Source organism: Coffea arabica, chromosome 8c (assembly GCF_036785885.1).
Source record: "Coffea arabica cultivar ET-39 chromosome 8c, Coffea Arabica ET-39 HiFi, whole genome shotgun sequence".
NCBI lineage: Eukaryota > Viridiplantae > Streptophyta > Magnoliopsida > Gentianales > Rubiaceae > Coffea > Coffea arabica.
This window is the reverse complement of record NC_092325.1, coordinates 2,066,807-2,209,632: the sequence shown is the minus strand read 5'-3', so window position 1 is coordinate 2,209,632 and position 142,826 is coordinate 2,066,807. Positions and strand designations below refer to the sequence as shown.

The 142,826-nt window shown below is 36.5% G+C and overlaps 11 protein-coding genes, 1 long non-coding RNA gene and 1 pseudogene across 34 annotated transcripts; 2 read left to right on the top strand and 11 right to left on the bottom strand.

Annotated features, from left to right (window-relative positions):
* Window positions 1-1,893: 1,893 nt before the first annotated feature.
* Window positions 1,894-3,808, bottom strand: LOC140013815 (S-norcoclaurine synthase 1-like). Its single transcript, XM_072063968.1, has 4 exons — window positions 3,423-3,808; window positions 3,024-3,266; window positions 2,395-2,745; window positions 1,894-2,292 (listed from the first exon to the last, which is right to left on the bottom strand). The coding sequence occupies exons 1-4, from the start codon at window positions 3,681-3,683 to the stop codon at window positions 2,047-2,049; spliced, it is 1,101 nt and encodes a 366-aa protein (XP_071920069.1). The 5' UTR covers window positions 3,684-3,808; the 3' UTR covers window positions 1,894-2,046.
* A 7,080-nt stretch (window positions 3,809-10,888) lies between these two features.
* LOC140013753 (uncharacterized) lies at window positions 10,889-11,593 on the bottom strand. Its single transcript, XM_072063840.1, has one exon. It carries the CDS (start codon window positions 11,591-11,593, stop codon window positions 10,889-10,891), a length of 705 nt encoding a protein of 234 aa, XP_071919941.1.
* A 13,049-nt stretch (window positions 11,594-24,642) lies between these two features.
* On the bottom strand, window positions 24,643-27,400 carry LOC113702769 (peroxidase 20). Its single transcript, XM_027223905.2, has 4 exons — window positions 26,701-27,400; window positions 25,878-26,069; window positions 25,345-25,510; window positions 24,643-25,108 (listed from the first exon to the last, which is right to left on the bottom strand). The coding sequence occupies exons 1-4, from the start codon at window positions 26,914-26,916 to the stop codon at window positions 24,678-24,680; spliced, it is 1,005 nt and encodes a 334-aa protein (XP_027079706.2). The 5' UTR covers window positions 26,917-27,400; the 3' UTR covers window positions 24,643-24,677.
* A 144-nt stretch (window positions 27,401-27,544) lies between these two features.
* Window positions 27,545-32,720, bottom strand: LOC140004178 (type I inositol polyphosphate 5-phosphatase 2-like). 6 transcript variants are annotated; one of them, XR_011820473.1, is made up of 12 exons: window positions 32,440-32,699; window positions 32,211-32,319; window positions 31,948-32,034; window positions 31,405-31,492; window positions 31,191-31,295; window positions 29,927-30,698; window positions 29,544-29,728; window positions 29,203-29,311; window positions 28,770-28,918; window positions 28,410-28,651; window positions 27,841-28,119; window positions 27,545-27,762 (listed from the first exon to the last, which is right to left on the bottom strand). XR_011820473.1 is itself a non-coding variant. In XM_072063183.1 (11 exons), the coding sequence occupies exons 1-10, from the start codon at window positions 32,467-32,469 to the stop codon at window positions 28,441-28,443; spliced, it is 1,845 nt and encodes a 614-aa protein (XP_071919284.1). In that variant the 5' UTR covers window positions 32,470-32,705; the 3' UTR covers window positions 27,545-28,122; window positions 28,410-28,440. The 6 variants fall into 6 exon arrangements, 5 of the variants coding, with proteins under 5 accessions (XP_071919284.1, XP_071919283.1, XP_071919285.1 ...); XM_072063183.1 differs by having other exon boundaries at window positions 27,545-28,122; window positions 32,440-32,705; XM_072063182.1 differs by having other exon boundaries at window positions 27,545-28,119.
* Window positions 32,721-42,903: 10,183 nt separating this feature from the next.
* Window positions 42,904-48,539, bottom strand: LOC113703522 (tobamovirus multiplication protein 2A). Its single transcript, XM_027224918.2, has 7 exons — window positions 48,380-48,539; window positions 47,394-47,697; window positions 45,726-45,825; window positions 44,988-45,068; window positions 44,796-44,900; window positions 44,046-44,261; window positions 42,904-43,215 (listed from the first exon to the last, which is right to left on the bottom strand). The coding sequence occupies exons 2-7, from the start codon at window positions 47,642-47,644 to the stop codon at window positions 43,108-43,110; spliced, it is 861 nt and encodes a 286-aa protein (XP_027080719.2). The 5' UTR covers window positions 47,645-47,697; window positions 48,380-48,539; the 3' UTR covers window positions 42,904-43,107.
* Window positions 48,540-55,263: 6,724 nt separating this feature from the next.
* Window positions 55,264-62,448, bottom strand: LOC113706375 (two-component response regulator-like APRR2). 14 transcript variants are annotated; one of them, XM_027228274.2, is made up of 13 exons: window positions 62,299-62,448; window positions 62,118-62,176; window positions 61,113-61,345; window positions 60,284-60,363; window positions 59,909-59,975; window positions 59,522-59,568; window positions 59,232-59,309; window positions 58,612-59,148; window positions 57,921-58,061; window positions 56,948-57,220; window positions 56,783-56,851; window positions 56,610-56,690; window positions 55,264-56,094 (listed from the first exon to the last, which is right to left on the bottom strand). In XM_027228274.2, the coding sequence occupies exons 3-13, from the start codon at window positions 61,249-61,251 to the stop codon at window positions 55,930-55,932; spliced, it is 1,677 nt and encodes a 558-aa protein (XP_027084075.1). In that variant the 5' UTR covers window positions 61,252-61,345; window positions 62,118-62,176; window positions 62,299-62,448; the 3' UTR covers window positions 55,264-55,929. The 14 variants fall into 14 exon arrangements, 12 of the variants coding, with proteins under 12 accessions (XP_027084075.1, XP_027084076.1, XP_027084079.1 ...); XM_027228275.2 differs by having other exon boundaries at window positions 61,113-61,317; XM_027228278.2 differs by having other exon boundaries at window positions 61,113-61,275.
* Window positions 62,449-76,570: 14,122 nt separating this feature from the next.
* LOC113706803 (probable methyltransferase PMT14) lies at window positions 76,571-86,173 on the bottom strand. Of its 2 annotated transcripts, none has more exons than XM_027228815.2 (7): window positions 85,656-86,173; window positions 83,440-84,114; window positions 82,759-82,969; window positions 81,956-82,238; window positions 78,668-79,054; window positions 78,173-78,250; window positions 76,571-77,129 (listed from the first exon to the last, which is right to left on the bottom strand). In XM_027228815.2, the coding sequence occupies exons 2-7, from the start codon at window positions 84,079-84,081 to the stop codon at window positions 76,892-76,894; spliced, it is 1,839 nt and encodes a 612-aa protein (XP_027084616.2). In that variant the 5' UTR covers window positions 84,082-84,114; window positions 85,656-86,173; the 3' UTR covers window positions 76,571-76,891. The 2 variants fall into 2 exon arrangements, with proteins under 2 accessions (XP_027084616.2, XP_027084617.2); XM_027228816.2 differs by having other exon boundaries at window positions 83,440-84,111.
* Window positions 86,174-88,846: 2,673 nt separating this feature from the next.
* Window positions 88,847-94,312, bottom strand: LOC113705391 (uncharacterized). 3 transcript variants are annotated; one of them, XM_072063385.1, is made up of 9 exons: window positions 94,006-94,312; window positions 92,968-93,110; window positions 92,790-92,861; window positions 92,489-92,634; window positions 92,261-92,375; window positions 92,095-92,175; window positions 90,869-91,006; window positions 90,231-90,318; window positions 88,847-89,313 (listed from the first exon to the last, which is right to left on the bottom strand). In XM_072063385.1, exons 1-9 carry the CDS (start codon window positions 94,262-94,264, stop codon window positions 89,180-89,182), a joined length of 1,176 nt encoding a protein of 391 aa, XP_071919486.1. In that variant the 5' UTR covers window positions 94,265-94,312; the 3' UTR covers window positions 88,847-89,179. The 3 variants fall into 3 exon arrangements, with proteins under 3 accessions (XP_071919486.1, XP_071919487.1, XP_027083038.1); XM_072063386.1 differs by having other exon boundaries at window positions 92,968-93,095; XM_027227237.2 differs by having other exon boundaries at window positions 92,968-93,101; window positions 94,006-94,309.
* Window positions 94,313-95,647: 1,335 nt separating this feature from the next.
* LOC113705612 (vacuolar protein sorting-associated protein 55 homolog) lies at window positions 95,648-98,304 on the top strand. Of its 2 annotated transcripts, none has more exons than XM_027227523.2 (5): window positions 95,648-95,903; window positions 97,113-97,240; window positions 97,376-97,415; window positions 97,754-97,838; window positions 97,952-98,304. In XM_027227523.2, exons 2-5 carry the CDS (start codon window positions 97,142-97,144, stop codon window positions 98,142-98,144), a joined length of 417 nt encoding a protein of 138 aa, XP_027083324.1. In that variant the 5' UTR covers window positions 95,648-95,903; window positions 97,113-97,141; the 3' UTR covers window positions 98,145-98,304. The 2 variants fall into 2 exon arrangements, with proteins under 2 accessions (XP_027083324.1, XP_027083323.1); XM_027227522.2 differs by having other exon boundaries at window positions 95,649-95,903; window positions 97,110-97,240.
* A 3,152-nt stretch (window positions 98,305-101,456) lies between these two features.
* On the bottom strand, window positions 101,457-105,298 carry LOC113705268 (disease resistance protein RPM1-like). The gene is made up of 2 exons (XM_027227067.2): window positions 105,101-105,298; window positions 101,457-104,329 (listed from the first exon to the last, which is right to left on the bottom strand). The coding sequence occupies exons 1-2, from the start codon at window positions 105,268-105,270 to the stop codon at window positions 101,650-101,652; spliced, it is 2,850 nt and encodes a 949-aa protein (XP_027082868.1). The 5' UTR covers window positions 105,271-105,298; the 3' UTR covers window positions 101,457-101,649.
* A 17,741-nt stretch (window positions 105,299-123,039) lies between these two features.
* On the top strand, window positions 123,040-124,034 carry LOC140013714 (uncharacterized). The gene is made up of 2 exons (XR_011820556.1): window positions 123,040-123,641; window positions 123,986-124,034. It is a non-coding gene; the product is annotated as an uncharacterized lncRNA (long non-coding RNA).
* A 486-nt stretch (window positions 124,035-124,520) lies between these two features.
* Window positions 124,521-128,112, bottom strand: LOC113705269 (putative disease resistance protein At1g50180; annotated as a pseudogene).
* Window positions 128,113-138,352: 10,240 nt separating this feature from the next.
* LOC113707062 (disease resistance protein RPM1-like) lies at window positions 138,353-142,048 on the bottom strand. Its single transcript, XM_072063837.1, has 3 exons — window positions 141,879-142,048; window positions 140,634-141,049; window positions 138,353-140,514 (listed from the first exon to the last, which is right to left on the bottom strand). The coding sequence occupies exons 1-3, from the start codon at window positions 142,046-142,048 to the stop codon at window positions 138,353-138,355; spliced, it is 2,748 nt and encodes a 915-aa protein (XP_071919938.1).
* Window positions 142,049-142,826: the final 778 nt, after the last annotated feature.

Genomic DNA, 142,826 nt, shown 5'->3' with positions numbered 1-142,826 from the left:
ACATCCTTCAGGATTCTGGTGGATCCATCATGATTACACAGTTTGATTGATCCTATCCCAACTGTTTTACATGGATTGTCATTTCCCATGTACACAACTCCACCATCAAATTCTTCAAATTCAAAGAACCACTCCCGCATGGGAGTCATATGGTAGGTACAAGCTGAATCCAAAATCCACTCATCTGGATGGGATGTTAAATGTGATATAGCCAACGAGAAATCTGATTCCGCATCACTTTTGCATTCTGCAACATTTACGTCTTGCGGAACTTTCCCTTTCTTCTTTAACTTTGGACAGTCTTTCTTCCAGTGCCCTTTCTCACGACAGAAAGCACACTCATCTTTGGCAACTCTGCTTTTCGATTTGGACCTTCCTCTTCTCCCCTTTGATTGGCTTTGTTGACGATCTCTTGCCACTAACGCTTCATCTGCTACAGCTACTTTCTTTTTCATTTTATCCTGCTTTCTCAATTCACGACTATACAAAGCAGAACATACAGCATCTAAAGACACATTTTCCTTCCCATGAAGTAACATAGTTTTCAAATGTTCAAATTCATCAGGAAGGGATGATAACAACATCAAAGCCAAATCTTCATCTTCAAAATTTACATCTAAATTAAACAGGTCTGCTACTAATTGATTAAACATAGTGATGTGTTCATTCATAGTAGTACCTGGTTGGTAATCGAAACGGAACAATCTTTTCTTCATTAGGAGTTTATTCTGACCACTCTTCTTCAGAAATTTCCCCTCCAATGCCTTCCACAATTTTCATGCAGAAGTCTCATTTTTGAAAGCATATTTTTGCTCTTTGGACAAACATGATCGAATAGTTCCGCATGCCAACCGATTTATGGTACTCCACTCCTTCTCTTCTATGTCATCTGGTTTCTTTTCTTCAATGGCAATGTCAAGACCCTGTTGGAAAAGGGAGTCCATGATTTCGCCTTGCCACATGCCGAAATGGCTAGTACCGTCAAATGTGTCCACCGCCACCTTCAAACTTGACATTGGAATCCTCGACCATGTGGACGAGGAAGCCGATGCCCCAGATATAATTCTTGACGTGAAATTGTCAGATGCCATTACAGACTCAAATGATAGTATTCAATATAACAAACTACAAACAAGCCAAAGGACGAACCTTCGGCTCTGATACCACTTGTTGGGGAAACCGGGTATTTTCCCACTCAAAATTACAACTAGTGATTAAACCGATTCAGTAATTCCCAGGAAAGATCGTCAAAACAATCTCCTTAGACAGAATTACCATTCCAAGTAAATTCCCAGGAAAGGCTGGAGGGGTCACAAGCGGTCCCACTTAAAACCCAGTCTCCTAGACAGAACTTACGTGCACGGTGTATTATCACAACTATACCCGTGTATACATAAATAATACGTACACGCGAATAAGAAAATACACCCAAGAGAATCGTATAAAACACTATGAATAAACCCGACAAATATATACAAATATATTGAATACTATATTACTACAGAAAAGAAACTACTAAATAAATGCGGAACAAATAAAAGAGATATGGAAAGAACGCACCCGAAAAATTGATAACGGAGTTCGGCTAATTTTGCCTACTCTCCGAGTACCACTCAAGCAGCCTGCTTTTATAATTTAGGAGAGAAGAAAGAATACAAAGAATTACAAAATCCTTATGGGTAATTCTTTGTTGTTCTTGGTACTTATCAATTGGGAGGACTTGAGAGCTATTTATAGCTCTCAAGCTAAGCTTCTTCCAATAACCCAACCGATGTGGGATTAAATTGTGCCAAAGAGAAGTCAACAATGTTGGCTTCCAAATTCAGGAATTGAGGCAGCCAACATTTGTTGAAATTCAACAGCATGTATATGCACATAAATGTACGATTGAGATTCACCAAAATGTCTCCTTAATTAGCTATTACTTGAACAGAATTTTCACTGACTTTTCATCATGGGCTGATGGCCCTGATGAAAGTGATGATACACTTCTTTATTCTGAAGAAAGATGGCAGAAAATTTTCTTTCCCGATACTTGCAATTTTCTTATTTAATGATTTTCATGGTTCTCAGCAAGCTTTTTCCATCAAGTTTCCTGGAAATAACCAGTCTTATGAAGTCCTCGTGCCGTAAGGTCTTGTAATTTGCTCCATTTTCTTTCACAAGATCAGGTAGAGGACCAATTTTTACACAGATATTAGGACTGTGAAATGCGGCAACTGAAAGTCTTTCTTTCTGGAAAAGCACAACAGCTCTATGTTCAATGCTGCAATATTCCCCATTACTCAATATCTGCATTCAAATTCATGGAGTCAATCAACTCAAATGCAAGTCCTCAACATTCAGAAGCAGGATCATTTTTATTTTTAAGTTGAAATAAGATTCGATGGTTACCTCCATGACATCACCAATGTTGATGATGATGGCTCCTGGAATGGGTTTAATGGGCACCCATTTACTGTTTTTCTTGATCTGTAGGCCCTGAACTTCATTCACTTGAACTAATAAGGTCAGTCCTGTGGCATCAGAGTGAGGAGCAAGGCCAATAACCTTGTCTGCTTGCAAGCATGGTGGGTAGTAATTCACTCTTATTCCTTGAACACAATCTTCATACAAGCTGCTAATTTTTTTGGCATCCAATCCAAGATTCATAGCCATGAGATTAAAGAGACTCAAGCAGAGTTTGTGCAATTCAGTTGAGTATTCATCCAAGGTTGATCTGGATGGGTTAGAGAAAGTTAGAAGCTCAAAGTGGAGAGAAATATGTTCAAATTTTTTCTGGTTTAAAAATTCCTTGTGAGCTTGCTATTACTTTGTTGTCTTAATACTGTGCTACCATGAAATCAGAACATTGCTTCAGGGAAAAATTCTTTTCTTGTCCATTAGGGACCTGCAGCAGTCAGTACATTGGACAAAGCTGACTAATGGGAAAGGGAAAGGGTAACAATATAAGAACTTGAAGAACAAGGATGGGTTTAAGAGAATTTGCATCACGATTTATCTGACGTACTATTTATGTGTACCTGAGATTTTGGATTGTTAGGCCAGAATCTCATATTTCTTTGGGAGGTTGGTAAGGAGTAAAGGAAGAGCAGGCCACCCCAGTCGAGCTTTTGGTCCTCCGATATGACAAATGCTTGACCATATCCTTCAAGATCATTTGGCAGTTGTGCATAGATCATCTTCTGCTCTAATGGCAGCTTGAAGAAGTCCTCTACGACAACCTTCATTTTCTCAATTGCTATTGTTGCCCCATGATTGATTAACTGTTTGAAGATTGAATTGCACAGACATAATTAGGAAGCAAAATCGTAGTTATATATCGAAAGCATGCAGGAACAAAATTCTCGAGTATGCATTTTACCCAAGAAAAGACTATGACGGTTTTAATTGGTAAGCATAAAAAGCTTTCCTGATTTTACCTGAAAGAAACCCCATTCTTTGCATGCCTGGTGAAGTTCTGCCATTTCATTTTGGTAATCTACATGGTCTGTTGCAAGCTTGCTCATATCAATGACTGGAATTTGTAAAGATTCATCAACTGAAACTTCATCAGGATTAAGTTCAGGTCTGATGTATCGATGTGGGATTTCTTTCAGGTTATTAGAAGCTAGTTCTTGGACATTCTCAACAGGGAGTGAACCACCAAGGTCTTTTCTAGTGTTGGCCACCTTAGCCTCCATTGCTCGATAATATGTTGGACATCAACCCCTATAAGTCTTATATATAGCAATCCCTTTCGTCACTTTCTTACTTTGCCTTGGCAGTATCAGAGAAAAATTATTTTACTCATATTGTTTGTTTGATTAATTGAGATTGTCCTGCCAGCATTTTTGTGATTGATATGTCGTATTTTGGTATCACTTCGTTTTCTTGTTTGAGAATGCAGCAGCCTTGGAGACAACGTTGGCATCTATGGAAAAGACAATAAGCTAGTTGGGGTAATTATAACTTCGTAGATTTAACGATTAACAAAAAAAAAAAAAAAAAAAAAAAAACTACTTCCCAGTAAAGCTTTTGGTATATGGATAAGTGTTTCTCTCGTCGTAAAGGGATTGTTTTTCCCCTTTGGATCTTGCATCTCTTGCATGATAAGGCAGTTCACCGTTCCACCATCAAGGTCTAAGAACATTACATCTGGCACACCTAAAACTTGAGAGCTCCAGCTCCAGCTCCTAATTTTGGCATGTTCCATCATCAAGGTGCAAGAACATTACATTTGGCACACTTGAGAGCTCCAGCTCCAGCTTCTAATTTTGGCATGAAAAGTAGATTGAAGCCAAAATGTGAAAGTAACATTTGCCAACCATATACACTTGATCCTTCAGAAGTTGGGCATAAAATGAAAGAGCAGCAGTTTTGGTCCCATACCATGAAAAGAGAGAATTGCAATTTTGGTCCCAAATATTTGGGATATAAGCGCTTTTAGTCTCTAAAATTTGAATCAAACCAAACGTAGTTCCAAATATTTTAGTTTTTATGTACATTTAGTCCTAATGACTAATTTTTACCACCTACTATTGGAATCAGGTTATGTGCCAGCAACTAATTTTTGAAAAAAATAATAAAATATTGTTGGTCATACTCTGTAATAAAATATGACTAATTACTCGTATGCTGGTTACTTGAGTAATTAGTCTTTGACCTAAATTTCTTTTTGCCAACCGAATCTTTGTTTTCTTGGGTTAAAGACTAATTACTCATGCGATCAGTATGTGGGTAATCAGTCATCTTTTACAATGAATTATGGCCAATAATATTTATTTCAAGTTTTTTAGTTCTTTTTTAAAAAATTAATTAACGTTACATAACAGTTAATGTGATTGGATTTTGATAGGAATTGATAAAAATTAGTCTATATATATATATATATTAAAAGCACCAAAGTAATACCCTTGTATAATTGAATTATGAAACATATTTTAAATTTCAAATAAGTTGTATAATAGAATTACATAAGATGGTAAAAAATTTAAGTCGTCAAAAGGGAAAAAAAAAGAGTTTGTAACTCTAATGAGCTAAAACCTAACAATGTCTATAACAACGACTAATTGGAAGCCATGAAGGGAACCTCAACAAGTTAAATCTAAACTAGAATTAAAAAAAAAATAGCCACATTTGTGTTAGTGATTAATTTTTTTTCCCAACAATGCCGTCATTGGAAATTTTAATGACTCTATTATATTCCAAACATGAGAGCACTCTTAATAATAATTAGGTTTTTTACTTGATTTGGACTTTGAGGTCTTGGTTTTGATCTAGAATTCTTCATGGAGTAGGAATTAATTTCTAAAAGTTTTAGAATTTATCCAGAAATATAGTATAGTTGAAATAAATCTCCTTTAGTCATGTAGGTGTCTGACTTTTATCCTCAGCAGTATGCACAAATGGCGCTATATCCGTCGTGTACTTAACTGAGCATTAGACAAGAATTTAGATTTTCTGGAAAGGAGATGAAGCCACTTGGAGTACCATTAATTTACTGGTTAATTAATTCTATCATTAAATCTAGGGCTTGAAGATTACAAAAAATACTCAGTAATCATAAACATTAAAGTCTGACTTTGGATTTCACCAAGTCAATAAGAGATATTGTTGACATAAGTGCCAACATTGATGTTACAAAATATGTATTTTTTATTTTTTATTTTTATAGCAAGAGAAGAGTGAATTTTAAAAAGTTGGAAGAGGGCATGGGGATTTGAATCAAAATCTCTAATTTCTAGAACCTCAACCTTGGAATTTGTGTTAACATAAGAATTAAAATTTAATCGAAATAAATTTTCTTTTGAGAGGAGCTCAATTTTGAAACTGTTGGAGGATGATCTTTTGAAATCAAACAAGAATAGAAAAGAAGGTTTCCTTAATATCAAGAAAGCTCTCTATTTTTTTCCCATTCAAAATAGAAGACAACATATATTCGTATCTGCTTGAAGTAGAGGTCTTGGATTCAAATTCCTCTTTCTGCGTTCATATTTCTTAAATCTCATCCCTCTTCTACTAATAATAATAATAATAATAATAATAATAAATACATACGTTTTTTCTATTTTAAAGATGTAGAACATTAATTATGAAAGGAAAGAAAAGAAAACTATAGTTTTCTTTTTCCTCCCAAGTACCTTTCTAAATTAATCTTATTCGAATAGAACAGAACAGTATATGTATAATATTTCTCTAGGCTATCTAGAAGCCTTTTGAATTCTTTTTTAGGCAATTCATGTAACACTGACTTTTAAGTTTTACTCTAGCAAGACCTATTTATTGAAATAAATTCCTAAGAAAATTTTAGGAACGGGTTCAAAAAAGTAGTGAAGTACAGAAAAAATACTTTAGCAGGATAAACCTAGAAGCTAAACATGAATTGGAAACAAAATTTGGTTAAAAAAATAAGTTTCCATGTGAAAATATATTGTGACTCTTAAGAAAAAGAAAACGGCTCATGACTATATACATGAAAGTAATAAGTGCAAATTGTAATAAATCGAAATAAATCAAAAAAATGACACAAAAATTTCAAATTAAACGAATGTAAGAAACTCATTTTATTTTTCAATAACAATGTAGACAAAAGGACACCAAGCATCTTGGAGGTTGGAAGGTTTATTTTTTATTATTTTTTTTAACATTAAGAATTGCACTATTCTATACTAATAGGGAACGAATTGAGTTACATGAGAAGTATCATCTAAACCATATTGATGCCTTGACACATCCTCTAGATTTTTTTAACTATAGGTTGTGAGACTTGAATTCCTGACCTATAACTCGATTCCTGTGAGTAGTTTTTCGATCATTAATTTACTTTGCATGATCTTCTGACTTGTGAAGTTATGAGTAGGATAACACTAATTTTCTTAATTGAGAATATTTCTTTTCAAAAAAAAAAACAGAGAAGAAAACGAAAGCAATATAGCTGCATACTAGAGTAAAAGAGAAAAAGAGGGCCTACGTACCCGTCTAGCATCGTTTTTCATTTCTATGGATATGCTTGGACAAATATTGATTAATAATGGAACAAAAAAAAAATACCTTTACTCCAATATTTGAATTAGTCTATGTCTAGATAATATATTTGAACATAAGAAAATGCATCTACATAGCTTATGTGTACGTTTTAATGTGGATATAGAGGTACAAATGTCATTATGTAATTAGGATTAAAGTTTACGAAAATTAGTCCTTTGAAATCATTTACAATAATTGAAAAATAAAGTCAGTTTTCAAACTAATATAGTTTTAGATCCTATAAAAAATTATTAGACATATTAGGTTAGTTTTTAGATTCCCAAGACATTTTATTTTTCATATCTCAATCAAAAGATATATTAGATTATCAAATAATAGTTGGTACTCAAGTAATGAGACTAAGAAATTCAAGTGATACTTAATGGATTCCCTTTATTAATTGATTGTTTTGAGATATCGCACTTGAGGAATATGTTTGGCAAGGGTATCACCAAAATAAATACTTGCAACATGCAATGCACGTACATCCATACTAGTAGGATTAAATGTGCAAATGTACTTAGAGATTGGAACATGTAGGATTACATTTGCTTTCTTCGAAAATTTAGGGACTAAAAGCATTCATCCCTCAAGCATTTGGAACCAAAACTACAATTTTCTTGTATGAAAAATAAACTGCGGATCAACTGCAAAATTAAAATTTGCTAAAGCAAGATTTGTCAAGAAATTACTGCATTTAATAAATGATGAAACAAGCAATGAGCAATGAAGGTGCTTTGTATCTCGCTTTTGCAAGGATGGGCATTTTTTTTATTTTTATTTTTAACCGAATCCCACATTATTATTCAAGCTGCCCAAGAATACAATGCAGGAAGGAAGGCCGCACCCTTACCTCTGAAAGGAAAAACGAAAATTACAAAAGTTCTGTATATCTAGGGCTAGTAACCCTCTAGTGCGACACGGTAATTGAGAAGCCCTAGTGAAGAGCTCGAAAGACCCACGCGTAGTACTGGAGGAAGCCAGTGAGTCAGCCACAGCATTTCCCTCCCTATAGCAGTGCTTGAACTGATGATACTCCGGATCAGCATACCGAATCGCACGCACGATAGGCCAAATGACCGCTGGACCTCCCCCTCCCCCCATAAACAATTGATCAAGACGAGACAATCAGATTCAACAATTAAATGCAACATCCCTCTTTGTCGCCCTAACTGAAGACCCAAAAGTAGCGCGCGCGCCTCCGCTTGGAGGGGACTTACCGGACCAAAGAAATCAGCAAAAGCCAGAATGAGCCTTCCACAGGAATCCCTAATCCCTCCACCACCACCCCCACCTCGAGAAGTAGAGCAACCATCTGTATTCAACTTAAGGAAACTGTCCGAAGGACACACCCATCGCACCAGAGTGGATATTAAGGACCTCCGAACCTCGGATAGCGAGTCTAGAATCGCCGCCCATTGAAGTGGTACCCTCGTCATGGTCGAAAAGTAAACCTGGATCAATAACCGCAGTTCATCGATGATCCATCCCCGAACCTTAACAATGGATATGTTCCGTCCCTCAAATCTAGCCATGTTTCTAGCCCGCCATAAGAACCAGACAATAAGCAACGGTAGCACACGGGATAGCCACCTCAATGCCGTCCCTTTGACAGGGAGCAACCACCATTTGTAGCATCGTGACCTAACACAAGCAACTGAAGGAATTGCAAAACCTAACGACTGCCCAAAAAAACCCCAAACCTCATTTGCTAGCGCCCCAGTAGCAAACACATGTTGCAGTGTTTCCAACTGAGGCGGCGAACAGCATTGACACCTAGAGGGGCCATGAACTTGAAACTTTGCTAACACATCATCCACCGGTAGCAGCTCATGCAACAATCTCTACATAAGAGAGGAAAATTTCGGTGGAAATAAAGAATGCCAGATATAAGTAAATGCCCATGACCGAATCCCAGAGGATCGTACTACCTGATATGCCGATTTTGTAGAAAACTCCCCCGAAGGTTCTAAGGTCCAAACTAGGCTATCCAAAACCTTACCAAAACAAAAGAAAGAAACCGCAGCCGCCTCTGCGACCTCTGAGGGGAAGGCAGCCAAGGCCAAATGATCCCATTGGCCCTCGCGCAAAAAGTCATGAACCCGAGCGTTTGACGCTAAATCTGGAAACCTCTATGCCAACGGACCTAGCCCACTCCAATTATCCCACCAGAAGGCAACATCCCCCCTAGACAAATCCCATTTTAGCCACATCTCCATGGAAGATCGAACCCCAAACATTCGTTTACCACTAGGGGAAAACTTAGTAGAAATAGAGACCTGATTTGGGTGTAACTCACCAACATACCTAGCCCTCATGAACTTGGCCCAGAACGAAAGCCCACATCTAAACAGCCACCATAGCTTGCAGGAAAAAGCTTCAATAATGGCTTGTAACGAACGAAAACCTACTCCACCCTCCTCCACGGACGACATAATTTCTTCCATGCAGACCAATGCTGCTTAAACCCAAACTCTGATTCCCTCCAAAAACACCGTACAAACATCCGCTCCAACATAGCAATTACCCCCTTTGGAGGCACCAATACTGCCAAAATATGAATCGGGATTGAGGACAGCACATGTTTTATGAGTAGAGCACGAGCACTCATTGACAGCCACCGGCCTCGCTAAGAACTCAAATGCTGTGAAACTTTATCCAATAAACCATTGAACAAGGATCTCACCCTTCTCCCAGCATACAAGGGGCAACCCAAGTAAGTGACCGGCAATTCTTTAAAAGAAAACCCCGTTGCTCGTGCAATCACCCTACGCAGTACAAGGGATACCTTCCTGTCCACCAAAAAATAGCTCTTAGAAGCGTTCACCAACTGCCCGGAGATCCTCTGATATTTGCCCAATACCTCCATAACACATGCTAATGAACGTTTACTACCATTACAAAAAATAATGATGTCATCAGCATAGGCAAGGTGTGTCAACGGCGGACATCCCCGGGCAACAAAGTACGAAGAAAATTGTCGGTCCCCCACCAAAGTGTTCAAGACCCTGGAAAGGACCTCAGCCGCAATGATGAATAGGGTCGGGGATAGTGGGTCCCCTTGGCGCAACCACCGAGAGGATCTGAAAAAACCACAAGGTTTCCCATTAACCAGAACAGGAAAATGGCATGTGGAGATCAACCACCAAATTATATCTATCCAGCGATCCTCAAAACCAAACTTTCTCATAACTTGAATAAAAAAACACCAAGACACCCGATTATATGCTTTGGCCATATCCAACTTCAGCGCAACATTTTATCCCCTAACTTTCTTCCCTAACGCCGAGCACATTTCTAGAGCCAATAATATATTATTAAAGATCTGCCTACCCTTCACAAAACCACTCTGCTGAGACGATATTAGCTTAGGCAGAATGACCTCCAAGCGCATTGCCAGCAGTTTCGATATGATTTTATTAACAAAGTTACATAGGTTGATTGGCCTAAACTCCGAAAATGAGGACGCACCTGGTATTTTCGGAATTAAAGCCAGCAGCGTCGATGTGTATCCCCAAGGCAGCTCCGTTCCAACGAAGAAATCACAAATCACCCGACAGACATCACCCTTTACTATTTCCCAACAGGAAGTGAAGAAAGAGCCCGTAAACCCATCTGGCCCTGAGCAACTCTCTCCATTCATCTGGAAAACCATTTTTTTAACATCTTCCTCAGTAGGGACTTGTTGAAGAGCCTCATTCTCCTGCTCAGAGACAATTGAGGGGATAGCGTCTAAGCATGACTGATCTACCTGTACTTGATCAGATAGCGCCAGAACTTTAGCGAAGTACTCAACCGCCATGTCTTCAATTTTAGGTAGCTCGTCAACCCAGACTCCATTCTTATCCTTCATTCAATGTATATAACAACGCGCCCGTCTTTACTTGAACTGGCCATGAAAGAACCTAGTATTGGCACCACCTTCCTTTAACCACCGGATACAAGTTTTTTGATGCCAATATCTAGATTCCCTCAATAGAGCTGCCTTGAGGTCACATTGCGCCTGGAGAAGCCGTTGTTGCCCTTCCTCCGTCGGGCTTGCCTCCAATGAACATTCCAATAACTGGACCTGCTCTTCCCATTCCCGGACGCGATCAGTAACATTTCCAAATGTCTCCTTGTTCCATACCCGTAACGCATGCTTCACCGCCTTTAATTTCAAAATCAAAACCTTAACCGATCGCCCCTCACACTCCATCTCCCAAGCTTGACGCACCACCTTAAGGAAGTCACCGTGGGACCTCCAAACATCCAAGAAACGGAAACTCCGAGGACCTCCGCCGACAGCCAAGAAACAAGTTACTAGTAACGGAGAATGATCCGAAGAAACTCTACTCAAATGTGCCACTGAGGTATTAACACCTAGATCTAACCATGACTGGTTTACCAAAACTCTATCTAGACGCTTCCAGATTCGAGCCCTCCCTAGACGATTATTGCACCATGTGAACTTTGACCCAAAGAAACCCAAGTCCGTCAAGCCAGCACCATCAGTAAAATTTAAAAAAGACTCTGCCTCAGAGAAACGAAACGGCCGACCTCCTTTCTTCTCCTTAGACCCAACAACGACGTTAAAATCACCCATGAAGATTGTCGGCTCTCCCAACCAATGCGCTCTTGATAATTGCAGCCAGAGCAGTTCACGCTCATCTAGGTCACACGAAGCATGAACAAAGGTTGCAATAAAAGAGCGGGGAAAATAAGTATGAGCAATTTGCAACACCAAAAATTGATGAGAAGCCGCAACAATGTCACACTTTGTTAGGTTGCGATTTTATTATTTATTTTATTATTAATTTCCTCTATTACCTGATCTGATGTGGATTGTTTAGTAGATTCTACTCACTTTTCGTAATTTGCATTTATTTCAGGGAGTAGAACGAAAATACCACAACCAATGCCAATTTGGCATTCATCAGGAAAGAGCTCAAGTAGCAGGCATCCAGGGGCATTTTGAAACAAGAAAATGTGGCCCTTTTTGGTAATTTGCGGAAGACAACTTTCAAAAAGGAACAAAAAGGCTGAAGTCTTCTACAAAATGGAGGCCGCCGCACAGTAGAATGAATATAGGACTATTAGATAGGAATTAGAATGAGGAGCAGAGGATTTTGTCACCTTTAGCTTAGCTTTATTTTGACTTTTCCTTCTTAGCTTTTGGGTAATGGAATTCTCCTACGGATGTCAGGAGAAAAATTGGGAGAAGTGTGACTTTCCTTCCTTTTAGCCTTTTAGCAGTTTCTTTTTCTTCCTGCGTATAAGCAGACAAAGTGAAGACATTAAATCATCCTCTGCAACTTTGTGTTTCTTTATTCCTTCTATCGAATTGAATTTGCCCATTGTCCAACTGATGGCCGTGGCTCTCTCTTCAATCTTGTATGGTTTTTTCGCATCAAATATGAACTAATTCCTTCACTCTAGTCAAAAAACAACGGAGGTTTGGCTCAGCTAATATTCTGAGATCGATTTAATTTTATCTTTTCCTTTATTTATTGGTATTCGCATATTTCTTGGTTGCAGTACTTATGATTATTTAATTAATTGATTGTCTTGAATCCGGATAGTTAGTCAATTTGGTAATGTGATGCCCCAGTCAGTTCGTAAGTTGATATTAGGGTTATTCATTAATTGATGTGGTGAAATTAGGGTTTTAGAGCTAAGGAGAAAATCCTAATCTCGGTTAAGATTAAAAACCCTAGTTTATGTATTATTATTCGTAGGTTCGAGCTATAATTTATATTCAATGTTCTAGTGTGTGTTTTGGCATATGTAAGTTTAGGATTCGTTTTAGTTTACAAAGGTTTAGCAAGTTTGAAATGGTTAGCAAACTCTAGATTAGCAAACCTCTAGTGTTACAATTTATTAGAAACCTTAAGTAGGGGTTTTATTTATCGCCCGCCTTTTCTACATTTTCTTTATTAGAAAATTCCCCAGATAATTTTTATGAGTAAATATAGGTCTTAGATGATTTTTCTAGTATCGGTTAGTTTTTGAGAAATTAAGAACATATACCGGACGTGGGACCCACTAGTGCGGAAAGTTAGGAAAAATTCGACCAACTAGGTTAAGTTTTGGATACTGGATTTAAATTACCGGATGTTATGAGATAATTAGAGGTTGCTATTTGGATTGTTGTGAGAGGAAACAAAGAGATAGAGATGCATTAATTATAGTGACAAGTGTCACTTAGAGATTAAGTCTTGATCCTTGACCACTATTCATCCTTTTTCCATTTGACTAAATAAACCAAAACAAAATTGGATTAAAATCATCTCCATTTCCAAGCTGTTGAAGCCGGCTCTCTCTCTTGCAAGAAGAAAAGAAAACTCTCCAAATTCCTAACTCTAATCTTGCTCAAATTCAACAATCCAACCGTTTAATCTTGCAATTACTCCATAAAACCCCTTCACTTAGTGATTTGGAGGTGATTGGTGAAGTTGTTTGGAAGGCTAAGGTGTTGAATTGCTTCCTTCCTTGTCTTATAAGGTGAGTGACTAAGGGACTACTCTTGTCTTTCCAATAATGCTTAATTAGTGACCTATGTGAATTGAAGTGGTGAGATTAGGTGTTACTTCATGATTTAGGTTGAGATTGATGACATTTTCTATTTATACTTGATTTTCCTGATTTCATGTGAGTTATATGTTGTGGTCATGTATGATGATTGAAAATGATCTAGAATGAAGCCTTGGTGTGTGAATGGTAGTTATTTGCGAAAAATTTCCGCATTTGAACGGAAATTTCGGAAGTAAGGGTTTGAATTACCCCCTTCTGCTCGGCACTATTCATCATAGTTAAAGGCCGAATCAGCCTTGGATTAAAACATGAAAGTTGTAGGGAATGATATTTTAGAGATTCTTGCAAAATTTCAGGTCAATTGGAGCAATGTAACTTCTGAAAAGACTAAATTACCCCTACTGCCCTGTTTCTACCTGAATTTGATAATTGCGTCTGTAATTGGATTATTTTGGTTGGAAATATTTCGGAATTGGTTGTTGAGGTCTTCTGATGAATTGTAACCATGTATCTTAGCTTTCGGATGGCTTTGGAATCACTTGATTTGGACTTAGATAGCCTGACTTATGAAGTTTGAACCAGAATGCGGTTTGTGAACCTGTTTTTGCGGTTCTGGTGTGGTATATTGCATTTTTGACCTAGTTACACTCGAAACTGGACTGAGTGGTCTTCTTCAACATTGTAGCCTCTTAAGTCCTGAATATACTTGCAAAAGTTTCTATCAAATGGATCTATGTAGCCTGAGTTATGGCCAAAATAGTCACATCTATTCCAAACTACAAATTCTGTCGCATTTCTGGATTTAGCTTCTGCCCTGTTTTGTCCGTTTTGATAACGCACAAACTGGGTGTTGGCCTCTTTATAACAAATATAGATCTTGGTTTTAGTTTCGAAACGGTATAAAGTGCGTCGAAACCCGAGTTCCGTAGCTCCCGTTATGACCAAAACAAGATCGATCGTCAGAACTGCCTTTGAATCTGGACAGTTCTGACGGGTACTTTGGCACTCAATTTTCGTTCTGTTCTGAATGGATTGAGGTCTTAGCCAAAATATCAAAGTTTTATCCTTATGTCTCAGCTTTCTAATGCCTTTGGAATTTCCTGATTTGGATTTGTGAGGTGGGAGTTATGGTCCAGTAAACATACCCTGTCCGTTACTCTAAAGTGCGAATTTCTGGAATGATTTTCCATACTTTCGACCTATTTCTGTTCAAATCCGGACTTAGGTGTCTTCATGAAAATTGTAGCCCTTCCTCTGAGCTTCGTAACGGTACCTCATGTACCTTGACTGACACTTGTAGCTTCGATTGTATTCAAAAAAGTTTTGACGGCAAAGCGATTAGGTTACCCTTTTCTGATTCCGTATGCCGTTTCCGCACTCGTATGTGCCGATTTTGCCGTTTTGCTTGTTTTAAGTATGTTAGTAGCCGTTTGTGAGATATTGTGACACAATCTTCTATTTCAGACGTTGGTGAGTTAGGTGGAGCCGGTGGAGCCTACTAGCTACTCCTCGCAGCACGAATTTCGTACTTTTGCTCTTTTGTTCATTGGGTAAGTAATCAGGCCGCTCTTATGTGTTAGTTGCTTATGTGTTTCGATATGTATGAAGAGGGTACCTAGGCGAGGGTGTACTTTATCGCACTCGACCTAAACCCTAATTTGCGCACATATTTGTACATGGCTTATGTATATGAGCAATTTTGGAACTAAAACCCTTGAACTTATGGCTCGGGGTGACTTTTGAATAATTTTGTGAAGTTTGTGAGTTTGGGACCCGATCTCAATACTTAGATGGACTATTCGAGCCGGTTAGGGTTTGGTCGAAGTCAGTCCAACCTGGTTTGAGGTCACCAAGTTTGTGAATCCGGTTCACCGAGTATGTGGACCAAGTTTGTGACCCGAGCTTGTGAACCAAGTTCAATTTCGTTCGCTCAAGCAAGTTTGTGATGTGTCTGGCCAAAGAGGGTAATAAGGTGTACGGTGGGAGAACAAGTGGAGTTCTACGGACCATTATTTGTGGTCGACAGAGTGTCGGCAGGAGATCATACATGGCACATGAATTGGCTTTGGAGCCACCCGTATCCTTATTATGTGATGTTATTTTTCTGCTTTTGCTTTACTCTTACTGTGTAATGATTAATATGTGAGATTTACGCTTTTGCCTCTGTTTACTTACTAAGCATATAGTTTACCCCTTTTCTTTTGTTTTCCTTAACAGGGGCCGACACGGGGACTTTTGGCACATACACTAGTATAGTTAGATTTGCATGTAATAGTTGGACAATTAGGATGTTTGTTTTAATTTTGGTGGTTTGTATAAGGACTCTCCTTAGGGTCTACTCTTTGGTTTTGGTTATATTCATAAGGATGTAATGGGATGATTAGAACACTTTTGGGATTGTATATATTGTATATAGTGCTCTTTCGATTTATCTAATTTTATTGCTTTTAAATTTCGAATCCTGACGCGAGTTAGGCAGGCGTCCCGCCGATACCATAGGGTTCGCCCTTGGGAGAAATGGGATCGTCACAGGTAATCTATTGTCAATTAGGGCATTTAAATCCGTAATTGTTTAATTGCCTTGAAATAATGACAACTGGCACGATTAGATTTGTGTCAGTGGGATACACGGGCTAATCTAAAATAACCTTGGTAGTGCATTATTTGGTTAGAATAGAGTTTCTCTAATACGTAAGGCAATTGAGGAATTAAATCTTATGGGCATACCTAAGATTATTTCTCAATTAGAGTAGTGATTAACGGGCGTACCTTAATCATCGACACAGTAAGGAGGGGTTGACTGTCATCGCTTGTTTGGCAGTTATAACCTATTTATCAATAAATAATTAGAATTGCTTGTGCATCGATGATCAATTAGATGAACCATTGCTGAAGTTATTTCTTGACTAGACCTTTAATTATTATTACCTTGATTTTAGTGAATTGTCATTTAATTTTTAGTTGGATATTTTATTCTTAGTTGAATTATTTTAATTGTCACCATTTATAAAAAACACCCCCTGTATTATTTTGAATTTCTAAAGAGACAAATATCTCCAATTTCTGAGGATACGACCCTACTTGCCCTGTTTACAAATTTATAATTATTTGTGAAAAAGTCATCCCATTTAGGTATATCGGATCAAGCAAACTTTTCGGGAACAGGGTGAATCAAGTAACCCATTGCACACCTAGAGTCCTTCCTCCAGTACTTGGAATCGGATTTTAGTTATTTTAATTGGCAATTAGGTTTATTTTTATTATTGTACAGGCCCGACACCTGTCACACTTATATTCAACATCATAAAAAATCCAAATCCTACTTTCCTCATTAGAGACACCAAACAGGAAACCCAACTTCCGACGAACAATATCCAGATGCTCACGACCTACCATTGGTTCACACAGTGCTAATAACGAGATTTGATGTAGACGTTTCAATTTTCTCAAGCGAGCAAAAGTAAGAGCATTGTCCACCCCTTTAGCGTTCCAGAAAAGAGACTTAATCATGACTCCGAGCAGCAAAATTTTTAGGGTGGTACACCATTTCTCTTTGATCGGCGGTGAGTGACCTGCTGCCATTCATCTGGGTTCTTCAGTCCATCCAAACGCCGCCGCAAGTCATCCATGGATGTGCCTGTCACCTCACCAGTCTTGCGATGAAAGAGGTTGAGAGTGGCTACCATCGCAGTTTGCTGGCTATCCACCTCTGCCTGCACCAGGTCCCGCAAGTCTACTTCTAGTTCCATTCTATCACTCGCTGGCTCGACACTACCAGCCGAGGCCACAGCAACATCTTGGACATCAGCATCAGTTTCACTGACAACCTGGTCAGCAATAATATGAATCAATTGGTCCGCTGCAACCTCTATCGCCACTTCAACTATTTCAGGAAGGGTTAGAGACACCCCATTCTGCGTCAAGGTAAGATCTAGGGGCGATTGGTGCCGAAGATCATCCGTCACAAGTGCTGAAACAATAACACCATTCTCGAAGGCCTGTCGCAAATCAGATTCTAGCTACACCAAGATGCCATGATCAGTATGTTCCTACTTCTCATCCAGTGAAGGTGAGCTATGTAGCCCCTCGCTTTCTGGTTCCGCGTTGCCCATAGCCACTAAAGGCACGAGATGCTCCACCTGCACTTGCGGAGCATCTACCTTCAACGGATAGAGCTTGCCCACAGCCACTAAAGGCGCGGGACGCTCCACCTGCACTTGCGGAGCGTTTACCTTCGACGGGCGAAGCGCAGGATACTTCACGTGACATTGCTCTTCGCCATGGCCCTGACTGATGCAGAGGTCAGTGGAGGCCTGCTTATCTAAGGTCTGGAAGCTACAAAAGATGGCGGAGAAGTAACTTCGGAGAACCATAGATGAAAAGGATTTGTTATTTCTTAGTAACCGAGAGATTACAGGGAAAGAAGGAATGAAAGCTATGAAAAGACAAGTGAAAGGCTATGACGAGTTTTTTATCAGATATCCCATTGCCTGGCTCTAACTTTTCTATTTATAACATTCTATGTCAGCTAGCTAAGAGCGGCTATCAACTGCTGCTGACGTCAAAAGATTCCTTACTAACAAACTTATTAACAAACTATAACTGCATGGAAAAAATAACGTCTGCATGGCCGTAACTAACGTCTCTGCATGGCCATAACCACTCCAGCTAGCTGTATTTCCACTGCGTTTCCGTTGCTGCATTCGGCACCATGTGGGCTAACCAAGTGCGTGTATCAATACCCTCCCCTTACAAGGTCCTTGTTCTCAAGGACTGAAATTGGGAAATTGCAATTGAAGATCCTGTAAATATTCCCATGTTGCATCCTCTGGAAAACTGTTGCTCCATTGGACCAACACTTGCGTAGCCGCGGCCCTTCCTCGTTTGACCAAGCGCCTATCCAATATTGCTATAGGCTCTAACAGAAGTTGACCCTGCTGTGAGACCCCAGCTGGGATGTGAGCCTGAACGACCCCTGAACCCACCTTCCTTTTGAGCACAGAAACATGAAAGGTATTGTGAATACAAACGTGTGCGGGCAGTGCCAACCTATACGCTACTGTGCCAACTCTTGCTATCACCTGAAATGGACCAAAGTAGCGTGGAGATAGTTTCTGGCAGTGATGACTCCTCAATGAGTGTTGTCTATAAGGTTGAAGCTTGACATAAACCCAATCACCAACGCTGAATTCCCTTTCTGTTCTATGTTGATCGACCAATTGTTTCATTCTGTGTTGTGCCTTAGTCAGGTTGTGTCGTAGAGAATGAATGACCCTCTCCCTAGCATGCAAACTTCTGTCAACCGATTCCACTGATGTAGTTTCAGGTAAATAAGGGACATGAAGAGGTGGAGTTTGGCCATAGACTATCTCATAAGGAGTGAACTTAGCAGATGAGTGATAGTTGGTGTTGTACCAGTATTCTGCGAGTGGTAGCCATAAGCTCCACTCCTTAGGATGATCACTAGCCATACATCTCAGATAATTTTTCAAGCATCTGTTAACCACTTCCGTCTGACCATCACTCTGAGGGTGGTAAGTAGTAGACATGTTCAACTTGACATGTTGTAACCTGAAAAGCTCTTGCCAGAAGGAGCTCAAAAAAGTGGGATCCCTATCACTTACAATCGTCTGAGGTAAACCATGCAACCTGTAAACCGTATCCATGAATAGTTGAGCAATTGAAATGGCTGTGTAAGGATGGGCCACTGCCATAAAGTGCGCATATTTGCTGAGCCTATCAACCACCACCAGAATCACCTTCTTGCCATGTGAGGGTGGCAATCCTTCAACAAAATCCATAAATATGTTTGTCCAGATCCTATGAGGTATAGGCAACGGTTGCAGCAACCCCGGATAAGTTGCATTATCTGATTTATGCCTCTGACATACATCACAAGAGGCTACATGCTGAGCCACATCCTTAATCATGTGTTGCCAATATAAGACCTGTTTAAGTCTCCTGTAGGTCACCTCTACTCCAAAATGCCCTCCCTGTGAACTAGAATGCCACAAGGAAATCAGCTTGTTCCTCAACGCCTGATCGTTGCCTACCACCAGTCTGTCTTTCCTTTTTAGCAATCCTTGCTGCCAGGAGTAACTACCAAGGAGGTGGTCATTGTGAGCTACCTTTTGAATCAACTCCTGAATGTGCCTATCTTGCTGCCAACTGTGTTGTATATCTTTGATCAGTGAAGAAGTGATAGTGACCAAAGCATACATTGAACCTTCCTCTAGTGGTCTTCTAGAAAGTGCATCTGCAACAATATTATCGCATCCCTTTTTGTATTGCACCTCATAGTCAAACCCAATTAGTTTGGCTATCCATTTCTGTTGCAAAGGTGTGTGCACTCGCTGCTCCATTATGTACTTCAGATTCTGATGATCAGTTTTAATAGCAAAGTGCCTGCCCACCAAATAAGCTCTCCACTTCAAGATTGCAGTCACTATTGCCAACATTTCCTTTTCATACACAGATAGAGTTTGATGCTTGGGACCCAAGGCCTTGCTGAAGAATGCCAGAGGTTGCCTCCTTTGCATCAGCACTGCTCCAATTCCATTTCCAGAAGCATCAGTCTCCAGTATGAACTCCTGAGTGAAGTTTGGTAGAGTTAGGACAGGAGGCTTACTCATGGCTTCCTGCAAGTGCTTGAAAGCAAGAGTGGCCCCCTCACGCCACTTGAACTGGTTCTTTTTAAGCAAATCTGTTAATGATTTTGCAATTTTTCCATAGTTCCTTATGAATCTCCGGTAGTATCCGGTAAGCCCCAAAAATCCTCTTAATTCTTTGATTGTTCGAGGTATAGGCCAATTCATGATTGCAGAGATCTTCTGTGGATCGGCCTGAACTCCGTTGGCATCAATAACATGTCCCAAATAGTCAATCTGTTGCTGAGCAAAAGCACACTTGCTTTTCTTTACCTTCAAAGAATGCTGCCTTAACAATCCAAACACGATGTTAAGGTGTTGTAGATGTTCCTCCCACTCTACACTGTATATCAGGATGTCATAAAAAAAAGACCAGAATGAATTTTCTTAAGAATGGCCTGAAGATATCATTCATCAAGCTCTGAAAAGTTGAGGGAGCATTGGTTAGCCCAAAAGGCATAACCAGAAATTCATAATGACCATCATGAGTTCTGAAAGCTGTCTTCTCCACATCTTCAGCCTTCATCCTGATCTGGTGATACCCGGACCTTAGATCCAACTTGGTGAAAAATTTTGCCCCATACAATTCATCCAGCAACTCCTCTATCAAAGGAATAGGGAACTTATCCTTTACCGTGGCATTATTCAATTGCCTGTAATCAACACACATCCTCCATGAACCATCTTTTTTTTTCCTAACACTATTGGAGAAGAAAAAGGACTAGAGCTGCTTCTGATAATGCCACACGCAAGCATCTCCGCCACTAGCCTTTCGATCTCACACTTCTGGAAGACAGGATATCCATAGGGCCTCACATTGATAGGTTTAGTCCCCTCTTTCAGAGTAATTTTATGGTCATGAGACCTTTCTGGTGGCAGATTGTTAGATTCATGAAACAAATCGCTGTACTCATCCAACAAGTGTTCAAGTTCTACTGAATGGCTTACCTAATGTTCACTTATGTCAGTGGAGATGGTGCGGAGAGATAGTGGTTCTGAGGTAGGGTCCTGTACTACTCTGATCAGGCATAACTGTGCCTTAGCAATCTGCTCAGGCTTTTGAAGGAGCTTTTGCATCTTCTTCTGCCGGATTAGCTGCAATCCTTGCTGTTTGATTCCTCTTAGGACCACTTTGTGACCAGCTTGCATAAATTCCATCCGCAGTTCTCCAAAATTCCACTTCACCTCACCGAGGGTAGTCAGCCATTGCATGCCAAGAACTAGCTCACAACCACCTACTGGTAACATAAGTAAGTCTGCCTTGAACTCTTGTTTTTGCATTTTCCAAGTGAAGTCCTTACAAAGGTCCTGAGTGGTCAACTTATTCCCATCAGCTACTTCTACCACCAAGGGATCAACCCTCTGTGTAGTCAAACCCAACTTCTGTACTACCTTAGGGTGAATGAAATTATGGGAGCTACTACAATCTATGAAAATGTTCACAGGCTGCCTTCCCGCATGACCAGTGACTCTCATAGTTCTAAAATTAGGAACACTCATGTTGGTCATGGCATTAAGAGAAATGTGTGCCAGTTGACCTTCATCCAGTGTGTCTTCTTCACTACCTGACTCATTCTCCTCCTCCCCTGACATATCATCCCAAACCTCCAACCTGTGGAATTGTTTATTACCACATCTGTGTCCAGTTGTGAACCTCTCATCACACCAAAAGCATAACCCCCTAGCTCTCTTCTCATCCATTTCTGCTCTACTCAACCTCTTGAAAGGTTTCTTAACGACTAACTCCTTCTGCTTCTCATTACTAGGCAGTGCTGGAAAGGTAGGTAGGGGTAGGAGTGGCTTAGAATCTACCTTCCATTTGTGACCAGATAGATTGGCGTGGAAGGAAGCGGAATTGCTGGTATGACCTGGATAACTTGTGAAAGGTTTGGATAATCCCTTCCCTTTCTGCTGCACAAGCACCTTAGCTTCTTCAGTCTTGGCCAGGGTCCTAGCATGCTGCACGTTTTTAGGCATGAACATCCTTACAGTCAACTGGATTTCTGGTTTCAACCCACTCACGAAACAGCTTGTGGCGTAGTCCTCAGGAAGCTCCACCCTGTTAAGCAGCTCCTCAAAGAGGTCGTGATACTCCTGTACTGTCCCAGATTGTTTCAAGCTTTTAAGTTCCCCCATTGGATCGTCATACAAGGAATCTCCAAACCTGGAGGACAATTCTCTTATATACTCCTCCCAAGCCGGAATCTCCCGCGTAAGTCTGGATCGCATGAAAATTTGGTGCCACTGGAGAGCTTTTCCCTCCAGATTCATTGCAGCTATTTTGACCTTCACCGAGCTTGGCGTCTCATCTATTTCGAAAAACTGCTCACACTTGTACAACCATCCCCTAAAATCCTCCCCATGAAATTTTGGGAAATCAATCCGGGATAAGCGAGAGGGAACATGGTAATTCCCTTGATTGCTGTTTGAAGAATCCGAATTATGAGGGGAGTCATTTCCTTCTACTGGACCCTTCTGTGCATGTAATTGAATCACCAAGTTCCTTAGAGCTGCCATCTCCCTTTCGAACTGTTCCTGTTGTTCCTTCAGCATGGAGCGAACATGTTCCTCCATCTTTCTGACGTCTTGAGACCTAGTGTCCTCTGCCATTGGTGAACTAAGCTGGTTCAACCCAGCTCTGATACCACTGATGCAGAGGTCAGTGGAGGCCTGCTTATCTAAGGTCTGGAAGCTACAAAAGATGGCGGAGAAGTAACTTTGGAGAACCAGAGATGAAAAGGATTTGTTATTTCTTAGTAACCGAGAGATTACAGGGAAAGAAGGAATGAAAGCTATGAAAAGACAAGTGAAAGGCTATGACGAGTTTTTTATCAGATATCCCATTGCCTGGCTCTAACTTTTCTATTTATAACATTCTATGTCAGTCAGCTAAGAGCGGCTATCAACTGTTGCTGACGTCAAAAGATTCCTTACTAACAAACTTATTAACAAACTACAACTGCATGGAAAAAATAACGTCTGCATGGCCGTAACTAACGTCTCTGCATGGCCATAACCACTCCAGCTAGCTGTATTTCCACTGTGTTTCCGTTGCTGCATTCGGCACCATGTGGGCTAACCAAGTGCGTGTATCACTAACGGTAGCAGTGGCCATAGTATTTGGGTATGTTTTCTGGTTCAAGAGCTTCCAGAAACCATCACCATCCCCCATATCCACCCAAACCCTCGTCGGCAACGGTTTCAACAAATCTACCTCAACACAGACGCGAGCAACATTCGGCCGAGAAATAGAAGAAGTTGCAGAGTCAACAAATAGAGGGTTTCCCAGGAAAGAAACAATATGGAACAAGCATTGTTTGTCAAATAAATGGACTGGTAATTTGGGTAAACTAAACCATACTGGAACCAACGATGATTCTCGATCAACATGGAATTTAGAGGTTCACTTAAATACTCTCATGGGGCAACCATAAACATACCAAATATTCCTAACCCAAACCCGCAAGAAATCTGCCTCACTGTTAAACTTTAGCAAAACATGTCTGAAATCAAGCAGGCCCACTGAAACGGAATCCCTTAGATCAAGAGAGAGGAAGAACTTACGTAGATCTGGAATTGTCAGCCATCCTTTTGAAAACTTGCCAACCAGAGAGAACCGAAACGAAGAAGCAATAGGAAATATATCCTCAGCATTAAACACAACAACAGGTTCCCCACGATGCGTAGCCAAAGTAGCTTGAACCTATCGCGTCTCCAGCGAAGAGGGCTTCGCAAACAACGCTGAGAAGGATTTTTTCGTAAAGGAAGGGGAGGAAGAACCCGTGTGACCCCCACCCAGCGGTGGGGGGCAGCCACGGCTGCCATGCAAATCAAAACAGATTGTAGAAAAAAACCTATCAAAAGAAAAAGAAAAAGCAAAAGCAAAAGCAAAAGCAAAAAGAAAAAGCTCTCTTTCCGTTGAAATTTCTCAACAGTGCTTCCACCATAGCTGGAATGAAGGTTGTTGCAGAACAATCAACGCAGGAGCAACGCTCCGTTCTATCATCGACGCAGGTATAGGAATGGACAGGAAACCAACTTTTGGTGTGATCGATGGCACCCTATAGGGCCATTGTATCTGCACTTCTCTGAGAACTGGCTTGCTGGCTTCAATCTAAGTCTGATCCTCCAGTAAAATGTTTCTGTGCGGTCCCCTATTTTCGTCTTATACTCATGCAATCTTGGTCCAGAAGGGGAGGTGGGAGAAGGGGCAAAAATTAGGGAGGGGAGAAGTTAAGCTTTCCTCACTCTGAACGATTACTTGTTTGTAGGAATGAAACTTCCATCAGTTAGGATTTGAAAGTGACATTCGGCAGCTAGGGGCGATTTCCGCTGCTACCAATGGCAGTGTTCCTCAGATTTTTTTTTATATTTAAACTAGAGTAGAAATTTCATCAGTAGCAAACCAATGGAGCTAACATGAAAGCGGATAGGTAGAAATTGTTACACCAACGATTCACAAAAGTAACCAAGATTCAAAAGAACATTGAGTCCTATTCCTTGTTCTTTTCAAATTGTATAAGAGTTAACAAATCTACAGTTCTTTCTAATTTCACCCTTGTTTCCAGTGAGCACATTAACATTCCCCATCTTGATCATTGAGTTTACAAATGAATAAAAAAAATATTCTTGATTAGAGGCATAAGCAAAGACATGCTTTCTTATTTCCCATTGAAGACCTTGGTCTACCAGCTCATTGTCTGATATCAACAGTCCTCTTCCTTCAATGATGTTAATGAAGTAGTGGTTGTCAAACCTAGCTGGTGTCTTGAGATCAAGTGGTGCCAGCGTATTATCCCTCCCTGATCTTGGGCATAATGATCGTAAAGCACTGAGGTACTCCTCATCTCTCTCATGATAGCCGTATTTTTCTTCAGAATTGTAGTCGTAGATCCTTTGCCTGAAACTCAAACACCTTGCTTTTCCCAAAGTATGGCTGCCTGCTCATGGAAAAAACTTGAAGATAACAAACTCTCGCGAACATATTTACCAAAAGCTGATAACAAAGCACAAAAAGGAAGACTCTGAAGTAAGTTACTGATGGCTTCATACTTCTGGACTAACATTTTGAAAACAGGAATTCCATCTCGTCAGTTTTAAGAGCATTTTGTCATGTTCTTTTTAAGTTAGAATTCAGTTTAAGAGTCATTGAGGGATAAAATGTTTCAACAGTTACCTGATAAAGCAACCAAGTCTCCAGTGTCAAGACCCTGTTGTTGAAAGTCGGCTATGAGGCTGTCTAGAGTGGAGTTTGGAGCTGGAATAAACTGATTGGCACCATTGAAGCTTGCTGTAAGAGAGTCTCTCCGGCCTAAAAGGACATCCCACCCGGGCCCACCTCTCTTTTAACAAAGAGCCCCAGAAGAATGCGTTCAGAAATTGGAAATGATTTGGTTGCCATCAAAATGAGGAAGCAGATTATGAAAACAATATTCAGATGGTTGAAATCTTATTGGAACCGCACAATTGGCGATCAATAAACAATCTTTTCATTTAATTTTCACCATTTCTACATACTACACCAACCATGTTAAAATCATCAAAGTTCTGGGGATTTGGATTGTCTATAACATCAATCAACAACGACTTTGATTTTTCTTGAAGTACAATGAAATAGATATGCATCTCAGAACCCATCAGTATTCATATCTTTAGGAGACGTAATCCAAAAATGTGTGCAAATATGAAGTAGAAGGAAGAGAGAAGTACCAATACAACTGAATCCCGAGCAGCAATGGTTATTATATCAGCACATGAAACAGTAGCAGGACAGGACTCTTCAACTACGTACTTTATTTCATCTATGACTTCAAATCCTCGCAGAGAATTCAAGTTAGGCCCTGCTTCTTTTTCACTTATAACATTTTCAAAATCATCGAGTAAAACTGATGCATCACATCCCTACGAAGATTGAGTTCAACAAAGATTAAAAACAAAAACAGGTAATCTCACTGCTAAATTAGGGCCACTGTTAGAGACCAATGAAATTACTCCCATTTTACCAGCAATAACCCTCTGTCTACTTCAAAATTATTGCAGAAAGTTGTATAACCATCTTGCTTCGAATGCCAGCACTGTTCTACGGCCTTAGATGATGAGTAAGTACAAAAGTTTTAGAAGTTCTTGTATGCAGATTTTAGTTTTCTTTACTAACAAGCTGGAAATTAGTAGGCAATTCTTACTTTGCCAACTGACAACTTAAATTTTATGGTTTTAAACAACCTAGCCTAGCCATCCTATTCCGACATAGTGCATAGTAGAAGTTTAACCTTCGAATTTAGCATTAGGAATCGTACAGATTTGGTTTATCCATTCCCTTGAAGAAACGAAGTGAAAAGAGGATGATGTCGAGTTCAGAATCATCCTCAAGGATTACTAGCACAACTAGCCTTTTCATCAGTTAGAAAGTGTTTTACCAGTATGTACCAATACCAAGTTTTGCAGCAACTTGTTATCGATGAATGTAATCTTACGAGAAAGGCAACTAAGTATAACTTAAGCAATGTGAAAGAGAACAGAAAAGAGGCTAAACCATGACAAAACAGTCATGGAAGTGCAACCGTAGCAGCGAGGCAGCCATACGAGGATCTTCGAGCACAGCAATTTCAACAATGCGTTGCACCATCTCTTCCAAATGGGGGCATGTTTCTTTGTAGTAGTCAAGAACGAGAGGGCTATCACATCTTGAATTTCTTACGCGAAAAATTGTCAAAACAAGTACAAAGAATGATATTTGCACGGACTTCATTGGGACTCAGACATAAAACTTGTGAACGAGATTCTACAGAAATGGAAATTGAGCCAATAAGGAGATTCCAATAGCAGCTTCTCTCTATGTATAGGTACGGAAAAGTTGACAAAATCTAGGCTCTTAAAGAATCTGGTTACTGGTTTCATTTGGATTGTCAAAACCAACTTAGCTTTCATGAAATACTTTGAACTTTTACTGTTTCAAGAGTAGATGGACCTAACAATAGCTAAATTGCCTGCTTTATCTGGTAGCTCAGTAAAAGTGAGAATTAGATTTAATGGTGGCTGTGCCTTTACTGAAAGTTCATTAGGAGGAGGATCAACTAATGGTAGAAAAATTAACAAGTCGAAGAAGAGGGAAAAAAGTACAAGACAAAGCATGCATTTTATCTTGACCACAAGGAGTATATCCAGAAAGCACCCTCTAATTTGACAAACCGTTGAGACAAGTGGTACTCATGAGCGAGGAGATTGGATTAAATCAAGTTATTCTTGTCATGTTTTAAAGGATTGGGAAGGAGACTGGTGGGATCCAAAGAAGAGAGAATACAAGGTAGCAACGGGCTGGGGAGGGAGGTTGATGTAAATTGGACTTTCAAAAAAGACAACTGTGAGTTACACCTAAGTGGAGGATCATAAAAGCTTCTTCTTATATATTCCACATAGACAATCTGTTACAGAGTAAGGTCCCCATCTGCTCACAAAGGATAGGAGGACAGACAAAATTTTATCATCTACATAAAAAAAAAAAAACCCTTCCCCGCCCATTAAGCATAAAAGGAACAATTGAATTTCCCAACATCCACATAAACTCAGAAAACTGGCAAGATATGACTCACTCCAGCTGAAAAAAGAGAAACAAAAGAAAGTTAAAAACAAGCTCGTGTGGTTCTTCCTGCTATGTACATATGAAGAAAGTCACCTCTTCTTTGTCCTTGTGAATTCAAAGAAACTAGCAAATTCTTATACCATGCAGATACGGATGCTCCAAAAGTTATATCTGTTGTTGTTGTTAACTTGGTCTTTATGGATCAATGTTAATACCTTCTACCATCTTTAACATGCAAAGGCCTCTGGATGATACTTTGAGATAGGTCTCTGGGACGCATTTTAGAGGAGAGAAAGAGTTGGTTTTTCCTATGGGCTTGATGAACTTCTACTATCCACTAAACTTTTATTTAGTCCATTGAAGCCTGTGTACCTGCTTGAAAAGGGAACAGCAAAAAGTGATTATTTATCAATCTATACACAATACAAAAATAAAAATATGCAGAATGCAGTTCAATGAACAGGCAAAAGTGGTGATCCTAGCAATTTCATAGTGAAAACACAAAAAAGTTTCAAGTACAACCAATTCACAAACAAGAATGTTAATCGTCCTATTATATAGAACTCTAATACCAATAGAATAAAACTGATACTCATTTCATTTTCCAAGAGAACAAAAAAGATACTCAGTAACCATGGAAATGAAAATCTTATTTGAATTACCTTTTACACTGCTTGACTTGTTATCAGTATGCTACATCTCAAATTCCCCACCTTCATTGAGGAAAATATCAGGATGCACTGCTGCACTGGATTTCAGAGCTTTATGAAGTTTGCAATGATCAAAGATTTCAACTTCGAGCGAGAACATTGAACTGACAGGACGATGATCTGAGAGCTTTAGCTCTGTTCTCTTGTAAGACAGCTGCTTTATGCCTTTTCCCAACCACAGAATGCGATCACACCTGAAGGATCAATTCTCTTAAACATTACTGGATAATGCAATGTGCATTGGGAAAAATTGCATGCAAAATACTTTCCTTCACAAAGATCTTAGATTTGGCTATTAAAGATCTCGCTTACCATGCTGGTGATCTCTTCTTCTCCCCTTCTTTTGGATCTTCGCCAACATATCTGTCAGAATTGAATTCATACTTGTAAGTTGGGGCAAAGTTTATGACCCCTTCCATCCATCCGTCAAATACATGCCCACTTCGTAGCTCTTTGCTAAGCTGCCACATTTATACTGCTATTGTAAGCTTTTTCTCATTTATCATCATGCAGCAAACTTCTTCTGACTTTTCAAAATAAAAATGTCCCTTGGGCAAGAAAATTAACTTAACCAAAGGACACTAGTTAAAAAAAAAAAAAAAAATCAACCCTGTGATCTAGTTAAGTGAATACTTCTAAAATCCAGAAGAAAGTACTCCTCCTCCTCCTATAAACTTGGACAAAAACCTATGTGCTTCAACTGAACCTAACAATAGGGATGCAAATCAGGGGACTTGAATCTCACCTGATCACTGTTAAGAAGTTCATTCCATTTCTTGTTTGCAACATGCTTCCGTACTTCTTCATCCAACATACTGATGCGATAGTTTAAATCCCCAAACCAGAATATCTGACTGCTTAGACAAAAATTTGGTTCAAACTCATGATACAATAACATAATGGACAAATAAAAGGTAAAAGGAAATTGCTAGCTACCAAATACAAATTTTCCAAGTCTTGGGAAAGTAGTATATCTCAAGGACAGAAAATTTTCTGGAAAGCATAACCTAATATCACAATGCGATTAGTAACCACCTTCCTCCTCTCTCTACGGTAAAAGAAAGAAAATTGCTGCGAAATACATACTCGTGAGATGGAATTGTCTGAGGCTGATCACTTTCAAAGACAGAGGAGAACAGAGTTCTTCTTAGTATCTCGTTTACATCAGCATTGCGTTTATGTTCAGCCCCTTCCTTTTGTCCAGAGGTCAAATGAGAGCATACAAAGCACAAACGTGACTGGTAAAGTGACATGCTCAAAGAAATAGATCCCTATGGCAGAAGCAGGATTAGTAAGGTCTTTAATAATGTGAAATGCAGCCACTACATATTCATATTCATTGCCTTAATGTGATAGGACGCACAGATAAGACCAAAGAATCAGGAACTGACCAAGTGCATGATTTAAAGGCAATTTTTTGTTTCATCAAATGGCACTAATTCTAAACAATTAGAAAAGCTCAATAATACCTTGTTTCCCATGTAACCCATAAGCCCAACACCCACAGGAGAGACTTTCAAATTGTTTATGTGCCTCCTCAACCTTCTACGCACCCAAACTGACACATATATCCCAACCATCTGCTTACTGACAATCCGGACATACCTGGGGCGCAACTTTACGGGATCCTTTGCCTCAAGTTTTTGTTTGGCCTCACTTAGTTCCAGAAAAGAGTCGTCTTCCTCCTCAGAATATTGATCAGACCCATCAGAGAGAGGATTAAGAACTTCAAGTCCATCTTGCTGATCCATCCACATCATTGCTAAGTTTCCGGAGCTGTGGTGCACCCTTTTCAACCCACGACTCTCCTCAGACATTTCATTCATCCTTCCGGAGCTGCTCAAAACTCTTCGCAACTTCAATCTAGAAGAAAGAACTTGAGGTGTAGCATCCAGTGAACGTTCAGGCCAGTCCAATCTATTGTTGCTGTCCATTCCAAATATTCGCTGCAATTGAATGTCCTTCGCCACAGTCATCTCAGTTTCACATATCCCATTGGTACCAATAGACTGCATGCTGATAGTGTCTAGGATAGGAGTTTCTGCAACTTCAGCAAGCATGTCAGCAGCAGCAGAAGTCCTTAATACTGGGGATGGAGGAGCACTGTAGCTTTTCTGTATAGCTTCACGCTCTGGTGACTTGTTCAAGGTCCTTCGTATTATTGCCTCCCATTTTGGAATTGGCCTTCTATTTTCTGCTCCGAATACGTTTCCAGCGTTCAAAGGAACCACCTCCTGGAAACTGTGAGCAAGCATAAACACCTCGGAATTCAAATCCGGATAAATCCTCACAGCAAGTAAAGACTAGTTTGGGATGAAGCAGAGTGGTTTAGACATGTTCAGAGAAGAACAATAGATGCTCCAGTTGGCAGGATGCACAGAATGCATATTTCAGTTTAGACATAGAAATTGGAAACGACTAGTGAAGCACAATTGAGGAAGGGATTTCTGGGAAGTTCAACCAGTTCTAGAAGAGAATAAAGCTTTTATCAAGTTGAATATACTTCTCAAAGTTATCCAATGAGGGAATTCTAGATTGAATATTATCTGTAGGAGCTTCAGAATCAAGTGATTTTTTATAGGCATTTCATTCTTTCAAAATTCGATAACCTAAATCATGTGTGTTGCAGGTGGTCTTGGCATGTTACAAACTCACTGTAAAAGATGAGGTTCTTAGACTACTTTTTCCTTGAGCAAGCAGCTCTTAGACCTGGAAACGACCTCAAGTACTTACCCAAGAATATACATATCTGCAGGTTCTTGGGTAGACAGCCACTCATCAATCTCAAGATCCTCATTTGGTAGCCTTCCAGCGACATTCCAAGTACCTATTGTCACTCTGCAGAGGAAACAAGAACTCCCAATGAATTTGTCACCTGATAAAGATTTCAGCACTGACAATTCGTTTATAAGAGAACACATCCAAAATCATGGTTTTGGAGCCAAACCTCACATCTCTTCTGCTTATATACTGAACTCTAAGAGTTTCTGATTTTCCTCTCCTGTGTCTCGGCGAGTATTCCTTTGAATAATTCCCTGAAACCATTGTCAAGTGTTAATGCAATGCCGTCTTCTCCAACAGCATGACAAACCAATCTAAGGTTGAAATGTTCTCAAGACAAGACATCGGGTAAAAAGATAAATTTTCGTTCAAGCTGGCTACAATAATTGAACCACAGCCAAGAAAAATATATGTTACTATATTCCTGAAGAAGGTGATTACAGTTGAGTTCGCAAGAAAAGTGCAGGAGTGGGGCAAATTAATAACTGAATGAACGAATACCATTTAAGAAAGGAAGCATTAACCAATCAATTTGCACTTGCACTGGTCTGCTAGTTGCCAAACTGCGGAGTTTGAAATGATCATAAAAGTGAAAAAACTAGAGAAAACCTATTTACCTCAATATACAGGCATGCTCTTTGTAGGTACGAAAGAAAGCTGGTTTTCCATTTTATAGAAAGATTTCACAGAACCAAAATTTGTAAATTACCTGAATCTTCATTCTGGCATACAGATTGGCTCCCCTGGATCCTACGGGCATGATCCTGATCGATTCTTTCATTTTTAAGGGAGTCAACTGAAAAGAAAGTGCAACAGAATAACCATTTCAAGGCAAGCAAAGGATAATCAAGCTAAGTCGAATATAACGAAACACTATAATTAGTAAAGATAGCAGCGAATTGCATAAAACAATTAAGCAGGGAGAGAAAAACCAAGAAACGAGTTGAAATGGATGAATTGTGCTGAACATACCGTCATCCTCACTCTCAGTTTCAGTGTCAACTTCATCCTCACTAAAGTCATGGGCCTTAGGCTTAATGTTCAGCCATTTTTTCATTACAATGGAGGGCCAAAATGGCTGCTACCAAATGCAACTCTCAATCAGCATAATCATTAGAATCAAATCATTATCAAGAACTCAAGATTCTAGGAGAACTACTGAAAAACATGTGGCCGGAAAGAAAAAAAGAAAAAAGAATACCGGAGAACGCTTTGCTCTTCGAGTTTTCATGTTTCAAGACAAGAAAACCAAAAAGGTGGACCTGAAACTCAAGAATACTACTTGCAAATGCCGATACACTGCTGTTCTCAACTGCGCATGAAATGCCATAGATTTTATACTTGTTGGAGTTAAATACATTTTAAGTGTTTTGTAAGGCTAAATAAAAACAGGGTTGTCTATTATTAGACTCCCTGATACCAAACTACAAAGAAGATTCGTCAGCAGTACAAATAGCATTGGCCACAAAAAAAGTAATGGCTTCAGGAACATTCACTGCCCAACTTGCCTAAAAAAAAATGTACCCTGATGGTCCTCTCATGTTGTCCTTTTCGCGTTGATAATCAAAAGCATGCTATCATAAGAAATTTCAATCAAAAACCAACCCAATAAGTTGTATAAAATAAGAATGTCAATTTAAGACTTTACAAACCTAACAAATCTGTCCTACTTCATTCAACTGGTACAGTATCAAAATCCCACAAAAGGGCTACTGTGCACACATCAGCCACTGATACAAATGGTTGAAAAAAAAATCCTAAGTAGTAAAGTACAAAGACAGCACTTAATTCAGCCTGCATGTTGGATGATATGAAGTAATGGCCAAAAAACATGCATTAGCCATGACCTAATAGACAATGATTCATATGGTTGGGGATCATTTAATATGAGGAATGAATATTAAAAAAAATTAAAAACTTGTATAATAGTTGCACACCAAATTAAATTAGAAACTAGTGACCCTTCACTAATATAGGCTATGTCCAAAAAAAAACGCACACACATTACTCTAAAAAATGGACTACCAAAGGCATCCCAAAACACAACAACAACTCAAGAGATGGCATACTAACACCTTAGGTAAAAAAAAAAATATCATTCAACTAAATTTTGGCAACCAAATTATTATGGTAAACCAGCTCCAAACTTCGGTTTTATCTGCATGTTTTCCATGTATTTGTAGCCAATAGTGATTCGACTAAATGAAATTCTATTGTTTATCCCAAAAAAAAAAAATTGGTCTCACCTGAGATTAAAATGTTTCGGTCAACCTAATTAACTTGGATTTTCATCAAAAGTAACATGTTGTTCTGGGTTTGTGACCATAACATTTTTTTCCGTAAAGGTGTTCACTGTTTAGTAAATCATCCAAAACTAGATGACAATAAACTGACACATGAGAGCTCAAAAAGGCTGCAGTCAGCAGTTTGGTTAACCAACCTCTGGCGTTTCCACATCACCAGCCGCGGACTTATTCAACTCGACCAGCCACCTATCTGTTGGCCAAGTTGCAAATCCCAGCTCTAATGATGCATGATTTGAATAAACTAGACGCGGGTTAAGCTAGGCACCAGCAAAATCAGGCACCGCCAAATTAGCAAATTTAACACTAGATTGTCCTCTTGACATCACAGCAAATCATCTATATTGACCCCGCGTTCACAAATCAGCCAGAAACTTGGCCGTCACCTAGATTAACAAAGCCGAAAAGATCAAGATTTACGACCATATTATCATCAGTAGTTCGAGTCAAAACGATGATTATGTCCTGATTAACATTATTATACCCACAATTATTGTTGGTACCAGGTTGGACGGTACATAAAAAAAATCAACATGAGTATATACGTGAAATATTTATAGAATTGAGCACATCTGTCCGTGTGACTCTATAGTGTAGGTTTGTGGGCAGTTGGCAAGTGTACACTAGGTGAGGATTTTCCAATTAAAAGTTGCACCAAGTAGTTCGTGGCTGGGATTTTTCCATGGTTTTTGGCTTTCCTTTCTAACAATCGGCAACACCTGTACCATCACATCTTGTATTATAGCACTGATCTAACTGAGATATATAAAGCGTTAAAGGAAAAAGGCCAAAAGGCTCGTCCATTCCAGAGAGATGTATTGATATCTCCTCTTTTTTTTTCTCCTTATTGTAGAGCCTAAAGAGAAATTTTAAGTTTCTATGGTGACCAAATTACTTTTTAACGAATTCGTTTGTAGTGTAGATAAAATTTGAGGGAGTTTAAAAACTTTTAACTTATAAAATCCTAAAGAAAAAGTATCCACGTACATACATATATAAATATTTTAGTCAGCGTTTCCTGTCGTTAGTATTTTAAGAATAAGAGATGTTAATCGCACTTCACTTCTTTTGGTAATCACACTTTCACCGTTAGTTTTATCATAGAATCTAATAAATGAAAATGTACGAGTAACACAAAGGGGGGGGGGTTCTTTTTTAATACCTGCATTTATATGTTTAATTTCTGTATTTTCTCATGCAAATACAGCTGCAAGGTGTTATTAGTTGAGTACCTATTCCCTTGACAAATTGACAATGGGCACGAGCCAAGAACTAAGAAGTCAGTCAATAGAGAAGGCTGCGTGGAGGAACAATAACAAATTGACAATATATGGGCATGAGCCAAGAAGTGGGTCAATAGAGAAGGGTCCGTGGATGAAGCCATGGACAAAAATTGGCTGGACCACAGCACTATATGTGGTGGTAAATGAACTATGACCGTGGAAAGATTATCAAACAGTGTGTGTTCCAGAGGCTGATATCACAGATTGAGAAGTGAATAATTAAGAAAAAAAAGTAGTTAGGAATTTGGAAGGCTGCATTTCGATTTCGTCAGGCAACGGAGTGAGTAGGATACAATACATCTATAGCTGTAGGCTGGTAGCTTCACTGTGGGAAGGAAGAAGCAATAATTAACAATATAGTTCCCTCTCTCATCTCTGCTGCTGCTGCTGCTTGGATATTACTATAATTAGTTGAGTGGTTGGCCATTTTTTTACTTTGCATTGCTTATAGCTTGTAAAATATATAAGGTGAAATATGTTTTTGCCTCCTTCTTTTTCTTTTCTGGGAATTCAGCTCAAGAATAAAGTCTTCATAGCAATCCAATTACCATAAACGTCTAAATTTTTCAAAGTCCTGTAGTGGACTTGCAGTGAATCAGTCCTCCCTTCCAAGGGCTTTTTCAGTTGAATTTTTTGTCCAGTGTCGTCTGATTATATAAATTCATATAATTGTTTGGAGTAAAATAGTATAATTTTAGAATAAATATGAAATTTGTGAACTTGTATAACTAAATTCACAATTACATTAAAATTATATGAATTTATGCTAAAAATTATAAGAATTACAACACCCCCAACCCAACTGGACAGAATCAACCGCCTTAAACTAGGCCCCAGCCATCCCTGAGGCGAAAGCTGCTTGCCTATAGTGGCCTTTGCTTGCAGGACGAGGTGACAAAACCTTTATTGACATATTGTTGACTCCGTCTTTGTAATGTCATATTGGATAAACATCACAAACTAAGATAATTGTCAAAAGGGACTTCAAAGGTGATTACCCCTTCTCATGCATCGCCATGGACCCAATTGTTTTTCATCTTGAGATAGTGGACAGATGAACTCATGAAAGAAGCAGACAGGAAACTTGATCCCACGCACATCGATCAGACCCTTTCGCGATTTTTTTTTTTTTCTTTTTCTTGTGGAACCCTTTTTGAAACTTGCCCCTACACTCATCAAAGATTGTAGTTTCGGTTTCAACTTACCATTTGGAAGTTGGAACCAAATGGCTCTTCGAAATACAAGAAGTTGGTTCAAAGGCGAACTAGATTTCAGAAAAATGCATGCATGCATGAAAAACTTACGTACAGTTTGGATTGCAGGGTTTGGAGAAAATTTTCTTAAAATATTCATTTGATGTATTTTTAATTATCTTTTTATTTTGTATATACATTACGACGTTACAGCATATTTTTCTATATAAAAACAAATCCAAATGGCCTTGCAGTTGAGATATTTGTCAATTAAATTGAAATAGAAGATGTTCATTGTTATGAAGGGGATACCGAAATGATTTCTTAGATTTTGTGTTACTTAATTCTTCTACTACTCCAAACTTTTATCTATTGTTACTTTTTTTTGTTGGTCAGACGTAATATAATGTACTGCATCGTAGGCACCAACACTACATAGTCGGGCTCGTACAAGTACCTACGGCAATCGGTACGTCTTTATCAATTGTATAAATGTCTTTCTTTTGATAGTCATTAAAAGTTCTCCACAACTTTACAATACGAAAAGATGCTCACCGCCTTGATTTTAGGAATTTTCATATTTATGTGTATCACTTAAGAATGTCATGATTTTCAATGATTTTGTGTAGATGGACTCTTTCCAGATGACATGAAATTCATTGACCCCCACTCCCTTCTTTATTTGAAGATGGCTAAAAAAGAACAAAAGAAAGGGGATAATTTCAAAAACCTCCCTTGAAGTTTCAAAAAATATCATCTACCACTCCAAAAATTTTCAAAATCTCACTCAGCACCTTTAAAAAGTGATAGTGAAACCATATGCCAATATCAAAGGTGAGGAATTATCAATAATACCCTCATATTTAAATTTTCTAAACCTGTATTTCTTTCTCTAAATTTACTACATTTCTTATATAATGTCGATACATACATACATACATTACATATATACATGCATGCATGTATGCATACATATATATACATATATATACAATTGAATTGCAAATGTCAATGAAATATAGGATTTATCTATTTATTTGTTTGTTTGTTCCTATTCATGTAGAGCATGGGAGAAATGAAGTAAATGAAGCTCCAGGGTTTATCAAATTTTGACTTTTTTTCTTTTTATAGTAAAATTTTCATTTTTCACATCCATGAAAAAGGCTGTCTATTTCAAAAAAATTCTCTGTATGATATTGAAATAGAATTTCATTTATTGCTAAGCTTTTTTGCTCAAATGTACAAGGTTTATATGCTAATTGCCTTTAAAGAATAGTATTTGCTTTTACAATATCTCTCTGCTATAAAAGTGACTATTGCTTGCAACATAAATTGTTATCAACTTTTACCCCCTCACTTTTAATATAGTTCCAATTTAGTATTTCTTTTCTTGGTTTGCAAAATGTTCATTATTTTGATAGGCTAAGGGCGTTAAGGGCACTAAAATAGTCTCTCTCCTCTAATATTACTTTTGGTTACAAGTGCTAACAATGTCATCAAAATGTCAATTCGATTGGTGCTAAGTGAGATTTTGAAAACTTCAAAGGAGCTAAGTGATCTTTCGTGAAACCTCAAGCTAGGTTTATGAAATTATCCCATAAGAAAGAGAAGGTTTTATGGTGGTGAGTGGCTACCCAAACAAAGACAAGCTTTTGCAATTAAAGCAAAACAAGAAAAAAAAAAAAAAAAACCCACTTTGTTACTCATCATTTCATCTAAAGAAACAAGATAGTAGCTCTCTTCAGTTTCTAGCCAATGACAAAGTTGAAACGGATTCAAGTGCTACCCCATTCCACTTGCGAATATTTTAGTCTATTGAACCTGCACTAGCTACCACTATATTCATAATCCCAGACAAATTAATAGAAATCATTGCTTTGGCCAATCAAGATAAATGAGATTTTTAAACAATCTTTTCTTAAGATATGATGAGGTAAATGATCGGCATAAACTTTTTTCTTCCCTGTAATATATATTTGGCCGACATTTTCATATCTTACCAAATTAAGATTGAGGATACAATAGTTATCTATATCTTTAACTAATTGAAAACGTAAAGAATATCAACTTGTCCATATTACGTTTTTATTGCGTGACACATTAGCTAAACAATAAATTGAGACACCAACCTAATTGGTTCAATTACATATCAAACTATTAAATATATTTCTAGTTGCTAACTTTTGTTAAGGCTTGTGATTAGATGCTTTTGTGAATAATCTCACCCCATTATCCCAAACGGATCTGAAAAAGCAAATACCCAATGGAGTTGACATTAAGATTTCTCAAGTTGAAATATTATAAAAGAGAATATTCTCCCTTTAAAGATCAGGCTGATTCTTTAATTTTTAAATGTTTATTTAAAAAAAAAATCCAGATTCCTTTTCAAGGTCCAATGTTGCAACAGTGATCAAGCTAATTACTTCAACCCTCGTTTATTTTGTGATAATACCATTAGAGAGAACATGGTCTGTATATCAGCAGCCAATCTCGTTTTCTGCAAGTAATATGTAAATGGCCCCAATGCCGGTAGGATTGTCAAAATTTACGTGTGAATGGTTGGTGATATTACATGTTTTGTATATACTAATCTTTGAAAAGTCTTCAAAAAGAAAGGTTTTTGCACTAATATTGGAAAATCTTCAAAAAGAAAGGCTGAAAATATACAGCTAACATATGACATTTTGGTTTCAAATTCCAATGTGTAGCCGCCACCAGGAAAAAAAATTTCTAATGTCTCGGTGCAAGTCAATTTTTGCATAGTTGTTGATGTACTAAAAACATGGAGAAGAAAACACAAAAAGAAGAAAGGATAAATTACAAATACCGGCCCTTTGATTTTGCACAATGTCAGATGATCCCTTGAAGTTTCAAAATAGCCATATAACCTCCTTGACTTTATGTAAAGTGGAAAATGGACGGAATGTACAGTCAATTTCAAAGGTTATATACAATGCGCTCCAAAAGTGCGTGCAATGAAATCATAACATCTACTTAAACCCCAACCCTGCCCCGCCATGGTTTGCATAAACATCCACTACACCCCTCTATGGTTTCTACATTTATCTATGTAATCCCCCTGTGATTTTATATAAGGTGTTTAATTCGTTGTTTGATTTACCATTTAAGTAAGGTATTACTGGTACTTTAACTAACGATGTTGTATAGGTTATTTTTCATCAAGTTTTCACTTTATACGAAATCATAGAGAGGTGAAGTAGACATTTTGAAAAGTTAAAAAGATCATATGGTAATAGATGAAACCATAGGAGCTATTTGTAATTTACCCAAGTTAAAAAAAAAAAATCCAAAACTGTGCATTTTGATTACTACCGGACATCTTTTGGACATCGACTTGGTGACTGGCCTGCCAATCAAGACACAGCTGTTTGAATGGGATGATTACACAAAAATGAAATGAAGCAAGATGAGTATTCAAGAAACGCTAGTCTGTTTCTTTCTGTGAGTGTTATCATCTAAAAGGAATTAAATAGGAATTAGTCACAAGACAATTGAATGTGTGAATCCAAAATGCAAATGTCATCCTCAATGAGTCAATGTCGGTGTCCATTTAATCACAGTCGCAAAGGAAGAACAGGAACAGTGAAGTTTCTTGTATAATATCTTTCCCCTTCCATATGTTTGGACCACAACTACAAAACCAATTAATGGAGTGCATACATCATGTATGATACATGGTGTGGAGATAGACTTGATTTAACGAAACAAAACCACTGAAAAAGACACGCACTTACCGACCTTCTTGTTTCTCCAATTAGATGAATTTGGAGACGTCCTGCATCAAACCAACAAATAGGTTAAAAAGCCAGAAGTATTGTACTGTATAGTATATATGTTTCATTTAGTATTATTTTTACATGCAATATATAAAAGTAAACAATATTTTGAGCTGAAATGTGAAAATATGTAGACGTTGAAAAGATACAAAGATATTCTATTTTTGTTAAATCTTAGTACGTCATGGAGAGATAATGATGACATTGAAGGGGAGATGGGGTGAGAGATCACTCCCCCATCAACCACTCCGTGTTCTAAAATCTTCCTTCGTCCTTATCTCCTTCTCGCCTCACCTCATACCCCTGCAAGTGCTCCCGCTGTTAGTTAGTCATAATTTTTATTTTTTGTTTTCACATTATTTGTGTACATATATAATATCAATAACATTATTGTAAATCATTCTTTTAGACTCTTAATTAAATATTCAAATGTGAAATCAAGGTTAAAAATCATTTTGATCTTTTTAATTTATTTTTCCATAGTTAATGGAAAATCTAAACTTATAACCATCTTTTTTATTTTTTAATAAACAACTTACAATATGTAAAAAAAATGCAAATAAAATAAAAATAAACAAATCATCGCATTTTATCATCTAATTTATGATATTTTTAGTTCTCAAATTATAATATATATGCGCATATTATTGATGTGTAATTATGATGTGTGTATGTGTGCGTGCATGTGTGTATACACATTTTTTTGAAGTTATTTTAATGACAAAAGACGGGACAAGAATGGGGCGCGGGCACCTCCCAATCCCCCGCCCCCAATATTTTGGCAGCGAGTTGGTGCCCGCACACATTGCCATCCCTATGAAGAGGTAGTTGCATTACCCATAAGGATTAGGAAGTCATTGCGAAGGTGATGAGTCCTCTGAATCTAACTTTTGACGATCAGAATGATAATTAACTAACACCAATTATGATGGATAAGTAAGAGCAAATGCCAAAGGAATACCCAAAAAAAAAAAAAAAGATATTAAAGAACTTTGCAAGAGTTAATGTGCTGGGAACAAAGCTTTAAAAGACTTGGCATATGGGATTCTCGGTCCATTAATTACGAAACTATTCATGTTATGTAAGATATTTTAAGGGCTTAAATAATGTTGGTTTTGGATAAAGTGTTTTCAGAAGATTTGGAAATGTTCGAATTTGAAGCATATTGAGTTTCTGAACTTCTGATCCCTGCTCTCTGCGATCAAAACAAGTTAATTGCATTTTCGAATATTTGGAATTAGGAAGCAAAATAGATTTAACTTAGGACTAAATGAACTGCAATTGAACTTCCCTTGTCAAAATCCTAAAAACTCAAGCAACAAGGACTGTAGTACACTTGAACTTCTATGTACTAAAATCCAGTGGAAATAACAACATTTTTCAACCCATTATGTGGAAAACTGACTACCTTTTGTCGAGTATCACTTTCTTCTGTTTCCCATTGGATGACTAAATATTGAAGAAAAGTTCAGTGAAGTTGTGGTTGCCAATTTCAATTACGATTGCTCCTGCAGTCGCCCTTCTGGCTTTGGCCACTTTCTTAATTTGGCCACATTCTTGGGCCGTACGTTTTATCCACATTGATGAATATGAACGCCACATTTTCTTCGTACAGAGGATATGGAGTTGTTTGTGTATTCACCATCACCTGCCTTGCGCTTTAAGCGTTTCGACAAGGATTTGCACGGCTTATCCTCGTAGACATAGATGAGCACTTCTTTGCTGTTATTGGCTAGAAAATGTGGCTTTATCTTGTACTTTGAGCATCAGAGTACTTTGTAGTACTCTCACAAAGAGGCTGATACAAGTGGGCTCATTTCGATAAAGACGATGCACTTCTTCATGTACGTTTCAATACCGCTACAATTATAAGAATTGCGTTAGTGAGCAATTTATAAAAATTTCTTTAACTGACCTATGATTCTTAGATCTATGATTTCAAGAACATGTGTTTAATCCTTGATGAAAAGCACAAAGACAAAGATATAAGTCTCGATAACTTGCCTTAACTCATGATTTTTTATTTTTTTTTTTAAAAAGACAAAAATTGACGCAACAAGCAAATCAAAAAACTAATTTTTTTTTTTATAAAAAAAAAAGGGGGTGATTGACGCAATATAATAGCTGGCTAGCTTTTAGTTTACCCGATGTGCGTCGAAAGCTTTTCTTTACTGGAGGCAGAAAATTTACAGAGACGATATAATGTAGAGTAAAGGGTCTCCTGGTTCTACCGGACGTACCTGAGATTCTGCAAACCACCCGTCCACTTGTTATGGCCAGCAACAATTTTTACCATCTATGCCGTGGTCCCAAATCATTCTTGAATAAAAGCAATTTCATCGTATAGAAAGCGCCCCATCCCTCCCTCCACAACCTACCCACCCAATTTCAAAATAAACATACAAGCAGAGCAAAGCCAAAGGATTGCATAAATTTCACTCGAAACAGGGCTTGTAAATTACAAAGGATTGCATAAATTTAATTGCCCAGAAAGCTCCTACAGCTTTCATTTGGGCTTTCCTCTGTTAAGATGTCAGGATCAATTGCCTATAGCAAGAATGCTCAATGTCACTTTTGTTTCTGACCAAGAGAAGGTTAAGAAAAAGAATCATCTCAACAAAAACTCCCAAATCACATAATACACCACGGGCTCAAAATTCCTCCCTAGGAAGAATGCTTGCACAAGATACAGGCTGTTTACTCATGACAATTATAGCATGAAATGATATCGCACTTTATGTGCAGCTACTTCTTTTTTTTCTTTTTTTCTTTTTTTTTTTTTTTTTGTACAAAGGAGAGATTTAGGTCCTGTTAACTGCGTACTAATCTAGTGGTTGCCACCCCAAGCATATCTTCATAGAAAATGTTCCTGGTCTCCCTTGGGGGCTCCTGTAGCAGTTCTAGCCTTGTATCCATCCTTAGGCTCCTCTTTGCTAAGCTGAGCAGCTACCTCTTAAGCAGTAGCTTTAAACCACTTTACATGATATCCGACATTTATCGGCCTTTTACATGTTTAGTTACTTTAGATCCCACAACTTTCCAGTATTAAGCCTTCCAACAACGTCATACAAAAATAAAAAGGCTAGAGATAACATAGACTACAGTTGTCATCCTTCAGATATCAAACTGGACACCAGAGAGAAAACAGGTGAAGCTCTCTGCAAATCATGTTGGTTGTACAAGGGGGAAAAAGAAAGAAAAAGACTCTGAAAGTTGGACAGTTCTCACACAATCTACAAAAAAACAGTTTCCAAAAAGAAGACAATTACAAATCTGTGAAAATCCCACATTGATCACATTATGGTGCAACGACTCCTCTCTTCTGTAGGCTGTACAGTACCCTGTGGATACCTGTTTGAGTCTGATGGATTGTATGTGAACTCTGAAGTATCAAGCCCATACTGGTATAGAAAAAATTAATAAGAACTACATTAGAATATTGAGCAACTATTATATTAACAACCCAATGAAGCTAAAAAAAGAAAAGGTCAAATAATTTTATTTTACTTTCTGTAGTAAAAAAGTGGGGGAGATAATCCTCATGTTCTTTTCAATGGATTTACGGCTATTTCTCTCTGTAAAAGGCATCCGATGATGTCTTAAATCCACTCACCCAAAAAGAGAAAGTGTATGCAGATCACAGCTAATAGCTCCCAATTGTGGAGAACTAAATCTTATTGCTATCAAAACCATCAAAAGCTTTTAAAGTTTTCCAATTACATGTCTACACTGAAAGGACCTCAAGTGCTTTTCCTCTAATTGATACTTGTTTTTTGGGGTACAATATAATTCTGAATAATTTTACAAAATGAGACCATTACAATTTATATCCACAAGTTCCTCAACCATCTTGCAACAAAAATTATCCTGAAAAGAGAGGTTTCAAAACTATAACATGGGCTGGCTTTTTATTGGAAAGGACAGATAGCCCCCCTTTTTTGGTTGAAGAGAGGACAGATAACTTATCAAGCCACGTCTGAGAAAGTTCATGGATCAAAAGAATAATCACATCCAGTGCCAAAAACCAAATTTAACCAAAAGAAGAATTTGCATTCTAGATTTAACACTTCATCAGAACCAGGGAAGAGTTTATTCTTCATATCCAACACCAATACCAAGGTAACTTCAACTTTCCAAGTGAATTAATAGTTGTAATGAAATCATCCAAAACTCCTTCAAGAAGCACACAGAAAATGCGTTGTAAGTAAAGAAAAAAGTTCAAGACACATGCCTTCTCTCTCATGCGGGTACTCCAAGCATCATTCCTACTCGGGCGTGAATCAAGGGTACCAGCAACAGGGACACCGGTAGCAGGAGCAGGTTGTGGTCTATTGATAAGTGGCTGCCGGATCTGTTGCCTAGGACCACCTATATATTCATCATCGCTGTCATAGTTTGCAGGTCTGTTTGCAGCCCGTACCACAAGAGCTAACAAGAATACAAGAGCCTGCGGTATTTATTGGCATAAGCAAAAGAGAAGCCAACAAAGATAGTAAGAGGGGAGGTTTAGATTTATGCTATATGAATGACAATCTAGAACTCTAAAAACTTGTGCATGTGTTAGAGAATCATGAATAATGATCTAAAATGGTCCAAGTATGTCCACACAATGTAATGAGGCCAGCAGCTAGGACACAGAGACAGTAATAATGGAATACCATGATCCAATTTTGTCCAGACAATAAATTTTGTTATCCTAAAAACTTAAGCGAAGTAGAAGGCTTAGCAGTTAAACGACAACCTTGACTACTAAACAAGACATACAGAGCCACTCCTAAATATCTCACATATCAGTTCCCCTAATGATTTCATGACTCTCCAAACAAAGGACATGATTCTTAGACGTCAAAACACAGGTCAGAAATTTCAACTCTGAATGAAATCCAAGAATTTATCTTTCGCTCCTCGCATCTGCCTGCTAATCTCAGGAGAGAAAAGCTCAGGTCTGACCTAAAGTAAAATTGGCCAGGCACAAAAATACCTCCAAAACAACAGCCCCAAGAGCAACCCATTTGACAATCTTCCAGTGCTCTTCCAGAAAGTCGTAAATCATACCGAACGTTCCAGTTCTGTCAGCTGGAATTTCCTAAGGAAAGTCAAAGTTTAATAATTAGATTAAAAAGTGAGAATTCCTAAGCTTGAAACTTGATGGACAAATTATAGGAACTGTCACCTCTTTCCAGCTTTTGTCAAAGAAAATAAAAGCAGCAACTCCCAACTCAATCAGGATCAACAAGATCACCAACACGGCATACTGCTTAAAGTTAAGGAACCCAGCCATCATAACATCCTCAAGAAAGACATAAGAACCTGGCAAATAAGCTCTGAACTCATCTATTCACATTCTTCACAAACTTGAAGGGTTTCTTATCAGAAAATTCATCAGAAAGAAAAATCTACTTGTCAAAAGTTCAATTTTATTGAGGCGTAAAATTGAGCTAATACAGCTTAATAAGTATTTTCACTTTTAAAACATAAGGCGTTCAGGAAATGCTTGACATCTATACAAAACAGTTCAAATCGAATCAACATAATGAATTAATTGAAAACAGGAAAATAAGAAAAATTATGTCAAAGATCTATTGCTCCATGCTTAGTATTATTGTTCAGTGTAGCTGCTCAAAGACAAACTGAACTTTGAAGTTGAACAGATTCTTGAAATTCTCATGTCAATGCAAAATGTCAGACAAAAGTAGCCTGTAAAGTGAAAAATAGAAAGGAAAATAGAGAAGCAGCTCAGAGAAAGAAAAATCAAGGAAGCAAAACATTTAGCACCTTATCTCCTTACAAGAAAAAGCTGCAGTTCTGTCATCAAATACATCTGTTACCATAAGCAGTTGCATAGGAAACTTCAGGACATAAAGCATAAACTATATAACATGCTCAGACAAATTGCAAAAATAGAGGATACACAACTCAAGCAGCATCCATTTCGTGTCGCTGCTCCAATACAACCAAAACAGGATATGACAAACAGAACTACCCCCACACCAATAAATAAATATATGAACCTGCAAAGAGCAAATTTATTAGCTAATCTTACAGAATTTCTTAGGGAGAATTTTATCTATAGTTACATTTCGTGAACAACATAACTATCATCATAAACATGCAATAGGAGGATTTCTTTCAAAGTGAACAACTAAAGAACAAGTCATCATCGGTGAGAACAAAAGTCACGCTACATTCATATGATTTTCAAACAAAAGCTACAGAAACAGCATCATTATCTTCCATGATACCTGCATATGAATTTTCCTACAGCAATTTGACAATGCAGAAAGTCCGTCAACATGCACCACTCCAGCAACTCATGGGGTGAAGTCATCTACATTCAATTTTCTCCTCAACAATAACACAACCTATCACCTACAATAAGTGAAACTAGACCAGCACTTTATCATTACTTATTAGCAATTCTTAACTCCTAAATTTCCCTTTGCTGCTTTCTGGCCCCAAAAAAGAAGGAACTACGTAAATATTTCTAGGGACAAGATTAGGGAATTCATATTCACGAAGAAGCTTAATTTACAAAAGAAGGCATATCAGTAACATGGAAAAGAATTGATTAAAATACTAACAATTACATAACTTGTAAGGTAATCTCTTTAACTAGAACATGAAGACCTCTGATTTCATTAAGACAACAACAATACATGAACTCGTACTTTATTAGCTTATGTACACATACGGTAGAAAGTCTAATATCTGCATATGTCCCAGGAAAGAAAAAAAAAAATAGAAGTAAAGGCACTTAGCTACAATGTAACTTCTTACAGAATCTAAGTTCCAAAGAATAACTTCCTGCCCAGAAGAAACTCGAAAAGGAAATCCAAATGTGATCCATTATTTCTATCTTAATTGAAACAAGCATTTGCTAAGCTTTCTAATGTCTGACTAGAAACAGAATCCGAAATAGCATTTTCCTAATCACTATTTAATTGGTAGAAACAGGCCTGATCCACTTGTAAGTTCAATGAAATACACTTCCTGTTAATGTCTGGTTGCTTTATGACCTTAGATAATCTGTTTTAAACCTAATAGCCTTCCACAGTACACCCACATCAAGAATTACATCAACCTTGGCAAGAGGACCACCTAAAACTACCATTGACAAAAGCCAAGTCCATTGAGGTACTGTAATCCTCAACAATCAAACAAGAAATTTGATCTCCAATGTAGTGACAAGAAGGATACTGAGCAATTATTAGAAGTTAAGCTGAAGATTCCAGTGCCTAATGAGAAATATGGCTTGATATATCATTCAACACAAAGCATTTAAGCAGTGGCGCATCATGCAAAAATGGGAAGAACATAACTATGACAGCCATGTGATAGCAGTGAGAAGAAAGATAACACTCTTATCATCTGCAGAACCATCAAAGGAAGTGTCGCTTGTGCAACCTAACCCAATAAAAACTGGATAGTTTGACAGTTGCTTCTCAGAAAACATCTACAAGATGCCATTTCAACAACTAAATGCACAAGTTAAACCAAAAGTGCTCACCATAGTGCAATCCAATACAAGAAATGAACTTTAACAAAGTAATGAAAAACACAGCAAAAGAGATCCTCATACCAAGCTTTTGGAAGTTTATCAAAAATGTTGGCAGCAAGAGACACTGCCATGAGCATAGGGCGACCGAGCTGTATCAACTCCTCACTGGATGGTGCAGGGAAATTGGAATCATCACCAGATGACGATGCCTTCTTGTACTCAACAAAAAGGTATATACCATAACCCACCATAGCTAGGCCCACCAGAGTCAATAAAAAGTTCAAGAGCTTCAACAAGCACTCAAAGAACCCCTTGCACCCGCAGCACCCCATTCTCTATATTTTTCCCCAAATCTCTGCTAACAATTCATCAACTCCTCTATTCTCTACAACACAAATCCATATTTACTAACAAATTAGCTCCATAAATATGCATAATTCTGGCTAATAAAAATATAAAATTCACTGAACTGATACTCAGTTAAAACCAAAAAAAATGTGGAAAATAGACAAAAGAAGTCCAACTAAAAATTAAAAAAAAATTAAGACTCAAATAAGACGCAAAAAAATGAACCTGATAAAGAAATTCCAGCTAAAATTTAAAATTATTCAACAGCTACTCGCAATTAAGCCCTAAAAAATGTGAAAAAAATGGTCCAGTACAAACTTCCAAAAATTCGGAAAAAGTTGAAATAAAAAAAAATTTGTATTCTTACAAAGTAGATAGAGCTCATGCACACCTATTGTTTCCGAAATGCTAAAATCTGTCAAAATTTTAGATAAAAAAATTTTTATTTTCCCAGAAAATTCAGCTCCGAAACTTATCCCATATAAAAAAGGTGGAAAATTTGACAAATCTGTTATAATTGACTAGATTATAACACAATTCATTAAAATACCTAAAATTCTATAACTTACACATTCTATCGCGCGAAATTTATCGGTAAAATTAAAACTGCCAAGGTTTTATCATTTAATGGTTGAATTAATCAGAATTTAATGGGGAAAATGCGAATTCGATAGGATAAATTAATGAAGAGATAAAAGATGAAGAAGATTTGAGCTTACATGCAGGAGAGATAATCGGAATTGAGCTTGAGATCGCCAGCTAAGTCGAGGCTTGCAGCAGAGACAGAGAAAAGGACAACAGAAGGAAAAAATTTGAAGAGAGAGAAAAAGTCAGCCAGAGAGAGAGAAAGAGAATTGATGTTGAAAAAAATGTCAGGTGGACTTTTTTGCCCTTTTACTGTTCTTTTCTTGTAGTTTTTTAGTTTTCTTTATTTGTTTAAAAAGATTTTGTGTTTATTCTGCAATTTTCTTTTTGTTTCTTTTTTATTAGTTGTTTCAGTGTTTATCTTTCAAGCTTGTGTGTATGTCCTTTTACTAATGAAATGACTTGGCTATCCTCGAACTCTTTTTGTCTAATTTTCTTCATCTAATTCGAGCTGTGCAAACATATTGTGTTAGGATATGTATTATTTCAAATTATATATATATATTTTTTACATCACAAATACGTTTTTATTTTTCATATTTTCAATCATTTTCTTATCTCATACGTCAAAAATTGTTTACCTATTTTTTAATATTTCTTGTATTATTTTTATTGTTTCTAATTAATATATCTTTGTTGTTTTTAGATCAATTGGGCGATAGCAGGGATTCTGTCCCTCCTTGGATGTAGGTAAGGACTTTGAAACCCTTTGCTTGCATGCCCTGTTCAAGATTTTCTGGACGTTTTCAAAGTTTTCGGAGGTAATTCTTTCCAAATTCTTAATAAGCTTAGTTGGGTTCATTTCCATCCCCCTTCCCTCTCCTCCTAATGTAGAACCAATTGTAAAAATATTGTAGTAAAAAAAAAAAAAATTTTGTTGCTTGCATGTACTAAAAAAAATTTTTACAACAATCACATGTGATTCATTTCGATTCCGGCAAGTTTTACTTATTAGAATTTTTTTTCTTTGTGCACTTAATAGGGAAACTAACGGCAGTTTTTTTAATCAAATCAACGGCAGTTTTGGTTGTTGGTCACCACCAATGATTTAAAAGTCTTGATGAGATGGGAGGTCAAAAATTCAAACCTTATCTTGCCTTTTATCGCTTTGCCACTATACGGCTTCCCCCAATCTATACGGGTGTGTAATGCACATGTCTTGTATGATAGTGGTTCGGTTCCTATTAATTTTCTCGTTAGTCCAGTTGGATCTCCCCTAGAATAAATTAGGGTAGGAGTGGATGAACATTCAAAATGAGAAATCCAAAAATTCTGGATCTAAGCACACAAAAACCCAAAAAAAAAAAAAAAAGAAAGAAATATTGGGCCATTTTAGGTACATGACTTAGTTGAAATTGCATATATAAAAGCAATTGCTTAAGTGTACATGGAGATAAAGACTAGATTACATTTCAATTTTTTTTTCAATAGTGTAAACCTCCAATCATCATGTTTTACACTTAAAGACACACAGAGTTTTGTTCTGTGGCTCAGATACTCATTACATGTCAAATTAACACTTAAAACTCATACCCATAAAATCTAAGGTAATAAACTTGCTTTATATGGTAATTATAATAGTTTGGCAGTAGTTCTCTTTTAATCATTCAACCGTTAAGCCTTTGAGAACATGAGCCTGTGCAGTGTGGCATCGAGGATGATGGATCACAGCCTGCCCGCCCGTTCATGTGATGATTGACTGTGCAAAAAACACACACACACACACGCACTTATATATAACGGTTGAAAAATATTCTCGTGTTTAGCTTTATCCCGTTGGCGCAAGAAGAATTTAAACCTTTTTATAATGAGTGGGGACGAAGAGCATTTTAACCAAAGATGGTCTTGGCATCATCCTACCGGCCATTACCTGCACCAGATTTTTTTTTTCTAATCTTTTTTTTTCTTAGTTTCTTTCTCCCTGTTCTGGAATCAAAGAAAGAGGGTTTCTACATTTGGAAAAAGTATGAATTCCACTATAGCCAAATTATTCCCAGTGTTAATATCCATTTGTCCAAGAATAATTAAGAAGCAGATTAATGAAAGTTTCAAATGGAGGTGTCTAAACAAACACACAAAGATTAGATATCTTTAACGTATTAGGTTTACTAACCAATACTTTACGTGATCATGTGTTTTATGGATGTCAATACTAGAATGCCATGGACGGTTAAGTTTAATAGTGGCAGAAAGAAACTCAATGCGTTTGATAAAATTGAAATTCGAAAACTAAAATTTGAAATTTAAAGTTTGAATCGGTTAAATTGCTAGATTGTTAAGTAATAAATGATTTGTGGCTCCTGAATGTATCCCGTTAAAAATGATAATGTATTTGACCTAAAAAGTTGATTCCTTATCCAAAAAGTCAATTTGAATACAAAACTTAATTCTTAAGTAACAAAATTAAGAAGCAAGGTCAAGTTTTTTCTTTTTTCCGGATGCTAGTAGATAGTGTGTCTAGATACAAAATTGTTTTAAAAAAATTTTAAAATAACAATATATTACTTTTTTTGTGAATAAGAAAAACAGTTAAAACGATGAAGAATTACTAAAAGACATGTTTATGACGTAAGTAAAAAAAAATTAAAAAGTGGGCTATCCAAACAAACATACAATTCCCCTGATTTTAATAACAGTAGGTTTGTTTTGCATAGAGTATTATTTGAAATAATTACTGTAGTACTTTTTATAATATGATGTATGCGAGATAAAAAAGTGGATTGGAAAATATATTTATGATGCAAACGAAATATTTTTTTTTTTTAAAAAATGATATCCAAACATAGCCAGTTTTATTTTGATTTATTTTACATTTTCTTAAAGTTTAATGTCAAACGGAAAAAAAAAGAGAAGAAAATAGTAAAATTGTTTCACTGATGGCACTTTTGTCTTCTGCACATGTTTCTTGAGCATGATAGAAGAGGTTAATATATCTATGTATTGTGAGTTTCATAACAATTTGGTATATAACATGCTTGAATTATCAAAACAGAGTACCAAGGAGCAGATGGTAAAGACAGCAACTACCAGTCAAGATTACAGGCTTGAAATCTAGCAGCAGTAGATGGGATAATGAAGACGAGCTCTGTTACGTGCTCAATCATTGCAAGCTTCCGACCACATTGGTACAAATTTGTCCAATCGAAATCAAACATTTGATGGTCAGACATGTACTGACTTTATCAATGACTTCAAATTCATTCAGTCGTACCATTACTTCTTTCTTACTGTTTAACAATTTATTGGAGCCAATAGTCCAAATACTCGGTTTGGTTGGCCTATACTCTTACTTGAAGGGCAAGGGGACAGCTTAAATACGCTTGTTTGGGGGTTGGAAGGGTAAGAGGATTAGATAAGTGCACTATTGCACTTTCTAAATTTTTCAAAAAGTTATAAGCACTATATTTTTTTTTTCTGTGATGCATTAAACAGGATTTAAATTCTTGATCTAGTACAACGGAGGGTTTTTAAAGAGTTCTCCCTGATTATTGGATAAAGTTCAATAGTTGACTCTTCGGATATATGCCCTTAGATATATGATATAACAATCGATTTTCACGTCATTTGCTATTTAAGAAGGAATATTTTTCTTTATAAAGGTGTTTGTAATGCAGAGATGAGTGGCAATTTTAGAGTTTTTAGAGAATAAGGGGTAATATTTAAAAAGTGAGAAAGAAGACGGAAATTTTTGAGGTTAGAACCTCTCATTTCTGAATTTCAACCTCAATCGCTATTCTTTTTTCTTTTTTTATTTATGTATATACATATATATATATATATATATATTAATATATGACTCATGCCCTTATGACGAATATTTTGTAAGTTGTACAAAATATATGGTGGAGTAAAAGTTTTCAATTTCTTCGTCAGATATATATAGGAGATGTTCGAAGCTGTAAACATGCAAAATGAAACTCCTCCCTCCTCTCCCCCCCCCCCCCCCCCCAACCCCAAAAAACAAAAAAGCAACTGAAAATCAATACTTCATTATGGAATGAAAGTAAAGGCCGTCTTGCCAAATGGACAAATGAACTTGACCATCTAGACAACACTATTGGAAGTCTTTTTATTCCTTTTCTTTTTTTTTTTTTTCCTCTAGGAAATAAAGCAGAACAATTCATCTCAAATGTCTCGGCAGATCACAACCAGTGAGTCCTACAATGGCCAAGATGATAATGCGGTATGAAGCCATCCGGCCGTCCTCTCATCCCTTTTTCTATGTTGCTTTTACTTTGTCCTTCATCAGTTTTGATGCCAAGGAAAAAAAAAATGGCTAGCAAATGAGACTGTATAAAAAATGGCTCCTGAGTCGTCGTCAAAAGTTGCCGGCTTTTGACGATTGATCTGGGACTCAGTTTATTTACGCTTCTCTCTTGGTTTCTCCGAGAAGTTGAAAGAAACAAAATGAAACTGTATAGAAGAAGCCAAGTTCTGGCCTCGGTAATTACCAATGACAGATATTTCATATTTTTGTTTTCTATTTTTTGCAAAAAGAGGGAGACAACTGGCTCTTTTTTTTTTTTTTGTTTTGGGCTGGTTGGAAACGACTAGTTTGTTTTAGAAGCCAATATTTTATTTTGTTAGGTAGTAATTTTAAAGTTTTAAGGTCCATATGTGGACCGAAAACTAAGCAGAGCCCGATCATGCAGATCTCAAAATGGGCCAATTTCTTTCACTAGTACAGCTGATCCAAAAACTAACAGGGGGAGGTCCAAAGGCCTCCGAGACCCCTTTTATTACAATTTAAATTTAGTGTGTGTGACCTGTGCTATGCACGCATTTATATTTAAAATAATAATAATAATAATAGTAATAAATGAATTATTTATAATAATTACATGAAAAAAGATTAAAAACTCAAAAGCGTTCTACTATTTAAGTATCTAATTTATATTGTGTTATGTACTTTATTTAAAATCTTAAAGTAAACTAAAAAATATATATATAAAAAAGATCACAAAAAAAAGAACATCAAAACTATTCCTTTCCCCAGTATTCTTCCCCTTCAGTTCTCGCCATTTTCCCCACCACACTTTTCCAACACAACAGGGAAGTCCTGTGGCCTTGGAAACCCCCTTCTATTACAATAAAAAATGGGCCTTGCATTGTGACACTATTCATTGTCCCAACGAATTTTACACAGAATTGTGATGATACATAAAGTATAGATCCCAAGTAAGTGCAATGGATCTCACTAACAGCATAATTGTCATTCTATATTATAACAACTACTGCCTTGAAGCAATGTTTTTAAACTCGAATTGGGAGGTGAACCGGAAGAGCTTCCGATTCACGGTTCAATCTATTCAATCCCGATTCAAAGGTTTAATCATTTTTTAAATTTACTTTAGTATGACAAAATTTGAAAAAATGAAATATTCATTTTAGAAAATAAAAAATTGGTTGAATCTTTCGATTTTTATCTATTCTTGATCCGATTTAACCGGTTCAATTGAGTTTTTTGGTCAATCATTAAATCGGACCAAAAATATAGCCAGTTCGTGGTTCGATTGATGGAACCGACTGGCCCAAATTTGGTTTTCAAAACATTGCCTCAAAGGCCAATGTAGGAAACATTTTGTATTGGTCCAAAATAACTATTTGGCAGCCTAATAGTTGTTCCAAGACTAATGGAAGAGTTTGACGTGAATATACAAAGACCGCACTTGGCTCTATTTAACATGCCATATAAGTTCTACTTAACATGTGATGTGGATTAGCGAGTAGAGTCTTTTATATATCAAATTTTCCATTGATTTTGGACCAACTATTAGGCATGCCAAATAGTTATTCCGAACCGATATCAAATTTCTCGCCAATAAAAGCCCCACTACCACAAAGATTGTTATTAACCAATAATACGATATATACTATTTCTCTGGCTGTATTTAATTTCTGTATATTTATTTGGCCAAGGACAATCCCCAATTGGGCCAAAATTTGTATTCTGTGGTTAGTCGATCGTGGCAACAACAATGAAACCTTTGTGCTTGCGATGCCACAATGTCTCTTTTCCTCCATCTCTAAACCTTGACGAGCTTCTGATTTCTGCAATGGCCCAATTTACCTCACAAAATACTAGAGACCACACACTGCTGTTTCTCATTACAGACACCATGGGCTCTACATCTTGGCCTAATTAGAAATATTCTTTATCTTTTTTTTTTTTAAGAATTAATTGAATCTCATGATCATCAATAAAAATTTGTTCAAATGTTTTTGTTTACCATTTTACATTTGCTTTTAAGGTGTCGTTTGAGATTGTGGTGACTTATAAAGAAACGCTTCTGTCACAAGTATTTTTAATAAAAGTGCTTTTAAGTTACCAAAATTTGAGCTCCTTAAGTTACAAGAAATCAGTTACCAAACATACTAAAAGTACTTTTTAATGCTTACAAATGCAAATTTTTGTAAAGTCATCACAATCCCAAACGAGACCTAAATCATGCCTCGATGTGTCACGAATGTTTTGTAGACGCTCTTAAGAGGGAAGTAGGGAACTAACTGCCAATTGGGGTCTTAACAAAAGCGGAGGATAGAAGGGTTACTCCGGGCTGTGTCCCTCCTGAGCCCATAAAGCGTGAGAATAAAAAGATGATTGAGAATATAAGTGTGTGTTAGAAAATGTAGTCATGACACAAGCAAGCAAGCATTCATTAATCTTTCTGTTTGTTCAACTCATCTTAAATATCCACCTTTCCCAAAACTTCAATTTTTTTTAAGGCAAGTCTAATTTATTTTCTTTACAATATTTTTAATCAGAAGTATTAATTATTTAGATACTTATAGTTATTTTAGGTTTGTGGTTTAGACAATTTTTTTGATAATTATCAATTTGTCAATGGTTCTTATTTTAAAATTTTATCTTAGGAATTTTTGTCTTAATTCGTATAGGGTTAATGTTTGTTTATTGAATTTAGGGTACATGTTGAGTTTGGCTGTGTGGAGATGCTCGTAGGACAACAAATATTATAATGTTAGAAGAGTGTCAATTTCATTCCCAAATCCCTCTATAGTCCCCTCATATATTGTATAGCTCCTGACTACATACATAATGGAGTTGCCACAAGGCCCCATGAGGTCATGACCATTCACCCACCTGCCTATCCCACAGCCCCCACCACCCAGAAGCAGCAGCATATATGGGAGGACCCCTCACCCCATGATCTGAAATCCAGGACAAATTGTGCACTGTTGCAATTTGCAGGACTTTACTCACAGCCACATTTTCCTAACAAGAAATGCTACCAAAATTCAACTCATATACGCGGCATATACTTAGCCGCAGGAGAAAAATTGGCTACCAGTGCACGATCACAACTTTACAGTAATTGCTGGTTTCCTCTCCAGTGCGACAAGATAATCAGATCAGATCAGACTTTGAAAGAGTGGGCCTTTCTTGTATAGCTCTTGTTGCTGTCATCTCGTCAGTGTTTGGACTTTGGTGTAGTGTTGGAACTTATGGCATTTTGGGATTGGCAGCACAAAGATTTCAGCCTATTTTGTCTTTTTTCTTCCAGTTAAATGTTGCATGATTGGCGCGTGAACACCACGTGCTTCATGATGTGCTGTTCCTCGTGGGGCCCTCTTGCCGGCGACACATCGGGCTGCTGGCGCTACATCAGCGGATATTGGGGGCCTTGGTGTGAGGAGGGATTTTGGAGATGCCTTGTCTGGAGAGTTCATTTAGGACACACTCTGTCGAGGGAGGTTTTAGGCCTAATGGAAGTGGCAACCATGGCTTGCTTATTGCCTCTTTCACTACCTGGTCAATTACTTCCTCTGCCTGCAAAAATATATAAACAGGCCAAGATGAGCATTTTGTACTGGTAATTGTGTCATCTTTACCATGCAATAATTTACTGGAAAACTTGGTAAAGCCGCCCTTTGCCCCCAGGTGGGACTTAGTAAATAGTAGACTGAAAGATAAAAGTGAGAGAAAATATGATAGTCACCAAGTGGCAGAAAAGTCTACAAGTCGACCAGGTTTTGAGGTACTTCCCACAATTAATTGCTCAGCAATTAACAGATGCCACAATGGAGCTTTACTTAGACAAGAGGTACTAGGGAATAAACTTGGAACCTGGAAGCTTTTGTAGTAGAGCTACATTACAAGGGCAGAATCAAGTGACTAAAAATTGGAAACCTTCTTGTGGCATCAATCTAGCTGAAGTGCTTTGCTGTATAAATTGACTGAACACGGGAAGTAAAGAGTCTAAATCGCTGAAATGTTGAAGGGACTTCTTATAAATTTTCGAAGTCTATAGCTCAATCAAGTCGCCAAGTAGTAAAAGAACTTACAGCGTGGAGATCAGATGGATTTAACAATGTGCTGCCTGTATACTGCATTTCTATTGTGGTTTGGAAATCAGGAGCAGTCTGCTGTCCAAACAATACATGATAATTAGCAGCATGATAGTAGCTTTGAGTACTAATAGTCTAGAACTACCAAGCATCCAAATTACTACACTCACTTGAGCAAATTGGGGATAGGATCCAACAGTCTGTGGCATCACAGGACATCCCCATGCATCTGCATGCGTCTGAAATGTCATCATACAGTGTTGATCAATACAATCACGCGACCAACATTTTTAGCCTAATAAACACAATTCATATCTGAAGGAAGTAAACATTACCATGGAATAGGGCTTCCAGTACCAACTCTCGTTAGGCACCTGCCATCCAGGATAATAAGGTGAACCCCATATATGGATGCCACCAGTATAAGTGCCAGGAGGAATCCAGGCAGGATAAACCTGACCACCTGGAATCGTATGGTTAGGATGATATGGGGGGAAGGCCATGACAGGTTTATGTGGATAATAATTCCTTTGTGCTGAACCTCCTGGATGAGGCCATCTTCGTTCATTTTCCTTTGGTAAAATGTGTCTTCTGTGCATCCTGTATTTCTGCTTTGGAAAGAAATTAAGCACAGACAAGTTAGCAAGTTCCTTCACCCTAGTTTAGCAGAACCATATGGTAATAGCATGACGATTTGTCTTGAATAGCTACCCCCCTTCTGTCAATTCTTCCATTTTAGGTTTTTTAGACAGAGAAAACACAACTTTCAGTTGACTTATTTTATTTATAAGTAAAAGATCATGTCAAAATCATTTTGATTCAGAACGCCAAGGAATGTGGAACTAGCTCAATCTAAAATATCTACGAGGAATAAACATTTTTTTTAGGCAATACCTACGAGGAATATTAACCTGTCATCTGGTTGCTATCCATACCTGTAGATATTATAAATCTAGCTTGGTGAAGATGGCTATCCTAGTTAGTAGAGTTCTGCAAGTAGATCCAGCGAAGATGCTAGTTGAGTTGTTCACAGAAATTCAATATAGATTTGTTTGTTCTCTTGTAATTTTTCTCATGACATCTGCAATGCCATTGAATAAGTTCAAGATACATGGTTTGCTTATTGAATTAATGTAAAGCAACTCCCTGGGTACTTTTCCTCAGTTTAATACTGAACATCAATAATAAGTAGATTCCAATGCAGTTCCCGTTTTTTTACCACAATAACCTTGTTTGATTCCTCGTGTTTTCTGAATCACATAGCAGTCATCTTAAGTTCTATAACCGGAAAGAAATCACATTACTAACCTGGAGATGGCTAGCCACATTGTGTCTCGTCAACCCCTCCACTTTCATCAGTTCTAGTATTCGTGAAGGGATAGCCTGATCTATACCAAGTTGCTCAACTGCTTGTACAAACTTCTTATGTAGTTCAGGTGTCCAGTCTACCTGAATAAAGAAAATGTCACTCACATGCCTCAATACAAGCTCAAACTCAATTAACTGTTAAATGCCTCAAATGTAGCCCATGGTACTTGATGACCATGTAAATGAAATTTAGTCAGCTGCTCTGAAAAGCGATTTGTAAATGCAGCCCAAGATAATATGGAACAGACAAGTTCTGGTATTGCAAATCTTCTTTGGCTTGGAGTTTGATAAGTTCTGCAAAAGTTCTTAATTAGGAAGAATATCTAAAATCAAGAAATTGTTCACATGCTTAGAAAAGAGAAAATTTGATACTGGATTGCTTAATCTTGAGACACAATTAAAAAGCAAAAGGTAAAAGAACTTCATAAAGTCTCATTCAATGCGTAGAGAGTTGTCTATCTGCCTTTATTTCATTCTTATATGATTTATCTTTTATGACATATATTTCTTGTGTAGTTGAAGATACCTAATATCTGACCTACAAAATAATTGGAAGTATCTATAGACTACAGGGAAAAGAAACTATTGCTTCAGCATAATTTGAACTGTATCTATCTGCTGTCCAGCTTACCTTTGACCTCTTCTTACTAGCCTTAATCCCACAAGTATTGCGAACAGCAGATGATCTGTTAAGTCCAGCAGCATTGCTAGTTTTATTACTGGGGCGATCTTTACCCTCGTAACAAGTAGTAGTATTTATCTCAGTCCTGCAACAGTTAGTTGATTCATGCTCTTCTTTGACGGCATCCTCTCCTGAAGCTGGGCTACCCAAAGCAGTACACTCAAAGATTGAATTGCCACAAGTGGTTTCGACAGATTTACATTCCCCATCTTGCTCTGCACTATCTTGTTCCATAGAGAAGTTAGCTTGATCCTGACAATCACCATCATCTAATGATCTCTCCCCTTGTTTCAATTGCGGAGTTGAAGGAGCTGGATACTTGTCACAACCTGAAAGTAAATCCTGGTTGTTTTCTTGCTCTGCTTCCACAGAAGCTTGTTTACCTGTTTCAGCATTTCCAAACGGGAGCTGCAGCATGGAGATCAAGGACTCTTTTACGGGCTTCAATGCTTCTGAGACATCCTTTCCTCCTGCATTGAATGCCTGCTTTAGACCAATAGGTTCAGGATTCTCGCAAGGAAACACAGTAACCTGATAAACAAGAAAGCATTAAGTTATAATCAACTGACCTTGTGAACTACATGCTGCCATATATTTTGGAGTTTGTCATCAGACACAGGTTTCTGAAGGAACTCAACTGCACCAAGCTGTGTAAACCAATAAGAAGTAAAACAAATAAGCATGATTTATAACTTTGCACACTCAACTGGAATTTTAATTTTTTGTCTAGATAAGTTTAAAGCATTAGAATAATTTCCAAAAGAACTGTGAACACAACTATATAAAATTATAAACATTCTTCAACCATCATGCTCTTTGATATATGAATTAATAGCAAACTTCAGGTTTGAGATCTCACCGCTATGCACTTCATCATGGTGCTTATGCAATTGTTGTCTGAAATCACTGCAAAGAAAAAGTTCAAAGGAAAAGAAGAAAGGACAAATGAAGACATTTATTCCATGTCATTATTTGTTGGCAATTGAAAGAACAAAGGAAAAACCAGAGAGCAATTCTTTGTTTTGTCTTTTCCCATACAATCAGTCAACAAATTTTATTGTCCACATCTATTGGTCAACTAAACACTTCAGTTGCTCACAATGTACTTTTTCATGAGAAAAGAAAATCAAGCCATACATAGTGCAAAAGCAGTTTTTGAAAAATATAGGTAGAATGCAAGGTCTAAGATAGATTAGGTTGTAAGAACTTGAATCCATGAACAGTAAACAGAAACTAATGCACTTACTTATGGTGGGCAAGTCATTAGCGGTTTCAAGAAACTTGAATATGCCACTAGAGTTTTGGGTATTCACCTGCAACAGTTTGACATCAACATTTAGAAGATTCCGGCAATAAAAGATTATTGTTGACTGTTTTACAGTTCTGGATGACAACTTAAAAAGACAGGCTGATCCATGAGTCTGGAGAATGTTGTAGCAGTAGTGTAGCAGAAACCAATCAATCTATCAAATGGTATTGAAACAAGCTCAGAGGCAGAATTTGGGAAAAACGTGTAGTCAATGAACATCATAACGGGTCACTTAATAAAAAAACATGTAGATAATGAATCTACTCTTTCAAGCAATATTCAAGAGCTGCAAAATAAATAGAAATATTGTACCTCAACGATAGCAACATGGAAGCACTCAGATTTGTTTGAAATTGCTGATAAAGCTTCATTCTCATTACAGAATATGGAAACTGGAACAGCAAGAGCAGATACGTTGTTATGTACTTAAATGACATTTACAAATAAATATGCATACTCAAGCACAAGTATAGAAGCATCATACCAAGAGACAAACTCAGCGAACTATACCAAGTATAAGCAAAGATTTAAAAAGAAACAAAGGAAAAAAGGGGAAGCTTGGTGCAGCATGATAAAAAGATTTATGATACACTTTTCATCATAATCAGCAAAGCTTAAAAGAAATTCCCAGTGTCAAGTGAATTGTGCATTTTAAATACTCAACAAAAGTGATTATGAACAAACACGTCTTGGATCCATAAGCACTCTCTTTTACACTGGGATAAAAAAAAAGGAGTATCTTTAATCCAGAATGCAATATGGGGAAAAAAAACAAGCAAAGGCTTCAAAATCCAACAAATGAGAAGAAAAAAAACAGAAATTGCATTATGCATTGTGTTGAATTCGTCAGGGAATTTAAGAATCTGAAAAGAAATTAGACATCTCAATACAAATTCTAAGGCTATTATGAGGAAACATATCATGCTGATACTTCACCAAAAATGCTAAAACTCATGGACAATCTATTTTGAAGACGCTAGCTTCTGCTTTTAAGGTCAAATTGGAAGACAAAAATGAAAAATATAAGATCAGCCTGAATATGTAAATATCAAAGAAATTTTGATTCCAAGAACATACTTCACCAAAAAGGAAATCTTATCAAAGGAAGAAAGAAAAGAGAAAAAGTTCATTAGCTTCTTACCTATATAATCCATTTCCTCAAGCTTTAATCTCATCTCTACAGCAGAACAAGCATCGCTCTCAATGAGAAGGACCTTAAGTCCCTTGGGGAAATCTTTCCAGCCCAGCAATTCATCAGCTGTGCAAACCATTGCTGGCATGGCATCGTCTTTCTTACAGCACTTCTAAGTTCCAAAAATAACCACTTATCAGCATCTGGTCACACTCTGCAAAAAGCATACCCCTTGCATTTTTCTAGACCAAAATCAAAATCGCTTTAACTAACAAATCCAGTGTAGTACAATTCACAAGTTCTTAGCACTACCAAGCAAACATGAAAATGTAACCCCTAGTAGAATAAGATAATTTTCATCACAAAGAAAACTTATTCTAAAATGGAAAGAAGAGATAATTTAGTAACAATTGGAAAGAGATCAATTTGAAAAAACACATAATATCAAAAACTCATCATGCTTGTACATTTCAGTGCATGATCGCACTGTTACATCATGTACTGACTTCCTTTCGCAAATTCCAAGACATGTGCTAAATTAGTTCTCACAGTTTTATTTGCAGAAAATCCCACAAAATTGACAAAATTCAAGATTCAATGACATCACATGACAAAGAAAAGCAGACTAAATTTAGTTCACAAGATTCAACTTTTATCCTAACAGAAAAGCCAGAAAACTCAACACCGACGAGGGATCTTTAAATTTTTTCCAAAGAAAAGTCAAGGAAACAAAAAGGCAATAATTCCACTAACACAGTTGAAAAAATGCTGCAGCAAGAAAAGCCCACCTGGGATCGAAAGCAAGAAAGAGATAAAACCAAGTGCATTAAAAACTTTGGATCAAACATTTTTCAAGACTGATGATGATGCATGCTGTAAAGAACTTTGCCATCAATATGAAAGTGAATGTCTAAAAAAAAAAAAAAAAATTCCATGCAAGCAGCAGCTGAATTAACTCGCAGAGCACACATTAATTCACGAGAAAACATAGAATAAATAATACATAAGTATTACCTTTCAAGAAAACACTAGGCTGTCTTCTTCCTTCTTGTTTAATACAGTACTTGTTTCAACTAGACAAACAAACAAAAACCATGAAGAAAGAGAGAGAAGGGTCTGAGGCTGTGCTAGAGTGACAGAGAAAGAGAGAGTGAAATGAAATGAATAGGAGAGAGATTGAGGGAGAGAGAGAGACCTGTTTGAAAGTGCGCTTTCTGGAGGACTGGAGATGACATTATGTACATGTACCGTTGCTATCGGGCGCCTTGGACCGTACAAAATGCAAAGGGCCTTTCCTACATGAGGAAGGCCTAAGGAGTCTTTGCTCGACATTGAAATATTTTTGGCAAGAAAATGTATGAAAAAGTCTCATTTATAACCCAACATACAAAAAATCAAAAGGGCCTTCCCACATGAGGGTGAACTGATGAAGTCCTTGCCTCCTTGGTTCCACAATGAAACACTTTTGGTGAGAATATACACGGAATTTTTTCTTGGAGAATATTGTCCTCATCTATAAATCTTAACAAAATTTTCGTTCACAGGTTGCAAATTGTAGTGTCAATTTGGATGACGTATATGTATCACGTAAAGTTAAATTTTATTTATAATACGTTTTCTAGATAACGTACTTGTTTTGTAAAGTTATTTGTGTATCGAATTGTATATACATTTTTTCATTTATTTGTTATTCTCACGCACATGCTTATTTTTTTTTAAAAAAAATAGCCATAGAATTAATAAAGCTATTATGAAAAACTTTTTTAAAAAAAAAATCCTTCCAAATAGGAAATTGTTTAGGGGTTTAGTTGCAATTTTGAAAAGTCAGGGTAGTAGGTAAAGTTTTAAGTTTGAGCATAATTTTAACGTTGGCTAAGGTACATAGGGAGGCTTGATAATAATTATAGGTAAGTTTATTGCTGTTTGGTCATGGAAAACATTATTATGTTAAAAGTCAACAGGAGAGACATGTGATTTTGGTGAGATTATGACCCAAAATAGCAAAACTAGCAAGAAATTTGTTCAAAATTTGGGAACACTTGAGTTGTATGAAATTTTGGGATGGCCATTCGTGGACCTCACCTCATGGTGCCTGGTCTCTCTCTCTCTGCCTAAGATTGTTAACACGTTCTTGTTTCTTTCTGTGCTGCATTCTATCATCATCTGAAAATGGTTTGGATGTTTGCTTGTGTCGGGCTCTGAAGAGTTCAATTGAACTGATTCAAGTTCTCTTGTGCAGAGATGATAAATAGGTCAAGTATCTATAACTTGTTATTCCCTTATACTTGCTTACTTTCTCATCAAAAATTCTAATAAATTTGCTCCATGCTTACTTAGATATTCATTTGCTTAATGGTCCAAATCAAAGTCCTCTTTCCAGCTATACATAAACAGAAATTGACCCTTTCGACTGTCTTTTTTTTTTTTTTGTCGATACGATAGATTATCCTACGTTAGGGGGAGGGGAAGGACCTGACTAGATTATCCTACCCTTTGGGATTGTCAAGTCATCCCAAGTCTCCAAACTACTAAACAAAGAAAGTATTATTTATATAACCCAAGTTTTTGGTTTAAGGGAGACTCTAATTATATAAGAGAAGACGAAAGACATTTTCTTAAGCGAAGGGGAGGAGAGAGGGGGGGGGGGTTGGAAAAAAAGTCATGATTCCATTAAGACAAGTATTTTGTCTTTCTTCTTCTAACTTTTACATGAATAATGCCAGGCTTTTTAAACTTACCTTTTTAGCTAAAACTTTTGAGATTTCCTCTGCTTTTGATGGCTATATCCCACCAAAAGGCTTGTGATCACTGAACAATAATTGATTGTTACAATTAACAACAATTTTAACCCTTTTTGATGCTTTAATTAATGAAGCAATGAATAGCCGTGATGAAAAACAGTAATGCAAAAGATCCCTAAAACAACATGCATGGCCCAAAAAACAGTCCTGCTAGCCAGTTTGGTAATTCCTCTTTAGGCTTGCCAAATATTTGCCTGACCCTAACTATGCAAGTCTCTGTATCAGGCAAATATTTGTAGGTGGCTGGCTTAGATACTACCACCTTAATGAGGGGTAAGTAATGGCATTACAATAAAGTAACACATTGGTTTTTGAAGAAGGTTGCAGCATTTTTTGAAATTTTTTTTGTAGGAGATTGGAAAATTAATTTGGCATTTTCTTGAAACTTTTTGCCTCATATATATATATATATATGTATGTATATATGTATGTATGTATATATTCTAATGGCGAGCAATAAGGGAAAATTTAGTTGGGAAAAACAATAAAATGGAGGGGACAATGGAGGAGCAAAATGGAGGGGGCATATTGGACCACCACCAATTTACCGTAAATATTTTGATGATTGTGTTTCTTGTTGCTGCAATCATTTTTCTGAGAATGCGAACACTTCAGAAGATTGCAAGAAATATATCCCACTTTTTATTTATTGGACAAATGCTTTTCTTTTTCTTCTTGCATCCTCGATTAATCAGAAGATCCTTAAACATAAATTATTTTTGAATAACTTAGGAGGTTATTGTGTTACGTCTTGCATTGAAATAGTGTACCTAAGGAACATGTATCTTAAATATAATACTAGTATAATACAAGATATACAGCAAAACATTAGAATGTAGTATATACATTTCTCATCCTATATTTTCATTAGCCATATTATTTTTTTGTTCAACCAAAATGTTTTTCTTTTTTTTTTAAAAAAAAAAATGGTTCACCCAAAATGTAACTCATATCAAAAGGTAAAAGTTCAAATTTCTAACAACTGAATAAAAAGAACATTATTATTTACTAGATTATCAACATTTGAAACTTTTCAGCATCATTGAAACAAACAGCAATGGGACAATTTACTTGTGACTTTTATAAATATTTGTGGGGAGAAAATGTATACCTTTTTTTTTTTTAACATTGTCAGTGTATACACTGACAAGTCTAGATGCATATCATATTATTTTAATTAAAATTAGAACATTAAATTTTGTATATATAACGTGCATTTAGACTTGTAAGTATATACATTAATAAATTTAATACTATACAAAGATTTACCCTATTAATATGGGACAAGAGCTATGAAAAGGTTAGCGTGGTAAGGGAACTTCTATAACTTTTAATCAACACAATTAAAGAGGAAGCAATAGGGTGGTCCGGTGAATATCAGGCTTAGACGCATTAAAGGGAATTTCAAGAGAACAGATAAATTCTGGTATTAGTTTCTTTGCCGCCCACCCCCTAGTTGTAAACAAGTTGTCTTATAAAAGATTTTTATTTTTAACCTCTCATCCCTACTTGCACCCTTTTCAACCTCAATCGTCAGTCTAAGATTTGAACCCTAAACTCTCTGCATCCTTTTTATTTTCAATTGTCATGCTCAAAATTCAAACTTTGTTCGCAATTGTTAGACTTGAGTTTTAAACCCTGAACCCTAATCACTGAACCAACCCAGTGGTTCTTGAATGTTTGGATAAGGTATTATTTGGAATAATTACTGTAGCACTTTTTGTGATGTGATGTATGTGAGATAAAAAGGTGGTTGGAAATATAAAAAGGTGAGTTGGAAAATGTGTTTATGATGCAAGCGAAATATTATTTGGGATAAGTTTTGTATCCAAACACCCTTTTTTTTCTAAGTCATATATATATATATATATATATATATATATATATATATATATATATGATTACTTGCTCATCTTTCTTCACACCCTTTTCCCCACACCCTTTTTATTTCCAATTATTCGGCTTGACATCGGAAGGTCGAATAATAACACTTCTCATTCTTGTTAAAAGGAACCCATTAAGAATTTATCACACAGGCTGTTAGCATTTAGCATTTCTTTCTATCTTTGGCCATTCTTTCAATTTTATCTGGAATTGTGCCAAGTGCAGTTATTATGGTTTTTGGGTTTTTTTAACGGGTGTCCTAACCTATCATATATATATATACACACACACACATACTAATAATTATTATTCTTCCTTTTATTTATATACTTTTCCTATTTAATCTTACCTATTTTGTCTTGTATGTGCTTACTTTCACTAATTAATCTTATATTTCAAAAAATATAACATCTGAAATACATCTTAAGGGGCGTTCGTCAGACAGACCGATAGTTTTTCACATGATTTCAAGATGCAATTTGTTACTTTCTTGTATGCGTGAATTTTATTCATGCACATCCATTCTTGTAAAAAGTACAATGATTTGTTAAGGGTGCATCAATTTCTATATAAGGTTAGACACAATTATCCCAAATCACAATCGCATTTGTCCCAATTCCCAAATCCATCTTTACCCTCAACTGTCAAGTCTCAATTACTTAACTGTCTGTGTCCCAACACTCAGAGAATCACGAGTCCCATTGTATAATTCAGTTCTTGAACTTATCTGCACGATTGAGGACCAAATTCATGACTTACGAGATTAAACACCTAACTAAGATCTGAACTGTTTTTTTGGGCCCTGAATTGATTAGTTCCCCTTGACGAATGAAAAATAAGCATTCATTTGTATAAAGATGACGAGTCAATGTCCAAATTAGATGAGGCCACGAGAGTGGAAAATTACTTCACTTGTCATTTATGAATATCACGAGAAGTTGATACTTGCACCGCATTACCTCCAAAAAGACTAAAACATACACACAAATTCACAACTCACACTTCATGTGATTTTGAGTCTGAAGGTCAAGAAAATACAGTCCAAAATGGTTTCCTTTCATTCTTTTTAATGTTGAAGGCTAAATTTTAGATGAAACTTGATGCATTTATTCATGCAGGGAAATTGTCACAAGTTCTTGTGCATCCTTTTATATCAGCTTGTATCTAAATCTTCTTGATGATTGTGTTTTACCAACCCTAAATTTCTTTTTCATCTTAACTTATTCTTCTAAGTAGAATCAAAAGTGAGAAAATAGATTTGTTGGGAGTGCATTTTTCGCCTGATTAATCCACAAATTAAATAGTGTTGGCTAATAGCAAGCTCATTAAGCAACTTGTTTTCATGATGACTATGATTCCAACTACCATATTTTCACAAAAGGGGAAAGCAATGCAAGCATTCATACTAGAGCGTGGCTCCCAACAACCATCCAACTTCTACCTCTAAATCTATGAATTCGATTGTAACTTAGCTTTGGTCGGCCTCTTTGTGTTTGTGGTCCTTTTATTTTCCCCTCCCTCAATTAATTGGGACAAAATTAATTGCCAAATAAGTCAATATCACTATCAGGGCTATATTTTCTCAAAGAAATGAAATTGATATTCTTGTCTATGTGATAACAAAAGAAGTAATCAACCATGCTACACTTTTTAGCCAAAATGGTACTGCACTTAATTCAGTTAGTCAAATAATGCTACAAGAGATTTAATTTCAATGTGCATAATGAATGTGCATGTCTCCAACATGCTGCAAAATATTTTGCCATCCATTTCGAAAACTGCAGATTTATTCACAAAATTTAAGCTGGTAATGCACAAAATCAATGAATGGTGGATGGTGTTCTTATACTAATTCTATTTTGATAACCTCCTCTTTAGCAACGGATGTGTTTAGCTACATATAAATGGCATATAAGATCTTGAATTCAGGTGACTATGCTATGTTATTTAAACAAAATACACTATCCCACAAAATCTTGAAGGCATAAATGATAAATGCATTATCCCAAAATTTCTTTTTCTAGGCGGGTTTAATTTTCTTATTCACCCCCTGGCCCCCAATAACTAAAAAGACTAATACTGAATCAACATAAAATGCCAGACTTTTCTTCAAATTACATATTCTTGAACTCAGTTAATTTTGAAAAAAAATTGACCCTTGTTGTGATGAAGTCTTCTCTTTTGAAATATTTCTTTGGCAGCAATCTGTCGGCCTTTCTACTGATGGGGTGTATACCATTGGAGTCGGGATTGATAATTTTTGGATACATTTTGTCTGATTGACAAATTTTGCTATTCTATCATATTTTTGTCTGATCCTATGCTGGTAAATAGTGAACTAATTTTGCATCAAAAGAGAAAAATTGAGAATAATGTAAAGTATCTGCAGCCGTAAGAAGCCTAAATGCGTTAGACATAATCTTCAAAAGAATTACAGAGCATATGTAGAGAAAATATCCCCGCCCTCTACTGAGACTAATCCGGATTCGGCTTGCAGAATTCAACTCTTACTTAGGGGTGAAAGCCTGATCCAGAGCTTTTCAAGGCGCCACAGAAGTCGAACTTGTGACCTCCCGTTAGCATTAGCAACTCGCTCACCAGCTGTTCCAAACTCATGAGTTAGAGAAAAGTTTTTTAACTCATACAAAAAGTAAAAACAAATGAATTCACTAAAATAATCATAAGCAAATACCTTTGTAACTTTCTTACCTACCCCAAAAAAAAAGTTTTTTTGTAACTTAAAACAAATTGATCCAAGTCAATTAAGGATAATACCAAGGGTGCAGTTAAAATAGTGCGGATCCTAATAGGATTCGTTTCCTTGGCATTTTTTAGAAATAATCAAACAGGAAATATGGATTCTAATTAACTAGAATATAAATAATAACAGCATGAGGTTCAGGTGGTCAAATTAGCCAAATCATTAGATGAATCTCATCTAATTGTACTATAGATCTCCAAACATGTGGTCACGTGTCTTGTTAAGAAATCTAAGACATCATTATTGCTTTCATTTGTTTTTTTCTCCCATGAGTTGAGAACGATATGATCTAATAAACTCAGGCATAGTATCCTAGATTTTGAACCTCAATTTATCAAACTTTTGCTACTATATAGGATGTCTATTTGACTTGTTCATCTCGGTAAAGTTTGTGTCATATACACGAAGAAGGTGCATCGTAATTAGTAAACCAAGAACGAATAACTTGTCCTCAGAAGAGAATGTAATTATTGGACCAGTACATGACCAAATCCTTTTCTTTTTATCTTTATTGGACGTAGGATATATTCCTATTGAGAATTTGATGGTCAAAGTAAATATCATACTTATGGTGCTGTAAAATTGTTTTCAACATAAGATTCTGAAATGGGGTTTATATAAAACATTGCATTAAGGATATTGTAAGTATTCGTTAGAGAGAATCATCGGGTTAGTCGAGTGATCCTTTTCACTGTGAGATTTAGGGTTCAAATTTTGTACCTGACAGTTGGAGATAAAAAAAAGGTGAGAAAGGTAAGAGATTAAAAAAAAAGTATTGATTAAAGATTTATGCCTTCTAAAAACTAAAAACCATTGCTTTTATACACTACAAGTCTATGACTATGTCCAATATCCTAAGCGTGGAGTACAACCTGAACGATTCCAAAAATTTCATGACAAATTAATGTAACTCAACTATTCAAGCCATCCTTGAAGATAATTACGACATTTTTTTTTTTTTTTTGCTAATCTTTGTCTAGTTTTTTTTTTTCCATTGTGGTGGTAGTATGTCAAACAACCCAAGCCTAAAGTGCTGAAAATATTCAACCATGCATCATTGGCCAGTATTTTTGTTGGAAAAAAAGTAGTACTATGATTGATGAATGAACACCACAAAGGTCCCCTGACAATTAATGATCCCTCACTGTCTTTTCCCTCTCCTTAATTAGTGAGTTTGCCACATCTTATAAAGATCAAATTGATACGTGTTACCTCATTCATCACAAGTTAGGACGATTTTCAAAGCAGGGCAGTGGAGATAGAGACACTAAATTTGTGATCCATGATGAAGAGAGCAATCAAATGCTCAAAAGAAGAAATATTCAATCTTGCCTTAATCTTTCGGATTTGATCAATATCTAATCAATTCGACCAAAGATCCTTTGAAGGGACAACATGTTATGCAATAAAAACAAAAAAATAAAAATAAAAGGAATGGTAATTACCCTAAAAAAGAGGGTCAATAATCCACTCTCTACCACAAATTATAGTTTCTTTTTGTTAGTTTTTTTTATACGAGTACCATCAGTGAAGTGGAAGCTAATCACTGAATCAGTTCAACATCTTATCCAAGTTCATTTGGCCTGATGAAAGACAGATTATATCCTAATCCATCGTTGTTGTGCATATTTTGCTTTTTATATCTATGCATTAAGTGGACTGCTTGCAATTCCATAGAGTCTTATATTTTCTTAACTCTTTGAATGATGCTTCATATGTTTTCTTCTTGACTTGTTGAACTAAACCAGAAAAAATCTAAAAAGACACGTAACATCGATATGTGATGGTGAAGACCCAATCTTCGAGCATCTATGTTAAGATAGCAAAAATATACCGCAACTGTTAAGAAATTGTCATCCGACAGATGGATGAAAGCAAAACCAGTGCTTATCAACAGCAGCAACTATGTGTATATATTGCATCCCGCCTACCTTAGTTTTGCGTCTTCATCTGATCAAACCCCAGCATGTGTGTAACCTTTTTCAGTTGCTTTTCCTGGCAAGAACAAGAAAACTTTGCTAACTGACTGGAAGACGTAAATGACTACTTGAAACATCTGACAATGAAAGTAGAGAAGAAGAAAAGGAGAGGTAGCATTCCATAACTTTTTCTCCACCATCTCAAGTCTTTTAAGGATAGCAACTGAGTTGCTGTTCAACTAATTTTGCTTGTATATTGTGGATATATACTTAACTTAAAGGGATTACTTGTTAAAGTCATTTTGCATGACTTTCATCATTTTTATTTTATAGGAGGAAGGGAAAAAAATCAATGTATATATCCTACGGCTCTTTAGCGTTTTGAACACAATTTTTTCTTCTTTTTCATGTTCAAACTCCACAAGAGTTCCCAAGTTTGAGGTCTAGCAAAGTGTCTGGAGGAATCATTTAGAGCTGTCGTTTGAATCTTGGATTCAAGGGTTGATCGCGTATCAACTTCGAATTCCTTTTCATGAAGTGGTGTGTTGGTGTAACATTTTTCCTGTTACTGCGCTTCCGTTTCACATCTTGCGTCCACTACTTTGTTTCTGTTTAATCATCTTGGTTTATTGCAATTGCCAAACAATGCACCATATACTCTGAGCACCATTTCTTGACCAAATGTACTTCCAACTTTGCATTAATTGTTGGCGCCTCTCTTTTGATCTGTTTCACTCGAAATTTGTGTTGTTTTAATCCTTTTGTTTTTATTTCTTTAGTAGTTGTACTACTTCAGAAGGAAGGGAAAAAAAATGCAATTCAATGTGCAACTGGCAATTCTGTTTAATAAGGAATTTGGGGCACTGACCATTTTTGTTTTTTCAAACATTGAATAAAACAAATTAACATAGAAAATATTAAAACTCCAAAAGTATCATTTAATACAACTATGTGCATGTCTTTTAATAGTAAGATATGATTAAAAAAGCTACTTCTAACTCAAGGAGAGATTTAGATTGAACCTAATCTATGTGAGAGAAATTTCAGATCTACCAAATGTCTCATATTTCACAAAAACAGATTAAAAAAATATATATCATAGGGACATCTTAGAAGAGAATAAAACTGTCCTTAAAAAAATTTTAAGAGAGAAGAATCTCTCACTAAAAATCCTAAAAAATAATTTATTTAAACAAAAGAAATAAAATTAGAGAGAAAGCTCCCTCCCATGAGAAAAGGCCAGATTATCTATCTCTTTTCCATGGAAAGGATGGATGAGGTTTTTGCTGAACGGCTCCCTCCCATCGGGAGAGGACAAGTTCGGATTGTCTGTCTCTCTCCCATAGGCAGTTACTCTTCGTTGAATCCTGAGTAAGAGTCCAGTTTTACTTTGTATAGATAAAAGCTCAAAAACTCTGATGTTTCCTCTGGCTGACATAATCAAGAAAACAAATTCAGGACGCCAATAGGATAAAACATGCACCAGCCTTAACCGAATGAATAGGCAACTCCAAAAAATGTAGCAACTGAGTAAGAAATTAGGAATTGCAGCTCAGCTACCAGTCTTCCCTACCATTACACCAAGATGATAACGAATTTGGCCGGTAGATATATACTGGACTGGAATACAATGGCTTAGTCCAAAGAAAGCCTTCGAGGCTCTTGACTATATATATATATTTGATCTTTTAATTCTCTTTCATATTGGCAAAATACAGTAGACATGCACCAAATTGATAAACCTTTGCAAGCTTTTGTTTGAGATTGTCAAGGTAAATTAGGATTAAAATTCTATCCATCTACCCTAGACCCTTAATACAAGTACTTTTGTGTTCAGTTCTCTCATTGAGCATCATTCAGAAGATGTCAAACTTCACAAGTTCTACTTAAGATCAACTGCCTTTAGCAGAAAAAATGGAACCAAATAAACAGCTAAAAGAAAATTATTGCTACTTCCGTAGAACAACAAGATGCAATAATAATGCAATATCCCAGACGACAACATCCCACGTTAATCTTGTAAAAAATTAGACGATGGCAGATAATTGTCATTTTTTTGGTACATTTACTTGTCTGCTTCCAGAATTGTTTCGCAACCTGAAGCTCAGACGACTACGTGCCACGAGGCAGACAATTGTTCAGTCTTCTCACTATAGTGTCCGTACGTTAATTTCCAATTATTGGTGCAACACTACGACTATGAACAAGAACTTTTTAGTATAGTCGGTGGGTGAATACGTAGATATACATGTGTACTAGCGGTCTGGCCTGAGCTCATAGCTAATGAACATCCTTAAACCTTTACTCATGCTGATATATACATATATCTATATATAGAGCTAGAGCCCTCATTATCAACTTGATCACGTCAAAAATCAGAGAATCTAAACATTTAACGTTCAATTGAGTTGCATAGATGACAAATTTGTGACAAACTAGAGGTTAGATGTTAATAACTCTTTATCTATAACATAAATAGCTTTCAGTGGTGAGGAAAGGACTCTTTACTGCCAATTCTGAACTTGGCAATCGGTAGAGAGAGAGAGAGAGAGAGCTCTTTTTTTGTTTTCCCATTCATAGTCCAAAATTTGACCAAAAAAAAAAAAATTCATATTCCAATTACCCTTGCATGCATGTACAGAGGTCATATTCATTGAGATCTCAACACTCCGACGTTGAGATCTTTAAGGCTGATATAAGATACTTTTCTGGTGTAGGAGGGGAGGGATGGTGGCAGTGGTGGGCGGTGATCGTGTTGTGTGGTAGGAATTATTTTATTTTTAATTTTTTTCAGTTGTATTTGAGAATGTATGTATAGATTAGGTGTTTTTTAGATTATTTTTGGAACGTGTTATTGTGCCATTGTAGGCAAAAAAAAAAACAATTTGCAAGAAACAGTCCAATCCAAACAGGGTAGTTGTATTGTCTACTAATTGGATGTGGCTTTCAACTTACACCTTAATTAGATGTATTATTGAATCATTGTTCAAGAGGGACATTGTACTAGGTGAAATTGGTGTAATTTGGTGACATTGTACCCTAGGTCGAGGGTCAAGAAAATGGATAGCATAACCAACTCGACTTAGTGAATTGGTCTGGAAGGAAGGAAGGACTTTTTAAAATCCATTAGGTCGAGGGTTCTCAAAAATTCCAGAGGATGCAATAATTAATGGAGGATCCAACCTCCTTCAACCCCTTTATATAAGCCCAGATGGGCGTTTGACCCCAAAAAAAAAAAAAGAAGAAGAAGAAGATAACATGGAAGTGCATTTTTTGGTACAAAGTGAAACTTAGAACTTGTAGAAAAGCATATTGAAAGATAAATTTTACAAGAACAATGGAAGAGAGACATGAATTTAATGGGACCAAATCAGACCATACACAACCAAATGATCCTATAATTTTCGTGTTTGAGTTCCAGTAGTAATAGACTAAATTATTTAGGTACAATAGATATATAATGACATCGATCCTGGATTTCTTGAAAAGACACAAAATTATCTGCCAATTTGCTTCACAGGCACATAAAATAATATAGCCCAAGCACGGCATAATCACCAAGATGATTCAAAGAAATAGCAATCCATTAGTTAACCACCGTCCATAAAGCTGCATTTCTTTATCTGCACGAACAAATCCAGCTAGTTGGCATCTTCAACTCTCTTCCCTGCTGCATTAATAATTATGCAGATGCTTCACAAATATGGCAAGGGAGCTGATCATATATTCTTTTTCCCCTTCAACAAGCAAAATTTAGCAAGCTAATTAACACTTTCAATCACGATGTTGAATTCTCAACCTAAAAAGCCTTGATCAATTGATCACATATATATATATATATATATATATATATTTTTTTTTTTGGTTTCAAGCAATCATTGTACTGGCTTTTACTGTTTTTGGCCGCCCACATATGCTTTGACGCAACAAACGAGTACTAGTGAGCTGAATATCCTGTCTTGATCAATTATAGTTTTATGTATCGTTGGCCAGCACTTAAACCAAGGGATTCTTCGTGTTTCTGGTAGGTGCAGACATGCCCACACACACTCACACAGTACACAGAGTAAGCAGGCACACGGACCAGCTGTAACCCCATAGGTTTTTGCTTCAATGTTTAGTGGCTACTTAATGCAAGTCTTGGCAAAATTTACTTCACAAATTTCATGTCCTTGTTACTGTTAGAGATAAACTAGACTTCTTGATCTTGTCCGTTGTTGTCACTGCCTTATCACATGCTAAGTCAGTCATTGGCATTTTCTATTTCCTTGACTAATGAAAGCAATCGCCTTAACAGACCAGGAAAAAAAAAAGAGCCCTTCAAGATGTTGAAATGTTGTTTTTTCTCCACCCTTTTTGAGGCCGTATATCACAAACAAAATCCCTTTCTTTCTTTTTTTTATTTTTTGGTCCCTTGGTAAGATAAAATTTGATTCTTGATCCATGGAATGGAGAATAATGGAGTTGATTTTTGAGGAACATAAACCTAACCTCCAAAGTTAATAGTTAGTGGAACTTGTGTTTCACAAGAAAGTTAATACACTAATTTGGTGGTTGACTAAACATCGTGATATTGGCTTTTTTTTTCCGCCATAGCTAGTACCAGACTAAATGATAAATATTTAATAGAGAAAAAGAAAAAAATGATCAAGATTTTAAGATGATTTTGCTGATGCATTATATGTATAGCTATCTGAACATAAAGAGCTGGAGTTGTCTACCAACTAGTATACTTTTCATTCCTATTCTTATTGTAGAGTTGAATTTTTTGCTTTTTTGTGAGAAAATGAAAAAAAAAAAAAGATAATAAAGAGAACTCTTTTTACAATAATAAATTCTGACATGAATATAATGTCTCGTAGATTTCTTTCTAGAGTGCTAGACTGTGATATGAATATAATAACATTATCGCAAAAGTTATGGTTATTAAAGAAAATTGCAAAATAACATTATTTCATCTTTCAATTTAATTCCAATATATATATATTTTTTGGTTTAGACTTGTACGAATCAAACACGATATTTAGTGCATTCAAGATGTAATGCAAAACGAACAAATCTTAGGAGGCCCTCAGGGTAGGCAGCTAATGCCACCACTTAATTAGTGAAGGACCCCCCTCTCCCCCCCTCCCTTTTTTTTTTTTTATCTTTGTGTGGTTCTTAGTGAAGGACTTTCACATCTTCAAGAATAGGAAGCTGCCCAATTTCCACCACCACAACTAGGATATTCTGCTAAGGATTTGTTCTAAGTTTAGGATCTTTCACGAGTCATCTTTTTCAGTGAATTTCCGTCAATTTTGACGACTAGAATTAGTGACTTGTCAATTACAAATGAAACATTTTACTGTCTAAACTGTGCTTCGTTGTCCTTTTTATCTTCTTTTAACATCTCTTATTTCTAAGAACAGATATTATAGTCTCATGGAAAACCCAGTATGGCATTACCTGTTGATTACACAAAGAAAAACTTGCATCACGAGACAACAAAGTTGATAAAATTGCACGTTCTGTTCCCTTGGTGGTGCTAACACTGAGAATCAATCAATTATTGGTACGGTCCCTTCGCTTTTCATTTTGCTTTAAATGTGAGACACGTTTCTTAGTGACAAATTCTTGAATGACCTAACCTAAATAAATTCAAGAAAAGAACTAAAGGACAGAGAGAGAAATGATTCTGGCGTTTGTATCATGATATATATTCTATGAGTTTCTTCAAATCTCTGATACATATTCTAATAGGTCAATCTTCATTTTCCTTGCCAAGAAAAGACTTGGTATAAAAGAATTTGAAAAAAAAAATTCAGAAAGAAAGGTTTAACTCTGGCTTTATTGTGGAATTTTTGAAAAAGTGCCCATAAAGAATTAAAAAAATGGTCAGGATAATTTCTAAATTTCTTTTTAAAGAGAGCGGTAAAGAAGGAAGAAGGAAGATGGGGTAAAACTCGAAGCCTATGTCCAAAAGTGGAATAAATTTCCTTGACCAATTGGATGAGAATTCTTAAGAGGAAAACATTAACAAATCAAATAGTACATCTGGCTGCAATAATTCACAGTTTATGAAAAAAAGGAAGGCAGGAAATATGACCGGAGCGAGTTTAATAATTGTTCAAATGAAGCTAGTCACTAATCACTAAATGTTGCTCTAGCTAATTAAGCTAAAGCAAGTAGATATCACAGTTTTACTGAGCAGTTCTTGCTCCACTTTTTGAAGGGCTATGGCATTCGCTCAGCCGGCCCTCCAAGACAGACCAGAACATTCAGCCAAAAATGCTCTATAATGAAAGTTGCACAAGTAAATCTGCAATCTATGGAATCCAGTATTTAAAAGAGTTTTAAGATATTAGAAATCTCCAAGTGTAGCTGTATAGTTTCTGCTTTGCAGCAACTGTTAGCTTGCCTTGTATATCCAACAATCTACATGGTTTATGCATCGTCTGTTGTGCTATTTCCTGCGCTGCCAACCCAGTATTGTTTGACTGCAACGAATATCTTTTCGGGCACAAGTGGTCCATCTTCATGATCGACCAATTTTATATCCCATCTCATTCCTCCAGCAATTTTTCTCACCTCATTCAAGGCATCGACTCCATCACGGATGATCACAGTCCCTTCAGGCCGCAAAATACGATCCATTTCCAAGAGGATTTCTTCAAATTCACACCTGTTTACTTGCATATGAGCACACATACAATAATACAAAAATTGCATTAACCAACTCATGTGGCCTAATTGGCAACTTAAATAAGTTAGAACATCATTATGGTTTTTGAAACAAAGATATTTAATGGCATTAAGCAATAGCTTTTGCTTGCATTTGACAACAACTGATATCTAGGAAATCACGGCAATTATCATACTTCTATAACTTTCCACATCAGATTATGACCGACTTTGAATTCAAACATTTATTTTTGAGTGCATACAAATTTGGATTTCCTGAAGAAATGAGCACATGTATAATATGCAAAAAAAATATAAAGTTGGAGGACATTCTACTCAAACAATTATTTAAAGCAAACTTCCCTTGTGCAAGTTGATACCAAGCATCATAATCCCACTTGGATTTTATCGAAGCAAAAAAGGACAATGTTGAAATGTTGACAATGGCAATGATATCAGAACATAGTGAGATCTATTGATTCTAGAGCCCAATTTCAAGGTCGTACCGAAAAAACAGTCCATGAAGATTCCAAACTCTGTCACGGATAATGGAATAAGTTTTTATCACAAGACATTCACTGAACCCAAAGGAAATGTTGAAAAGACAATCCCTACTTCACAGGAACAACAATGTCACCCTATATGGAGCCCCTCCAAGTTAGGGAAGATCTCCGTGGAGTCAACTCATGGTGTGGATCAACCAAATTGTTTTTTCAGCTCAATCTGATCTGAAACTTTGAAGTTCTATTAGGGAGATCAAAATGCATGCAAGGCATAAACACTTCCTGTGGGTAATTCTACGACAAACACTACCTACCAGATCCCGATTACACAGCAGCCAAAAATAAAAATCTAATCCCCTTTTTATAACCTAGAAGTCTCTCGAATTTCAGACTTTTAACTTCATAACACATAATTGAAGATAAGTGGAGTTCTCTCAATCACTAGAGAGCTCTTCCTGCATGTCGTCCTCATGGTACAAATAGTAAATGAAGAGTAAGATAAGGGCATTTGCTTTCAGCCCAAAGGGAAGGAAAAGCTTACTTATCCTGGTACAAGCTGAATAAGCCACTAGCATGAAGGAGGTCATATGTCCTTGGGTAAGTAGAGAAGCCTTCACACCTGAACCAAGTAAGAGAGCAGGAAATACGTAACAGAACATCAGGATATTCAACACATAAAGGTTTCATCTCAGTTGTCCCAATATTGAAACATTAATAGACTCGCTATTGGCATAATAATGAAGAAAACTATGGAATAGCGCCGACTTGCATTCCATGGCTTTGTATATCCAAGACATCTCTGATACTACTTTAAGAATACTGCCAATTGAGCTAACACAAAAGAAACCCTTTGCCTTTCTCGCATAAGAAGAGGAAGAAGAAGAACAAAGTCCTTGTAAATAACTAATAAGGATCAATATGTCAAATGATAAAACAAGCTAATGCTAGCACGGAAGACCAAAGGCAGAATATAATTATAAACACAAATTACAACCATGATAATGCACAGAATTATGGCAAGAGTATCAGAGCTTACCAGTCATGATACATGCCGATCAGACCTCTCTCATATATGATGCCCAGAGTGTTCTGAGCTATAGTGGGCACAACATTCATTACCCATAGTTTTGGTGATTCCAAATTTGCAGCAAAACCTCCAAGGCCTGCATTCATATCCATTATGTTTCGATATCTTGTGGTGCCCAGTAAGCTGTTGATCTTCTTGTACACACTAACATGTTTTTTCCATAGTTTATTATCCTCCTCATAAGATTCAACTGTCACTCCTGGGACCATCAACTTTTCAACTCGGGGAGGCACGGCAAAGAGCCTAGCTGGAAACTTCTTCAACTCTCCACCAGCCACTTCAGCAACACTTTTTACTTCAGGCGAAGGAGTTATGCATGCTTCCATTTTCTTATACCTAGAAATTGTTAATCTGAAGTTAAGAGGAAAGTAATCTAGCAAATACACCACTGTTAGTTGTTTGTAATTGATTAGTGACCAAATAAAATTTACTTTCTGTGTCAATATTGGTGAATCAGGGAATTAGTCAAGGACACACGGCATGAAAACAATTAGTTCTCATAGATAAGATGTTCAGCAAAAATTCTTATTGTGGCTACTATTCAGTGATAGAAGAAATGATGTCTATATAATGCTTTTAAACATATCATGCAACAGCTTTTCTTACTAGAGCAATTTTCTCAAGCACCTAGAAGGCTTCTTCTCCAGTTTTGCCTTCTTTTTAAACTTAAGCATGCACTGCACAACTGACCATGAAGCTTTTATACATGTGACAACAATCACTTAAGCTGAACTTCACAACCACAATGGGAGGAATTTTTACACTATGTTATCAAGAAGGGGCTAAGTATTTGCTTGTCTTTTATCCTATTATAAGGCTCTTTTATCCTATTATAAGGCGAGGCCTCCATAAATGAACCATCCACAGTGAGTTGCCTGTTCAACTAATTGAGAGTGGTTAGCTTAACTCTGAGGAAGAGACCGAAGAAATGGTAATGGAGTGAGAACAGTATGGTCCCCCATGGACTGGTTCATGGTGCCCTTGTAATTTGTTTGTGATTATATTATTTGACTCTACAATGAGAATCAGATCAGCTCGTCTTTGTCTCTTGTCCCATAACAAGGGTCCGATTCTCAATGTCTTCCTCCCTGCCCCCCCACCCCAAACTTCTTCCTTCACACCCCTCCCCTTCTAAAATTTTTAAGAGGGAAAATAAAAACTGAAAAAGAAGAAAATTTCTCATGTTAACAAGGGAAAATAGCAAAATAGTCCTTTACATTTGAGCTTTGTGCTTGTTTTACTCCTCCGCTTCTAAACTGATAAATTTTGGCCCCTTATATATGAGGTTCGTATTTTTTTAGTTCCTCAAATTTGAAATGTTTTATTGTGGTCCTTCATATATCCAAAATGCACCCATTTCATCCCAAACTCAGTTTCAGTTATATTTCATCTATAATTCGAATTCTGACATAAATTGAACAAAAGCTCAAAAGATATATTGAGGTCCCTAAATTCTAGAATATCATAGTGATTGAAACCTTTCAAGCTCAAGTGATTTTTTCTAGTCAACGACGTAAAGGTAAACTGTTCAGTTTTGGGTTTAAAATTTTATTTGAGATGTATTTAGGGTACAGAGAATTGTTTTCCTTATTATAATGTATTTTGAGTGAATTTCAAGACTTATGTAAATTATTTTAATTTTATTGTGCGAATCATGTAGCACTAAAATTTAGGCACTTTCCTGCTGCAATTTTGCTTCAAATGGTACCAACATTAACGTTTATGAGTATTTCTAATTTTACACATATGATCAAAATATTTTGGCATATTGGTTTTAGTTACTTTTTCAGGTGAAAATGTGATACAAAAATAGTTTGGGTACAAAATGGTGTATTTTGGGTATGTGAGGGACCAAACCCATGTTTAAAAGAGAGGGATTGAATCGGTTCTTTTTAATGAATTGATCTGAGTGCAACTTCGAATATGAAATTCACAAAAAAGTACAAAACTCAAATGTGAGGGACAAAAACACAATGTTTTAAAAGTAAGCAACTAAAAAGGTAAAAAACTCAAAAGAAAATAATACTGAAAAGTAAACTAGTAGCCTATGAATGAGCATGTTAAACAATAAAGGGAAAATCGTCCAAAACGTCCCTCACATTTTGTAAAATAACTTTTTTCGTCCCTCACTTTTAAAAGTGTAATTTTATATCCCTTACATATTCACATCGGACAAATTTAGTCCCTAACTAGGTTTCCGATCATCTTTTGGCCGGAATCCATCATGTGCAAGGCACGTGATCATTTTTTAAGGGTAAATTTGTCAAATTATATTTTACATAATCTCATCTATAGTCCTCTACATTTTATAAAATAAATTTTTACGTCCCTCACATTTTATAAAATGATTTTTTTCATCTCTCACATTTCACAAAATGAATTTCTCCATCCCTCACATTTCAAAAAATGAATTTTTCATTTCTCACTAATTATGTGTGTGAATACAATTTTTTAAACACATGTATATGTTTATTTGATTTTGCTTAATAATAATAGCATAAACACATGTATGTAATTGGGCCCAGCTTGTGGGCTATCTTGTCTTTTTGTATGATTATGACTAATATTTACCAATAGAATCTTAATTTGCATATTCTTATTGTATTTTGACCGAAAATAGCTTTATTGGCCAACTTGACAATGAATGCAAGATTATTTACTAGCTAATATCGGATGAAATCAAATGATCATGTATAATATATGGTATTCGTATTGTTAAGTGAAATCAAATAGACACATATATATATTTATGCTATTTGTATTATTAAGAAAAATCAAATAGACATATACATGTGTTTAAACAAAATGTTTCACACACATTTTTTTTAGGGTTTCCCTCACATACATAATTAGTGAGGGATGAAAATATTCATTTTTTGAAATGTGAAGGATGGAGAAATTCATTTTGTGAAATATGAGGGATGAAAAAATCATTTTATAAAATATGAGGGAAAAAATTTGTTTTATAAAATGTGGAGGATTATAGATCAGATTATGTAAAATATAATTTGACAAATTTACCCTTCAAAAATGATCACGTGCCTTGCACGTGATGGATTCCGGCCAAAAAATGATCGGAAACCTAGTTAGGGACTAAATTTGACCGATGTGAATATGTAAGGGATATAAAATTACACTTTTAAAAGTGAGGGACAAAAAAAGTCATTTTACAAAATGTGAGGGACGTTTTGGACGATTTTCCCAAAAATAAATAAAATAAACTGTGAATTGTCTCACCACACATCATCAGCATCTCCAGATTCACACATATTGGCAGACTTCCTCCCGCATGATCTGGAGTTTATTTTCTTCCTGAAGATGGCAACATCTCCTTTCTCATATTTTTTCTCCCAACAAAGAAGTTCAGCCAGCTTTTCAATCCTAGTTTGCTCGGCTTTGAGATCTTCTTTAGAACGCTTCCAGGTCTGGTAATAGGTCTTCCAATTAATTGGAGGACCAGACAAGATCCAGTAGCCACCAGGTCTGAGAACTCTATCAACTTCCATTAGATACATACCCTCTGCACATAATGCCTTAAATTTAGGGGTATGAACCTCAGATGGCTTATTTATCTAAATATTGCCCTTTCCATCAGAAATGAAAGAACATTGTTGCTTTTAACAGAGTTCAGAAAAAAAAAAAAAAAAGAAGTCAGTTTTCATTTTTGTTCATAAAACCGCATTTTGCAATTTGAGTGGGTACCTTGTTCTTTTGACATTGTTGTCTTTACAGGAATATCACTCTCTGAGTGCTACAATACTTTTTCTTACAAATGCAGTTATTAGCCCTTTTATATATGTCCAAACAATTCATACCAATTATGTCTTAATTTATTCCCTATAGTTGCTACTTTCTGAAAGTATTCATTAGTAAACTTTCATATTATAACACAAAAACCTGTCTTAACATATATTTTTTTGTGAACAAGTTGACATGAAAAATGTCACCTCATGAATGAAGACTATGCCAGATGATGCTACGCTCCACCAACCCAAAAATAAGGCTCTAACAGATTTAATACTCGCAGCTGTAGTACATACCATTTTCTGTCCATGGTATCAGACACCGAGAACATTGTGCCATATCAAATGCTCTTGATGGGAATGGCAGCTGTATTGACCCTAGAACCCCAATGTAAGCAGGCACACCTCGCTCCAATGCAAATTGTACTTGTGCTTCATGATTGTCCCTTGGTGCAAATGACATTGTCAAAACATTCCTCTTCATCAAGTAAGCACCCCAGCTTGCAACCTATCAGGATTTGTGGAACCAGTTTGAGACCACAAGAAAAATCTTTCAAATAGAAATTTTAGACCAAGCCATATGGTGCAAAGAACAGGAGGCTGGTGGTATTATGATAGATCGAAAAAGAATGATTTTAAAGATAAAAGAATGCCATAAAGAGCAACAGCTAGGTTACCAGATGCATTATGCTTATCAGTGGATGGGCATAGTAAAATTTCGTGAAAGATGATCTTATAGAAGAGATTCAAGAAATCAGGAGCCTGCAAGACATCTTAATCTTATTCTTATAACTGGCACAATTTTGGAAGAATTAGGTTTTGAATTCTGACATTTTTTATTCCTTTTGGTGCTTATTTCAAGAAGACAAAAGCAGCTTAAGTGATTGAAAAATGATATTGACTTACTAAGAGTGACTTGATCTGCATTCAAGACACCCAATACAAGAATAATCACAATAGGATTTGAAAAGAACATACTCCACAACCAGTGTCCAGTGCTGTTCTGATGGATCCATCGCTTATTGGAATCACTGATGCAAGTTCGTCAATATATGCATCAGCACCCTGTGGAAACATCGTTCCTCCTCCAGGAAATTTAAACACGTTACCCTGAAACTCTACCCAATGCTGCACAGCCTTCTCAACTGTCAAGTGTTTGTAAGGAACATTAGCATAATGGACATAGTCACGGCCTTTTGGCCATGGAAATGGAGTTGTCCATCCATTGGGTGCTGGAATAAGACAATGCAGCTTTTCTTCTGTTGGCGGACAATGCCTCTCTCTATATATCATATTCTCCCTTGGGAAGGTCATTGCTCTGTCTTGTTCTTGACAAGGAGTATAATCAGTGTATCGAACATCACACGGCTCAATGACTTTGGCTTTCGGCTCAGAAGATTCAACAGGTGGCTCTTGCTTGTGATGTGATTCAAAGTCCAGAGCCGGGAAAACAGTGCAGTCTGTGCGCTTGGTTATTTCCATTGCTAGTCTATCTCCTTTTCCAAATCCACTCTTTTGCCATGTTCCAAGCAAGTAAAAGAAACAGCACAGACCAAGTACAACAAATATGGATACAGGGCTCCGTCCTCTGCTGCCCAATAAGTGATGCTTAGAGGCCATATTTTGCTTGAGAAATCACAAAAGAGCTCCCTGCTATAGTGGAAAAGTTAGAATTGCAAAGATGCTGTAGCTTCGTATTACAAGGAAACTAAAGGTCCGCTAAGTAAATACTCAGACCAAAAGGTTGCACTATCATGCAGATGAGGTTAAACATCTTAAGCTTAAAGGTAAAACATTCACATAACACCAATTTGACAAGGTTGATCTAGCATAAAAAAGAGATGCATTTGATGTTTCAACATCAAAGATTACTACAGCTGCAGGTTTCAAGGATACAATTGCTTTTGCAATCATATCAACCAGTAATGCATTTTGGCATCCTAAAACCAAGTCACTTGATTACAAGTAGGCACAGAAACTAGTTTGTTTTAAACTGCAGCATAGCATGCACAACAGCATATAGATGCTATACAGATAACATTGTTGTCATAGCACTAAAATAACCATATGTTTCTCAGGTATAATGACATCAATGAATGAAATTTTCCCTGTTTCTCTTTAATTCCTCATGTGCTGATTATTATCTAAGAATCTTCAAAGTACAGCTTAACCATATCTATGAAAGATATATGTTCATCCAACAAAGATGCATGCACAGAAAATTTGTACAAAGAACTAGACAGACAATTAAGTAACCAGTAAAAGTTAATCACAATTTCTTCAACATTAAAATGCGGTAATTCCTACATTTCAGCTTTCCCTTTAAACAATGATCAATTTTCATAACAATTATGTCAGTAGACTAAGATCACCCACAATCTAGATTCCTTCGGTCTGTCCATGAACAATCACAACATTTTTAATCATTGGATGAAAATTACTCCAAATGGCAATTTAAAAAAAAAAAAAAAAAGAAAGAAATGACTAAGATCCCCCACAATATAGATTCCTTCGGTCTGTCCATGAACAATCACAACATTTTTAACCATTGGATGAAAATTACTCCCAATGGCAATTTAAAAAAAAAAAACAAGGGATGACTAAGTCATGTCCACAAACGTTACATCTTCGCAATCAGAAAGTTAGGAGCAAGGAAACGGGGATAAAATAGTTTGTACTTAGAAGTATATTGAGCTTAAATGCTTCTCATATTACTTTCCAATCATAAAGCTTTATTTACAAACTGAACATCTAAAGCTAGAAAGAAATTCAAAAAATCTGAAGCTAGATACAAAAGAATCCACAACCAAAAAATTAACAATAAATGGGGTCCTCTTCAGTGGCACCTAAAGCTTTAATTACAAGTCCTAGAGCAAATGTATGCATATTTGCAGATTTCAATAAGAGATATAATCTAGTGTTGAGTCAAGTGAAAGATGCATATGGGATTTGCATGAAGGTCATAGCTTTATGTACAAAACCAAATTTCCAAGCAAAAATTACAATTTCCTCATTTCGAAAGATAATCCTTGGTCCTCGATCAAATTCAAGAGCTAACGGTATTAACGTAAAGCGCATAACTTTAAGGACAAAGACAAATCAAACAAAGCAAACAACCTAACATTCATAACAAGCATTATGCTTTAAGCAAACAAAACAATGAACTAAAAAAATCTCAATCCAATTTTCAGTACCAAATAAAACGTGAGCTTTGATCTTCACGGGCTACAACTGACTAAAATCTGATCTGGGCTGTTAACTAAACTTCCAAAACCAGCAGAGTAGCCTCACGGAGAAACGCAACTACACACAAACTGCTCTAAAATGATGTATAAAAGTGGAAAGAGAAGTAGGTATGAATAATCCCATAAAATAAATCACTCTTGGGTGAATTTCTGAATATTGATTGGGCGTTGTGTGTGAAACGTATATAGAGGTAGTGCCGTAGTGGTATAGATGAACCAGTGACTGTGTCTATGCTGGCTGGATTATGATCAAGATTTTTTGGACCCTTTTGGGTAGTGTCAGTAATAATTAATAAACTTGGCAAAAAAAAATTTGAGAGGATCTGGGATTTGAGAATAAAGGCCGACAATTGGAGAGTACTGAGGGCACTTTACAGAGAGGAGAGTGAGAAATCAAGAAAAGGTCGAGCGGAAGAAGATGAGAGGAGAGCAGTGACCACATTGGACTAGGATTTCACTCTCTTTTACCTTCTGTTTGAATTATCCGCCATAGAATTTGACTAGAATTTAACTCTTTTGCTTCACCATGGACAAAAAGGAATTTTCCTCTTTTTTTTGGGCTAAAATTATTGTTATTATTTTTTAAGTTTGAGTTATCCCTTTACAAAAAGAAAAAACTTTGAGTTATCCGGCCCAAAAATAAGAGGAAAAAAAAGCCTTTAAATTACTTTTGAATTAATTTTTTTACACTGACAGTGTATACATTGTTAACATTTGATTAATGACAACTATACAAAATTTAAATTAAAATCCAATTTTTGCACATGTTTCATGAATCCGATGATAACAGTGTATACACTGTCAGTATATATAAGATTTATTCATTACTTTTATCTCTTTTCTGTTGAACTTTTTCTCTTCCTTTCTTCCCTTTTTTTATTTTTTTTTGAATTTGTATCCATTTTCTATTTTTCTTTTACATTTGTTAAGCACTCGACGGTGAAAATGTGCCCATTTATCGCTAACAAATTCTTTAATACCACAAGTTAAATTGGACTAGGATTTCACTCTTTCTTTTGCCTTCTGTTTGAATTATCCCCCATAGAATTTGACTAGAATTCGACAATTTTGTTTCACCATGGAAAAAAGGAATTTTCCTTTTTTCTAAAATTAATTTTTTTTGATAGTTTGAGTTATCCCTTTACAAAAAGAAAAAACTCTGAATTATCCGGCCCCAAAAAAAGAGGAAAAAAAACCTTTGAATTACTTTTATCTCTTTTCTGTTGAACTTTTCTCTTCCTCTTTGTGAATTTGTATCCTTTTTTTATTTTTCTTTTACATTTGTTAGACGTTCGACAGTGAAAATGTGCCCATTTATTGCTGGCAAATTCTTTAATACCACAAGTTAATTTTGTGTTAAAAAATAACTTGAGAACATAGAATCTATGCTAGTGATATTGCAGCAATCTCTATCTGTGCTGATTATCATTTTTCTTATTTTAAATTATGTGCATAAAAATGGGTAATTATTTACGCAATATTTCGCTTGAAATAATGTTCTATCAGCAACAACAATATGTAGCGAGTGAAAAAGAGGTATTTTGAGATGTTACAGTAGTAGTAAAAGTAAAAGAAGATATAGATGTTAGACAGTTAAATACTACAAAAGAAAATAATCGTCTGGTGAAAACAAAACCAGAATGGTATCACATTGTCGGTGAGTTAAAAACTCGGGGGTCAGGGAACAAATCTAACTATCCCCATCTAATCTATCCCTATCAGTTGCTATGACAGTTTATCCAACACTGGTGTTATCAATGTTTGATTTTCCTTTTCACTTATTAAACTGCTGTTCTTCTATACAGCTTTGTTGAACTATTTGTGCACGGACACCTTAAACGTACTTTTCAATTCAACTGGACTTGAAGGCTTGGTAGAGCCGTTATAGTTCTACTTTTCTGCAGAAAAATTTTTACGTTTTTCGCCAGTATATTTTTTAATTATATTTTTATTTTACATACATCAAATTGTTATATTATATTTTTTTTTTACAAAAAATTTTAAAAATAGCGATTCAAACGGGCTAATCTTAAGAACGAATTTTTGCAATCCTAGGAGTATAAAGCTTCTTGAAGGTCATATTGTTTAGGGTTATGTTATATTGCACTATCTTAGATTAAACTAGTAAACATCAATTGTAAATTATTATCAGTATAGCTAAAATAAAAGGTAAACCCTATTCGTACTTTGAACCCAATTTTACATATATCAAACTTAAAATCCAATAACTTATGTAGTTTATTAGAAATCTCCAATCCTCAATATTTCAATATGGTGGGGCTCGTGACATGTGAAGTGTGAACTATCTAATTGCATCACACAACTATTGACTACAAATTGTTCCATATGTTCTATTAGTGCATTTAGTATACCTCAATATCATTCACACACGGAAGAAGAAAGAAGGAACAAAAAGGAAATGACTATCACATGAAAGTCTATTTTTGATCCATAAGATCCAATAATGCATGAAATGAAGGATCAATTTTCTTGAACTATAGGGAATGTTGCTGGATCTAAGCTGCCAGTTGTGCTGCGCCATATTCTCTGCCGACACTTCTTTGTGCCCCATACTTGATCGCTGCCCTCATTAAGGGCCTCAGACTCAGATCCACTACTCGTAATGGTCTTCAATCTTCAAGATGGAGCCAATCCTGACATGGCCTTTGTGCATATTAAAATGTATGCCTTGAATATGAACGTGCCTTCCACCTGGATATATTAATGCACCATTGAAACACCTTATTTTTCATGAAAGTTCGTGTGTTCAAGTTTCGCTTCCAGTGTCAGAGTTATATTGACGAACTATCTGTAAGAATTTTTGCAACCAACCTATGATTCCAAAAACATACCTGACCTGTGATGATGATCGAATATAAACCTATCCAAACTTTCGTTTATCCAAAAAAAGAAGCGCCTCATCCATGCCACCCTAGACAAACTGCAGATTTGGGTCATTTTGTTTCCCCGCAGAGAGGAGCTTCAATTCGGTGTACAAAAGGGTACTAGTCTGTAGAAGTACCATCAGTTGCAGAACCAGCATTGGTTTGACGCATCTCCGTACGACCCAATAGTCATTCACCATAGTATTTGCTAGTTGCTACTGTAGGATGTTTAGAATACGAAGGCACCATACGACATTTAAAAAGGAAAAAAAAACTTCACCGCCAATTTTGGATGAACCATGTACACTATAATGGTCCACACTAGCCATTACAAAATTACTAAAACCCCATTTCAGAAACAAGCAAAAGACAAAGCTCAAAACCGACCACGGGGTTAGTACACCCCAGGGAATGGGCCAGAACTGGTCGATGCTGTACTAGTCAAACTAAAAGAGTTATACAAGATCATCCACATTTTACAGAATGCACTTCTCTAAAACTGACGTGCATTTACCACTAGTATAGCGTGTAAAGGAGAACACCTTCAGTTGTTTACAACACCCAAGTGTTTTTGCTTCTTATCACAACTCAACAGTTCAGAGGCTCGCCAGCCTTGAATCGGAAGCTCTGCTCATTAGAAGTTGAATTCTTGAGTCTGCTAGACCTCAGCGTGCTTTCCTCGGTCTTTTTCCTCTTGCCAGAGGAGCTCAAAGAACCTTCAACTATAAAAGGAAGAGGGGTTCATCATGAAAACGGTAACAAATCAGAAACATGCAACAATGAGTAGCAAAATTCTGCAAAGAGGCAGAAACAAAGCATGTGGACTGTGGTTCTCTGGGCCAGCTAAACATAAAACTTCACTATCATTCAGAGTTGTATTAGATGTAAGGTCTCTCAAGTCTTTACACAGAAATGTCTTTCATTTTCTAATCTGCGGACATTGGCTGGTGCAAGTTTAACTCAGCATTTTATTGAGATGATTTCTACAGTACAGAATTAACCAGATAGAGACAACATACAATAGATGCATTTGCACAGGATGGAGCACCCTCTTAATGAATTCACACTCAAATGGGCTGAACTTCAAGTTGCTGCTTTCAATTATGAAAACTGAGCATATGTCCTAGAATCTTGAATAGTTTCTAAAGAAACTTTGGCCTATTGCCCAGTATTTAAATGAACTTCTGGTTTTCAGCCTTTTCTCAGATACAAAGTCAACAAGAATATAGGAATCTATCTACATACCTAAAGGGCTGGGGAAAATGAGAGAGATATTGCCTTTATTCAAATGTCACTAGGAACTCCTAAGTTCATCCAGGTTGTTTTCCACTCAATGGCAGAGCCTGCATACATGTATTTATCTTTCTGAATGTATACAGGCGTTTATTCTTTTTGAGTGTATGACCCATTAAAACCGTTACCAACTAACTTCCTTGGGTCAACCCTCGTACTCCTGCTCCAATTATGTTTTGTTTTTCTTCCATGCTGGGTTCATACTCCAACAAAAAACAGAAACAAATCACTTCCAACTATACAATGAACAAACAATAACAATGATTTAATAATAAGTTCACCAAAATAAATAAGGACATTAGTTGGTTTATTGGGAATGCCTGCCAAACTTTTACCGAAGTCATACCTTGCCATTCCCATACTATCTTAGCTTCACCCTTTACCATCTTTGGATAGCGATCCAAACGAGAATCATCTTGAACCAACTCCTCAACCTACAAAAACCCTCAGCTTGATTATCAATATAGCAATTGCAGTAAGTCAGTAAAGGAGGTCATATTTGATGTTTTACGCGTACAATAGTTACAGATCACATAATAAAATGGCTAAACCCCTAGAAAGAGGGAAAACAAGGGAAAGCATAATCTAAACAGCATTGTCAAGAGGGGCTGAACACCCGTGGATGAATCTTCTGTAGACACAACTTTGTGTCACAAGAATAAACCTAAGCATCCCATACATAAAAGCAAAAGCATTCTTGTTTATGGGACAAAAGCTCCATTTGAAACACTGCCTAAGAACTTAGATTGATGCCCTCATTCTGGAGTTAGCTACAGCAGAAATTTAAGTTTAAAACATTTGGAAAAACCAAGTATTGTATGATCAAACTTCCGAGTGTTACTGATCCCTTGACTCTCATCTCGTTAATATAATCTAACTATAGAAACTCCAATTGGCAAATTATATCAGGACTATTACCTAACTGCATTGCAATACCACAATTAATTATTTTTTAAAAAATGCAATTCCAGAAAAAATAAGTACCTTTCTCCATAGGAGGGGGTCCTTCCTCTCTCTAGGCGAAAGAAGATAATCTCGTAACCAAGAGGCAACTACCCATGGTTCACCCTCACCATCTATGCTCCTTGAGATCAACGCATTCTCTTCAAGTAAGTCGCAAACCTAATATCATTACCAACAGTTCAATGAACGTATAATATAATTGACCTCAGCAAGCCTTGCGAGCCCAAACACCAACTCTATAATATATGAAATCACATGACTCAATGGTCGTAGCATACCACCCTACGAAGAAATAATTTCTGCACACAAAGTAGTTTTTAAATGAGTTTCCAAAAGATTATGAACTAGAATATTGAATGAGGCAGAAGTAACTACCACAAGGCATGCTCAACCCCAAAAGGAATGATGACCAGAGTCCATAGGAATCATCACAGCCATTGCAAGTAGACAAATGATCATACTTAGCAAACAAAATTCATTAGAACTTGCAGAATTCATGAGCCAGACTTTTTGTTAACATTAATTACCACAAGGTAAACTGGTAGACCACAATAACAAAAAGACATGTACTTTTAGGGGGTTCACAATTTGTTCTTGTTTACTATAACACAAAAACAACCACCCACACTGCAACAAAGTACAGAAGCCATGCTTGAAGTCAAAACATTATAGGAATATAAGTATTTAAATGACCATGTATGGAACTCAATATGCTGCACATACTTCTTTCCTTTCCTTTTTTTAATGTGAATTTTCACACGCATTTTCTCCTATTTCTCCACTAAAGCACTTAGGAGTCATGAGGTACACAAGGAAGCTAAGAAGTGACATAGCACTACGCTTGTTCAGGTAGATAGTTAGGCTAATATATAGCACGAATTCATTAAAATGAAAGCATCTATTTGTTGTTTCAAAGCACCTAAAGCACATCTGTCCATAAGTAAATTTTAAGGCACACATACATGCACTTACAAAAAAAAAAGGATATGTGCAGATTATATTGCCTTCATGATTGATAAATTAAATGAATGTCATGGTGTGTACAATAGGCAAATGAATGCCATGGTATAGTGAAGGTCAAATGCAATGCTTACGAAATTAAGGACTGAAGCTTTTCTGGTTCTTACCTCCAAAACTAAGAAAATCGATTTACGGAGAACAAACTTTACCAGAAAATGCAAAGCTAAAAGTGGAACAACTTACTAATCCATGTATCGTCCTACAAGCAAGAGAAAAGCTATTTCTACCTTGTTATAGATCTCTTCAGCTCTAGTTAACAAGTAATGTCTCCGGAGAGCTTTTAACAGTATCAATATGCTTCCCACAAGCTGTAAATCTCAACATTGTCAACAAGCTTTAACATTCTGGTACCATAACATAAACTTTGAAATGCTGGTTTATATCATGGAATACCACTACACAAACTGGCACCAAAAGTAAAGCATGGTCGAGAACCCATTGGTGGATGCGACAGGTGATAGGTTTGTAACGTTCCACCAAAGAATCAGGACACTTGAACTCGTCAGGTCTACAAACAGAATCAAAGAAATACGGCCAGATTCTCAATAAAATTTCGTTAGTCAGGATACTGCAAGTATTGTTTCATGCTAATTCTGTTAGTAAAGGTCAACAGCAGCTCACCCACTAGTATAACCTCTTCTCTCCATCAACTTGCGAATATTCTCCATTGCTCTCAGTTTTGCATGAGCATATGTATGTTCATCCAAGCCATAATCTTCCATCACACGATGTTCAACGATATAGGTCGACAAATCATCCTTTTGCACCTAAGATATGTTGATAACAGGCAATAGTCGTCTCTTTTGCATCAATCAATTAACAGAAGCACAACTCATACATTGAAAAAAGTAAGGAAACTTCCTATGGGAAAAAGGAAGATTTTTCCATTTATGAATCACTAAACTTAGCAAGAGTTACAGACCCAAATGGTGCCAATTCCGCTGCACAAATATTGGGCATAAGCTTCACACAAGCGAACTTCCACCAACTCTGACTGCAGTTACATTAAAAGACAGTTGCTTTAAAATTTTAAAGAATGAAAAAGATGATACTTCTGAAGCCCTTGATATGACAGATTAATCAGACCCAGTTTTACCTACAATTTTCATTGCCGCTGCATTGATATCTCTGTCCTCGATGCATAAATTCCCCTGCTTTCTGTAGCCATGTTCACATTCCAGATTTCCGTCGTTACATATTCCATTACTCGGACAAGGTTCACAATTATCTACACCTATGGAGACTGGTTATGTCAGATGTAGAGAGCAGCAAAGGTGTGAAACACAATTAAGAATAGTTTTCTTCTTCTCAAAACATATGAAATAGGTGATAGTCCTCAGTCATTTAATTAACTGCATTACTTCAATATAGATCAGCTTAAGAAGACCTAAGCATTGATCTCAGTATAAGGAGCATAAACCAGCCTAATTGAGAGGTATAGTCTATTTCGAGCTTTTGATACATATCTTTCAACAAGATTAAATTTGTTGTTTGGAGCGGGTTCATTATTTCAAACAGGCTCTTGGGTCAATAAGTTCTTATAATTCAAGGAATCTCTATGAATGTGTACAAATAAAACCAAAAGAACATTCATAAAGCCAGGAGAGTCAACGACAGAATGCATCAACAATATTTCTTATTGAACTCTCAACGAACAACTGCAAACGATCATCAATAATTTTTGAATGATTTCCAAAAGGGATGCAATTATAAGTACTCTTTCTCCAAGTAAAACATCAATACTAGCCGACCAAAGGAAAAAAAAAGTACATAATATAATATAGACCCATTCTTTAATGGCTAAAAATCATTTTATCATATCACCAACAGAAAGCCAAGAAATGCCATAACTCCTCCAAAAAAATTGCCTACATTTATTTCTATTTAGCCATTTAATAACTTCACCCAGTCATCTACAATTTAAATAACCAGTCCAGAAAACAACCAAGAAAGAAAAATCAGAACTACAGCCTTTTCTCCCATATAAATTTCCAACCTTTCATCTTAATCTATTGATTAACACACTGGCATAAAACCAAGGAACAACAAATTTTTTTTTTCAAAGAAGACATAAATTTAGGAACAGAGAAATTATTGTGATCAGCCTAATTGAAGAAGAAAGCAAAACGCAGACTCACCAGAGAGAAAATCGACATCAACACCGCTATCGCAGAAGGGCTTAGGCTGTTGATTGAAATAAGTGACTAAATAGTTGCAAAACAAGGCGACGGAGGCTGCGATGGTGACGACGGCTATGAGCCTTGAAAACTCGGAAATTGACGATGGGAAGAAGCCGGGAGAAGGTTCGGGAATGGAGTACTGCGAAAATGATGAAGGAGAAGAAGAAGAGGAATGGGGGCTTAGGGTTTTGGGGCGTTTTCTGGAAGAAGAAGCCATGGAAATACTTCGGAATTTACGAATGAAGACTTGAAGAGGGAAAATGGAGTGCAGAGGAGAATTTATAACAGCAGCTCATAGAAGTTTCAGATTTATACTAAGCACCCTCAGATATTATCATATTATTTTTGGATGGCATATGATACAGGTAATACCTTTTCGTACCCCTTTGTAGTGAAATAATTTGAAAAGTTTAACTTAATTAGGAACCCCAAATAAAAAATAAAAAAAAAAGAGAATATCACAATTTGGTTAACAAAATGTAGGTTGAATAGTTTTTAATTTTACTCTTGTATGCATTTGATATGCTTGGCTCCTTATGGTTGAACTATCTTTGAAGCATTATAATTTTAATTTCTTTTTTGAATATATAAATCTATAAATTTTAAAAGAATATTTTTTTATAATATTTGTCGCATATCAGATTGATGTCATATAGGCTAAAAACACTGAAAATATAAAAAAGAAATCTTTGAACTATCTTTATAGCATTATAATTTTGATTTCTTGTTTTGAGTATATACATCAATAACATTTATGTGTTTTACAATATTTATTGCATATGCCAATGATGTCATATAGGCTAAAAATACCCCCCAAAAAAAATCTTACATACTAGTTCTTTATCTCCTTTTTTGTTTGGCTTCCACCTTTTTGCTCTTACCATCTTTTATTCTCCTTATACAACAACATAAAAAAATAATTAACATCTATCAGTTTATATCGTCATGTTATTTAGAAAAATTCCTAATATTTAATTTTTGTTCCATGAATCTATAATTACTGTTGACTCAATGTTCTAACTGGATTTCCATGTGACTTTTGTTTCAAAATTCTAGTAAATTTCTTAATTAGTGTACATCATAAATCATTTCCTTTCTTTTTTCCTTTTTTTTTTATCTTTAGTCAAACCTTCATAATTAATTTCAAAAGGGTGCAATCATTTTCGATGAAGTTCCTTGGTTGCATTTGATTCTTATACAATCGAAATATTCTAGCGCTGCATTTGAATTAAAGGATTTGAAATTCTTTCAAATCTATCTAGTTGTTTAAATTATTTTAAAAATATTTAAATTTATAAATCACCAATTATTTTAGTATTTAAAATATATTTTAATAATGACAGATTATAAATTCAAATATCTCTTAAATAACACAAATAATTATAGCGATTTGAATTGATTTTAAATCCTTCATCGGGTTCCAAACAAAATAGATTTCATATTTAATTCATCACAAGAAATTTTTACTTTTGTAATGATTGATCTTTAATTTTTTTCATAAATTACAAATCGACTCCTAACACTACCCATATTCCTCTTTTACCCCTTTGTTTTATCCTTTTCTTTTTTTAAAGTCGAATCATGTTCTGGCTTTTTGGAAAAAAAAAAAATCATGTTCTGGTTTTACTTAAAAACATTTGTTTAGCTGTCCGAAAATCCCATCCGAAAGAGACAACAAAACTGTCTGGCGAAAAAGTTCCATCGTACTTCGTCATTCCTACTGATTCAATTGCGTGAAAGGCATCATCAAACCCAGAAATACTGGCAAAAAATAAAATGAAAGAAACCTGAGAATCCCAAGAATCCGAAACCCCATTAGTTTTCTTGGCCTCCCTGAAATCCACCCTTCCCTTCTGGTAAGCATTGAATTTACCTGTATTTATACGTTTTTTGTTTTGTGATTTGTCTCTGTTTCATACTATTTTTTCGTCTGGGTATGCCTGAATTTTTCTTTTTACGGCTTTGATTCCTTGAATTTAGTTGAATACCATCTGGGATTGTTCTTTTTTATACTTCTTTTTTCTGTATTTTGTGAGGTGCATTGACTAAATGCTAAAGGATGCATTTTGATGAAACAAATAGTCTCTTGGTTCATGCGAGATCTCTTTTTCGTTTGGTTTTTAATATTCCTAGATGGAGTTGAGAATTTGAAAGTAGTTTCTTTTACCTGAAAAAGAAAAAAAGAAATAAGTTTCCTTTTGGGTTGTGAGTTGTGGTATGATTCATTCCTATTTCATGATTATTGAAAAATTTTTGAAGTTGAGGGGGAAAGAGAGCTCTTTAAATTTGAATGTACTTGAATTGTAGTTTAGATGTTTTGATCTGCATAACTTGCCTACAAAGGAAGCAGGTTTTTTAAGGGATTTGGTGACTGAAATGGAAATTCGATGTTTGGAAGAGAGGACTGTTGTTCATGAAAAATTGATTGGTAGAATAATGTAGTAATTGCTTGGTGTCCGTTTTCTGGCTGTCCATTCTGTGTGCTTTTCTCAGCAATGTATGAAAGCTAATTTTCTGGCTATCTCTGTGATAAGATATTTTGTAATTAAGATCTTGAAGCAGCAAATATAATTAATCTTTGTTTCACTTTCTCATCTGAAATGAAGACGAAGTATCTCTAACCATGTGGCCATCCTAAGTATGCATTATCACTATTGCAGTATGATGGTGATTTTCTTCATTTTCTATTCCCAGATTCTTATGCATTTCAATTGGACTTTTATTGTGATAACAAATTTGTCGACACTAGGGCAAACCCCAATGCACTTTGCTCCTCCTTTCACAGATGGAGCAAATGAAGAATGAATTCATGAGAATAGACTCCAGAAACTTGTTCTGAATTGAATCTCTGATGCCTCAGTCCTAGTAATGACCAGAAAACAACATGTCTTGGCTGTTTTTGTAGTGTCTACTCCACTGTTAGTTCTCCAAGTCCTTCGTTCCTGGATCACCCAAACACTGTCAATCATGGGTGGTCTTTTTTGTTTTCAATTTTCTGAATTTTCATGTTTATTGCTTGTTTTATTTTGAGACTAACTGCAATTCTATGATCTTTCTTTCAGCAGTTCATGGTTATGAATTGAGCAAGGTTATAATGGCTGACGTGCCGGGATATGTGAGGGCTTGTTTGCAAACAGGAAAGCTGGCTATGTTGGCAATTTTGGTGTCAGGGGGGATTGTATTGCAGATATTGGTAAGTTTACTGTTGATTACAGCGTTAGTTATAATTATATCTATTACTTGTTCTATGATAAGGAAGCTGCAAGATGCCTTGTGGCCTTTATTTCATGGTCATTGCTTCTTATTATCGCTTTGACTTTTGTTGCAGGCATGTGCTTTGTACAACAATTGGTGGCCAATGCTAACAGGTACAAGAATGTGAGATATTTGGCACGATGTCGATTACCTATTCTTGATAATTGCCTTCTTCATATGACTGTGATATCTTGGAATTTTCCTGCCATTTTGATAAAATAGGAATCTAGTTTCGTGCAACTTGCTTTTTCGCGCATATTTAATGTGGCAACCAGATTAACAGTTGAGCATGTTGTCTCAAAAGATGAGTATCTGCACTGCTCTGCAAACTATCCAAGAGGCCCTTTGTAGTTCAGAATTAATTAATTTTGTTGCATCGATGCCTTCTCAAAACGGTACAACAACTTTCGTTAGTGTCTGACAATTATACGATTGCATTGTCTGCTTGCAGTAATAATGTATGTGGTTCTACCTATGCCCTTAATTTTTTTGGCTGGCTCGGATACTTCATCTCTCTTCTCTGAATCTCAAAGTGGGTAAGGTTTTTTTTATCCCTTCCGCCCTGTTTCTCCGATGAGATGCTTTTATTCAAGTTCATTTATATGGATTTATTGGCCTTATTTGGTTTTCATGAACAATGTGGCAACAGCTGGGCAGATGTGACTAAATTCTTAACCGGGGCTTCAGCTGTTGGTAGCATAGCAATACCAATCATCTTAAAGCATGCTGGAGTAATTGGCTGGGGGGCAATGGCAATGGAGCTCTCATCCTTTTTCACATTTGTTCTAGCAATCGTGTGTTTCATTGGAACGAGCGAAGATGATGGATATAGCATCCTTTGAACGTGACTCTCTTTAAAAATTTCAACTTTTCCATTGTGCGGAAAACGTAGAAGTTGCCTTTTTCTTGATTGCTGAGCATTGCCTCTCATTTTGTGCTTTGTAAATACAAGAGTGGTTATTTTTTTCCAGTGAATGAATACCTGAGTTGCACATTAAACAATCTCGGCATTAAGGTCATATACCGCATCAGATGCCACACTTGCTGTCAGTGTCAATGTACAAGGTTGCAGAATTTCTGAAGGAATATCAAAGATACTCCTGAAGGCAGGCAATTTGTAACCATGGAACAGAAGTTAACCAGAATGCTGTATTACAAACACACCAGTGCTCATTGGTAGCCAAGACAAAGCATGGAAAACTTTCAATGTTTTGGTTCCACCAAGAACATTACAAGCAAAAGGATCCATCTATCTTTAACAAATAAGAATTGAACTGTGTCCTCTTTGTCCTCATTCTTTTTTCTGTTTCAACCAAGTTTAGCTGAATATTGAGAATGCATATCTTCATGAACCATCATGTATCTACAATGACACCAAGAAGATAGCAAACACTGCATATCGTATCTACAATGACACCAACAAGATAGCAAACACTGCATATCTTCATGAGCCTACACTTATTGTCACGATAACGTTTTAAAGTATCTACAATCAGTTGCAGCAAATTTGAACTATGAATTTGTAGGCGCAAATGCCATTTAATCCACTTTAACCACAAAAAGTAAAACTGCTGCATTCCCGCTATCATTAAAAAAAAAAAAAATTGGACTACTTTTTCCTCATTATGACGGAAAGTACATACTTTTCATCACATTCCACCATATGGTGAAACGGTTTCACGCCCTCTATGCGTTGTTCCATAGCTGAATTTTCCAAAGAAACAGGCAACTACACACCCTCTATGCCTTTTTTTTTTTCCTTAATATCTGGCAAACATGTAGGTTTTCATCCATTCTACTTTTCAAATCAGTCCTTGAAAACTTCTACTTGGTACTTACCATTAACCAAAAGCTTCTAAAGTCTCCCTTCCCTCACAATATAGAATCCAAATCATAGAGTCAAACGTAAAAAATGCATGCAATTGCTTCAATTTTATTTGACAAACAAACCAAGCAAATGTAAAAGCAACTTAAAAAGCATGAAGAGTTTAGGCTCAAATCTTTCGCTGCCCACATATATTTCAACATAACTTGGTATATGCTCTACATGGTACACCAATTCATATAAGCTCATCCTTATTGACATATACATAGTTATATAGTTACATACACAATACATGAACACATACACTCCCCATCCTCCACCCCCCTCGCAACCCTGCCAGTGCAATCACAGACACAAACAGAGAGCAGATCTAAACTACTAGACAGAGAGTATAAAAGCCCTCACGCCATCTCATCCTTCCTTGAAACACTCTTAAGCAAAGAAAAGCCGAGTTCTTACCTTGTAAAACAAGATAAAAGGACTCCAACAAATCTACAGCTTCTCCACTCTATCAAGTCCAGTTAATAACAGGGAAAATTTCAAGAACAGGGCATGCTTGGAACCTTATTTGATAAAGAAAGCACAATGTTCGGCAATCTATAGAAGGCCTTCACATTTTGTACAAACGTCAGTCCAAATGCCCTTCACATTTGGCCTAAAAACCTGAACCCTTTATTGATTAGGGCTTCAAGGGCGCCCTTTTCCATAATAATTCTACAGCAAATTGCAGGAAACAGAAGACAATGTGCATCTATCATCCAACAACGCAATAACCAATCTATCACAACAAATTTACTTCTTTCCTCTTCCTCCTCATGTTTTCAAGCGAATAGTACCCAAATTTGGACCCAACCAAAAAAAAGGGAAAAGCGAGTGCAGTAAAGGTCTTTATCATATTCTAATCAAAGTGCCAAACAGAGCTAAATTACAGAGAAACTTCAAAAATGAAAGAGGAAAAAAGATACAAGCTTTTTTGTTTTTTTAATATAGAAAAAACCCCATATGAACTGAAGAAACTCTACTCAGGATTGGGATTTTACTCCTCCTCACCATTTCCTCAAAAGCTAAGCTGAAAATTCTCCCTTTCTTTTTCGCCAACTATTTTTCCGTCAAAAGACTACGCGAAATTGAGGGGCGTCGGAGCCTTGAGCCGGCAGAATCTCCCAGCGGCAAGGTTCGAGCTCGTCAGAAACAGGGCAGAAGCCGGCGAGGGTGACCTTATCGGCAGAAGCGGCAATGGAACCGAATTCGAAAACGGTGATATCAGCTGGTGGTGGGCCAGGCCGCCGGACCTCCACTGCTCCGTTCATGCCGGGAACTTCAGAAGCGGATTGGGTTTTAACCGGTTCGGATGTTTGGGTCGCGGGTTTGGAGTTGGTATCGTTTTTGGTTCCCTTGAACCATGAAAAAATACCCATTGGTGGTGAATCAGTTATGTTGCTTACAAAATGAACTTCCAGAGAGAGAAAGGGTGCAGGGATTCTAGGCATTCCAGTTTTATTTGAGGAAGAAATCAAGAAAGAGGATAGCTTTCGTTGAGGGCAAAATGACGACAATGCCATTTAATTTTTGTTACTAGTATCATATTTTGGGACAGAAATAGAAGGATATTTAACTATTAGATGATCATATGGACTATGGAGTATTTAGATTTCCAATGTTATTTCCCTGTATAATAAACCAAGGAAAATCTGATGCATTTTTTATTTTTCTCTATCTGGTTTGGAAAAATGGATCTAGAAAGCTACTACATATTTTGGATTTGTTAGTGAAATTGTTTTGAACTCTATAAATAGAGTAATTTCATGTTATAAGTTTAGTTAGTTTTTACAAAGAAATAAACTCTTGTCCTTTATTTCTTTTATTATTTTTCTCAATAATTGTAACATTTTCAATATTATTTCGCTGTATAATAAACTAAGGAAAATCTGATGCATTTTTAGAAAGCTAGAATTCATATTTTTGGATTGAGGAATAAACGCCATGATTATGTGGCAAGTTATTCATGTAGCATGATGGATGGATTAATTTGCATTTTGGCCTTCAACTCTTTGGTGAGCTGCATCTGCTGTGAGTCACCCTTTATTTGTTTAGTATTTTTTTTCTCTTACATACACAGCCATTTTTGTGCTCCTAAAAAAGTGGCAAATCCAGAGAAACTTTTAGAAATAAATCAAAATTGGGATCAGACCCTTTTGTTATCTAAAATTGAAGAGTGAAAAGAGGGTTGTCATTCTCAAATTTCGCACAATGCTATAGCCATTGCAATCTTTATGTAGACTTATGGGCAAATTGATTCCTGTACTCAGTTATCATTGAGCTCATGATCTCACAAGAATGCTTCATTTGCTGAAGTTAAAATTGAAGAAAAACAGTTTAAAAAAAATACATTAACAAAATGCAGCATATGAACAAGATGATGATGCAATGCAACGTACTACACGCAGTGGAGAAGATAGAAAACAGTGTCGTCAACAACAGGGAGGGAAAGCAAACAAAGAGAAAGGAAAGCCACAGGATGTTTACTTCTTCTTCCCCCATAGCCGGCGGCTTCTCCATTTCCCATCATCGGCATAGAAACCAATGACAATTTCAGGAATGTGTGCCATTCTTCTGTAATCTTCCCTGTCTTCCTTCTGATTCCCCACCTTCTCTATCAGTCGAGAACTCATCTCATACAAAGACAGCCGTTGAAGATGGCTCAAGTGCTGAATTCCCGAAGGTAAGTCCTCTAGTGATGGAAGCTGTCTCAGATGTAGTCTTTGGAGATAAGGGCATGCACCCTCCTCCACTGTCATCCATCTCAACCCTTCCATTCTCCTTAACCACAATTGTTTCAGCTTTAGGAAGCCTCCAGCCTTGAAACTCAACCTTTCTCCCTGGTAAGATCCACAGAAAGTAATTTCACCCAAATTGGGCAAATGTTGGAAGGATTCAAGTGGATCCTCCTCAGCCCTCAACCCGCTCCAGATCATAAGTATTTTTACCAAGTTTTGAAGATGAGTTATCCACACTGGCATCGTTTCTAAGCGGCCACACATAATTAGCATACGAAGAGATTGAAGAAACGAACAAGAAGAAGAAGAAGAAAGAGAATGTTGATGATGATTTAGATCTATTATCTCAGAATCATCACCTTTTCCAATTGATTCAATGCTTAATTCCCGAAGGCTGGTGAGGTTGACAAGGGAGGAGCAGAGCTCCTTTCCATCTTCTCTTCTCAACTGTGTAATATATAACTCTCTTAATTGGGTCAATTTTCCTATCTCTTTAACTATTACAGACCCGCTGCTTGCATCTACGGTGTTTAATGTTTGTAGAGCGAGAAGCCCTCCCAATTTTGACGGACCTTTAAACCCATGAAATCCATAATCACTATCTGAGGGATCAACTCGTTGGAATACTGTGAGATGCCGAAGCTTTTGCAGCTTTAGGATTTCCACGGGTAATTCCCTAACTCCAGTGTTCCCCAAATTCAGATGTTCCAAATGTTGAAGCTTTCCAATAGCTCTCGGGACTCTTGCCACTTTTGTACCATATAGGCTCAGAAACGTGAGATGCAACAAGTCGAAAACCTCATTTGGTGTTTCCTCTATCTCTTCACCTCGCAATTCCAAAACCTTTAGCAACTTACTACTCCTTAGAACTTCAGATAGGAAAGTTTTGGATAGCAATGGGTTGGTGGAACTAACTGCGATGAATGATCGAAGGTGTTCAAAAGAATAAAATTGTCTTTGTTGGTGGTATTGGATGATGCTGCTGTTGCAACTACTATGGATTGCTAGACGGCGTACCTTCTCAGATGGCCACGTCATTGGTTGTCCAGTAGTAACTGTGACCATGTTTTGTTCCCTTGACTTGATGAGAATAACTTCTCTCATTAAGTCATGGATTCGACACGTGTTGGGTGATCCTTCATAAAACACTTCAGTTACTTGAATTAGGCTTCTACTGATGAGTTCACTGAGATAGCCCCAGGCTACATCTTCAATACTCATTCCTTCTCTCCATTCTACAAATCTTTCAGCAATCCATAATTGAATCAGCCTCTGGCATGCTATTAGATGATCCTCCGGATAAATGCTTAAATACAACAGACAGGGTTTGAGATGCGAAGGCAGATCGTTGTAACTCAGAGAAAGTATTCTTTTAACTCTCTCTAGCTTACCCCCAAGATTGTGTTGAATCATCTCCCATTCATCTATTCTGCTCACGTCCTTCGAAGCCAAGAGCCCACCGATCGCAAGAATCGCCAAAGGCAAACCGTCACATTTATCCAATACAGCTTTTGCAACATTCATCAGGTGGGTGGGGCAACGATTTCCTTTAAAGATCTTGTTACAAAATAGGGTCCACGAATCTTCATTTGATAGTGGCTTCATTCTGTAGACATAATCCTGAGATTCTGTACAAGAGGTAGAGGCTACATCGGCATTTCGTGTTGTTAGCATGACACGATTGCCGTAGTTACCCTCAGGCAGTGCAAATTTGATTTTATTCCAAAATTCCACGTCCCACACGTCATCAAACACAATTGCATACCTTCCAGCTTGTTGAAGAAAATCTTTGACAATTTCTTTCAGCTCAGCGGTAGTCATGGACTCGATCGATTGTGGGACTGATTTGTCCAAGTCCTTGTGCAACTTCCGAATCAAGTCTCTCAGGAGCTTTGGAAAGTCGCATGTTTGAGAGACGGTTACCCATGCACGAACTGGAAAATTCTTTCTAACTTTTGGATCTTCATGGACCTTTTTGACTAGGGTAGTTTTCCCTAGTCCAGCCATACCAACCACTGAAATAACTTTGAGTTGGTAATCGTGCCCCTCGAGAAGCATAGAAATCAGATGTTGTTTGGGCTGGTCAATGCCAACCAATTTTGCTTCCTCCACTAGAAGTGCATCATCCCTGCTATAGAGCCGCGAGCCTTTCATGGTTGAAGATCCAGTGACACGGTGATCGATGCCAAATTCAACTTGGTATCTCTGACATCGTTCTGAAATATTTTTTATCCTGGACTTGATGCTTTGAATTTCACTGGCAACCTGATGACGAGCTGGCAAGCTCTTAATGGCTTTGAGAATTCTCTGCAGGGAGCCACAGAATCCATGATGTCTGTGGCCAGCAAAGCGAAGTACAAATTCATCGAGAACATCTTCAATGTCATAAGCAGCTCCGCGCACTTGCTTGATCCATTCTTGGAGCCTGGGATTAGAGGTGTCAAAATGAGTGACTTGAGCGGGTTTAGATAGGGTAAAATGGGTAATGGATATAAGTGAGTCAATCCATTTATATCCATTTTATTAGATGTGTATAAATGGGTAAGTCAAGAAATGAATTGGGTAACCCAATTATCCATTTATAACCATTTATTTTAACTTTTTGGAAACTCATTAAAATTCTTTTTCGCAAACTAAATTATCAATTTATACCGCTCTTTATACCCATCATTAATTTTAAATATTTACTTATAATGCTCAATAAGTTTAATTACCAATTTTTTTTCCATTGACACTCTATGTCGCAAAATTACATATTATTTAATAATTGAATAATAAGAATATAAAAATTTGAACTAAATACTATAAAAATTAATATAAAAACTTAATCTAAAAATTTTGAACCCCTAACATTTTTTTCATATGTAAATTTAAATTTTCATTTTAGTAAGATAAGAAAAGAAGCTAAAACTTATCATAAATTAGTAATGCTGAAAAATGATTAAGTAAACAAACTAAGAAAAAATAAAATAATAAGATAAACCAACAAATAATAATAATAATGAAACAAAAATAGTTAACATCATGACAAAATGAAAAATCTAAAAAAAAAATGGGTGGAAAAAGAGAATTCTAAATGAATTAATTGAATTTAATGGGTTATCTAATAATATAAAAAAATTTAAAATACCCGTACCCATTATTCATAGACGAATATGAGTAAATTTAATTAAATGGATTGATTTGCCACCTATACCTGGGCTCATCATCTTCTTTTGGTTCAGCCACTTTGAGGAAAGCTCTCATCTGCCCCAACTCATCCATGATGAATTGGACCTCTTCTCGAAGCCCTCCCAACAGGCTTCCCTCCTCTCGGAGTAAGGTTGCGAGATGATTTGAAACAAGAGAGACAACAGTTTCTGCCATTTGTATTGTTTTTTGTTATATATATTTTTTTTTCAAGAAGAAGAAGAAGGAGGCAGGGTTTTAGCTTCTTTTTATATGGTTATGAGTAGAAGAATGGTTTTAACATCAAATATTTTTGGGTGCCTGAGAAGGATTTATTATATAGGAAGGAAGGCCTTGGTGGGGATCAGGTAGATTCCATCGGAAGTAATGCTCTTTCTCTACCTTCCTTGTTCCCCATGGTTTGGAATTTGTAGAAAGAAAGTTGAAATGATTTATTCTTTCTTCACGTTCGAAAATTAGTATCATAGTTAGAGCTGAAGCACCACTTTAGGAATAAATCAGACCTTACGAGTAAGAAAAGAGATAGACAAACATGGCTTTATTCTTCTTGTCCTTTTTATTCTTACGTCAAGTCTTAGCTATATCATCTTCAAAGGCTCTCAAATATAAGAAGCACATTCTCATTGAGTCTCTGTTATTCTCATCTATTATTCTCATTGAGTACTACCAAAGTATGAGGAAACAAATTCAGTAGCAGGTTATTTGTCTTTTCTATTTACAACGTTTGATGCAAGACAACTTTTGCAATGAATGAGGCTAACCAAAAAAATATACATATATTTTGGAATTAAGGGGAGAGAATCTACTTTATAGAAAGCAAGAATTTTTCTTCTTACAGTAAATCAGGCTAACTGTGCTATTATTAAGAACCCCTCCAGTTAATGTTGGCCAAGAATTATTCACGATTTACCTTCTTCTTGCAATAATTTATTCCGTAGGGTAGATAGAATCAACTTGAAATGTTGTTTGGATAGCAAATTTTTCTTCAAAAATTTTTCGCTTCCATCATAAACACATTTCTCAATCCATCTTTTTATATTCCCAATCATATTTTTATCTCACATATATCGCATCAGAAAAAATGTTACAGTAATTATTCCAAATAATTATTTGAAATAATACTCTATCCAAATATTCTTTCTTCAATACTGCAAATGAGTATCATTTAAGGTTGAAGCACCACTTTTGGTGTCAATAATAAGATAAATAAAGATGGCTTCATTCTTCGTATCCAGAATATTCTTACTTCAACTCTTCTGTTATCCTCTTTGACAGCTTTCGAAGGAAAGAATACACTTTCTCAATTAATCTCTGTTATTCTGTGTCAGCGTGACATTGCTTATACCTGGTGCCAAGTATTGTTGCTTATGATATTTCATATGCATAAATTTCATTTTCACCAGATAGAATATTGTAAGTGAGACCAAACCATGCTTCAAAAAATCCAGTTCAATTTCTGTGTTGCCCCAACATAAAGAAGAAAATAATCATGGACTGTTGAAACAATTATGGTTTGTAACTTAATTCCGATAAAACTTTAATAAGTAACACCCATTATCAGGATTTAAGTAATCTAGTTAAAACAACCAGACATGACGAATTTTTTTTCCAGATTTAAGGATTTCCATTGGTCACCCCCTGGCAATAGGATCACCCAAATTCTGAAGCTCTCAAATGCATGTGGAATTGTTTTTAACTTTTTGTTCTCCTTCATTTGGGATTTCGTTAAATTCGCACCTCCAAAATCCAAAACCTTAATCAACTTACCTGATAAGAGAACAGATTTTGGATAGTGACTCCATGGACCAATCTATTATCTTTTACTATATTAAAAGTTCGATGAGTATTGGCATCATATGTTATAAGCACTTTTTTATCTTAGTTTTTGTTGTATCCATATCACCCTCATCTTTCAATTAGAGTTATTACATTTTAATTTTGGTAGTAATTAAAAATACGAAACATTTCAATTGATTAAACCTCAATAATAATGATAATTAAGATGAAAAAACTCCCTATTAAAACTATTTAGCGACCCTTGTACTCCATCTTCAATTCCTATATGTGTCAAAGTTTCTTATCCAAAGCAATTTCTTACTTGAAATTATGTGACCAATTGCATTAGCCACAATTTTGATATCGTAAAAAATATTAGTATAAAAAAAAATAGGTGCTCTTGGGAAAAAAGAGAAATATATAAGAAGAAAAGAGTCCATATTCATTTGAAGAATCTTGATATGAATATCGTGTGACAGATATATAATTACGTGCTTTTTATCGGTGTGAAGAAATGCTAAGAGAAAAGAACAAATAAAAGAATCCAACCATTTCTATCAATTGAATGTCAATAGACAACTAATAGACAATGTAAGATAATTAAGCAGTATAGATCATTTACATTCTTTATTAACCTCAATAACACTTAAAAATGTAAATATTCCAAATTCAATAATACGCCTCACATTATTCAATTCAAATTCACAAAAAGAAATAAAAGTTCAACTAGAAAGATATAACGTAGAATAAGTAAATGTTCATGCGAAATTAGATATTAGCACAGTTCATATATTTTATTCTTAAATAATTATTCATTCTAATTATACAATTGCATTTCATTTGTCTTAACAAGGAAAAAAATAACATTCAAAATGTTATGGCAAATAACATTCAAAATGTTTATACAAAATTTTCATTTGTTAAAATTTATTGATTTCATTAGAAACTTAACCATGGATTTTATTTTTAAGTAAAAAAAAAGGCAAGTCTAGACTCTGATTGGTTAGTGAGCAAGCTTTCCAAGGGGTAAAAAAAGGGGTGAGTGTGGTAAAAATAATTAGAATGACTGATAGAACGGTTATTTGGCGTATTTTGCACTGTTATTTTGTCCTAATTTTGGCTATTCACGGTACTAAGAATTGGAATTTCACTCATATTCGATATTTGTGTGAATTGTAGGTGGTAGGCATGAAAAATGATCTCGCGGGGTAAATTTTCAGAAGACTTTCCGTCTCAGGGCGTGGCCACGCCTTAGAAGGTGGACGAAACCGAAAGCCGGACTGTGGTCCACGTGAACCGCGAGAAACATGGGATAAAAACTCCAAAAGGATAGCTTTTGTTAGATGAATTACTCCAGACGTCTCCTTTCTTTACTTTCTTTTGGGCGGCGGCTATAAAGAGAAAAGCAAGATTCAAAAAGTGAAAAGAGACCCTAGCTTTAGCTTCAGAAGTCAGACGCTTTTTATTTATTCTTTTGCTCTCCGTCGGCCGCAATTAGATTAGTTTTGAGTTTTCTTTTTCTTCTCTTTCAGTCAGATGTATTTCTTTTTTCTTTTAGCTTTCGTCTTGTACGGCTTGACTCCTGAGTTGTTACTCTTGCTTGAGACAATTCGCGTTGAATTTCTGCTTTGTGATTGCGACCCCAATTCTTCGGCAAATAATCGAATGAATTCAATTAAATCACGCGAGATTGACACGATGAGGAGCGGCTAATTTCCTCCTCTACCCAAAGGTTGACGCAAAGGCGCGGTCCATAATATCTGTGAGATCTAATCGAATCTTCATTATTTCTTTCATTTTATTGCTATTCGTGCATTTCCTGAATTAATTGTTCATGGGTATTTTATTAATTGAATATCAACGGCCGGGTATTTGATTTAATTTAATAGCCTACTGCCACGTTAATTAAATAGAATCCGTAATTGTTCATTTAGTTAACACCCCGTGGCAACCACCATAATTGGCTTTATGATGGGGAAACGCAATATCTAATTTAAATAAACCCTCTTAGCGTGTTTATTGGTTAGGGTTGTGTTCTTCTAGTTTTAATGCAATTGGGTAATTAAATTCCTACGGTCGTACCTAGGGTTGTTATCTGGTTAGAGAAGCAGTCAATAGTCGTACCTTGACTGTCGAAAAAGTAAGGAAGAACTGGTTGTCAGAGCTTATTGATAACTATAACCAACCTAGCAAGGAATAGATGAAATATCTTTGCATCGATGATCATTTAATTGGACCGTGCCTGAGCAGTTGATCCTTTGGGTAGAACTTTTATCAATTGCTATTTTTATTGAATTGTGCTTTGTGAGTTAGTTCTGAATTTAGTTCGCTTTATTTTTATTTTACTTGTATTCTATTTATTTATCTCCCATTGAAAATCCCTCAATTTTGTTCTACTAATTTGGAAAGAAATAATTTCCTACCCGCTCCCTGTGGAATCGACCCTACTTGCCATTGTATGCAAAATTAATATTTTTATAGACAAATCCGGTATATCGGATCAAGCAAATTCTTCGGGAACAGGGTGAATCAAGTAACCCATTGCACACCTAGGGTCCCTGCTCCAGTACTTGGATTTGTTTTATAATTATTTAATTGAGGTGGTAATTAGGACTTTTTAGTAATTATTATTGCACAGGCTCGGCACCTGTCAATTTTTGGCGCCGTTGCCGGGGAGCTGGCGTTTGAATTTTTTGTTTCTTTTCAAATTCAGTTTTTGTTTTATTTTTATTTTATTCTATTCTTTTTGGTATTTTTGCTAGTTTATGCCCCGTTCTTCTCGCACAGGTGAATTAGTATACGACCCTGAGGTTGAGAAGGCAGCACGTAGGCGGAGGCAAGAGACCAAGAGGCAAAAAGAAGGGCACTTACTTGCTGCAAACGAGTCATCGGAAGACGAAATAAGCATGGCCAACACCCAAATATTGAGGGAATTGGCTGCCCCGGAACTGACTCACCAGCCCTTATGCATCACATTCCCCACTCTGGTTGAGAATACTGCTTTCGAACTGAAGTCGGGGCTGATTCACCTCTTACCTTCTTTCCATAGTCTCTCTGGTGAAGAACCCTACAAGCACGTTAAGGAGTTCGAGATGGTTTGCTCTAGTATGAAGCCTCCTGGGGTCACTGAAGAGCAAATTAGACTGAGAGCCTTTCCATTCTCTCTCAAGGATGCAGCTAAAGATTGGCTGTACTACCTACCAGCAGGTAGCATTACCACATGGGCACAGTTGAAAAAGAAGTTTTTGGAGAAATTCTTCCCTGCATCCCGGGCTGCGAGTTTGAGGAAGGAAATCTGCAACATTAAACAGTATCCCGGGGAGTCCTTGTATTACTATTGGGAAAGGTTTAACAAGTTGTGCACTAGATGCCCGTAGCATCAAATTAGTGAACAACTGTTAATCCAATATTTCTATGAAGGACTCCAGTCAACTGATAGGAGTATCATCGACGCTGCGAGTGGGGAGCGCTGGCAAATAAGACCCCGAGGGAAGCATGGCTGCTTATTGAAGCTATGGCAGAGAATTCTCAACAGTTTGGCTTCCGTGAGAGTAACCCTACCCGCAGGGTTAATGAGGTGGAGTCGACATCTATTCAGCAACAGTTGTCAGAGCTCACATCCGTTGTTCGACAATTAGTTGTGGGGAATGTGCCCCAAGTAAAGGCCTGTGAAATCTGTACAAATATGGGCCACCCTACTGACTCATGCCCTATATTGCAAGAGGATGGGGCGGAACAAGTGAACATGGCTGGAGGCGTGCCCGCGCCTCATAGGCAATACGATCCATACTCCAACACGTACAATCCGAGTTGGAGAGATCATCCCAATTTCAGCTATGGAAATAGGCCACAAAATGCATTCTCCAATCGTCCACCAGGATTTCAGCAATCATGGCAACCGAAACCGCAACCCTCATCCTCCAACTCAGGAAGTTCCTTGGAGAATATTGTCAAGAGTCTGGCTACGACTACCGCCCAGATCCAGTAAGAGACTAGACAGCTCCAGCAGGAGACCAGGTCATTGACCACAAATATGGCTCAACTCCAGCAAGAAACTAGAGCCTTAACCATGAGCACCAATCAGTTCCAGCAAGACACAAAATCAGGCATGAAGGATATGGAGGCTCGAATAAGCCAAATGACAACTGCCATCAATCGCTTGGAGTCCCACATCTATGGAAAATTGCCATCGCAACTTGAGGCAAACCCCAGAAATGTAAGTGCCATGACATTAAGGAGTGGCAAAGAGGTGGATGGACCTAAATTGGTAAATTCGAAAAGCAAAAGTGAGGAGGAGATTGAAAAGAAAGGGCGCATTCGCGAAGAGCCTAAGGTAACGTCTATTCCTTCGATCCCTATTAAATCTAATATAGCTCATTTTCCTTGCAGGTTGGAAAAGACAAAGAGGGCAGAAAAGGAAAAAGAAATCCTGGATGTGTTCCGCAAAATTCAAGTAAACATCCCCCTATTGGACGCGATCAAGCAGGTACCCAAGTACGCAAAGTTCTTGAAGGACTTGTGCGTCAACAAAAGAAAGCTAAGGAGTGATGAAAGAGTGATGGTAGGAGAGAATGTATCAGCTGTACTTCAAAGGAAACTCCCACCCAAATGCGGAGATCCAGGTATGTTTGCTATCCCCTGTAAGATTGGTCATTCTAGTATCAAAAATGCCATGATAGATTTAGGAGCTTCTATTAATGTGATGCCTAAGTCAATCTATGATTCCCTAAATTTAGGACCTTTAAAAGAAACGGGGATAATAATTCAATTGGCTGATCGTACATGTGCTTATCCGGATGGGATAGTTGAGGATGTTTTAGTGCAAGTAGATGGATTAATTTTTCCTGCTGATTTTTATGTGCTTTACATGGATGATAGAAGTGCCCCAAATCCATCACCCATTATATTAGGAAGACCATTTTTGAGTACTGCCCAAACTAAAATTGACGTTAGTAAGGGTACTCTCACGATGGAATTTGATGGAGAAATAGTCCACTTTAATATTTTTGATACAATGAAACATCCTGTTAACTCTCATTCTGTGTTTGCTATGTATACCACTAATCCCTCTGTGCAAGAATTTTCTAAATTTGCTTATAGGGGTAAATCCAAGGTTGCTGCGAACAAGTCCTATAGGATGAAAGCAATTCATGAGGTAAAAATGGAGAGAAAATTTAGGAAAAAAGTTGCACTCAATGGCCATGTGGATCCTGGAGGAGGGCCACCAATTACAAGGAAAATTCAATTACATCCAGACTAAAGAGTGGTGCTGTGTCTAGCCAAAGACATTAAAGAAAGGCGCTGCTTGGGAGGCAACCCAAGGCTTCTTTTGTTTTAGTTTTCTTATATTTTTTAAGTTTTTGTTAAGCGTTAGTGTCATTTAGTGGGTTGTTATTTTGTGACAGGAAGTTGGCAGCTAGACATGCCCATGCTAGGTCATCACACCTAAGGAATGGGGTTTTGGAATTGACGGTCAGACGACTATAACTTCTAAGGCGTGCCCACGCCTTCCAACCCTTCCGAAAAAGAAAGTTCAGTCTTCTCCTTCCTATTGGTGTTGCGTCCGCCGCCACCACACCACCTTGTGCACGCAGCCGCCTCACCCCCCTCCGCCTTAGTATCTCATTTTCCCTCCCCGGAGTCAGGGAAGTTTCTCTTCTTTCCTCCTATTACTTTATTTTGTCTCTTCTACATTGAGGACAATGTAGGTCTTAGGTGTGGGGGGAGTGGCTTCCATTAGTTCTTTTTCACTAGTTCTTTTTGCTTTGTTTTTTAAAAAAAAAATGAAAACATGGGATGAATGAAAAAAAAATGAAAAACATTGTAGTTAGTCGGCTTTTTGGTTATTTATATACTTGTTAGTGTTGGGGCATGTTGCTGTGATAAATGACATAATCAAAGTGAGTGGGTATGTAGTCGGATATGCTAGCTGTGCATTTTGCTTCCCTTGACAATGTCGTTGAATGTTGAATATGCTGGAATTGACTCATTTTTGAAACTTTTGGGAGCTTTTGAACCTTGCTTGAGTATGTTATTCTTGTTTGCTCGATTTTGTTTGATTGAGTGGGTATCGCACATGGTATGAACATTCTGGAACTTGCTATTTTATACATGTCAAGACCACATTCTGTTGAACTAGATGCATTTGAAATGATAAGGGCATTTAGGATTTGACCTCTTTGAGCTTTCGAAAGAAAATCATGCATTCACCTTGTTTCCCAATAGTGAACCAATTTGAGCTTTATCCTTCGCTTTTGGTTGTTACCCATGTTCGTTAACCCGAGACCTCTTTAAACTTTCTTGTTTATCCCTGTGTTGTCAAGGGATGTCTGAAATCCATCATTTGTGCAAAGCAAATAAATTTGGGGTTGCAAGTGCTGTTAGATTAGGAGCTGTATGATTTTATCCTTGTAAAAAGGGGGAGAAATTGGAAAAGGCCACTGACCAGAGGACTTTGCCTTGCAGGGCGTGCCCGCGCTTTACAGGACTTTCTCCCTTGAAAAAAAAAAAAATCCTGAAGAGACCTCGTGACCACAGGACTATGGGCTCCAAGGCGTGCCCACGCCTTGCGAGCAGCTCTCTCCAAAAAAAAAAAAAAAAGAGAGAAAGAGAAAAAAAATTGGGGACACTTGTACAGTGTGTACAGCAAATGAAAACTGCCTTGTTTGTGGAACCCCTCCGATAAGGCACTGTGGTTATTGGTGAGTTTCGGACATTCTCTTGACATTTTACCCCCTATCTACACCTTCTTAACCCGCCTTTCACCCGAAACCCCATTACAACCCTATTAAAGTCCCTTTGATTTATGTGTTTAGTTCACTTTTAAGTGGTGGAGATGTGATAAATGTGCAAGCCTATGGTAATGGCATTCCGTGATGTTGAATTGAGCGTTTCTATTATTCATATATATTCTTTGAATTACAACATGTCCGGTGTGTTCTACCTTTGGTGATATTGTCAGGGACCCTAGATGCTTGTGTTAGTATAGACTACTACATGACCTCTGCTCTCTTGGTTGTACTTCTGAGCTCCGAAATGCTTGAGGGCAAGCATTGTCTAGGTGTGAGGGGATTTGATAGAACGGTTATTTGGCGTATTTTACACTGTTATTTTGTCCTAATTTTGGCTATTCACGGTACTAAGAATTGGAATTTCACTCATATTCGATATTTGTGTGAATTGTAGGTGGTAGGCATGAAAAATGATCTCGCGGGGTAAATTTCCAGAAGACTTTTCGTCTCAGGACGTGGCCACGCCTTAGAAGGTGGACGAAATCGAAAGCCGGACTGCGGTCCACGTGAACCGCGAGAAGCATGGGATAAAAACTCCAAAAGGATAGCTTTTGTTAGATGAATTACTCCAGACGTCTCCTTTCTTTACTTTCTTTTGGGCGGCGGCTATAAAGAGAAAAACAAGATTCAAAAAGTGAAAAGAGACCCTAGCTTTAGCTTCAGAAGTCAGACGCTTTTTATTTTATTCTTTTGCTCTCCGTCGGTCGCAATTAGATTAGTTTTGAGTTTTCTTTTTCTTCTCTTTCAGTCAGACGTATTTCTTTTTTCTTTTAGCTTTCGTCTTGTACGGCTTGACTCCTGAGTTGTTACTCTTGCTTGAGACAATTCGCGTTGAATTTCTGCTTTGTGATTGCGACCCCAATTCTTCGGCAAATAATCGAATGAATTCAATTAAATCACGCGGGATTGACACGATGAGGAGCGGCTAATTTCCTCATCTACCTAAAGGTTGACACAAAGGCGCGGTCCATAATATCTGTGAGATCTAATCGAATCTTCATTATTTCTTCCATTTTATTGCTATTCGTGCGTTTCCTGAATTAATTGTTCATGGGTATTTTATTAATTGAATATCAACGGCCGGGTATTTGATTTAATTTAATAGCCTACTGCCACGTTAATTAAATAGAATCCGTAATTGTTCATTTAGTTAACACCCCGTGGCAACCACTATAATTGGCTTTATGATGGGAAAATGCAATATCTAATTTAAATAAACCCTCTTAGCGTGTTTATTGGTTAGGGTTGGGTTCTTCTAGTTTTAATGCAATTGGGTAATTAAATTCTTACGGTCGTACCTAGGGTTGTTATCTGGTTAGAGAAGAAGTCAATGGTCGTACCTTGACTGTCGAAAAAGTAAGGAAGAACTGGTTGTCAGAGCTTATTGATAACTATAACCAACCTAACAAGGAATAGATGAAATATCTTTGCATCGATGATCATTTAATTGGACCGTGCCTGAGCAGTTGATCCTTTGGGTAGAACTTTTATCAATTGCTATTTTTATTGAATTGTGCTTTGTGAGTTAGTTCTGAATTTAGTTCGCTTTATTTTTATTTTACTTTTATTCTATTTATTTATCTCCCATTGAAAATCCCCCAATTTTGTTCTACTAATTTGGAAAGAAATAATTTTCTACCCGCTCCCTGTGGAATCGACCCTACTTGCCATTGTATGCAAAATTAATATTTTTATAGACAAATCCGGTATATTGGATCAAGCAAACTCTTCGGGAACAGGGTGAATCAAGTAACCCATTGCACACCTAGGGTCCCTGCTCCAGTACTTGGATTTGTTTTATGATTATTTAATTGAGGTGGTAATTAGGACTTTTTAGTAATTATTATTGCACAGGTTCGGCACCTGTCAATGACCAAATCTAACAAGACAATTTATTTACTTTAATACCCTTTTAGAAATTGATTTTATGGTTTAAGTCTTTACTTTGCTAATAATTAGGGTAAATTACTTGCAACCCTTGTGGTTTCATATGTTGCCAAATGGCCCCCTCAACGTTTCAAAAAATCCACTTCATCCCCTTGTGGTTTTATATAAAGTGGAAATTTGACAGAAAATACCTATGTAACGTCGTTAGTTGAAATACTAATAGTGCCCTTATTTAAATGCTACATTAATTGACGGGATAATCACTTTGTTCAAAAATATAGGGAGATTATATGAATAAATGTAAAAATCACAGGGAATAAAATGGATATTTATACAAATCATAAGTTGGTTATATAACTATTAAAATTTTATCACATGCGTTTTAAAGCAATTTTGGTACAAATGCTGTAAATGGTTATGTATTCCGTCCATTTTACATAAAATTACATAGGGGTTGTGTGGCTATTTTAAAATCTTAGGGGGATCATCTGGCATTTTTTAAAATCACAAGGAGTAATAAGGTATTTACCCTAATAATTATGAATTCTATTTTCTAAACTCACACTTGACATGTATACATCTATTTTTTGTTTAACAACATCTTTTAAAGGGATGACAATTGTGGCGAGTACTAGGAAACTCATGGGACGAGGGGTAATTTTCATCCTCTCTATCCCTTGACCCGTTCCCTGCCTTAAAACATACACACACACACATATATATATATAATATTATTAGTTGTAAATATCAAATTATGCATATGTAATATAATTAATATTCTTAGTTATACTAATAATTATATATTTATACTAATATAAACTATTGATTAGTTGTACTAATACATTTTACTAAATTACTAATTATACATTTATGCCAAATACTAGTTACATTTTTTTTTTACTAATTATATATAAACTTATTTCCCTCGCAGGCACCTGTAGGGAAAGCGGGACGAGGTAGGGGTGGAGCGGAAGAAGTAGGGGATAGGGGGTAGGGCAGGAGTAAGGTGTGCTTAGGCAACCTGGGGGATTGGGAGGGGGTGGAAGGGAATCATTGCCATTCCTAATCTTTTGTATGACATTGAAAAAATAATATTATGATTTAATGGTAAAAATATTATGAGTATACAACAACTTTGGTGAAACACAACCGTATTAAGAATTGTTTATCAAAGCTAAATCCATAATATACAAAAAGCTCAAAATAAATTTAAAAAATTTGAAAATAAATTCAAAAATCAATAGATCAAGGAGTTCCTATTTAGATACTTTTTGTAACAATAACTGGTTAAAGAAATTAAAAATATAAAATATCATATTATCACGTACACAATCAAATTTCACAAAAAAAAAATTATATATAAGAGATGTTATATTTGGGTTAATATAATCACGTGCAAAGTACGTGAACTATTACTAGTACGTATATATATGTTTGTACATAGTGTTTTCACTAAGAGCATGCCCTATTTCAGCTATAGTTTCTTCCGTGCCACTTAAAGATTTGTACTAACTTGCAGATCTTGATAAAATCTTTTGTGTATATATAAGGAAAACTGAACAATCCAAACCAGTAATTTTATAGTCTTTTCTAAAGAGAGCAAGCTGAAAATCTATTTGGAATTTCCATAAATTCACACCACCAAAATCAAAACACCATTCAGGTTACCTAACTTGCCTGATAAAAGAACAGATAAGAAGTTTTTTAACTAGTGACTGCATGATCCAAATCAATATATATGTTTGTATCTAGAGCTTTCTCCAACAGCAAGCTCTTTCGGGTTTTGAGGAAGTAATCAAGAAAGAGGATAGCTTTTGACGAGGACAAAATGACGAGAATGCCATTTAATTTTGTGACTACGTATTATACTTTGGGACAGAAATAAAATGATATTTAACTCTAAGATGATCACAATATTTAGATTTTCAATATTATTTCACTATATAAGAAACCAAGGAAAATCTGATGCAATTTTAGGAAGCTACATATTTTTCGATTGAGGGATAAACGCTGTGATTCTGTGGCTAGTTATTCATGTATGACGGATTTATTTGTTTAGTTTTTTTCTTAGACAGACAGCAAGAAGTTGATGGGCTTCTTAGTAGTCCACACCCTCAGGGATTTTCCGTCCCCTACATTCCAGCGATGCCTTGTTGTAGAATGTCATTGCCAAGTGAAATCACCTTCAGATTTATAGAGCCATACGAGATGGTAAAAACCAATTTATTGGCCAATAAAGATTGAGGTCTATTTACATATAAGTTTGAGAGAACTTTTACCCAAGGCTTGGGGGAGTCTTTTAGGATGTGTCATCCCAGTTTTGCTAAGCCTGCCTTGTTGACTAAAGCAATTTGTTTGATGCCAAGGCCACCTTGGTTCTTATTGAGGGTGACAACGCCCCAATTGATCAGGTGGATTTTTCTTTTAGAGGGGTTTGAAAAGCTGTTCGTTCCCTATCAATGGCATCACAAATCTTTTTAGGGACATGTGCAGCTTGGAAAAAATAGTTGGGAATGGAAGCAATACTCTGTTGGATGATGGAATGTCTGCCAGCCAATGATAGAAGATTAGCCTTCCATCCTTCAAGTTTATGTGGGACTTTTTCCAACAAAAATCGGAAGGTTTTGGTTGGGGCTTTTTGGATGTTGAGGGGAAAACCTAGCAAATCTGAGGTGGGACTGATACCTAAAGGGTTGTTGGAGAAGAGAATTTTTTACTTAGAAAGATTAATCTTCAAACCAGAGACATTACAGAATGAATCCAACACAAATTTGATGGTTTTAAGAGAAGTTAGATCAGTTTTGGAATAGAGGACAATGTCATCAACGAAGAGATAATAAGAGAGGAAGTCCATACTTCAACGTTCTGGAGGCCAAACCAACAATCACACCAATCTGGATCAGGAATCTGTTAAAGATTAATGCCAAGACAACCAACACAGAAAGGGGTCGTTTTGCCCGCCTCTGCATAGAACTTGATTTACACTCAACTTTGCGCCATTCCATCCTGCTAGACAGCTACTTGCAACCCATCCAGGCGGAGAACTTCTCCTTCTGCCTACACCATGGAAGGTTGTGTCATCATGACCTTGTTCATTGCCCCAAACTACTTCACACTGTTCCTGCCCCAACCGCTCCACCGGAATCTGGGCCATGGAGAAAGCTTCCGGTTAAGCCCAAAGCTACTTCGAAAGGGTTACAGAAAGAAACCTCTAGCCCAACCCACCAATGGTAAAAACATTTCAATTTCAAATCTGACCTCCCAATCCAAGCGCCAAAACCTTAGCCAGTCGCGGCAGACAACGTTAAATGCGTATAACAGACACAAACACAAAGCACATCTAAACCAGTAGACAGACAGTCTATAAAAGCCCATCTCATCCTTCCTTGAAGCACTCTCAAGCAAAGAAAAGCCAAGTTCTTAAATTGTAAAACAAGATAAAAGAACTCCAACAAATCTACACCTTCTCCACTCTGTCAAGTCCGGTTAATAACAGGGAAAATTTCAAGAAAAGGGCATGCTTGGAACCTATTTGACAAAGAACGCACAATGTTCGGTGAGCAAATTATTCGGATGGCCACTAAATTATTAAAAGTTTGGTTTTGACTATTAAAACGTCAAAGGTTAATATTCGAGGTCATTCTGATAGATTTAATCGTTAAGTATGTCAGATCTGACTACTCGTGCGATTATCAAGACAAAACAAAGGGACAATTTAGGAAGTTCGACAAACAATTTATTTTGTCTTTGTCCTCTCTTAAATTTACTCCCTCCAACAACTACATCGGTGGCTAGCGATTTCCTTTACAAAATAAATCTGTTCTCTCATGATATCTTCTCCTCCAAAATAAATGAAATCCCACGGCCCTTGACATTCGTTCCGAACTGTTCTCTGTTTTCTCGCCTCTGTATTTCTTCAACTTCATCCTGTTTCCAGTAATCTGGCAAAATTTTACGAGACCTGTGGGAATGTACTCAGCTGCGGCAGCATCACTGGAATAGGATATCCTTTCCGAAGATACGAAGATCCAACATATATACTGTGGCTATCCGGGGCTAGAGTTAAGATGCGATCAGAGCAGTAATGTTACAAGATTTGAGATCAAGAACATGACATATTGGGTCTTGGATAACCATCCAACCACCCAGACTTTGAGAGTTGCTAGAGAAGACGTGATGGAGGACAATTGTCCTACTGATTTAGTAAACATGACTCTAGATTACACCTTGTTTGATTACTCCGCGAGTTATATAAACATCACGTCTCTCTATGGCTGCCTAGTCAATTTACCCAACGTTCTTTCCTGTGGGAGCAATGGAAGCAATAATGCCTCTGTCTTGCCTGGAGAAGTTGGTCCTGGAAATTGAGGGCCGTTGTGGTATATCCGATACTTCAAACGGGTAATGGAGGATCCGTTAATTTTATTGGCTCGGATCAAGTCCTTCGGCAAGGGTTCGACATCAGATGGAAAGCGGATACTAGTATACGCAATGAGTGCACGAGGTCCGGTGGAAGGTGTGGGTACAGTGTTCGCTTAAAAAATGGACAAAATAAATTGTTTGTGCAACTTCCTAAATTGCCCATTTGTTTTGTCATAGGAATCGCACGGAAAGTCATATTTGACATACTTAACGACTAAATCTAATGGAGTGGCATCGAATCTTAATTTTAGACATTTCAATGACCAAAATCAGATTTTTAATAATTCAGTGGCCAAAACTCGACGATTGCAAAAGTTTAGTGACCATCTTGATAATTTGCTCATGTTCGGCTATATATTGAAGGCCTTCATGTGTGAAATGTATTTTCATGTACACATACTGGTACATTTTGTACAAATGTCAGTGCAAATGCCCTTCACATTCGGCCTAAAAAACTGAACCCTTTATTGATTAGGGCTTCAAGGGCACCCTTTTCACTAATTTAATTTTCCATAATAATTCTACAAGAAGTCGCAGGAAACAGAAGAAAATCTGCATCTGTGATCCAGCAACGCAATAACCAATCTATCTAAAGGTGGCAATATGTCCCATGTCCCAATGGACTACCCATTCCGGGATAGGTATTCTAATTTTAATGTTGAGTTTGAAATGGGACTTAATCCCATTTATTCCCATTAATTGATGAGAATTTTTAGGAAATTCTTAGGTATCCATTGGGGCCCCAAGTATTTCACTAAAAATTTGCTCAATCAATTGTTGTATGTCTTTTAGTGACACTTGTAAATTACTTTTATTCTTCCAACTAGGTCCTTCATATTTTTCTTGTAATTATGCTTAAACCCCCCATCTAGTTTCCTGAGCTCTTTTGTCCCTTAGAAATCAAATTTTTTTAATTTTTTCTTTTTTCATAAAAATTCTGTCGTCAGTCTCAATTTAGAGTACTTTTTGAAAAATATCGAAAGAACGGGAACTTAATGGTTTTGAACTCTTTTTCTAGTAAAATACTGATCAAAATGAATACTGAGAGTAATATGAAAGTCATTAATTTATACTCTTATTAGCAAATACTTTGTCTAGTTTTGATAGTTTTATGATGGCTTATAGTTCTATATGCCATTTCTTTATACTCATAAAGACAAGTCCTTTAAGTTTGTATAGGACTTATTTTTTTGGGATAATTGCAGAAACCTCCCCTGAGATTTCTGACATTTGCAATGACCTTCCCTCTAGGTTTAGAAATTGCATTCACCTCCCCTGAACATTAACAATTCGTTGCAGAAACCTCCCTCACAGCTTGATGTCCCATTAAAAAATTATTTGTAGAAGTGAGATAAAACATTTCTTCCAATTTTGCCCTCATCTTGCTTGACAATTATTATTTGCTTGACAATTGCATAACTAATTATCTAATTAGTTAATAGTTAAGCTAATTAACTATTAACTAATTAACTAATTAACTAATTTCTATTTATCTAATTTACTAATTAACTAAAGCTGTTGTCTGTCTGAAACTAACAAACTATTTGCATGTTAACTGCTTAACTAATTAACTAATTAACTAACTAACTGATTAACAGACTATTTGCATGTTAAACTATATGCAGTACGCATTACCTATTTAAAGTATTGGCTCTTTATGGGTATTTTACTTTCAAATATTTAATTTATGATAAAAACATCAATGTTTGTAAGTAAAATTCAAAAAGTGTTACAGTAATATTCTTACAAAAAGGGAGGGATATAGGGCCATAAATTAAATATTTGAAAGTAAGAATATTGATATTTTTTGTAACACTTTTTGAATTTTACTTACAAATATTGATATTTTTATCATAAATTAAATGTTTAAAAGTAAAATACCCACAAAGAACCGATACTTTAAATAGGTAATGCGTACTGCATATAGTTTAACATGCAAATAGTCTGTTAATCAGTTAGTTAGTTAATTAGTTAAGCAGTTAATTAGTTAGTTAGTTTAACATGCAAATAGTTTGTTAGTTTCAGACAAACAACAGTTTTAGTTAATTAGTTAATTAGATAATTAGTAAATTAGATAAATAGAAATTAGTTAATTAGTTAATTAATTAATTGATAATTAGTTAGTTAATTAGTTAAGCAGTTAATTAGTTAATTAGTTTAACATGCAAATAGTTTGTTAGTTTCAGACAGACAACAGCTTTAGTTAATTAGATAATTATTTAATTAGTTAATTAGATAAATAGAAATTAGTTAATTAATTAAATAAATAATTAGTTAATTAGTTAATAGTTAATTAGATAATTAGTTAATAGTTAATTAGTTTAACTATGCAGAAATAGTTTGATTAGTTAATAACTATTAACAATTAGATAATTAGTTATTAGTTTAACTATGAAGAAATAGTTTGATTAGTTAATTAGTTAATTAGATAATTAATTAATTAGATAATTAGTTAATTAGATAAAATAGAAATTAGTTAATTAGTTAATTAATTTAACTATGCAGAAACAGTTTGATTAGTTTAATTTGTTTAACAAATTAAACGTTGGTTTTGATGAAAGTACTCAAACCTTTCATCTGGTAAAGTCAAATCCAATAGGGGTACTCTAGTAATTTCACACAATTTTACCTTTTAAATTAGTTCCAACTTTTTCTAGGGGAGGTTAATGCAATTTCAAAATTGATAGGGGAGGTCAGTGCAAATGTCAGAAATCTCAGGGGAGGTTTCTGCAATTATCCCTATTTTTTTCTCAACTAAAATTTAGCAACATAGGAAATCGAAGATAAAAAAAAATATATGCATAGAAAATAAATAAAAGAAAATTTGAGGGAAAAAAGAATTCACGAAAATATAAATTCACAATAATGCTAAAAGAAATTCAATAAATCAAAATTATTAAATTTATATAAAAAAGAATTAAAAAAAGAATACAAAAAATAAATTTGAGTATTGGACGGAATCAATCCATACCCATTCCAAAGGTATCTCGCCCAAATTAATCCCAAAATATATATGAATAAAGTTGAATTCAAACCCATATTACTCGGTCTCATGTCAGGCCCAAATAAATCCTATTCATCCCGTCCATTTTGCCACGACAAAATTACCTCTTTCCTCTTCCTTCCCATGTTTTCAATCCAATACCACCCATATCTAGACCCAACCAAAAACAAAGAGGAAAAAATAAGTGCAGTAAAAGTCTTTGTCATATCCGAATCAAAGTGTCAAACGGAGGTAAATTACATAGAAACTTCAAAAATGAAAGAGAAAAAAAGATACAAGCTCTTTTGTTTTTCTAGTATAGATAAGAACCCATATGAAATGAAGAAACTCTACTTAGGATTGGGATTTTCCCCCTCCTCACCATTTCTCAAAAGCTAAGCTGAAAATTCTCCTTTTTTTTTGCCAATTATTTTTCCGTCAAAAGACTACGCGAAATTGAGGGGCGTCGGAGCCTTGAGCCGGCAGAATCCCCCAGCGGCAAGGTTCGAGCTCTTCGGAAACAGGGCAGAAGCCACGAGGGTGACCTTATCAGCAGAAGCGGCAGCGGAACCAAATTCAAAAACGGTGATATCAGCTGGTGGTGGGCCGGGCCGCCGGACCTCCACTGCTCCGTTTATGGCGGGAACTTCAGAAGCGGATTGGGTTTTTGGGTCACGGGTTTGGAGTTGGTATCGTTTTTTGTTCCCTTGAACCATGAAAAAAATACCCATTGGTGGTGAATCACTTATGTTGCTCACAAAAAGAATTAGTTAGAACTTCTAGGCATTCCAGTTTATCTGAGGAAGAAATCAAGAAAGAGGATGGCTTTCGTTGAGGGCAAAATGACGAGGATGCCATTTAATTTTTTGTTACTAGTATCATATTTTAGGACAGGAATAGAACGATATTTAACTATTAGTAGATCATCATATAGAGTATATAGATTTTCAATGTTATTTCCCTGTGTAACAAACCAAGGAAAATCTGATGCATTTTTTATTTTTCTCTATGTGGTTTGGAAAAATGGATCTAGAAAGCTACATATTTTTGGATTGAGGAATAAACACCATGATTCTGTGGCATGATGGATGGATTTGCATTTTGGCCTTCAACTCTTTGCTGAGCTGCATCTGCTGTGAGTCACCCTTTTATTTGTTTAGTATTTTTTTTCTCTTACATACGCAGCTAGAAGTTGAGGAGCTTCTCAAATCCCATTTTTATGCTCCTAAAAAATTGGCAAATCTAGAGAAACTTTAAGAAATAAATCAAAATTGGGATCAGACCCTTTTGTTATCTAAAATTGAAGAGTGAAAAGAAGATTGTCATTCTCAAATTTGGCACTATGCTAATCTTTATGTAGACTTACGGGCAAATTGATTCCTGTACTCAGTTATCGTTGAGCTCATGATCTCACAAGTGCCTATTTGGGGAGGTAGGTAAGAATGCTTCATTTGGTGAAGTTAAAATTAAAGAAAAACAGTTAAAAAAAATACATTAACAAAATGCAGCATATGAACAAGATGATGATGCAATGCAGCATACTACACGTAGTGGAGAAGATAGAAAACTTCAGAAACTTCTCAGAAAAATAGAAGAAGAAGTGAAAGCAGTGTCGTCAACAACAGTGAGGGAAAGCAAACAAAGAGAAAGGAAAGCCACAGGATGCTACTAGTGCTAGGCAAGGAATGTTTTCTTCTTCTTCCCCCATAACCGGCGGATTCTCCATTCCCCATCATCGGCATAGAAACCAATGACAATTTCAGGAATGTGTGCCATTCTTCTGTAATCTTCACTGTCTTCCTTTTGATTCTCTACCTTCTCTATCAGTCGAGAACTCATCTCATACAAATGCAGCTCTTGAAGATGGCTCAAGTGCTGAATTGCCGAAGGTAAGTCCTCCAGTGATGGAAGTTGATACAGAACTAGTTTTCGGAGATTTGGGCAGGCACCCTCCTCCACTGTCATCCATCTCAACCCTTCCATTCTTAACGACAACCGTTTCAGCTTTAGGAACCCTCCAGCCTTGAAACACAACCTTTCTCCCTGGTAAGATCCAGAGAAACTAATTTCATCCAAATTGGGCAAATGTTGGAGGGATTCAAGTGGATCCTCCTCAGCCCTTAACCCGCTCCAGTTCATAACTATTTTTACCAAGTTTTGAAGATGAGCTACCCATCGTGGCATCTTTTCTAAGCAGCCAAACATAATTAGCACACGAACAGATTGAAGAAACGAACAAGAAGTAGAAGAAGAAAGAGAAGGATGATGATGATTTAGATCGATTATCTCATGATCATCACCTTTTCCAATTGATTTAACGCTTAATTCCCGAAGGCTGGTGAGGTTGGCAAGGGAGGAGCAGAGCTCCTTTCCATCTTCTCTTCTCAACCGTGTAATACATAACTCTCTTAATTGGGTCAATTTTCCTATCTCTTTGACTATTACAGACCCACTACTTGCATCTATGGCCTTTAATGTTTGTAGGGCGAGAAGCCCTCCCAATTTTGATGGACCTTTAAACCCATGAAATCCATAACTATCATCCGAAGGATCAACCAGTTGTAATACTATGAGATGCCGAAGCTTTTGCAGCTTTAGGATTTCCACGGGTAATTCCCCAAATTTAGATATTCCAAATGTTGAAGCTTTCCAATAGCTCTCGGGACTCTTTCTACTTTTGTACCACATAGGCTCAGATATGTGAGATGCAACAAGTTGAAAATCTCATTTGGTGTTTCCTCTATCTCTTCACCTTCCAAATCCAAAACCTTTAGCAACTTGCTACTCCTTAGAACTTCGCATAAGAAAGTTTTGGACGGTAATGGGTTGGTAGAACTAATCGTGATGAATGATCGAAGGTGTTCAAAGGAATAGAATTGTCTTTGTTGGTGGTATCGGATGTTGCTACTGTTACTACTACTATGGACTACTAGACGGCGTACCTTCTCAGATGGCCACGTCATTGGTTGTCCCGTAGTAACTGTCACCATGTTTTGTTTCCTTGACTTGATGAGAATAACTTCTCTCATTAAGTCATGGATTCGACATGTGTAGGGTGATCCTTCATAAAACACACGAGTCACTTGAATTAGGCTTCTGCTGATGAGTTCACCGAGATAACCCCAGGCTACATCTTCAATACTCATTCCTTCTCTCCATTCTACAAATCTTTCAGCAGTCCATAATAGAATCAGCACACTGCAATCTATTAGATAATCCTCCGGATAAATGCTTAAATACAACAGACAGGGTTTGAGATGCGAAGGCAGATCATTGTAACTCAGAAAAAGTATCCTTTTAACTCTCTCTAGCTTACCGGCGCCTTCTAATTCACCCCCAAGACTCTGTTGAATCATCTCCCATTCATCCATTCTGCTCACGTCCTTCGAAGCCAAGAGCCCACCGATCGCAAGAATCGCCAAAGGCAAACCCTCACATTTATCCAATACAGCTTTTGCAACATCCATCAGGTGGGCGGGGCAACGATTTCCTTTAAAGATCTTGTTAGAAAATAGGGTCCACGAATCTTCAATTGATAGTGGCTCCATTTTGTAGACATAATCCTGAGATTCTGTGCAAGAGGCAGAGGCTACATCGGCTTTTCGTGTTGTTAGCATGACACGATTGCTGTAGTTACCCTCAGGCAGTGCAAATTTGATTTCATTCCAAAATTCCACGTCCCACACGTCATCGAACACAATTGCATACCTTCCAGCTTGTTGAAGAAAATTTTTGACAAATTTTTTCAACTCAATGGTAGAAATAGATTCGATGAATTGTGGGACTGATTTGTTCAATTCCTTGTGCAACTGCCAAATCAAGTCTCTCAGGAGCTTTGGAAAGTCGCATGTTTGAGAGACGGTTACCCAGGCACGAACTGGGAAATTCTTTCTAACATCTGGATCTTCATGGACCTTTTTGACTAGGGTAGTTTTGCCGAGTCCTCCCATTCCAACCACTGAAACAACTTTGAGTTGGTGATCGTGCCCCTCGAGAAGCTTAGAAATCAGATGTTGTTTGGGCTGGTCAATGCCAACCAATTTTGCTTCCTCCACTAGAAGTGCGTCATCTCTGCTATAGCGCCATGAGTCGTTCATGGTTGAAGATCCAGTGACACGGTCATCGATGCCAAATTCAACTTGGTATCTCTGACGTCCTTCTGAAATATTTTTGATCCTGGACTTTATGCTTTGAATTTCACTGGCAACCTGATGACAAGCTCGCAAGCTCTTAATGGCTTTGAGAATTCTCTGCAGAGAGCCACAGAATCCATGATGTCGGTAGCCAGCAAAAGCGAAGTACAAATTCATCGAGAACATCTTCAATGTCATAAGCAGCTTCGCGCACTTGCTTGATCCATTCTTGGAGCCTGGGATCATCATCTTCTTTTGCTTCAGCCACTTTGAGGAAAGCTTTCATATGCCCCAACTCATCCTTGATGAGTTGGACCTCCTGTCGAAGCCCTCCCAATAGGCTTCCCTCCTCTCGGAGTAAGGTTGCGAGATGATCTGACACAAAAGAGACTACAGTTTCTGCCATTTCTGACACAAAAGAGAATGTCGGGGAAGGCGGCTTCTGGTTTATAGGATAGGACAGTCCAGTTGCAATATCTTGAAAGGAAGAAGGAAGAGGAAGTTATAGATTCATAAGCTGATGTTCTTCGGTGCAGTATTTATCAAAAAGAAAAACCGCGTTAAACAGACAAAGAAAGAATTAACCAATTAGAAGAAACTAAAGCAAGAAACATCTGATTGTGAAAGACAAAGCTACCTTACCTGCCACAATACAAAATCATGGAAGCTATTAAGAAGACTCATTTCTGTTTGCACATGTCTTCAGGACCTTCTTTCAACTGTGGGTCCTTTGGTCGGATAATAACAAAGGAGCACCGTTCAACTGTGGTCCTTCTTTACAAGTAGAAATTCCAGGTTAAAACGCAGTTGGACTGGACATTATTGATTTCTTTGACGAAGAAATAAAACTACTGCAAAATGTTTTGCCCCTTCTGCTGACATTATGACATATATAAGCTCCTCTTACTATGGAACTAATTTCTGCTTTTTTTTCTTTTGACCCTTTGGACCAACTAGTATTTGTAATAAAAACCGATGGAATATCAAGAAACAAGCCAGTCCAACGCGGTGTTGACGAAATTTACAGTATAGACTATAGACATGAACGCGTGTTTGAGTAGTTAAAGTGGAAAGAGCACAAGAGAATGAGAAGAAAACCCCACCCCAAAAGAAAATTGACAGTTCCGAATCAAATGGAAGAAGCCAGCTATGAGTTTTCCAGGAACATGTGATGCAGAGGAAAGTGAATTTATTCGGAGTGGAACAGAAAAAGCAACTCAAGACTGAGGATGGCAGCGGATCAGCGGTAAGCCCATAGGTTTTTGCTTCAATGTTTAGTGGCTACTTAATGCAAGTCTTGGCAAAATTTGCTTCACGAATTTCATATCCTTGTTACTTCTTGATCTTGTCCGTTGTTGTCACTGCCTCATCACATGCTAAGTCAGTCATTGGCTTTATCTATTTCCTTGAGTAATGAAAACAATCGCCTTAACAACCCAAAAAAAAAAAGAGCCCTTCAAGATGTTGAAATGTTGTTTTTTCTCCACCCTTTTTGAGGCCGTATATCACAAACAAAATCCCTTTCTTCTTTGTTTCTTTCTTTTTTTTGGTCCCTTGGTAAGATGAAATTTGATTCTTGATCCATAGAATGGAGAATAATGGAGTTGATTTTTAAGGAACATAAACCTAACCCCCAAAGTTAATAGTTAGTGGAATTTGTGTTTCACAAGAAAGTTAATACACTAATTTGGTGGTTGACTAAACATCGTGGTATTGGATTTTTTCCCCCATAGCTAGTACCAGACTAAATGATAAATAATTAATAGAGAAAAAGAAAAAAATGATCAAGATTTTAAGATGATTTTGCTGATACATTATAACATATGTATAGTTATCTAAAGATAAAAGTCAATCTCATTATTACTCACTAAAGAACTGGAGTTGTCTACCAACTAGTATACTTTTCATTCCTATTCTTATTGTAGAGTTGAATTTTCTGCTTTTTATGAGAAAATGAAAAAAAAAAGATAATAAAGAGAACTCTTTTTACAAGAATAAATTCTGACATGAATATAATGTCTCATAGATTTCTTTCTAGAGTAATAGACTGTGATGCAGAGGAAAGTGAATTTCTTCGGAGTGGAACAGAAAAAGCAACTCAAGACTAAGGTTGGCAACAGGATGGCCCGTAGGAGGCTGCCCTGCCCCGGCATCCGTTAAAAACAAATAAATATATATGTGCATATAATTATATATAAAATATTTAATTTAATTAGTTATAAACTTATAATAATAATATTATTAGTTATATGTATTATATAATATCATTATCAATTATATTAATAATATATATCTACTAATAGAAATTATTAATTAGTTATATTAAATTTACTAATATATTTATACTAAATCTCTAATTATACTTAATATAATAATATTTTTTCTCAAAAAAAAGCACAAGTAAAATAATGAATTAGTGATTGTATTTCTATCAAAAGTAAAAATTTAACTACTTTAATTGTATTTATTTCATCATATTGGATTGTATTCAATAATTTTTGTTTGATTATTTTTATAAGTTTCAATTATAAAATTATAATGAATAATAATTTGATGATGTATTGATATTTTAATACTTAATTATTTACTAAAATTTAATTATAATAAATTTTTATTAGTCCGTTAGGAAAGCAGGATGGGAACGGGGACGGGGAGAGCGGAGGGGCGGAGGGGGTGGGACGAAGCTGCCTTACCTCCCACAATATAAAATCATGGGTAAAATACATAAAACCCCCCTGTGGTTAAGGAAATTGACACGAAACTTCCTCATTGTTTAAAAACTCCCACATAACCTCCTTGTACTTTGGACTAATTTGGAAAATGGACGGAAATCATCCAAATTGACGGAAAGATGTAAATTTCCTATATTAACCCTATTTACAAACTGAATCGAAGTTTAACTCAGGGCTCAATTAAAGTTTTAAAAACTTTCTTCCTTCATTTGAAACAAAGGTAGAACTAAGGGGCTCATTTGAAATTTTATAAGATGTATCATCTTCTTCAAGGAAATGTCAGAACGTTCTGGGCTTTGCGGTCATTCCGGCTTCATCCCACATACCATCTTCGAGCTTCCTAGCTTCGGAGCTAAGACAGAGCCAGGGAACTCAACCCGTCCATTGCCTTATTTGAAGTGGAATCAGGATATTGGCATCAAAGGCCTTCATACCATTCTCTTTGGATGCTCTAGGCACTCAGCCTTTTATACAGTGGATCGGCTGAGGTCTATCGGCCTCGCCTTGTTCACCATCTTTGGATTCCGGCACAACAGCATTCTCTATCTAAATACAGTCTCCCCCACTAGCTAACTCAGGAGTGAAATCCCCTTCCCTCGCCCCGAGCTACATCTTCTTTCTCGCCGATTGTTGAAGAAGGATAGCTTGATGATTTCTCTTCGTGAGCCATTCCCGTACCATCCAATCAGGCATGGGACTCGGGCATCGAAGTACCAGGCTTTGCCGTGCCCATGTGATTCTTCCATTCTTGATTCTCGCTACTGTCTCTGCCGCCGAATCAAAATCGATCTCTGAAGGAATGGTACTTGTTGTTGTTGGTGTTGTTTTTCCCAATCCCCTCTCCCTAGAGGGCCGCTATTCTACTTCTTTGCATTCACGATCAATTGGTGTTAGGTTGGGATCAATTGATCGAGAACCTTTTGTTAATTTTTTGAGACTATTTGATTGAGAATTTTTATTGTTATTTTGTGCTCTATCTAATTGGAAAATTTTTGGTGTTATTTTGGGATCATTGAGTGTTGAAATCAGTGATGATTGGTGGTAGAGTTGCTGGTGATTGGTGGAGCTACTGGTGATCCGTGGCGGTACTGATGATGATTGGTGTTCACCAGTGTCGTTGACCATTTTGGTGTTATTGACCAGTTTGGTTGCGAGCAGGGAAGAAATGGAGAAGGAAAATAAACAAAAAAAAAAAGAAAATGACAAAACACTACAAAATACTGAATTGTCCTTGACAATATCACTTGAAACTCCCTAAATACACGAGTGCATCTCAAACGCCGTTAATTTGGATGATTTCCATCCATTTTCCAAATTAGTCCAAAGCACAAGGAGGTTATGTGGGAGTTTTTAAACAATGAGGAAGTTTCGTGTCAATTTCCTTAACCACATGAGGGTTTTATGTATTTTACCCTAAAATCATGGAAGCTATTAAGAAAAGACTGTGCACATGTCTTCGGGACCTTCTTTCAACCGTGGGTAGGATAAAGATAAAAAGGAGCATCGTTCGACTGTGGGTTCTTTAAACTAACTCCCTTTAGTGGAATTGACCATCACTTTTAGTGTGGGATGGGAGGTTAAGAGTTCAACCTTTGCCTTCCATCATAGGTGGCCACCTAATGTGGCTGTGCTTAAGATTCATGTGGGTGCTTTGCACCCGTATGGTCCGATGGTGATTTAGTCCCCATCGGTTCCCTGTGACCCTGTTGGGTTACCTCCCCTTATATACATTAGATTAGAACTAAGAGTAGGTGCAGACGTAGATGATGACAAATAACAAAAAAAAAAAAAAAAAGACTGTGCGTTCTTTACAAAGGGAAGGACATTATTGATTTCATTGATGAAGAAATACAAACCTTACTCTATGGAACTATTTTCTGCTGATCAATTAGTATTTGTAATATCAAAGAAATGTGAACTGTATTGATTTAAGAGGTCTATGAACAGCATGCAAATTTAGCAAAAAAGAAAAAAAGGAATTGCAGAAAATGGTAAGGAGTAAATTAAAAATAATCAATTTTCTTTACAATTAAGGATTACAAATTTGTTGGAATAGCTGTACCACTCAATCATGACGTCGCTTATTTCTATGCCCTTCACTTTGTCAATTAATTTAATGTCTCATTTATATCATCTTTGCACCTATCTTTTTTAACTGCATAGGAAAGATTTAAAGTTTCTTTTTTAACTCAATCAAATACCAATTAATATCATAAAGTCAGGGGGGGATTGTATTGCAGATATTGGTAAGTTTACTGTTGATTGCAGCGTTAGTTATATAATTATATCTATTACGTGTTTTATGATAAGGAAGCTGCAAGGTGCCTTGTGGCCTTTATTTCATGGTCATTGCTTCTTATTATCGCTTTGACTTTTGTTGCTTTGTACAACAATTGGTGGCCAATGCTAACAGGTACTAGAATGTGAGATATTTGGCACGATGTCGATTACCTATTCTTGGAATTCTCGTGCAACTTGCTCTTTTGGGCATATTTAATGTGGCAACCAGATTAACAGTTAAGCATGTTGTCTCAAAAGATGAGTATCTGCACTGCTCTGCAAACTATCCAAGAGGCCCTTTGTAGTTCAGAATTAGTTAATTTTGTTGCATCAATGCCTTCTCAAAATGGTACAACTTTCGTTAGTGTCTGATGATTATACGATTGCATTGTCTTGTTGCGGCAATAATGTATGTGGTTCTACCGATGCCCTTAATTTTTTTGGCTGGCTCGGATACTTCATCTCTCTTCTCTGAATCTCAAAGTGGGTAAGGTTTTTTTGTTTTTCCTTCCGTACTGTTTCTCTGATGAGATGCTTTTATTCAAGTTCATTTATATGGATTTTTTTGGCCTTATTTGGTTTTCATGAGCAACGTGGCAACAGCTGGGCAGATATGACCAAATTCTTAAAGCATAGCAATACCAATCATCTTAAAGCATGCTGGAGTAATTGGCTGGGGGCAATGGCAATGGAGCTCTCATCCTTTTTCACATTTGTTCTAGCAATCGTGTGTTTCATTGGAACGAGCGAAGATGATGGATATAGCATCCTTTGAACGCGACTCTCTTTAAAAATTTCAACTTTTCCATTGTGCGGAAAACGTAGAAGTTGCCTTTTTCTTGATTGCTGAGCATTGCCTCTCATTTTGTGCTTTGTAAATACAAGAGTGGTTATTTTTTTCCAGTGAATGAATACCTGAGTTGCACATTAAACAATCTGACCATATTATCAAAGATACTCCTGAAGGCAGGCAATTCGTAACCATGGAACAGAAGTTGACCAGAATGTTGTATTACAAACACATCAGTGTTCATTGGGAACCAAGACAAAGCATGGAAAACTTTCAATCTACCTTTAACAAATAAGAATTGAACTGTGTCCTCTTTATCCTTAATTCTTTTTTCTGTTTCAACCAAGTTTAGCTGAATATCGAGAGTACATACCTTTAATCCACTTTAACCACAAAAAGTAAAACTGCTGCATTCCCGCTATCATTAAAAAAAAAAAAAATTGGACTACTTTTTCCTCATTATGGCGGAAAGTACATACTTTTCATCACATTCCATCATATGGTGAAACCTAGAAATATTGACCTTGTATTTCTTTTCTGTGATAACAATGGTTCATTCGTCACTAAGCAATCCAATAAGCACTTGCAATCATAACTTTGCCAAAGAAAGAAGAAGAAGAAGAAGGGGGCAAAACATGATTGACAAACCAAATAAAATCTGAAAACTTAATGTTGTAATTACCACGCCCTCTATGTGTTGTTCCATAGCTGAATTTTCCAAAGAAACAGGCAACTACACACCCTCTTTGCCTTCTTTTTTTTCTTAATAGCTGGCAAACATGTAGTGTTTTCATCCATTCTACTTTTCAAATCAGTCCTTAAAAACTTCTACTTGGTACTTAACATCAACCAAAAGCTTCTAAAGTCTCCCTTCCCTCAAAATATAGAATCCAAATCATAGAATCAAATGTAAAAAATGAATGCAATTGCTTCAATTTTATTTGACAAACAAACCAAGCAAATGTAAAAGCAACTTAAAAAGCATGAAGAGTTTAGGCTCAAAGCTTTCTCTGCCCACATATATTTCAACATGACTTGATATATGCTCTACATGGTACACCAATTCATATAAGCTCATCCTTATTGACAGACATAGTTATATACTTACATACACAATACACGAACACATACACTCCCCATCCTCCATCCCCCTCGCAACCCTGCCAGCGCAATCACAGACACAAACACAGAGCAGATCTAAACTACTAGACAGAGAGTCTATAAAAGCCCTCACACCATCTCATCCTTCCTTGAAACACTCTTAAGCAAAGAAAAGCCAAGTTCTTACATTGTAAAACAAGATAAAAGGACTCCAACAAATCTACAGCTTCTCCACTCTGTCAAGTCCAGTTAATAACAGGGAAAATTTCAAGAACAGGGCATGCTTGGAACCTTATTTGACAAAGAAAGCACAATGTTCGGCTATCTATAGAAGGCCTTCATGCGTGAAATGTATTTTCGTGTACACATACTGGTACATTTTGTACAAACGTCAGTCCAAATGCCCGTCACATTTGGCCTAAAAACCTGAACCCTTTACCGATTAGGGCTTCAAGGGCGCCCTTTTCCATGATAATTCCACAGCAAATTGCAGGAAACAGGAGAAAATGTGCAACTATCATCCAACAACGCAATAACCAATCTATCACAACAAATTAACTTCTTTCCTCTTCCTTCTCATGTTTTCAAGCCAATAGTACCCAAATTTGGACCTAACCAAAAAAAAAAGGGAAAAACAAGTGCAGTAAAGGTCTTTATCATATTCTAATCAAAGTGTCAAACAGAGCTAAATTACAGAGAAACTTAAAAAATGAAAGAGAAAAAAAGATACAAGCTTTTTTGTATTTTTAACATAGATAAAAACCCATATGAGACTGAAGAAACTCTACTCAGGATTGGGATTTAATCCTCCTCACCATTTCCTCAAAAGCTAAGCTGAAAATTCTCCCTTTCTTTTTCGCCAATTAATTTTCCGTCAAAAGACTACGCGAAATTGAGGGGCGTCGGAGCCTTGAGCCGGCAGAATCTCCCAGCGGCAAGGTTCGAGCTCGTCGGAAACAGGGCAGAAGCCGGCGAGGGTGACCTTATCGGCAGAAGCGGCAACGGAACCGAATTCGAAAACTGTGATATCAGCTGGTGGTGGCCCGGGCCGTCGGACCTCCACTGCTCCGTTCATGCCTGGAACTTCAGAAGCGGATTGGGTTTTCACCCTTCAGAAGCGGATTGGGTTTTCACCGGTTCGGATTTTTGGGTCGCGGGTTTGGAGTTGGTATCGTTTTTGGTTCCCTTGAACCATGAAAAAATACCCATTGGTGGTGAATCAGTAATGTTGCTCACAAAATGAACTAGTTAGAACTTCCAGTGAGAGAAAGGGTGGAGGGGTTCTAGGCAATCCAGTTTTATTTGAGGAAGAAATCAAGAAAGAGGATAGCATTCGTTGAGGGCAAAATGACGAGAACGCCATTTAATTTTTTGTTACTAAAATATTTTAGGACAGAAATAGAAGGATATTTAACTATTGGATCATCATATAGAGAGTATTTAGATTTTGGACAAATTACATTTTACCCCTGTGGTTTAGATTTTTACATAACCCCGTATGGTTTCAGAAGTTATATATACATTTTTCATGGTTTAGATTAAAGTGTCAAAGTGACGGAAATAGTCATTCATAACGGAACTTCTGAAAATGTCGAAATTATGCTTATAAATATATGGCACACTAATCATGTATGATTTTTATATTTTAACATATAATCTCCTTATGGTTTAATACTTTATCATATATCTCCCTTATAATTTTCAGAATATATACATAGCCCCCCTTAATTAATAAATAATTTTTAACTTTACATAAGGGTATTTTTTACATTTTAGGTGGCTTCATTACGAATGATTATTTTTATCACTTTGACATTTTAATTCAAATCATAAAGGAATTATATATAGGTTTTGAAATTATATGGGAGTTATGTAAAAAATACTAAATCACAGGAGGGTAACGTGGAATTTGCCGTTAGATTTTTAATGTTATTTCCACGTATAATAAACCAAGGAAAATCTGATGCATCTTTTATTTTTCTCTATCTGGTATGGAAAAATGCATCTAGAAAGCTACACATTTTTGGATTGAGGAATAAACATCATGGTTCTATGGCAAGTTATTCATGTAGTACGATGGATGGATTTGCAGTTTGGCCTTCAACTCTTTGGTGAGCTGCATCTGCTGTAGCCTGTAAGTCGCCCTTTATTTGTTTAGTATTTTTTTCTTACATACGCAGCTAGAAGTTAACGAGCTTCTTAAATCCTATTTTTATGCTCCTAAAAAATTGGCAAATCATTGTAACTTCGATAGGAGATTTAGGAAAAAGTCTAGTTACTTGAGTGGAAAGTTTTACCCTAATTATTCCTGCTTATGTACTCAAGCTTTTGCCGAGGCAACTATCTCTACAATATTATGTGTTTTCAGTCTGATGAAAATAGGAACAATTTGCAATGATGATGTTGAACACAGGTTTTGCCGTGTTAAGCACTTTAATGATTTCACCTAGGGCCACTAAGCATTTGATTACGACTTACTAGTCTTCAACAACCACACATTAGGATAGAATTTATTCTGGATTTTTCTCTCACTAAATCAGAACATTATCTAATAACCAAACATTATTATTGTTGTTGTTATTATTATTATTGGTGAAAATGGTTTTTTTTTTTTGGAGGGTTAAGAAAATTTGTTGGTGAAGTTCATATGGGAGAATTACATACTCATTGGTTATCAGTTTCGTGATAACCAACCCGAATTAGATATCATTGCACAGACCACTAAGAAGTAGGGGTGCAAACGAAACTCGTGAGCGGCTCGATTCAAACTCGACTCGAGCTGGTCGAGTCAAAGTCAAGCTCGAACTTGAGCTTAAAATATTGAGCCGGCTCGCGAGCTCAAATATATATATATATATATATATATATATTTTTTTTTAATTTTAAAAGTAAAATTACATAAATATCCTTAATATTTTATTATTTATTAAGAAAAATATTATATTATTTATTTTTTAAAAAATAAAATAATTATTTTTATTTTTTTCGAGCTCGAACTCGAGCTCGAGCTTCAAAATTGTCAGCTCGTCGAGCTTGAGCTCGAGTTCGAGTTCGACAAAATTAAATCAAGGCTCGACTCGATTAGAGCAAAACTCGACTCGACTCGACTCGACTCGTTTGCAGCCCTACTAAGGAGTATCATTCACAAAATATTATGTGCGATTCCAGCAATATATAAGTCATCGGTTTAATATTGGACTTTATGAGTCTAGGGGAAATAAATGATGATTTGACAAATAAAATAGCAAGGATTAAGGCACTTGCCGTGCATTATTATTTTATCTATAGTCCACATATTCATAGAAATAAAATTTGGTTAATTTAGATGTTACCAGTTTTGCTTGTGACGGGAACTAAATGAGTGCAATTGATGGCATATACATCCAACATAATCATATGAAAAGAAAATATATGCAGTTTTTGTAAAAAAAAAATATATTGTAACGATTTGATATATATAAAATAAAAAGGTGATTGGGGAATATGCTCAGAAAAAATGTATAGATTTTTTGATAGAAAAACTTCCTGTAAGAAGAAGTTAGAGAATAGAGGACATATTCATTTATGTGCGATGTTTCTTTGTCATGTTGAGGTGAAGTCAAAATACGGTTGAACTAACTGCATTTATGTTTTGACATCTTTAAACCATTATGTTTATGAATTGTTTACTACTCATATCTGATCTACTCCATCCTTCTCTATCTGGTTATTGTTTAGGCACTTGAGAAAAACTTCAGGCACTCCAGTCCGCTCATTTCTTCTGTTCTGTTTAAAAATAGTGTCTGTTCTGTTCTGAAATATGATTATGTTTGATGTATATGCCATGAATTAGACTTTATTGTTTGATCGAGTCACCCATCTAAACCTATAATCCTATATAAAATTCATAGCGCATACAAATTCACTTGTAAATGGATGGGTGTGGATGAAGTAATATAATCGAATTGTAATTTACACCTACACGTACGTACATGGAAGCACATAACCAACTCATACCGTATTTGAATTAACCTTTTGTTAGCTAAAATCGAAGAGTGAAAAGAAGATTGTCATTCTCAAATTTCGCACAATGCTATAGCCATTGCAATCTTTATGGGCAAATTGCTTCCTGTACTCAGTTATCGTTGAGCTCATGATCTCACAAGTGCTTATTTGGGGAGGTAGGTAAGAATGCTTCATTTCCTGAAGTTAAAATTAAAGAAAAACAGTTAAAAAAAATACATTAACAAAATGCAGGATATGAACAAGATGATGATGCAATGCACCATACTGCACGTAGTGGAGAAGATAGAAAACATCAGAAACTTCACTTCTCAGAAAAACAGAAGAAGAAGAGAAAGGAAAGCCACGGGATGCTGCTAGTGCTAGGCAAGAATTGTTTCCTTCTTCTTCCCCCATAGCCGGCGGATTCTCCATTCCCTATCATCGGCATAGAAACCAATGACAATTTCAGGAATGTGTGCCATTCTCCTGTAATCTTCACTGTCTTCCTCCTGATTCTCTACCTTCTCTATCAATTGAGAACTCATCTCATACAAACCCAGCTCTTGAAGATGGCTCAAGTGCTGAATTCCGGAAGGTAAGTCCTCTAGTGATGGAAGTCGATCAAGAACTAGTTTTTGGAGATTTGGGCACGCACCTTCCTCCACTGTCATCCATCTCAACCCTTCCATTCTCCTTAGGTACAACTGCTTCAGCTTTAGGAACCCTCCAGCCTTGAAACACAACCTTTCTCCCTGGTAAGATCCACAGAAAGTAATTTCATCCAAATTGGGCAAATGTTGGAGGGATTCAAGCGGATCCTCCTCAGCCCTTAACCCGCTCCAGGTAAAATCTAATCTTACCAAGTTTTGAAGATGAGCTACCCATCGTGGCATCTTTTCTAAGCGGCCACCCATAATTAGCACACGAAGAGATTGAAGAAACGAACAAGAAGAAGAAGAAGAAAGAGAACGTTGATGATGATTTAGATCAATTATCCCATAATCATCACCTTTTCCAACTGAATCAACACTTAATTGCCGAAGGCTGGTGAGGTTGACAAGGGAGGAGCAGAGCTCCTTTCCATCTTCTCTTCTCAACTGTGTAATATATAACACTCTTAATTGGGTCAATTTTCCTATCTCTTTAACTATTACAGACCCGCTGCTTGCATCTATGGTGTTTAATGTTTGTAGAGCCAGAAGCCCTCCCAATTTTGACGGACCTTTAAACCCATGAAATCCATAATCTTCATCTGAGGGATCAACTGGATGGAATACTATGAGATGCCGAAGCTTTAGCAGCTTTAGGATTTCCACGGGTAATTCCCTAACTCCAGTGTCCCCCAAATTCAGATATTCCAAATGTTGAAGCTTTCCAATAGCTCTCGGGACTCTTTCCACTTTTGTACCATATAGGCTCAGGTATGTGAGATGCAACAAGTTGAAAATCTCATTTGGTGTTCCCTCGATCTTTTCACCTCCCAATTCCAAAACCTTTAGCAACTTACTACTCCTTAAAACTTCAGATATGAAAGTTTTGGATAGTAATGGGTTGGTGGAACTAACTGTGATGAATGATCGAAGGTGTTCAAAGGAATAAAATTGTCTTTGTTGGTGGTATTGGATGTTGCTACTGTTACTGCTACTATGGAGTACTAGACGGCGTACCTTCTCAGATGGCCACGTCATTGGTTGTCCAGTAGTAATTGTCACCATGTTTTGTTTCCTTGACTTGATGAGAATAACTTCTCTCATTAAGTCATGGATTCGACAAGTGTAGGGTAATCCTTCATAAAACACATCAGTCACTTGAATTAGGCTTCTGCTGATGAGTTCACTGAGATAACCTAAGGCTACATCTTCAATACACATTCCTTCTCTACATTCTACAAATCTTTCAGCAATCCATAATAGAATCAGCATTCTGCATGATATTAGATAATCCTCCGGATAAATGCTTAAATACAACAGACAGGGTTTGAGATGTGAAGGTAGATCATTGTAACTCAGAGAAAGTATTCTTTTAACTCTCTCTAGCTTACCGGTGCCTTCTAATTCACCCCCAAGACTGTGTTGAATCATCTTCCATTCATCTATTCTGCTCGCGTCCTTCGAAGCCAAGAGCCCACCGATCGCAAGAATCGCCAAAGGCAAACCCTCACATTTGTCCAATACAGCTTTTGCAACATCCATCAGGTGATAGGGGCAATTTCCTTTAAAGATCTTGTTACAAAATAGGGTCCACGAATCTTCAATTGATAGTGGCTCCATTTTGTAGACATAATCCTGAGATTCTATGCAAGAGGCAGAGGCTACATCGGCTTTTCGTGTTGTCAGCATGACGTGATTGCCGTAGTTACTCTCAGGCAGTGCAAATTTGATTTCATTCCAAAATTCCACGTCCCACACATCATCGAACACAATTGCATACCTTCCAGCTTGTTGAAGAAAATCTTTGACAATTTTTTTCAAATCAATGGTAGATATAGACTCGATGAATTGTTCAATTCCTTGTGCAACTGCCAAATCAAGTCTCTCAGGAGCTTCGGAAAGTCGCATGTTTGAGAGACGGTTACCCAGGCACGAACTGGGAAATTCTTTCTAACATCTGGATCTTCATGGACCTTTTTGACTAGGGTAGTTTTCCCTAGGCCAGCCATACCAACAACTGAAATAACTTTGAGTTGGTGATCGTGCCCCTCGAGAAGCTTAGAAATCAGATGTTGTTTGGGCTGGTCAATGCCAACCAATTTTGCTTCCTCCACTAGAAGTGCATCATCCCTGCTATAGCGCCATGAGTCGTTCATGGTTGAAGATCCAGTGACACGGTCATCGATGCCAAATTCAACTTGGTATCTCTGACGTCCTTCTGAAATATTTTTGATCCTGGACTTTATGCTTTGAATTGCACTGGCAACCTGATGACGAGCTCGCAAGCTCTTAATGGCTTTGAGAATTCTCTGCAGAGAGCCACAGAATCCATGATGTCTGTAGCCAGCAAAGCGAAGGACAAATTCATCGAGAACATCTTCAATATCATAAGCGGCTTCGCGCACTTGGTTGATCCATTCTTGGAGCCTGGGATTAGAGATGTCAAAATGGGTGACTTGGGCGGATTTGGATTGGGTAAAATGGGTAATAGGTATAAGTGAGTCAATTCATTTATACCCATTTAATTAGATGAGTATAAATGGGTAAGTCAAAAAATGAATTAGGTAACCCAATTACCCATTTATAACCTATTTATTTTAACTTTTTGTAAACTCATTTAAATTCTTTTTTGCAAACTAAGTCATGAATTTATACCGCTCTTTGTACCCATCATTAGTTTTAAATGTTTACTTATAATGCTCAATAAGTCTAATTATCAATTTTTTTTCCATTGATACTCTATATCGCAAAATTACATATTATTTAATAATTTAATAATAAGAATATAAAAATTTAAACTAAGTACTATAAAAATTAATATAAAAACTTAATCCAAAAATTTTGAACCCCTAACATTTTTTTCATATATAAATTTAAATTTTCATTTTAGAAAGATAAGAAAAAAAGCTAAAACTTATCATAAATTAGTAATGCTGAAAAATGAGTAAGTTAACAAACTAAGAGAAAATAAAATAATAAGATAAACCAACAAATAATAATAATAATGAAACAAAAGTAATTAACATCATGACAAAATGAAAAATCTAAAAAAAAAAATGAGAGGGGAAAGAGAAGAAACTTGGGGGAAGAGAATTCTAAATGAGTTAATTGGGTTTGATGAGTTATCCAATAATATCCATTTATTAAATGGGTATTATTAAGTAACCCATTTATACTCATATAAAAAAATTTAATATATCCATACCCCTCTATTCATAGGCGGATATGAATAAATTTAGTTAAGTGCCACCTATACCTGGGATCATCATCTTCTTTTGGTTCAGCCACTTTGAGGAAAGCTCTCATATGCCCCAACTCATCCTTGATGAGTTGGACCTCTTGTCGAAGCCCTCCCAATAGGCTTCCCTCCTCTCGGAGTAAGGTTGCGAGATGATCTGACACAAAAGAGACAACAGTTTCTGCCATTTGTATTGTTTTTTGTTTTTTTTCAAGAAGAAGAAGGAGGAGGCTTCTTTTTATATGGTTATGAGTAGAAGAATGGTTTTAACTTCATATATTTTTTGGGTGCCTGAGAAGGATTTATTATATAGGAAGGAAGACCTTGGTGGATTCCATCGGAAGTAATGCTCTTTTTCTACCTTCCTTGTTCCCCATGGTTTGGAATTTGTAGAAAGAAAGTTGAAATGATTTATTCTTTCTTCACTTCCGGAAATTAGAATCATGGTGAGAGCTGAAGCACCACATGTTTGTATATAGTGTGTTTTCACTAAGAGCACACTCTATTTCAGTTATAGTTTCTTCAAGGCCGCTTAAAGTTTTGTACCAGCTTGCTGATCTTGATAAAATTTTCTGGCTATATAAGGAAAACTTAATGATCCAAACCAGTAATTTTATGAACTGTTCTAGACAGATCAAGTTGAAAATCCATTTGGAATTTCTATAAATTCACACCTCTAAAATCATAACACTAATCAAGAGAACAGGTAAGGAGGCTTTATAATTAGTGACTCCATGATCCAAACCTTTATGTGTTTGTGTCTAAAGTTTTCTCCAGCAGCATGCTCTATTTCAGTAAAAGTTTTTTAACTGCCACTTAAAGATTCATACCAACTTGCTGATCTTGAAAACTATTTCTTGGTATATAAGAACTTAACAATCCAAACCAGTGATCTCAAGGTATTTACTGGAGATACCTTGTAATTTCTCCAATTTACTTTGGTGAGTGAAAGATGCTTATTGGCAC

Coding starts and splice junctions, on each gene's coding strand:
- LOC113705612 (XM_027227523.2), top strand. CDS start 97,142: ATGGCTGACGTGCCGGGATATGTGAGGGCTTGTTTGCAAACAGGAAAG. Junction 97,241..97,375: donor GGATTGTATTGCAGATATTG/GTAAGTTTACTG, acceptor CTTTTGTTGCAG/GCATGTGCTTTGTACAACAA. Junction 97,416..97,753: donor TTGGTGGCCAATGCTAACAG/GTACAAGAATGT, acceptor GTCTGCTTGCAG/TAATAATGTATGTGGTTCTA.
- LOC113705391 (XM_072063385.1), bottom strand. CDS start 94,264: ATGGCTTCTTCTTCCAGAAAACGCCCCAAAACCCTAAGCCCCCATTCC. Junction 92,635..92,789: donor GCGGAATTGGCACCATTTGG/GTCTGTAACTCT, acceptor AACATATCTTAG/GTGCAAAAGGATGATTTGTC. Junction 90,319..90,868: donor ACCCCCTCCTATGGAGAAAG/GTACTTATTTTT, acceptor GGGTTTTTGTAG/GTTGAGGAGTTGGTTCAAGA.
- LOC113702769 (XM_027223905.2), bottom strand. CDS start 26,916: ATGAAGTCCGTGCAAATATCATTCTTTGTACTTGTTTTGACAATTTTT. Junction 26,070..26,700: donor TCCATGACTGTTTTGTCATG/GTTTAGCCTCTT, acceptor CAATCTTCGTAG/GGATGTGATGCATCAGTTTT. Junction 25,511..25,877: donor CTCGGGATTCAGTTGTATTG/GTACTTCTCTCT, acceptor CTTTGTTAAAAG/AGAGGTGGGCCCGGGTGGGA.
- LOC113706803 (XM_027228815.2), bottom strand. CDS start 84,081: ATGGCCTCTAAGCATCACTTATTGGGCAGCAGAGGACGGAGCCCTGTA. Junction 82,239..82,758: donor GATACCATGGACAGAAAATG/GTATGTACTACA, acceptor CATTATGTGCAG/AGGGTATGTATCTAATGGAA. Junction 78,251..78,667: donor ATCGGCATGTATCATGACTG/GTAAGCTCTGAT, acceptor TACTTGGTTCAG/GTGTGAAGGCTTCTCTACTT.
- LOC113707062 (XM_072063837.1), bottom strand. CDS start 142,048: ATGGCAGAAACTGTTGTCTCTTTTGTGTCAGATCATCTCGCAACCTTA. Junction 141,050..141,878: donor AAAGAAGATGATGATCCCAG/GTATAGGTGGCA, acceptor CTCTAATCCCAG/GCTCCAAGAATGGATCAACC. Junction 140,515..140,633: donor CAAAGTTATTTCAGTTGTTG/GTATGGCTGGCC, acceptor GACTTTCCGAAG/CTCCTGAGAGACTTGATTTG.
- LOC113706375 (XM_027228274.2), bottom strand. CDS start 61,251: ATGCCAGCAATGGTTTGCACAGCTGATGAATTGCTGGGCTGGAAAGAT. Junction 59,310..59,521: donor CCATGATGAAGTGCATAGCG/GTGAGATCTCAA, acceptor TGGTTTACACAG/CTTGGTGCAGTTGAGTTCCT. Junction 56,095..56,609: donor ATCCATCTGATCTCCACGCT/GTAAGTTCTTTT, acceptor ATATTTTTGCAG/GCAGAGGAAGTAATTGACCA.
- LOC140013753 (XM_072063840.1), bottom strand. CDS start 11,593: ATGGGTGATTTTAACGTCGTTGTTGGGTCTAAGGAGAAGAAAGGAGGT.
- LOC140013815 (XM_072063968.1), bottom strand. CDS start 3,683: ATGGAGGCTAAGGTGGCCAACACTAGAAAAGACCTTGGTGGTTCACTC. Junction 2,746..3,023: donor CTAACAATCCAAAATCTCAG/GTACACATAAAT, acceptor CTCCACTTTGAG/CTTCTAACTTTCTCTAACCC. Junction 2,293..2,394: donor ACATTGGTGATGTCATGGAG/GTAACCATCGAA, acceptor ATTTGAATGCAG/ATATTGAGTAATGGGGAATA.
- LOC113703522 (XM_027224918.2), bottom strand. CDS start 47,644: ATGGGGTGCTGCGGGTGCAAGGGGTTCTTTGAGTGCTTGTTGAAGCTC. Junction 45,069..45,725: donor ATGGATGCTGCTTGAGTTGT/GTATCCTCTATT, acceptor AACTTTAAGCAG/TATGCCGTGTTGGTGATCTT. Junction 44,262..44,795: donor TTGGGGCTGTTGTTTTGGAG/GTATTTTTGTGC, acceptor TAAATACCGCAG/GCTCTTGTATTCTTGTTAGC.
- LOC113705268 (XM_027227067.2), bottom strand. CDS start 105,270: ATGGCAGAAACTGTTGTCTCTCTTGTTTCAAATCATCTCGCAACCTTA. Junction 104,330..105,100: donor AAAGAAGATGATGAGCCCAG/GTATAGGTGGCA, acceptor CTCTAATCCCAG/GCTCCAAGAATGGATCAAGC.
- LOC140004178 (XM_072063183.1), bottom strand. CDS start 32,469: ATGAAAACTCGAAGAGCAAAGCGTTCTCCG. Junction 32,320..32,439: donor GAAGAGCAAAGCGTTCTCCG/GTATTCTTTTTT, acceptor TGCATTTGGTAG/CAGCCATTTTGGCCCTCCAT. Junction 31,493..31,947: donor ATGCCAGAATGAAGATTCAG/GTAATTTACAAA, acceptor CAATGGTTTCAG/GGAATTATTCAAAGGAATAC.